This window comes from Ciconia boyciana, chromosome 7 (genome assembly GCF_034638445.1).
Source record: "Ciconia boyciana chromosome 7, ASM3463844v1, whole genome shotgun sequence".
Taxonomy (NCBI): Eukaryota; Metazoa; Chordata; class Aves; order Ciconiiformes; family Ciconiidae; genus Ciconia; species Ciconia boyciana.
Genome location: NC_132940.1, coordinates 65,412,971 through 65,553,667, shown reverse-complemented (window position 1 = coordinate 65,553,667; position 140,697 = coordinate 65,412,971). Strand labels below are relative to the sequence as shown.

Sequence of the window (140,697 nt, the reverse complement as noted above, 5' to 3'; positions counted from 1 at the left end):
TGTTCAGCCTGGAGAAGGGAAGGCTCCGGGGAGACCTTATTGCGGCCTTCCAGTACTTCAAGGGGCTTGTAAGAAAGATGGGGACAGACTTTTTAGCAGGGTGTGTTGTGATAGGACAAGGGGCAACGGTGTTAAACTACAAGAGGGTAGATTCAGACTAGATATAAGGAAGGACTTTACACTGAGGGTGGTGAAACGCTGGCCCAGGTTGCCCAGAGAGGTGGTAGATGCCCCATCCCTGGAAACATTCCAGGTCAGGTTGGACGGGGCTCTGAGCAACCTGATCTCGTGGAAGATGTCCCTGCTCTTGCAGGGGTTGGACTGGATGGCCTTGAAAGGTCCCTTCCCACCCAAACCATTCTGTGGTTCTATGATTTTCCCCTACGCGAGAGCCGGGGGACGCCGTGTCCCTCCCAGCAGCCGCTGGCCGCGGTGAGCGGGGTGCTCCGCTCACCGGGGGTTGAAGGAGCCAGGGACTCTCTCCACCTCAATTTAAGCATGTGCACGTGGCCAGGGTAGCTTGGATTCGGAAGCCCCGGTTCAGCTTGGTCTTAATGAGCACTTGACTTAAAAAAATGTATTCATGTTTTCATAGCACCAACCAAGTTCCCAAAAGAGTAGATAGGAAGCTCTGTTGCAACAGCACGTTGCTTTATTGGCAAAATTTGGCAGGGAAGGGAAAGAAAATGCTCTCGCTCTTAAAAGGTGTGTTTTCTTGAATAATTTTGAGTTGGGAACCATTAATGTAGTGAAACAGCACATTCTTCTTGTCATCGCCAGGGTTAAGTTTATTCATGGGTGTTTTTATAACACTGGTCACATGATAGTACAGTTTGTTGGTTTTTTTTCTGTGTACCGAGTTAAAAGGAATTGAAATGTTAATTACCTCCTTCACGTCCAATTCCAGTTGCTGTACTGGGCACACGCCTTTGACACCACTGTGAAGGGGCAGGATGTTTCTGTAAGGTATTTCATCAGGAAGCACAGCGGCCGTGCTGTAAAAGTATTTGAAAATATCAACATTCTTCAGTTTGTGCAGAAAGAAATGATTTAGAGAAAACTTTGTACTGCTACTGTAATGCTCCTCTGAGCTAATGTGTAACCTGAAGCATTGAAAAAATACAGGGGGAATAAATGGAATAAATAAAGAGGGAAATTGCCTATGGATGTCTCTAGCAGAGCTGAGGTTTCAGTTCAGGCATTTAAAAGGACAGAGCCAAGTCCCACCGGTAAAATCAGACTTGAGTGTTAGATGAAGGGCATCATATATGTTGTGCGACAGCATTTAAATCCAAAGTTGACATTAATAAAGTTTCAAATCACCAGTGATCTGGTAAGTTAGAGATGAGGGAAATTATATCCCATTTGGCTACGGCAACAGAACGGGCATCTTTCAGAAGCAGAAATGCCTGTGTGGGAAGGGGAAGAGGAGGGGGGACATGGTAAGGACACATAGAAGGAAGATTTTTGGCGGTTCAGCATTGCTGACTTGCAAAGGATACACAGTGTTTTGGGTAGAAATATCGCTTTATCAATAAAGAGTCACTTGTTGGTAGCAGGGCTGGAACAGTGGCAAAGTTATTGAAAAATGCGTTCGACTTAAAGATTTGTTACATTCACAGCCTGACCCCAGGTAAGGACGCAGCCCTAGGCCAGCTGCCCCTAAAGTCCTAAAAAGCAATGTTTGTAGTTTTTTAAAATACTTCAAGCATGAACTGTAAAAAGAACAGTATGAGGGGTTTCGGAAAAAAAACTGGGACAGATGGATTTTTTCATATCGTTATTTTAAGAACATTGCAGTCAATTCTTGCTGAGGCGGGTAGGCTGGGCTGGTGGGGTGCCCGTGGGATGGGGGTGCCCGTGGGGCGAGGGTGCCCGTGAACTTCTCCGAGCTCTGCCCTGGGGGCAGCGGGACGGGAAAGGACCATGTCCACCCCAGGGCACCTCAAGTGGCATCTCCACCTGCTGACAGGCTGAACAAGCCTGATTATTCACAATCAAGCAAAATTTGGAGCCATTAGGAAGGTTGCCACTGTGATTTAATTAGACAAAGATTATTAGGGGCAGTGTGCATTAACCTAATGCAATGAAATTGCCATTGGAACCTGACTGGTTTACCACAAGCATCAAATTCTTGCAAGGACTGGGGTTTCTTGGAGGGGGAATAAGTGGGGAAGAGAAAGCTGATCTTAAAATACTACACGTTGCAAAAATTACGTGTTTGCTGGAGCTTGTGCACCTTGGTGCTTTTCCAAGGTTGCCATTTGTATTGTGCTTTTCAAATTTTTACTGGATTTCTGGATGCAGGTTGTCTCTGTAAAATACGGTTTTGAAGATGAAGTTCTAAAGGGAATAAAGCAAATATAATAGATGGAGTGGCCGTTTGTCAGGAAACCTACACGAGCCATTAAATGCTGTTTTCCAGTTTAGGTGTTGTAAAAATGAGAAGTGTGCTAATATAGGGCTCCGTTGACCAGGAGAGGTCCCCGGCATCTCCCACTAGGAAACATTATGTACTGCGGTGAGCTCCTCCGCGAGATGGCCAATCTGTCCTCAGAATGTCTTGGATGCCTTCTACCCACTCGCTGTCTGGGTTTATGTAAAAAATGTGAGCCAGAATGGAAATTTCGTGAGCAGAAAATAGGGTTGTGTTGATATGAAATAGCCTTTGACTGTAAAGGCTTCCTGAATGCTCGCTGTGATTCATGCATGCAGAAGATGAGCTCTTCCAGATATATTTTTAATGCATACTTGCACTCTGCAGAACTAAGTTTTTGAGGAAAGCTTAAAAATATATATATATTTCCTTTTATTAGATTTATTTAAATTAATATGAAGTGATCTGACCATCAGCGAGATGTTCAACCTGCAAATCTCTCTCTCAATTTAAAAAGTTTATCCTCAGCGATTACAAAAATGGTGAAGAAAATAGCAAGAAACCATGAAATTTTTTTTCTCATAAATGTGGTAAGTTTTAGTGTTCACCAGCATTGCGTGGCGAACGCGGGGCTGGGATCGTGTTTCCCAAACGGCTTGCCTCTGTTGGTGCTCGGGCACGCGGGGTTTCTGATCCACAGGAGCCAGAGTCGCTGTGGATGGAAATAGGGTTCCTGGGGATGAAACTGTGGGCACAGGCAGCTTAAAAACAAAGCATAATTTGGGTAAATGCTGAAGTTTAGCAAGCTGTGCTTTAAACTCACAGTTCCTGAGATGGTAGGATTTCAAATAACACCGTGGCCTCTTAAGAAAAAAGATATAACTTAGACGATTGCGATTCGGTGCTAAAAAAAAGATGGGAACGCAGATATTGGTCGTGTAACGTGCACAGCTCCTCCGTGTTGGTCTTGCCTGCGTTTGCTTTGAGCCAGCTGCACTTTGTGGAGCGAACGGGTGCTGCTTGAAATATTGCCGCTCCTGTTCAGCGTTACGAGCACGCGTACTTCACCTGGAAAGAAGAATGTTTTCTTTTAATCCTTCCGTTTGCATGTGAACCGTCTAAAATGTGGCTTTATTTCACGCATTAGCTGAAAATCCGTGGAGCAGAGAAGCAATGCCCAAAGCCTGCGGATGGTTACAGGGAAATTGTAAGGAAACTGAAGGAAAAGTAGATTAAAAATAACAACTTCCCTTATATCATCTGTGGAAGTGTCTTGCTTTGCCTCTATGTTAAAATACAAAGCAGCATTTGTCTCTTTTCCTACACTTTTTATGAAGGGACAAAATCAGATAAATTTTCTCCTGGAAGGAAGCGCGTTAATACATGGGGTCCTTGAAGGAGAGATACAACATCAACAAGATGTGCATAAATATTAAAATAATTTTGAAGCTGGTATGTAAGTCATTTTATTTTAGGAAATACAGCAGGTATAAGTAAAGTTTTACTTTTACATCTGTAAAGATATCCAAGCAGGTAAAGCACTAAGCAGGTTCTCCCTCCGTTTGCTGGTTCAAAGCTACAACCTCAACTAACAAATTGAAAGCGGTTTTCCTTCCTGGGTACGGACCGTAAGTCAGTGCATTCCATCAGCACCGTGTTAAAAAATACTTGATTTCAAATCCTTTCAAAGACATATTTGTAGATGAAAAATTGGCACCTTAGTTGTGTTTCATTGCTGTCTTTGAGAAGGTGTTTGAGGTGGGGCACGCTCATACAAGCCAATTGCAGAAGACCATCAAATATTCACTTTTTAACTACCTCTAAAAGTGAAAACACAGATAAACTTACGGTCTCTTTCACAGGGCAATTTATGACTTTTTTTTACAAATTAAAAGTCTTGAAATGGTCTTCAAAATTTAAGACAGATGAAAAACCAAAATGGCTTCTGTACTTCGTTAATGTTGTGTATTTTACTGTCGTCTTGATGGCATTTATTTGTGCTAAAGGATAAGTCTGAGACAAGCATCAGTTAAGGTAATGGGATTGTAAAGCAATCACGTAATTAGTTATCTGACTTCAATCATTTTAAATAAAAATTTATAGCTACATATTGAAAAGCTGCTTCTAAAAGGGCAAATAAGCAGCAGTGTATGAAACGAGCAGGCAGCAAAAGGGATGGGAGTTCTTTTGGGAAGTAAAAAGATCTGATTTTCAGGCCTCTCGTAAGCCCCTTGGATAATCCCAGGCAGCAAAGATGGAGCATGAGGAGCGGTCAGAGGCCGAGAAGATTCGGGTTGTGGACAGCAGTTGCTGGGACTGGGTTTATTTTGTCCCAAGAAAATGGAAGGGGGAGAGAAGTCTTCCCGTGTGATCGCGGGTGAAGAGCTGCTCTGGAAGAGGGGCTGGACATGCGGACACCGCACGCATCGCCAATGTCATCATCATCTCCTCTACCTTAGGCATTCATGAAGGAAAAAAAAAAACCAAAATGTATCCTGCTTAGGAGGGAGCTATAAGTATGTTTTTACTGCTTTTTTGATGTTCCAACTTTATTAAAAAAACAAAACAAACAAACCAGAAGACAACTCAAGGGTAGGGGGATTGTGAGACGTTGGTTTCCAGTTGCGATAATAACTATATACAGAAATGTGCAATCTGCAGATGTGTTTGTACCATTGCAATATGCATGGTTTTTGTCTGATTTAGAAAATTATTCAAAATTATTCCATTTTCAATTATGCATTTTGAAACAGTCTATTTTTAGGATCTGACATCTTGGCTTTGCTGTTCTGGATTGCAGAATTCCCTGGTTTAGGTACCAAGAAAAGAGCATCCTTCTGGGACTTTCTGTATATTTACTTATTTCCCCCATTTAAACCCCAGAATTCTCCAGAAATATAAGGCATATTTATCCATCCATTAAATATTTCACTTAAATTCCGAGGTTTGGTCTTTAAATTTCCATTAATTTGCACTGTTTGGTCTATTGAGGTTTCCATTTGTCAAAATTGTTAGCTCTTGGGTATTAGTTACGCAAATATTGATGTGTAGCTTTGGCCTGTTAGCTATCAATTGAAATCAGAAAATCAATAGACTTAATAGCTCCTCATTACAGAGTTGATGCATTTGCAAGGTTGAGTCACGTATTGTCAGGGAACAATCAATTCAGTCAAAAACTATTACACCATCACCGCCAGAAACGGATTCATCGTGTTTTGGTGTGTGTATAGCTCACCTGAGCTTCCACGCTGGCTCTAGACACAAAATACCCCTCTTTTGGGGTCTCTTGTAGAGTTATTAAGTCAGAGGCGGGGGGGGACGACAGCTCTGGTGGGGGTAGCAGAGACTTGGCAAACTCGTGCCGTGCCGTCCCGTGGCAAGTCCTGGGGTGGTTTGCAGTGATTTATATAAACAGGTTCTTTTAGATAAAGACTCTGCTTTCTGGCTCCTAGCAGTAGTGAAAATTTCCTAAAGCTGTTAGCTGTGTTCTTTGTGTCTGTGATGCAAACCGAGAACCTAAAAACTGGCATGGAGCTCCCGTTACTTTAGAAGCAAATAAAGAAATCGATTTACGGCACAGCTCCCAGCCGGGGGGAAAGCCCCGGCTTCACAGCGTGAACCAAGGCAGAGGGAAGCAGGGCTATTCCTCAGTTTCCCAAAATATTCCAGTCATTTGCTTTTCATTCTCCAAGTGCATGGTTAGGCTTTCTTGGTTTTATACTTACAAAGGGAGCTGGAAAGCAATAAAGGTGCGCCTCTGATATTTCAGCCTTCCATGCGTGTAAGAGGATACATCTATTTTTTTTTCTCAAGAAAAGCATAGAGTATTTACATTTTTAGTTTAAAATTCTTTGTCAAGTAATTAATTAAACGTAGTTGAAGAATTTTGAGGTGGCTACAAAATCTAAATATATCTAGAAAATAACACCTAAAAATAACTATAGTACTTAGAGTGGTTTATGGAAACAAATTTTTTAGGTAGAGACTCTGCTTTTTGGCTTCTAGCAGTAATGGCCATGTCCTAGAGCTGTTAGCTGTGGTGCTCGTGTCGGTGATGCAAACCGAGGACCGAAAAACTGGAGCGGTGCTCCCATTGCACTAGAAGCAGATAAAGAAATAAAGAAATCGCTTTACCAGCTGGAAAATTATGAAATAATATAGACGCTTTTGTGGGTCGTAAGTTGTGAAAATGTGAAGCAAAGCTATTTCTAAGGTAGACGGCCTTTTAAATGCTGAGTGGATTTTTGGGGAGAGGGTTTCTTTTCCATTTCATACATCTTTATAATGGGCAAAACTTGTAATGTCGTCTTTTAATCTTAGTCTGCTCTTTCTCTTCCCAAAAGCCGTAGCTATTGTGTAGCTGCTGCTGCCCCAGCTTACCTGAGGGCCCGGGTTTGATCTGTCTGTACCACGATATCTGGGGATCGAGGCACGGTTAGCGAACTCTCGGATTTTGAAAACAGTTGCCTTGTGAACTAGAAATGAAGGGTGATGGTCTCCAAGTCCGTATTTTAAGGCTCCTGAAATAAGAAAAGGATAACCTGCTGGCGAGGGCTTTAGGAGACGCTGTGTGTCTGCGGGTGCGTGAGGCTCGCCCTGCCATCGGCCCGGCATCTCTGAGCGAGCGTTCCACCTGCTCGTTACTCCATTTAAAAAATTAACGATTATTTTAACTTAAATATGTGCATACCATATAACCTCTCATGTGCGCCTTGAACTCTACCGAAGGACTAATCGTTAGCGTCCAAACAGCTGCTTTCGCTCTCTCTCGGTGTCCATACAGCGGGATGGAAACGGATCCGAGGGATTTCTGCTCCGGTCCTGCGCTTGCCGTGGTGCGCCGTCTCCTGACGTTTGCGAGGCTTTCTGAAGAACTACCACGGAAAAATTATCCCTGTGTTGAAGGGATGCTTCTTAAAAGTCAGGTATCGCTAAAGAGCGCTTAGCTATTTTAGCCATTTAGTTACAAGGAAGACGCTTTGTAATTACCTTTGTAACTCTCTCTTATGAAATAGAGAGTTAAAAGGCGGGAATAGTCAAAGATATCAGTAAGGATACCATAACTGTAGCCTAATTTCACGTTAAAATGTACACTTAGAGGAGCAGTTGAATCCATCGCTCAATGTAAATGAGAAACGGCTCTACGGACTTTAATTCATTATTTGCAGTCAGAAGAGCCTTCTCTTTTTGATTTAGCTACAGTCCCACAGAAACATGTGCATTTCCTCTAAGTTCATGTGTAAGTCATCACACTGAATTTAAAAGGAATACCTACGTTCAAAGCGTCAGGCATCTAAATATTTGCTAGCGATTCATTTTATAAGTCTATATTGCGGTTCTCCAAAGTAGTTGCAAGAAAGTTGTGTCATTCATTTTATTTAAGTATTTTTCTTCACTGGAAAAAGATGGGTTATTAAAGTCAAAGCAGAAATCCAGACATTCAGTAAACATGTAGGATGAGTGAAATACAGACTAAATTAATGATATTTAAGATGACGTACATAATTATAACAGAAAGGTCAGGGTAGGTGGCAGCTTTCCCAAGTATATAGAGTGTCAGAAAAATCCCCAAAGTATGTATTTTAATTGAGTTATGTTTTCTTTCCTTCACGTTGAAGCATTAAGGTATTACCCCAGTCCTGGGCCTGTGTTCCTATAATTTAACATGGCAAAATTCCCAGATCTACATTTTGACAGTAAAACCACATCATGCATAGGCTCCTTCCAGCAATGAAATACCACTTTGTATTTGTCTCCAAATCATCAGTTTCTTTTTCGATTTAAACAAAAATATATTTAATATACGGGGAAAATAAATTTTACAAGAGTGAGGATGAATTGAACGCCATTTTTGAAATGCGAGAAATGTGTGAAAAATGAAAGAAGCCAACAGATGCGACAGAAACAAACGCAACTATACAGCAAAGGGCAAATCAACCGTAAATAGAGCGCACGGCGTGTCCCGAGGAGGCGGGTTGATTGTACAGCCGTGATGAGCCCTGTACAAAGAAGCAACGGGCTGAGCCACCTCCGTAGGTCTAACGCTTAGTCCTGTCCCGGGCTCCAGAACTGCAGGAGCTGGGTAGGTGGCCAGAGCCGGGGCTTCCCTGGACAAGGGCTGGGTAGGGACCAGCCACGGATGAAACCCCTCGCCGAAATAACCGACCGCGCGCCCTCCCTTTGAAGATTTATGCTCGTTAAAAACAAAACAAAAAATTGAATGGTACAGTCAGCCACTTAGGTTTTAGGTTTTCTTGGACTGAGTCTGGCTTAAAGTACTCGCGCCAACAGCAACAGAAAGCTGGAGGGACGCTTTACCCCGTCTCCATTGGTACCAAGGCCTTTTTCCATCGGGAAAGAGGCCTTCAGGGGCTCCGTGTACTGGGACGTGGGGAAAATTACTTCGCTACACATATTCCCCAGAGTCGGAATTTATTATAATTGTTTTCTCCAAGAACAATTGTAAGAAAGGGGTTTTTTTTCCCCTTTTTTTTTTTAGTCTTTGATTTGCCTCCAGCCCATCCCAGTTAGCCAGCATCCCTCCCCATGCCTCTCCAGTTACACTTAAATATAGCTCAGTGCTAATGAATGGTGCATGTGGGGTAAACGGACCCTGCTTCAGTACCCAGGCTGGCTGGCGGTACGTGGGGTTCGACTGGCTTCGTGATGTTGTCTGCCCTGTAAAAAGGGAGGACGCAAAGGAAAAAAAGATTGTTCGTGTCCCGGGAAGGCTCCGTCCTCGAAGTGGGTGAATGGGATTAGCTAAATTAGAGGTTTGGAGCAGAAGAATATTCTTAAAGAATATTCTGAAAAGAAAGGCTAACCAAATGTGAAATCCCTTCGTTCTCTCTTTTTATTTTGGCATCTCGTTTAGCGATGTACTCGTTAGCAGAGAGGTTGGAGCCTGTGCCTTATCTCCGTGGCCCTCTTCTGAGCTCTGTCGAGAAGAAAGCGCATTTGTGTGCATGCAAATGCACATGCACATTCATGCACACATACGCCAAAACGGCACCTCTGCATTAAAACACCTCGAATGCTTGGAAATTCAGGAAAAAACCAGAATCGAGCATTACGGCTGTTAAGTGCCTAATTGCAAATTTTCCACAGGGTCTCTGCCTCAGTCAGTGTTGTTTCATTTTGGACAGTCTGTAGTTAATAGGAAGTATTAATTATTTTGTATTCTCATTATTCAATATGCGGATCTGTACTTTATTTGACTGGAGCTATTCAAACCTCGTCTTAAAAGCAGCATTATGAATTTCTTCCCAGGCTGTTCTGGGGGCTCATCACTACAGGATCTGAACATGTCCCGAACATTAATGCTCTTATCCTCACAACAGCCCGGTGAGGTGAGTGAGTATTATTAATTCTGGATTTTTAAGAAGAGAGCAGGGACAGAAGTATAACAGGGTTTCAACTTTGGAGAACTTTAAAAGCAGAACTTTGTCTTCAGCAGACTTAATTTTGCATTTTGCGTACCCAAACCCAGCTCCCGTTTACTTCAGTTGCCGTACGTGATTTGTTCAGTACGTCAGCCTGGTCAGACCCCTGTATTTCCCGCAGAAAATGGGCAGGGTGGTTAATGGCCGTGCTGCGATTCTTCCCCTGAGATGGAGGAGAAGTCTGGTATCGGACGCAGTTCTTCAGGGCACATTAACTGCAATTAACTTTACCAGCTCTCCCTCCACCCCGATCTCCTTTGCCGTGCATTCTCCTGTCTGTGCAACACGCCTGTTCCCTCCTGGCTTTTTCATTCCCGCTTGCTATGGTTTCATCCCGACTTCAGGAGCTGCGGAGAGCTCCAGGGAAACAGACGCCTGGCTCTGTTAGACCGTCGTCTTCACCATCATCTGGAGCAGCAGCAGCATTTAAGATCAAGTCTGAGGTTTTTAAGCTTGTGGGTATGTGTTGGACATAACAAACCATGCAACTTTGTGTATATTAAGCCTATCTTTAGTCTTTTGGGGCTGAAAAATAAGAAATCTTGGTAAAACGGGAGCAAACGGGATCATTTCCAAGTATTACGATTTGACTATGTGAAGGTGGATTTTGACTAGGAGGGCAAAAGCAGTAACTGAATTTTTAGAAGTGAAGTTTGCCAATAATTGGCAAATCAATGCCGTCTCGCTGTATCTTCATAAACGGCTGGACCAGCTGGACCGAAACCTTCTGCAAGACACTACGCGTGGGGTAGATGCGAGCACAGAATGTTTTGGGTTAAACCCAAAACATTTCAGGTTTGACAAACTTGCAAGCAACTCAAAGCGGGACCTTATAGCAGGATGGGCTAGGCAGTCTTCGCTAAAAGTATTGTTACCAGCGCAACTTATAATCTCGATATAAAAAAAGAAGTCTTAAGCCATGGCCTAACAAGGTCATCGATATGGATTTAAGATAATCTTTTGCACGTGGGCTCTGCAAGAACTCTCAAAAACTTTGACTAATGTATTTTTGGTATCTCAAATTTTATTTTCTACCAAACTTGGGAGAAAAAATAGGAATGGTTTTGGCTAGAAAAACGTTTGGGATTGGGGCATCATCGTAGGCCAAGGTAACCAGCCTGGGCGGCAGGATTCCTGCTGCAGGAAGAGCCTGCCTTGCTGCCTCCCTTTGCGTTGGGTCGGGGTTGCTTTGTGGCTTGTGATTTTTTAAGAAGTGAGTCTCTGAAAACTCTTTCAGGATTTGTAGTGTTGCAAGCTCCACCGGAGGCAGATGGATAGACTGGGGATAAGGAGAGAGGCTAAATTGCAAAATACTGTCATTTGTTCGGCTGGCTGCTGTTTACACGCGACAGCCACATCCACATTCGCACCCGTACCTCTGCGCTACCTGCCCCAAAGTGAGAAGGTATGGCCAAAGAGCATCGTGTTGAAGGTTTTGCTGGATTATCGGTGGTTTGCTGCCCACGCCGTCGCGGGCAGCGTTTGTGCCAGCACCAGACTCTTCAGTGCTTTGCTGGCTGCCTGTGTCGTGAAGAAGCAAGTTAGAGCATCTCGGTGTGGAGCCCACGTCCGTGTTCACCAAAAAAAGGGATGAATTAAGGAGCCTGTGAAGCTGGGGGAGACTGTTCCTTTGGTTAAATTTAACAGAAATTGTATCCATTTGCTTAAACCACAATTCCTTGTGGGAGTCTTTTATTTTCTGTTAAAAAATGGGGTTTTGTTGATCTCGGTGGCCGTGCCGACATTGCACGTGTACTTACCGCATGTCAAACGGGTATTTATCTGCGAGACCGGAGTGAATCTATGGGAAAAGCAGGAGACTTAACTGAGAATTGTCTTGCTTATGCTGGCTAAGGCCTAGATGAAATGGGATTTTAAATACATGTATCATATTTTATTGGTGCTAGAGAGACGTTTAGCTGGTGTGAATGGCATTATTTCATGTACCAGCTGAAGGCCTGGCCCAGGAAAGAAGCGGAAAAATAAATAAAAACAAACAAACAACAATTTGTTAATCTACAGTTCATTTTTCCTTTAGCCACTTAAATTGTATTCAGTGTTTGAGGGCAACCAGAGGTGGTTGTAGCTCCTGTGCATTTCCCCTGATGTGTTACTGCGAATCAATATATGGACTGGAATAAAAGCATGGAAGTTATTGCTGTTGCCACCGAGCATCAGTGGCACCGTGTGTCAGCGTGCGATGCTGTGGAACCATTAAAACACACACATTAAATACCCTATCCTGGAAAGACTCTGCGGGTGATACCACATGCTATAACATGCAAAAAAAAAACCCCAATCACCGGGCACGTGCAATTGCCCATCTTCACTTGCAGCATCACTTTTTGAAGTATAAACAAAGAAAGGTCCGTGCGAAAGCCTGGGCACCCGCAGAGTCTCAGCCCTGCTGGCCTCCGTGCCTTACAGCGCGCCTCGTCCACCGCCCAAGGTCGGCTCCTAACCCTGTCTCCACCCTGGTCTATAACACGGCAATTTTTTTCTGTACAGCCAGCGTACAATAACGTTTTACTGTGGAAGGACTTTGGTTCTGGTGTTTCGGTACGGTCAGGTCGCTGTATATGGTGGGGTGCGGCTAGATACAGCAATACTTTTCTTTATCTGAACGTGTATAATAGATACGTGTATGGGTTTAACAGAGACAAATTGTTATATATTATACGTATATGTAATATATACACTCGTTAGTTTGTACATACAATATAGAGGTTATTTGGGATAAAGATATATAAAAGATAGAAGAACCCAGTAATTGCCTTTAAGATCAGAGCACAAAGCATTACCTTGGATTTTACAAGGCCAGCGAGCAACAAAAGAGCAGTAATTTATGAGCTCGGCGTAAAAGAATAGCATAATTGCATTAAAAATTAATGCTAATGAACACTAAAATGGGGAAGGTGGTTATGATGAAAGTTTGTATTCATCTTCCCTGGTTTGAATGATGGCTAGTGGCTTGATTAATGGCTTAATTTCTATCAATTAGCAGGGAAAAATCTCCTACGAGACAAGGGTAAATTGAGCATTGAATTACATATCTTGCTTTTGTGTGCTGAGAAAAAAGAGCGGCATATCTCTGATATTAGCCGCAGTGACAAATGCGGTGTGCCCTGCACCGGCTGCGCCGGCTCTCCCGACGGGCTGCTGGCGTGCGGTTCGGGGGTGGTGGGGGGCGGCCGGCAGACGGCCAGCCAGCTTGCCGGCCCCCGAGCCTGCGCCCTGCCTTCCCCGTCCACGGTTTCTTTTGCTCCCTCTATTAAGGGAAGGAAAATATCCAGCAATTTTAAGCGTATTAGGGCTGTTTCCTACCGCTTTATTAGCTGAGTTTGACTTTTTTCTTGGATATTTTCGAAACCGCCCTAAAACACCTCAAAATGGGAGTGAATGTAGGAAATAGCACACGTGTGAAGAGCGCAACGGTGAAGGTAACCTGCACGCAGGTTAAATGCATGGCTAGAGCAGCAATCCAAATGTTCTTAAATTGCTTAAATTAAACGTTCTTAAAGTCAGAACTCACTTGCTAAAGTTTCCCATCGTGTCTTCTGCTGGATTTTATACCCGATACTTCCACTCTTTTTAAAGCAAAAGCTGTTAGTGTCCAGACTTGTTTTAAAATACTGTGAAGGCTACGTTCTAATTAGAATGTATTAGAATAGCAAACTGTAAGGACTCTAGTACTCTCTCTCGTACTCTCTCTAGTAAGTACCGGAGTACTCACAACATGCTGTTTTAATACATTATAATTGTCGTACCAGAGTACTTACAACTAAGTTTGAAGAACAAAGTTTAACAATAAAAACTGTCTCCGGCCACAGTTGCTCATTTCGGAGCATGTTTTATTGTTTCTGTGACTTTGGCTGGAAAAGTTCTTTCTTTGGAAATCTCAGCAGCTAGGAAATAGTGTGGCCAAGTGTTGAAACGGCGCTTTGACACAGCTAAGGGGACGGGGAAACGTTAGCGGCATCCAGCAGTTGTTACCGTGCCTTAAAGTTGTTAGAGGGAAGAGGGAGTTTTGCAAGTAGTCCCAAACGCCCCCTCGGTGGTCGCCCCGGCAGGGATGCTCGGCTCGCAGCATCTTGGGGGCTCATCGTCCGCGATGTTCCGAACGGCTCAGACAAAGGCGGGGACGCGGCCGGCGTTGTGCGTGGCGGTGCCTCCCTCTAACGGCTGGCCCTGCGGAGGCCGGGCCGCTCGCCGGGCTGCGGGAAGGCAGGGGTGAGGTGGCCTTCACCCGGGGGGCTCCCACCGCCTCCGAGGGTTTCACCTGACCCAGGCCGGGCAGCGGGAGAAGGGACTTGGGGTGAGGGGGGAACACCGCCTTAACACAAAAGCTGGAGGGAGGAGTTCATTTCTTGGCTGAATGGCTCTGGTTTTCTGTAAAATAATTATACGGGGCTGGCTGGTGCAGGAGGTCTCGCCTTTGAGGTCGCCAGCCCCGGGACGGCTGCTGAGGGCACCGGCGAGGTCCTCCACCCAGCTCTGCCGTGACCCCGGCGTCCTCGGACGTCGGCGCTCGGACACGGGGAAAGGTGTTAGGACTTGAGGTCGCGCTCTGCAGATACCCGCGGGCTGCGGTCCGTGCGTCTGTGGCGGGGGACAAGCCCCGTTAGCCGTTGCTCATTGTCTCCTGCGCAGAGAAGAGACCGGGGGGGGGGGGGGGCAGACCACCCCCCAAAACCAGAGTGACAAGTTGTGTAAGTGCAGAGGTGACAAAAATGAAGTGAATCCCACCCATCCTGCTGGATTTTCCCTCCTCCTCCTCCTGCTTTCCTTTTGTTTAATAAAAATATTCTTCTCTGTAGAAGCCATATGTCTCAAAGCCATGCAGGTTTTTTGCCTCTTCTGCTGCAAATTGTCTAGATGACAACTTCATTTGTCTTTTTTAACAGGTCAGTAAAAATAGGAAGCAATTAAAAAGCACCGGGCATGAGAAAAACCACAGTTCTGTTGAAAAAACCTACAGTTCTATAATGCAGTCGTTACTGTATAAAAATTATACAGTATCCCCTAAGCTAATCCTAAATAAAATGGGATGGAGGGGAAAATATTGTCCTCCTCAGCCGGTTTATTTAGTCTGGTATCTATTTGTGTTTTCTTCTTTTAATCCCCAACTCATAAACAAAAGAGCAGAAAAAATAGCAACTTTTGTCTGTAAGTATTTCAAAACATATTACTTAAAATGTATTATATTTAGAATGGGTCAGTTAAATTAACCAGCTATATCCCTTTAAATATAATTAGTAAAATACAGAGAGACATATATTCTGAGGAATATTTTAGGTTTATTATGTCATTGCTTTGATTCTTAAGTTAGACCCGCTTGAAAGAAAACTCTTTAGGTAAAGGCATGGGTTTATTTTCATGGTCAGGATTATAGATTAGCAATGAATCCAGTAAGCATTACAAATTTACGCCTAAAGATTATACAAGAAATATTTTCAATAGATTTTTATTTGATTTAAAACAGTTTAATGGGTCATTCACAAGATATTATTAGTCATTTAATGCTTCTGTTTCAACGCTTGTTAAATTCTTAGCGGGCTTCATCAGCAGTTTTGTCTTTAGAAATAAGGAAAGAAGTGGGAATATTTGACGCAGAGCTTGCAGGCAAGTTACTTTTTCTTTTATCTGATTCTCTGGTGTTTCTAATTATTGCGTGTGGGAAATTTTTGGTTTGCATCTAAAGGATTAATGCACATTTTATTTCTCAAGTGACATCTCAAATTATTGCTAATACAGGCTAACTCAATATGAAAATAGCAGCTATAAAAGATGTGTGTGTGTGTGTGTATGGGAAGATGTCAACAGATGTAAATATAGATGGGGAGTGTACAATATCGAACCATCTCTGAAGGACAGCCTTCCCGGTTAAATCCTCCGTGCCCGGGGTAACCGGGGCAAAAATCCTTCCATCACTATAAAATTACGTTAACCAAACGTTCCCCCGGTAGAATCCGTTTTGCGGGAAGGGGCACAAATGGCGATGTGTCTAAACCCGGCGCTGCGCCGGGGGGTGCGGGGGGTTTGTGGGGCCGGCCCCGCGCCCGGCACCCCACGGCTCCCCGCGGGGGTCCCCTCCCGCCACGGCTGGGTGTCGGCGGGGAAGGGCTGGTGACAGGAACGGTAATCGTCACTGCTGCTAGGATCGCCTTTTCATAAAAAACGGCCTCAACGAGCCCTAATACAAGATTTAGGTTATTTTTTTCACCGTAACGCGGTAAAAAGACTTGCTGGGCAGTGAGTTAGTATTGATTTTTTTTTTTTGTCTGTAGCCTCTTAGCTTTCTGACTCCATTATTTTTGATTTTACTATGAAATACATATCCTTTCTACTGACATCTGACAAACAACATATGGAAGTCGTTTTATCTACCAATAATGTGTTTGTCAAAAAAATCATACGCTAATGGGTTATGCTTCCTCCAGTCCATTTTCCCCAAGTTAATGTCACTGATGTAATTCTAAACATTTAGTGATTTTTGCCCCCTTAATAATTTGTCATTCCCATAGGTTTGTATAAGAGTCACGTAAGATACTATAACAGGCTGGGAACTGACTGTAGCTTTTGTGAAATATGAGGTGAGCAACTGATTTTAAATCTACGTTCACCTGCCGTTCTCTGGTACCTGGTTTTAATACTGCGACTACCGGGTACACTTACCATTCCTTTATTTACCTGCAGACCAGATGTACCCCAGAGCTTGATGAATTATGATTCCCTCTCCCTAGCAGCGCATTAGTATATTCGTTTTGCTACTTCCTATGGGATCCTTGGGAATCTTTTTTAAAAAAGAAGACGTTAGCAGCAAGGCAACAGAACTTTTAAACACAAGCTTAAATGTAAGCAAGTGATTTTTTCCTTCTAAATTCAAACGAATCAGGCTTAAAGACGTACTCATGCACTTTGCTGTAGTGCAGCTCTTGTCCTAAGCCTTGCCAAAGCTGAAGCTTTACTGAGCCTTCCACAAAAACCTTCCAGGGGCGTGCGGCTGGCCCTGCGAGGAACCAGTGCATCTCTGCCCGTGTCCCTCCCGGCTCTCACCCTCTCTCCAGCCGAGGACAGCCGGCACCTCTGCGATCCAGACAGCCTTTCTCCCCCAGGGGGTTTTGCATGCTGCTCCCGCCGTGTTTCCCGCAGTGCTGCACCCAATGTGCTCGGCTTCGGTGAAGTTATTAAAACATCAGGTGCGAGTTCACTGCCTGAAGCAGTCAGTGCTGCCAGCTGTTATCCAGGCTCCGCAATTGGTGCATTTGGCTTTCTGCACGTTCAACATATGCAGAAACAGTTAGCATGTTCCTGATTTTTCTGTTCATCATATCCATACAGACTAAACAATATTCCCAAATAATTTTTAAGCAGCAAGGCAGGTTCTTGTTTGCTGCTTGAAAGTTACATCTCTTCCCATCTTCTGTCTGCCTTACCTGTTTTATAAATGCTGCTCACAGCAAAAACTGTCCACAACTCTCTGATACAGTGCCTCGACCCTTTCAGGCTGGCCCCGACGTACTGTGTATAAGGCAAATGGTTTTCATAAGTAAATAAGATGGAGACAAATTGGTTAAAATTGTAAACGAAAGCATACAGTTAGCAGAATGAACTCAAGATTTGCTTGTCACTGCAGTTAGATGTAGAAGCAGGTAAGGAAGGTTAACTGAGCTGTGAATCTGAAGAAGCAGAAAATGAAGCAGACAGTAAAGCAAATACTTTTGTGTCAGATGTACCGTAATGAATAAGCCATACTACCCAGGGCTGACAATAAAAGTTTTGCGGTACAACCTGTTGATAAAAAATGAGGTTGTTAATTTAGTGTGGGCATCTCCGTTCCAGAAATATTTCTGAGCTGCTATTAGTTTATTTGCTCATCTGAAGCTCCACCTACTTGTCATTAATAACTCAAGTGAGTTTTCAGTGGTTAGTCATTGCAGAAGGATGTAAGTTACATTTATTTTTTTCTTGTGCAAAAGAGAAAGCATTTTGCAGAGTATGTGTATATCTACGTGGATTTGGATTTAGAATTTTGTATACAGAGAAAGAATTTGGTACATCTGACTTTCTGAATAATTCTGCAAGCTTTTGTGGTCTGCAAGCACTTTTCCTGATTTTAAATATACTTTGGTTTCTTTAGAACAAGAAATGTAACCTTTTATACATACATATGTATATACTACAAATATATAATTACAGTTGCTCTTTTATGTACATTTGTGGTTTATATAGGGTTTAAAGTATTCTTGTGTATACATGAACTTTTGGCTCAAACTTCACGGTTATCCTAAGTTGCCTTTTCCTCATCTTTTTGGCAATCTTCTTTTTTACTTTGTCGCTCGAGACCATGATTCTGTGACTCATGAGCTCCCCTCCTCAGTACCAGATCACCCAGCCAGCCAGAACTGACCTGCAGAGGCACGGGCAGACACAGTTGCAGTTCCTTTCAAGCCGTCTAGAGAGAGAGTTTATATTGACGGAACACTGTGAACTGGTGGTGCAGGTATACCTGCTCTGACATCAAGCCTAGCAGCGCAAAACCTTTTAAAAACAAATTGGAATTAGAAGAGAGTTTGTACCGGATCAGCCTGTGCATGACGTTGCTGCCGCGTGATAAGTCTGAGTTTCAGAGACAGTGTCCTGTTTGGCTGGACTGCGGCACAAGCGTGAGCTTTCACCTTACAAGGGAGCTGATTTAATCACTTGACGTTTGGCGAAAGGAGTAACGCCAGGCTGCACAAGAGGCACGGGCAGAGAGAAGTCGGACCATGCCTTTGGCGACTTAGATCAACGTAGCTGTAATAGGAAACTTCACTGTCGTCCATCGGTAGTTTGATTTTTTAAAAGAAGCATGTCTTGCATTATGAATGCTCTTCGTTTCCCACCAGTCTAATCTCTCCAGAAGATGGTCTGGTTGAGCAGTGAAAGAACCAGCAAAGCCTACCTGACAGCACCCCAGTTACACGTTTAGCGTAGCTCATACCAAGGTTGGCAGGAGCTGCTCTTCTTCACCGTAATGTCACTGGGAGCTGCATTCGCTTCGTCAAAATAAAATCGCAACCCGGGATTCAAAAATATCTTGTGAAATACACGTGCGCTCTAAGACCTCACAGTACGATAAAGAAGCAGTTTTGCTCATTTGATTAAACAACTGCAATTTTGTCACCTACCAATCGTATGAGCACACAATATTTAGTGTGTATGTTAGGAATCTTTTATTACCAGATTCTAAGATTTTTTTTGTCAAATTCACCTAACGATGTAACTCTTAATGCCAAACTAATCGCATAGCTTGTCATGAAGGGAACACAGATGATGGCACATCTCTCTGGACATCCGCAGCTGAAGCCAAATTCACCTCCGTACAAGCAGAAGTCATTTTACTGCGACATACAGACGGTACTCCTCCGAGTTGTCTGCACTGTCCCCGAATCTCTAACTTCTCCAGGAGATCCTCTTGCCAGAAATCTAGCAGTTATCCTGCGAGGACACCTCTAGCAAATTCTTAAGTTAGCATCTTGAATGATATCATACATTGAAAAATAACGGCCAACTCACTGTTGTTATTTTTACTAAAGGAGAGAGTTTTTCTTTGTAACAGAGTATTTTGGGCTGCATTGCAAGGGTTTTTTTCAGGTACGTACTGTTGTGAAATATATTCAAGGCATTGCTTAGACAGGGCATTTATCATAGGCTTACACTAATGTATACTGACATTACACCTTCTCTTTGTAGACCAAGCCACCCTAGTAGAGCAAGTGAAACGAGTAAAAGAAATTGAAGCTATTGAAAGTGACTCCTTTGTTCCACAGACATTCAGATCAAGTAAAGAAGTCAAAAAGGTAAGTTTTCAATATCCTTTCTCAGTGCATAATCCTTTCAAAGTCAGGTGGAAGCTGAGCTATTAATAGAGTTTCCATCCATGAAAGAGCATCAATGTGGACAATCCTAAATCCCACCAGCAACTCTCCTATCTTCTTGGTGTGGAGTTCGAGGAAGAATACATTTAAATGTGTAAGAATTTCAATGACATCAACTGTTTTGACAGTATATTCTACCTATGCTGAGCAACTCTGATTTTTAAAAATTCTTTTAAAATCATATAAAACCATGAAGATTGTTTTTAGGAAAAGCAGAAGAGTTAAAATCCAAAAGTAATCAGACATTTACATTGTAATTAAAGGTAGACATCAGTATTTTTAATTCTGCTTAACTGAAGCCAGACTTTAAGATCATATTTACTCCCTGAAATAATATGGCATTGTTTTCAGACAGCTTTCCAAACACCTCATGTGAGACATCCAGGTTTCAGAATTTTACCTGCATTTTGGCTGCCAGGTCTTCTAGGGAACTCGGATGCTTTTGTCTTTGGAAGTAGGCAAGCAAAGGCTGGTTCAGTTTTTCTGTCTAACAGTGAGGTGTTTTGAATTATCACTGTTTGTTTCCCCCAGAACATGCATTTTCTTGCCTTTTCAGAAGTCTCCGAGAAGTTCATGCAGCTTCTTCAGAAAGCAATCCAAAAACCCAATGCTACGGTTCTGCAAGCTCTCTCCTTGCCGTTGGCAATACCTTTTTTTTCACTTCATGTGTTTAGTCTGGACGTTAGTCCATGTGCAGTGTGCTCCTGCTAAGCACGCTGAGAAGTATTTGCATGAGGATCCTTTCATGGGCACGTGTTGCAATGGGAAGAAAGCTGAATGCTCGGTTAAGATACTGCCACGTTTGGGAGTTTGAGGATAAAATACTCAGATGTGTTTCTTTCTTTTTAGTCAATAGAGCCTACTGAACTGCAGTACGAACCTGTAACTATCGGAGCGGGAACTGTTGATGCATCTGCTCCTGAAAAAGAACCACCACCTGCCAATATCCCTACTGCCATCAAATATCAAGATGATAATTCTTTAGCACATCCAAATGTAAGTGTGTCAATATTCACTTTATCTTTAGGACAAGGCGGCCCATTGAATGAGAGCAGGTTCACGTGACCTAACGACCATTTTGCTGTGCTGCTCATCAAATAGTCTGTGGTCTGAAGACCATTAACTAATGGGCCACTCATTGGCTCAGAACGGATCACGCTCCTTGCATCATCCAACAGAGAATAATTACAAAAGAAGTTGTTCACCAGTGATGTAGGTTTGGAGTTACAAACAAATTTTATAACAAAGTAGCACGCTAATTTAATGCACGGGAATTTAAGATCCTGTTCATATAAAAATTTCTGTTTGATAAAAATTCAGGAAAAATTGCTTTGCTTTTTGTAGTGGGAAACCCGGTGGAAGACTCAGAACTTGCCCACCTTGCCAAATCGTGAAGCTTTAAATACATGACAAACTTAAGATAATTTAAAATCATTGTGGCTAAACTTATGCAAATTCCTTTGTGGGCACTTGTAATTGGAAACGGGAGTACTTACAGTAAAGTTTTTTTAAGAATTAGCAAGTTAAAAATGACTTGCAGTAAATAAACTAATGCAAGTTCTGTATAATGAACATTGCTAACAAAGATCGAGACCCGTACAATATGACAAACGTGCTGTTTCAGGAGGAGACTGAAATTGGAATGTCCTAGCTTTCCAACTAGCAAAGTCTCTACCTTTACTAATGTATTTATATCACCTTTGCATTTTAACACCCCTATGCAGCTGGGCTTTTTCTTTGGGCACTGAAATAGTCGATACATATTTCAACAGATTATAACAGATAAAGAGAAAGTTAATGAGTTGTGCCTACTTTTCTTCCTCTCCCCCTTGTCTCTCAGCTGTTTATCGAGAAGGCAGAAGCAGAAGAGAAGTGGTTTCAGAGGCTGATTGCTCTTCGGCAAGAAAGGCTGATGGGCAGTCCGGTGGCCTGAGCGAACCGCTGTGACCATCGCATACCAGTTCTCCACGAATGCTAAGAAATACTACCATTAAATTGTTTTATTTTTCTCTTTTGAGGGGATTTTAATACTCAATATGAGCTGTACAGAGAATAAATATTTCATCTGAATAAACAAGAATGTTCTATCCTCCGTTTTTCTCCCGAACTCATTGCTGGGTGACTTGTATCGCTGAGCCTACCCACTGTAGATGTGAAGGCTGTCAGAGCAGTGTAATTTTCTTTTTTTTTTTTGTACTGAATTCCTCTGGGGTGCAAAAAACCTGACAGCCCAAGGAGACGTAATTTTATACCTCCCAATCAAAAAAATATATATAACCATGTAGCAGTTTCAAGATAAATGAAAAACTAAGACTGTCAAGGTTCAGATTTACCAGCGCTCAGACAGTAGGAGTACGAGCGATACCACCCTGGGCCATTACATCTTCTGCAGCTGGAGGAGGATTCCGGGCAAATGATATTGCTGTTATCTTTTCTTCCTTCCGTTCTGCGTTGCGGTAGCAGCTTTTGAATCCCAAACATCTGTGGACAGTCTCCTTGCTGAGGGGCTCTTCTAAATTGATGCGTTCATCCGCCTGCTCCAGCCTTAGCCTGTTTCTTCACTTCTGGTGGGCTTGAGTGGAAAGAAATGTTTTACATTTCCTTGAACATCTACCCACTACCGTTAGCATCTGGGAATAGATGTAAGGAAAAAATGATGTTATCCTTTTAAACAAATTTGTAAAGTTTTCAGCAGGTTTCAAGAAATATTATTTTCTGAGCCATTTTAAGCGCATTAAAATGTTCGATAATCTGGAAAAGACAGCTTTCTGTGAACTCTTAATGGGAAATAATATAAATATTATTGTGTGTAATGATACAGACCTTTGTCAAACAAGACTAATGGCATACCTATTCCTGTATTTCAGTCTATGAAGCTTCTGTTTGTCCAGGTTTGACTTTAAAATAATAAAAGAATAGTCCTATTGGAACATATCAAATTTATCCCGAGTATACTTAGAAAAAAAAATCTGTCCATCATCCAACTAAATGCTAGAGATCGACCAAATAAAATACAAAAGTATTTCTGCTGAGGTATCTAGCAAAGCTGTGAGAAAAATTATTAAATAAGTAGAAGACTAAAATAAGACCCTCACCTCTGGACATACCTCATTGGAAATTACCGGCGTTGGCTTTCCCTTGTGAATGAAGAAATGCATTTAGTGTTACTTCTCCTTGTTCTCAGATCTGTGGTGAAAAAAAAAAAAGGAGGATTATTCTGGAAATATACTTTGGTTGTCTTACTTTTTTTAGATCACTGATGTAAAAGGAAAATGTATTAAATTTGCATTCTAACACATTTTTACTTTTTCTTTATGAACAGTGTTAGTTTTACTTGGCCCTGCATTAAAATGGCTATCTGTGTTTCAAGGCTACCTTGTCTGCAACAAAAAGTGGAAAAAAAATTGTTTCCCTTGTTTCATTTCAGCGTTTTCAAATGGTAAATATTTGTCATTGTTCTGTCTTCTAATCTCCTTCTGTGTTTCTTTCATAGTAAATAAAAACTATTTGATCTCCATGTAAGGTACAGATGTAAATTCCTCTTTTTCATTATGTTGGATAATTTTGGTATTTTTATTGGATGCAAAATGATTCCTTTTATGTAATTCGCAACCCTATAGGATATTAAAAAATTCTACAAACTGGTCTGTTGTAAGTAAATAAGACTTTGTGGTAAAAATAGGGTGTACCTACTATTGCTTATCAATCAATAATTGAATTTGTCCAGCAAGTCCATGCTGGAGGAGAATTGTGAGCAAGATCTGGAAAGAAAATGGAAGTAGCACTTAGATAATCTGAATTGAATAGAAATATGTACTGAAATACGCCAAACATAATTTGAAACATGGAGCAAACCATTATAAAGTTGATTTTTATAGTTCCAGTTGCAGATTAGTGATCAGAATAACTGTGCTGGTTTTGGCTGGGATAGAGTTAATTTTCTTCACAGCAGCTAGTATGGGGCTGTGTTTTGGATTTGTGCTGAAAACAGCGTTGATAACCCAGGGAGGTTTCAGTTGTTGCTGAGCAGTGCTGACACACAGTCAAGGCCTTTGCTGCTCCTCACCCCACCCCACCAGCAAGCAGGCTGGGGGGCACAAGAAGCTGGGAGGGGGCACAGCCGGGACAGCTGACCCCAACTGCCCAAAGGGACATTCCACACCATACGCCGTCATGCTCAGCACAGAAAGCTGGGGAAGAAGAAGGAAGGGGGGACGTTGGGAGTGATGGCGTTTGTCTTCCCAAGTCACCGTTACGTGTGATGGAGCCCTGCTTTCCTGGAGATGGCTGAACTCCTGCCTGCCCATGGGAAGGGGTGAATCAATTCCTGCTTTGCTTTGCTTGCGTGCACGGCTTTTGCTTTCCCTATTAAACTGTCTTTATCTCAGCCCACGAGTTTTCTCACTTTTGCCCTTCCCATTCTCTCCCCCATCCCACCGGGGGGGAGTGAGCGAGCGGCTGGGGGGGCTCAGTTGCCAGCTGGGGTTAAACCACGACAGTCCTTGATTGGTGTCAGCACTACTCAGCAACAACTAAAACATCAGTGTGTTACCAGCATTATTCTCATACTAAATCCAAAACACAGCACTATACCAGCTACTAGAAAGAAAATTAATAAATACTCAGAACCATGTAATTTTCATGAAATACGTAACTTGTTTATTGCCCCAGTGTCTGTCTGCGTGGAGACAGTTCATTTAAGAAGAGGGTTTTTTTGGGTTTAGGCCCTCTATTCTGTTGCCCTATCTCAATTCCTACTTTGAACATTCATTATGCATACTTGAAGTTTATGAAGTTATTGGTGTTGGGAGATGAAGGAATTGTCAGGATGGAGGTTTTGCCTAGATACCATCTGTTACAAATTAGAAAATGTACTATCCTTCTTGTTACAAACCTGCAAGTTCATGCAATACAGATTTCTAAAGATGCCTAAAGCAAGTCAGTGATGCTCAGGTGTGTGTCCTGGAGGTGAGAGCTCACGTGGAGCTGACTAGCGACCTTAGCAATGCCAGATGTTATGTCTTGCAAGTGAGTTTTAATCTTACTGTGGATCCCTCGCTGGGTACGGCTAAGCTGAATATTCAAAAAACTGATCATCGAGATGTGAGTGGCCTTTTGCAAGGTTCAGTTGCAGGGAGGCTCTGTGCTTTCCGAAGCTGAGCTCTACTGAAAAGGCGCTGGATCAGTGCTCTGCCTTGCTGAGGACCTGCCGTCGCTGATTCCACAGCTTAAACCTTCAGCAAAAATAGACGCTGTTCCACTGCGTTTGCTCCTGTAGAGTAAAATAAAGGTTGTATAAGGCCAGTCGTAGGGTTGTAAGTGTAAATGTTTAGAATACAGCACTCTTGATTCAGGTTGTGTAAACTACTTTGCTTTTACTTGAATAGCATCCTGTGATAAATTATTCATTTTCCTGTCAAAGGTAGGCAGCTATTTGAGTATCAGAAATGAAATACAGAAGAAGGCAGCAACATCAGAAATAAACTTCACTCTGTAACCAGCTATACACGACTAAGGAGAATTTTGACAAACTTACTGCTTAAAATTATTTTACAAGACTTGGACATATTATAAATGGCTTGTATCCAAATACACGTGCACTCCACCATTCCACGCGTGGGGCCTTTTTGCTTGGGGGAAAGATAGCATGTGTTACCTAATCAGCCTGATACAAATTTAATTAACTATGTCGTAACATGGATGTGAAACCCATATCAATGTGTACAAATTAATTGCCACTAACCTAGAAAAATGCACTGCTGACTCTCAACCCACGCTTCTCCTGATCCAAAAAAGTGACACCTTTCGACATTAATCCTACTTTCTTAGTTTCTTTGCTTCTAAGGTCTTCTGATGTTCTCACATTTAGCATTTAGGACTCTTGCCTACGGAAAGTTTATTTTTTTGTTGTATTTTCCACTTTGCTCCATGTTCCTGGTGAAAGGGAATGGATTCCTGATTAAGAAAGGGAAAGAAACAGCTGTTTGTTAGTTATCCAACTAAAACATAGGACTTTTAGCTGTGTTTTGCAGTCTGTAGAGACAGCAGTGACATGGTTTTGTCATTCAGGACTTGTGACAGGGTGTCTCTGAAACAATCAGCTCTAACACAAAGTTCCTCCTAATGCCAAACTACCTTAAATCTGACTCAGACAAATGGTGTGTAGGAGTGAAAAGAGAATGCTGTAACTTGAGCCATTCAGACTTCTGGTAGTCAGCAAAGACCTCTACCCCTAGAAATTACATTAGCAAACTCATTTCACTTAGCCTGCTGAACAGCCACCGTCAATTAAAATCAAACCAGGCTGATTTTGATTTGATAACTTTTAGGTAAAATGTTCACTAGCCCGTTCTGATTTCTTGAGTCATCCAGCATCTCCACAACTATTTTTTATTATGATAATTGCTTGAAAAGGAACTGTGTTCAGTTTTTAAATTATTGTTACAACATTTTAGAAGGATTTTTGCTACTAAAATAATGGTATCTAAGAAAACACTGCCAGCCAGGAGATCAAATTTTGCTACTTCTGCTTCAGTCGCTCTGATGTGAGCAGGACTGGATGATCCCGAAGGCCATTTTTCCGTCAGTAACCCAAAACCAACCTTCTCAATGATTACGGTTTTCCATTTGTCAAGTTACAAGAAGGAAGTTATTTTTAGTGGATATCCTTGAACTCTAGAAACCTGTTTCAGCAGAGATCAGCTTGAACCTATGACTTAATCCACATATGACACAGGGCTGTGGTAAGTCTTCAGCTTGCAGCAGTAATAAAAAGCAATGCTAGAAGTATTATTATTCCAGAATTTAAAAAATTCACCATTTGTAATTTTGACTTAGTGCAGCATTGCCTAATTTCTTTTTTCCTGACTCTTCCCTCCCCTCCTTGTCTCCCTCCTTTGCTAAGACCTAGGAAAAAAGAGTAGCAGTGGCTGGGCCGGATTATGTGACGCTGTGGAGCAAGACTTAGACACTGAGTCACTCTGGAATTGCCACTCCAGGGTGAGATGTGACACGATATGTCTACTCTTTCTGGAAGGAAGCAGGAGTTGAAGCTCAGCCCAGAGAGGGGAGGAGGGAGCTCAGTGCTAACACTACTGCTGAGGTGTGCTTCGCTTCCAGCTGGGCTCCCCCCCATCAAGGTGTGCGCCTCGTGAGCTGGAAATGGTTATGCCATGATTTAAACTCAGGTGAAAATGAAAATGGCTACCTGGCTATTGTTTTGCTTCTTCAGAAATACAGTATAGACTGGAGCTGCATGGTTGCAGGGATAGTAATGATATGAGAAGCCATCCAGCCCTTGGGCATCATTTTTGAACGCCCTATTTTGAAAAGGCTGTAGTTTAAAAGGTGTCGTCTCTGCTGAGCTGCCACGGTAAAAATCTCATTCCCACTAGATGTCTCTGCCGTCCCAGAGCAGTTGTCACACTGAACATCAGCGGCTGTCTAGAAAGGCCATAGAAATGAGATGCACATAGTCTGAATTTGTCTTTTTACTGCCTAAACAGAGCTGGAGTTAGGGTAACGAGACAGAGCAGTTTGTCTCACAGTTTTCTGCTGCCTTACAATCTACATCTGTTCCAATAAAAAATACCGCTCGAAAAGGTAAGCTCCAAATATTTACTGTCTATGTGGTGCAGTCCCTGGGAGAGTTTATAGGAAGGAAAAGTGGACTCTTCCCCGCCCTCATCAGCAAAATCAGCTGCCCAAGGCCATGCTGGCCCTTGCTCACCAGCACAGCCGGTTTCTGGAGCTGGCCCGCCAGGGATGATGGGAAGGACGGGCACCTTCCTCTGGACGCTGCAGGTCTCCACGCTTCTGGAGGCAGCAGCTGGATTTCCATGTTACAGTTCTGAAAGGAAGACATAAACAAAGCTCATTAATTATTATTAATGGAAACTAAATACAGCTAACATTTGTAAAAATGTCAAATTGCATTTTTGATACCTTTTCAGTGAATTTCAGGTATTTTTTTTATAAATTATTGTCGTCTTATTTCAGTATTCATACAAGTTACAGAGCTGGGCGACTATGTGAATGGAATATATATTTAAATAAAATATGAATGTAAATGTTATTACACATCTTCCTCTAGTTGGTTGCAGTAGAACGATGCTTTTATCTGACATTTACGAACAATTTATAACAAACTGCCTTTGCAAAAGACTCTGCACTGGACCGATGTTACAGATGGAATGTAATCAGCTTTGTAACAACACTGTCAAAAGGCCACTTCCACCAAAAATACGCTTAAGCCTCTGGAAATTGCACTGCATCTTTAAGGCTACCTGTAAAAGAACTTAACTGTAAGAAGTATGGATACCTCATTTATGCCAATACATTTTAAATTTAAATAGTAACTGCTGATCCTTACAGAACTGACTGGGGATTGAGCACTGATTGTCTGAGTCCTCTCAAATTACCTTCAACCTTGCTTCTGACATTGCTCGGCAGTACATGGAAATACAGAGCGCAGAACTGAGCAGAGCCCCCGAGTGCTCTGCTACCATCTTTTTTCCAAAATAGTTCAGGAAAAGGACCTATTTTTAATATACTGTGCTGGTTCTCAATAGTTAGATAAACAGAGTTAAACATTTTCCTATGCTTTTGGAAGTTAGGGGCTGCAACAAATGCAATTAAAAAGTAATTGTCTAATAAGAGCTGGGATTTTTTTTCTTTAGGTGAACAGTGAAAACTCTTCTTGACAATTAATTCTTGCCTTACCTGTGAAACTAGTCATATACTGTGATCATTTCTGAGCTGTATAAACATGATTTGTGATAACTTGTGCATTTAATAGACTTGGTTTTGACAGGACTAATTTAAATATGGCTTTAATAATGTCCGCTCAACTAGCAAGATTCATTTTTAGTTTTAGAGACAAACAGCCTAAGGCAGGCAAGACCTTTCAAATTAGTTCAATTACTTGAACAAGCACAGTACTGTCCGAACCGTGGTCACAAATTTTAAAGAGTGGAGAAATTTGGCTTCACCTGGTGCAAACCACCTGAAGCAGGAAAGCTTGTTTTTTAGTTTCCTATGGAAATTGGTTCTTGCAGGCACTGGGTAAATCAAGCAGCTCTTGCTGCCTAGCTGATTTATAGCCCTGGGGGTGTGTTGCTATACATTTTGCATTTTTCTTTGTCTGCTTTTACAGCTTGAGGCCGTGGCCAAATTCTGAGCTCGATTTTTTCACCATTAACCTGATAAAGATTTTGCCCCAGCAATACATTTGCTGCATTTACTCCCTGTGCCAGCAGTTTGTTATCATTTCTGGTTGTAAGAGAAATGCCCCCTAACATGCAGCCCGGTAGAACAGGGTCTCTTCTCTTGGTGCACAGGTTTGTAGAGGAGTCTGTCACCTCCTGCAGGTCTTGCTGTTAGCCAGATGCCCTGCTGAAGGAAGCATCAAAGCAAGTGCCAAGTGGCTTTGCTCCAATCATCAGAAAAAAACCCAAACCTCGTGGATGCCATGGTGCTGAGACTAGAGTACGATTGTTTTTCTCTCCTTTCCAGTACCAGAGAGAAGAGAAGTTGCCAGGATTTAAGAAATAAGTATGTCATCTCACGGAAGACTGTTCAGCTTCTTCAACGTGTATTTTTTTGGTCATTTGGCCATTGGGAATGGCAAAATGAGATAGCTGCAAATTACTGAGTAACTCAGGAACAAAACTCCCTCTGCTCCCTAATACTTTAACGTGTGCTGCCAAAGTTTTTATAAATCAATAGTTACTGTACCTGATGGCAACGGAGCCCATTTAAACAAATATTATTTTTGGATCAAATCCTGGAATCAATGATGAACGCTCCCACTGGGGCCAGGTCTTGACTGCTTTATTGTTATGTTGGGGTTTTTTTAAGAAGGAGAATATGAGTATTTATATGCCTCAGTTTTCACCCTGCTAAACAAAAACAAGAACAGAAGACAGAGGGAAAAGTCACAAAATTAGGGCTGATTAAAAGAAATGCTGTTTCACTTGATGGAGAATTAAACTCCGGAATTCATTGCTACAAGATGTAATTAAAGCCAAAAACTTAGAAACTCTCAAATGGATTATTGCTTTTATAGATGATTTGAAAAGTAACATCCGAATACTTTAAGAAAGAAACAAAAGCTTATCCTGCAGGTCTTGGAAATGAGTTTGTATTACAATGGTGCGGCAGGCCAAGGGCAGGCTGTGTCGCACACAGCTCTTGGGCACTTTCTAGCAGTTTCTTACGAAACATCTAGCCCGGGTAACTTGTAAATAAGACACTGGACACCACGCAGACTTACCAGGTAATCCAATCTGGCAATTCCTACATGTATTCCTACATGTATATTCCTGCTTGTATTGGTATTTGTAAACAGCTATTAAATAAATAAATGATATAAAATATTGATTTTTAAAAGGAAACCAATCTCTCACGTTTCGGGGAATCTAACAGAATATACTTCACCAATTCTTTCAGCTGCCTCAAAGAAACACAAAAAAAATCTCACTCTCTTACTGTGCTGAAGCCTTACAGATATTGAAGACTTCAAATATACTTGACGCAACATGAGAATCTCTCTTGCAGCCTAAATGATATTTGTTGCCCTGACAACAGCACACAAGCATTATTTATTAGTTCATACATTATTGATAATCCTCTAATTTGTGTGTGATGGGAGGAAGTTGGTCTGTGAGTAAGTTATAAATGGAAGGTTATCAACAACTTGTAGAAGTCGGTGACTATTCTATATATAGCTAGGCTCAGAGCACGCTCTGCCGATGACACAAAACATGTTTCTTACCCACCGGTGGTGCGAGTCCAGGGTTAGGAATCTCCTGCAGCCATGAGTTTCTACTGCAGTTTACGTATAATAGTCAATTTTTAAAAAATCAACTTCAAAGACAGAACAGGAGCTTTTAAGGATATTTCTTAATTATATACAGAGCCCACAGAGAGTCTCAGAGTGAACACAGAAGTGTTTTCTATCACAAACTCTTGAGTGGGAAAATGGAAAATTTTGGAGTAACAGTAACAAGACAAAAATCTCTTCCTATAAAAAGCAGGAATTAACCTCCCCAGTTTGCATCTCACATAAAATACGGTTCAACTTATCTACTTAACGCTGACAATATGCTTCTGAAGAGGTATTTTATATTTAATCAGAGACAAGAACAAAAAGACCTCTGGTTAACACCAAGAAATGGTTTTACTTCTGTCTTGCTCCATTTACTTCATGAGGGCAATTACCCCACTTTTAAACCAGCTGACGTTTCATCAGCGTCAGAGCCAGCATCTTCCAGCACCAATGACGAGACTGAGAGGACTTCTCCTGATTCAGATTAGATTTCAATAGAAAAGTCTCCTGCTAATGAACTAAGGAGTATTTATTCTTTTTTTTTTTTCTTGGTGTCTTCTTTGTGTATGCCATCCGGATATTTCTTTTTAATGTTACTTTTTAATTTTGATATGTATTTATTTTTAAAACAAGGGACCCTTGTAATTTAGTTCTAATAATTACATATTTTAAAATCTCGCTAGCAATATTGTCCTTTCGTGTACAATCTTAAGATGGGTTCCGGCTCTCATTCTCACAAACCAGTTGCTGGCTGGCGCTTTGCCTATTTAAACATGTACACAGGAATGCAGTTTTCACCTCCAAGTGTTAAGCATCCCTACTGGTTAAAAATAATCCTTGTAGAGAAACCGTAGCTGCTGACTACCCAGATATAAAGGCAGAAATATTTCTGTATTTCTCAGCAATTGCACCGAATGGTTTCCACATATTTTAGTATATTTTACATAGCTGTGCTATTCTAAATAAGTTGATCAGAATCAGGATCTTTTTTCAGTGTCACCATAATTGATCCGTACTCTGGATAGAACAGAAAACATACGCCAAAGTGAAATAGCTGTGGAAAAGAGCCACTCAGCGTGAAGAGTTAAGATGAACCGAAGTGTTAGTAGAAAATGTTTGGGGCAGGAACCTAAACACGTATCTTTGGAATCAAGAGAGAACAGAGAATTATAAATACCAACAAAACGTCAACATGGCAAAATGACCTTTTGTTCCAGATGAATATGTTCAACAAAGCTCTGAAGTCTGAATCAGATTTAAATAGTCATATCACCAAAATGAATAAGAATTAAGAAGGTAAATTAATTCCTAAGGGAAATCACTGTAGATCTCATTAGTTCAGGAACAAGATACCTTGAAACTTTTAATTAAAGATAGTATTTACTGCAAATGAATAAGAGTTGGCAGGTTTCAGCAGAAACCATAATCTCATTTATGCAAAGTTTTCTTATATTAAGGCAGACATCATTAATCTCATTGGAGATGCCCTCCAGACTGACAGTGCTGTAGCACCGAGGTGATTTCTTACAGAAGTCTTTTTATCTACACAAAAGAAATCTAACTCAAGCAGACACAAACCATAAGAAGGCCTGAGCAATTAGAGATATCACTCTGTGCAAATAGAGTACTGACTTTATCGTGTTAGTGAGCCTCTCATAATGAGCTCACTTCTAACAGGGCCCATCTTCCCACTAGCAGCCAAAAAATTAACAATAACTAGAACTCACATTGCTTAGTTATCTGCACAGTAATCCAGCTCTGGATCTGCTCTGACTTGGAAAGAAATGTCATCTTTTGGAGTCGGAGTCCACATAAAATTCAATAGCAAACTCTAGATGATCTGCTGTACTCTGAACTGCTGTCGGAAGGCTCCACACTTCTGTTTCATCGTTGTACAGAAGAGGTAATGGGTTTCTTTTTACAAGGCTGTACTCATACAAAGGCTCCACGGCGCTAACTGAACTTGTAGTCTGTTTGGTATCTTTGTTCAGAAACTGTAAATAAATACTGTAAAAAAAAAACCTAGTTAGGTTTTGGTAGAAGACTGCAAACAAGTTAACCACACCAAAACAAACATTTTGAGAAGATAAAGCTGCAGGAGGATAAGAATTTGCAGGATTTTGTATTCGACATGCTAATTACGTTAAAGAAAACTCACCTTGCTGGTTTGTAGCAAGTAATAAGTGAACATTCTAGCATACCATGTCACGGATATTAATGAACTGCTATAATAGCAAAAAATAAATTGATCCAGGGCATCTGTCTATTAATCAAAATATAATGACAAGTAATTAATAAATGAGCACTGTATATGACCTAATCACTATGGTAAAACTACTGCATACTACATTTCTAGTATTAATACACTCTAGCTTCAGGGGAGTTTCAAAGAGCTTTAAACTCTGTGGATTGAAAGACTAACTAGAGTGCAAAGGACGATATTACTACGACGTTTGTAATATTTTTGTGTGCAGTTTGAAACAAAGCTTGACTTCTGTCTCTGAGCAATAAAAAAGTTCTTCGATAACATCATAACTGGCGCAAGATTTCGTTATAAAAAGCCCCAAAGCAGCAGAGTTCACTTCCATGACTACTGCCTGATTTGTTTTATTTGCTAATCTTTCATCAGAAATGTACAAACAGTTCACAGACTTCACCTGGATAATCAATGGGTAACCCTTTTTCTGTCATGCTTCCCTGCCCACCAGTCAGTCAGTATAAACCTTTTCACTGTAACAACCGCTCAAACTCGGAGTGCATCTTAAGGCTGCAATATCACCACTTGCTAGGATCTAAAGAGAAGTCTACATCAGTAGACAGCAAAATCAATGCTCACCCGATTACAGATATTTTTCAAAAATATTGCAGGCTCAGTTCATTCATCTTTTATGTCGGTTTTCCACTTTGGGCCAAATACCAGCAGAGCTGCTTCTGCAGCATGATGGATCTTAGCAGAACGAAGGATCTACTTTCATGACTGCCATATAAATACTCCGGTGCTCTCTAATCCCACCCGGTTATCCAGGGCACATTTTCTATCTTTCCCCTCAAAACTGGGATGTGGAAAGAGATGCGAGGAGAGGAGGGAAGAGCCTTCGCCTGCCTCCCAACAGGAGATGCAAGAGAGGAAACAACCCCCCGGCTCACAGCTCTGAGAAACTTTGCCATCTAGACCAGGAGAATTTTTCCAAACACATAAATGTTTCTCTCCACAATTTGCCCATGTTATGGAGAATGAAGGTGAGATTCCCATACCTCTGGTTCTTTCAAACTACCCTCCTTCAGAAGTAAGTTTATATATAACCATGGTTCTTACACACTCCCCTATATGTTCACAGCCACTCCACTCTTCAGGAAACCTAGGTAACAGTCCCCATGTATTTGCTCCATTCTTTTACCGAAGCCTTCCTTCAATGGCCATGCCCCACGACAGGGTTTGCCGAGGGGTTTCTCCTCTACAGCCAGCTGCAGGACTGCTTCTTCCTGCCAAGAAGACAAAAGAGCTCTTTTTCCCTTTCTGTTTAACCAGTAATCCTAACCAGTCTCACTCCCAAAGCTGGTACAGTGAAGCAATACAGAATGAACTGCTGGCCAGAAGGCAGCCTCAGAAACCAGATATGCCTTGTGAGTGCTTAGCTGGTGGGAGCGATGGGTAATCCTGATCCACGAACGGCTGCGATGGCCCCCGCAGCCAGAGCAGCAACTGCGGTCAAATATCCCTACTCCATCCTGGCCTCAGTTTTTCCTCATTGCTCCCTTTTGCTGGGACAGCTATTTATGGCTGCTTTTAGCGCAGGCCGTCGATGCTTTCCACTGGGATGCCACTGCTCGTCCAAAGGCTCCTGCTCGGGCAAACGCCTGGTTTCCAGCCGCTGGGAAAGGGGATGCAGCCCGCCTCGCACAACACGGTCGCTTTATTTTACTGCCACCTACTGGAAAAAATACAATTATTTTAAAAATTGCGAAGGACAGGGCAGCGGCCTGAGCCGTGCCGACAGCACCGACCCGCGAACGCCTGACAAGAGCTGAGGTGAAGGCCGGGCCTGCTCCGCGCCGTGGCCTGCACCCCCCCAAGCCGGGCCGGGCCGGACCCCGCGGCCTCGCCGGGCAAAACGGGCCCTTGGGAGAGGCAGCCCGAGCAGCAGCGTGGGGCTCCACGCGTGGGGCTCCTCCCCGCTCCCCGCCGGGCCCTGCGCGGGGCCGCGGCCCGAACCTTCTGGAGCGGGGCCGCGCGGCGACGCCAGTTGCCAGGGCAACGGCGGGCCTCCCCTCCGCCGAGCCCCGCCCCGCTCAGTCGTCACGGCCGCGGCGGCCAGTGGCGGCGCTGGGAGGTGTCACGTGGGGAAGCGGGCGCCGCCGTGAGGGGCCGGCGGGGCTGGCGGCCCTCACAGCGCGGGGAGCCGCAGCCATGTTCGGGGGCCTGGGGCGCTGCTTCGAGGAGGACCCCTTCTTCCGGTGAGGGGCCCGGCTTGGCCCTCCGGTGCCCTGCGGCGCCGGGTCGGGCTGGCTGGCTGGCGGGCGGGCGGCGGCCCCTGGGGCCCCAGCGCTGGGCGGGGGGGGGAAGGCTACGGGGGGTCGGCCGGGGTGGGTCTGAGGTGGCGGGGAGACCGCCGCGCTCCCCGGCCGCCGCCTGAAGAAGCGCTTCGAGGTTCTTGTCGCCCTGAGGGACGCGTGTCTGTGCGGGGTTAACCGCCGGTGTGGTTCACAGCCGTGCTCCTCCAGTTACGTGAAACAGAGGAACGTGCGGAGTGCCCTTTAAAACTATGTAGGGGTTCAGTTGTTGCCAGTGATTTTAAATACCAGAGCCCTGTCTCTTACTCCCCTCTTCAGTAATGCTTGTCATTTCTACTGTCTCATAGCGCAGTGAAGAGCTTAATCATAATTTCATAGTGACATCGACTGAGAAGAAGTCTTCACCTCCGTTGGTTTGAGTTTCTTGATTTTGGTTTTTCTTCAGTTTCTTAAAAAGCGGGCAGGTGCTGGATGTTCTAGCTTTTCTGGATTTATTTGGTTTTTTTTTTTGCTGTAGACTGTTTCTCAGCTCCTGTTGTTGATGCATACACTAAGGATAACACCAGGTGTTCTTGCATTAAAACTTTGCGTGTGAGATCAGTAGAGGCAAACTGTCTGTCTCCTTGGACTGATTTCCTGAGTGGATGTTGATGCTTTAGCTCAGCAAATGTGGTTTTTGGGGTTTCTATGCCATGAGCACAATGATAGTGCTTGGGGTAGAGCATGTCTATGTATTAAACTCTGAAATCAGTTTTATTTCCTGTGGAAATCTTCATTTGCCACTGGAACCTAAATCTAAGTAGTGTGTCATGCAAACGCTCCCCTAGAGAGCTGGGATAGCCAAAACCACTGAAGTATCTAGTTTGGCCCCAATTTATGTCTTTTGTCAGAAACTGTAATCTGTGGCAGGTAAAAATGGCATCGGAGAACTCGGAGGAGCCTGAATGATTTTGATTTTTCTAAAGACATGGTACTTACTGCGTGGAGCTTAATTACAAGCAAAGATAAGGGGTAATGCGGGTGGGTGGATGAGGAAGGGCAACGCGTCAGGCCTTGTGATGTGGGTTTGTTGACTGTATCTCTTAGTTACAGGATATTCTAGCTGAGGTTGAGTTTGTACCTCTTAAAGGAGAATCTACTGCTTAGCTGCAAAAGCACGTTCCTAGCAGAGGGATAGTTTCTAAAGCTGTGCAAGAAGGATTAGTACACTTGGTTTCTAGGAATGTGCGCACTATTATAACAACTCAACAGTTACATGCAGGATACGCTGTGCGGAAAACTTCACTATGCAAATCCTCTGCATGAAATTAAAATAATAATGGAAATTAAGTCTTGTTTGTAGTAATTTGTAGCGTGCTTTTGACATATCAGTTGCTCTCTTCTTATTTATTCATTTTATTTATGCATTTTTATTGTCGTCACTGATGCAGTCTAAAATTGGAGGGAAAAAAGATTGCTGAAGGTAGAGGAAGGGAGTGTGTGTGAAAGAGATGAGAGAGAGAGATTGATATTGAGATTCATTTTCTTGGCATTGTCCCTGTAAATCTGTTTTGCATATAGTTAAGGAAATGAGCTTATTACTTCAGATAAGATTAGCTTCCAAAATAGTGTAATAAGAGGCTTCTGTTGCCTCACAAGGAGAGGTTTTGACTGCTGAACTGGAAATAGTGCCTGGGTTAAAAGAAATGTCTCCATCAGTGAGTAGCTGTCCTGGGGAAGCACCAGTCTGGCAGCCAAAGTGCTGCCCTGGCCCAGCTGAGTTTCATCCCCAATAGCCTGGACAGGTGCAGAAGTCCCGTCTCCTCTGCCAAGTGCAGTTGGCCTCTGCTTTTAATTTACCAATACACAGCTTTTGTTTCATTGTTCCAGGTGTTATCTCCAGTGTGATTTCACAACTTCAGGCTTACATAACTTCCTAATTAAAAAAAAAAAACCTGCATCTGATATGAAGTAAAGTTTTCAAAAATAATAAACTGAATTTATGGTTCTAGGACACTTGATTTTTCAACTGACCAGAACCATACACACAAGGAAGAAGTAACACCGTACTTTGACACTGTAAAAGGTTTCGGCTGGAACGCAGAGCCTTAAACTTTGGTGCTTAAGCCTGAATCGTACAAGAACTTAACCTAGTGAGATGCATCTTAGTGAAAATCCTCACTTGCATATATGGACAACAAATGTACAATCGTATGTTTCCATTCATAACTTAATTTTTAAAATAACTTATGGTGTTTAATATGTGAAGGTCACAAATTCTGTGTGCAAAACCCAAAACCCTTCTAGAACCCCCTTTCTTTTTCCCCATCGCTTTTATGGTATAACAGTGCAAAGTGTGCAGAAATCATGTCTCTTTCATCAAAAGTATCCCCCCCCCCAAAGGTCAGATTTTAAGTCAGATGTGATCAGTGGGTATTAAACTAGGGTGCTCTCCACCTGTTGCTGTCCTATAAAATCAGTAATTTGAACAAAGAACTTAAGATCTTGCATCCTCTACTGGAGAGACTTTGACTTGTTTTATATATATAAAAATAAATATATATAGAGAGATATATTTATATATATAGTGAGGGTGACATACTCCTTTTGTAGTCATGGTTTGAGTTTCAGTCATCAGAGCCATCAAGGTGGTAGGTTGAATTCCTTGGAAGCCTTGCCTTCCAGACAGATTCTCTGTTGACTTTCCATTGGTCTTCCCCTACTCCAGAGCATACTGAAATTGTAGTGTTTCTTTCAAGGCTTGACAACACTAGATCTTTTTATGAATGGCTCCCTAAAATGTCCCTAGGGAACTAGGAGACTTCACTTTTGTTCCTAAACCTGTCACTCCACAGTATATATTTTACATCCCTGTCTGATAGTAAGAAGCTGTATTTCCAAATTGTTTCATAGACCTTTCATTTTTAAAAAAAACCAACAGTTTTTAAAAAAGCCCACAGTTTTACATGCGGGTATGAGTGTATCAGATAGGTGTAGTGGAGGGTGAATGGCCAAGAGAAGTTGCCAGAGAAGTTGAAATAAGGCAAAAAGGACGATTTCACAAGGTATGAAGCATTAGTTTATGTCAGGTGAGATGTATTACAGCGTGTTAAGCACTGTAAATTCAACCGGTTTTTCTTATCTACGTTAAATCTATGGAATCTTGTTTTGCTTATGATGTGTTGCAGATAACTTATTTTATGAGTGCCCTACTCCTTTTGAATAGGAAGGGACTGGGAAGAAATTGTGTTATGCCTAAATTACTGATGGAATACAGCTCATATTTATTTATGTTTTGATAACCAAACCTATCTGAAGTTTGTGGTGTCACAATAGATTTGATGGAAGTCTGCGTATACTGTGGTAGTGCCCGTGTGCTTCCCTCATCTTGGCTTGTGCAGTCTTTTTCCATCTGTTCTTCACCCTGTGAAAAGTGAGGGGACACTTGCTGTGTGCGAGCTGCTTGTCACATGAGGACTGAAGTTAAAGCTAGCAGTCACGCGAGTGGGGTAGATGAGGGTCTGCTTCGTGACAATGGTAAAACTACTAAGCTATAAAGGTCTGTTTGCACTAGAGTGAGTTGAGTATGTGCGTAGCTTAAAGGATATTGTTGTGTTAAGAAATCTTGTTTGAAAATTAATCCAGTGTTATGTTTGTAACCTTATTTCTTTTTCACTTGAAAAGAAAAAAATAAATGCAACTTTACCACAAGAAGAGACAGTACAAAGCGAAGAGATCAAAGTGGCCACGTGGTGTGGAAACTAGTTTTCATGGGACTGGAGATAAGGGGTGGGGAGAATAGAAAAGCTGTTCAGGAGACTTTCAAGAGATGACTGGGTATTGACGAAGCTTTTCTTCGTGGAGGCATGAGATGTGACGGGAAAGGTCGTGGTGTCCTGGAGAGAATGAGGGTGTGAGGTGTCTGGGGAGTGCCAGGAAATCGATAGAAAGGAAGATGAGGTGCTATTAAGTCTAAGCAAACATACCTGGGAAATGACTGTTAAAGTTAATAAAGTGGCTTTCAGCAGAATAGCAAAGGGGAGAATTAGACTGGAGATGGAGAGAGGAAATGAAGCATGTTTTTTGTATGAAGTAATAATTTGTAGCCTTGGACCACAGGCAACAGTACCGATCATATGATTTTGTCAGAAGCACACTATATTTTGCTCCTCTTTTGGCCTCCGTTTGAAATCTTTAGTTCTTGGCCAAATCAGAGAATGCAAAGAATTGAGTAATAACAGAGAGCAACTTCAGCAATGTTTTACCTGCAAGCCAAGCTGTGGAATTACTGGTGGTGTTCTGTAGGTTTTTGGAAACAGAGGTTGAGTGTTTAGAAAGAGGAGAGAAGAGGGGGAAAACTATCAGGAAAGCAAAAAGCCAGTAAGAATCTTTCTTCCGAAGCAGAGAAAAGGGGTGTGAGAACATGATTTGTGGAGGGGGAGGAAAGGGAAGGCAAAGATGCAATAGTGTGTGACTAAAGTAAAGGAGATGGAGGTGGCTTGAATTTAGAGGTTGGTATACACTTTTGAGCACGTGGGTCAAGTAGGATAAAAAGTAGAATGGGAGCGGCCAGCAAAATAAATTTGAGGGGTGAGGGAGGGGAAAAATCTAGTGGGACATGATGAGTTTAGTGAGTAGTACTGTACTAAGCTTTGGAAGATGAAAATGAAAAAAGAAGAGGAAAAAAAATTCTTTTAATATCAGGGGTTGGAAGTAGAAGTAGTGATAAATAAAAAATAGCTCAGCTTTATAGTTCCTCTCAGATAGTAAACATGGGCTTGAGTGAAAGATGGCTGCAAAGGACGGAATATTTTTGGAAAAGGTGAGGAAAGAGAAGAAGCAATTACGGACACCCAAGAGCATAGGAGAGCAATGAAGGCAGCCGAGAAGACAGAGGAACTACAACACCCAACCAGCCTGTGAGACGGGAAGAAAAGTAAAAGAAGGGAGAGTTTGTTAGGAACAGGAGATTGCCCAGTTGGGTCCTATTAAAGTAAAGAATTTAAATAAAGAACCATATGGAATGATTTAAAAAACTGAGTTTTAAAAATTTCAGAACTATTTTACATAGGTTGGAATAAAACCTGATGACTTTCTATGCGAAATATCTCTTTTTCAGCGATCCCTTTGCTGCACACCATGAATATATGCGGCAGATGATGAGAAGCTTTTCTGATCCTTTTGGACGAGACCCATTTCTCAGTATAACAGATGGTGGGGAGAGAACAGTGGATCGAAGAGCACGCCAGGACTCTCAGGTTGCTCTAAGAGGAAATCGCAGAGTAAGTATTTTCTTAATCTCTAAGGGTTGCTACATGGAATTTACATTTACTGGTAATATAGTCGGCTTCACATTTCCATTTCTGTTAAATTTGGTCTAGTGGAAAGAGAGGCCTAGCTCAGCTATTGCAACCTTGGTCAGATTGTTTCATCACTGAGTAAAATGTGAATAATCTCCCTCTTGGTTCCTTAATGGCCTATTGTTTAAGCATTTATTAGTTAACACTGACAAACTTATTTCTGTTAGGACTAATAACAAGTTTGTATGTTATTGAACACTGAATATACAGTACTTAATGAAACAAACTAAACATATTTATCAAATGTTTGGTTTAATAAATGTTATGTATTAAATGTTTCTGTTGCAGAAAGGCATTAAAAATGTCCAAAGACAGAGCCTTCTTTGAATGCTTAGTTCCTTTTTTATGCTAACTTGACTTAAAAAGGTACCTTGATATGTTTATGCCTTCGCTTTGGTCTTTAGTATCTTGTGTTTAGTTATTTATGTTGAAGTTTGATTTAAGCCAAACGTGTGTTTCAGCCACCTAAACAGTATCTACACAGATATTTTAAACCCTGTTTCAACATTGCAACTGTGAATAAAGGCTTCACATTCTGTATTTGGTCTGATTCTTCATGTTTCCTCTAGATATAAGACTGTAAGAATTAAAGATCAGGGAAATTGAATGAAACCTAATATTTCTGTAAATTACCACCTGAAACTGAGAAGTTGGCAATGATCTATGCTTTACATAAAGCATCTTTTCAACTCTCTGGGCATGCAGGACAATTATATCTCATGCTTCTGTAGCTAAACCTTATCTAACTGCTGTTTTTAGAAAGGATGTACGTTTGAAGTTGGTTCCTTTCCCTCCACCAGGCTAAATATTTTTGTAGCTGAATGATCTCTTACGTTAATGAATCACACTGGAATTTAAAACAGTAGTTGGAAGACAAAACAGATTACAAGGGCTTGTGGAACTCAGCCAGATTCGGTGGTGGTTGTTCAAGCCTAGATAGTTAGAGCTTAATAAACATAGCTGAAACACGGACTGTCACCTACAAGTCAAAAGGGTAACTGTCAGATTCTTTCCTCTGTGCTCATACATTGCCAGTTAGTTTCAAATATAGATGTTGCTCAGTCTAATTAGGGCATGATCTTTCCTCTACTGAAGCAGATTCTTAGGCCTTGGTTCACTAGATGCCTAAAAACAGATCAGACTTCTTTTTCCCTTAGAAAAAAGAATATGTCAAACCTTACCCTAGTATCTTGGGGGTTTGTATCCCTTGTTCTTGGCAGTGAGGGATAAATGTGAGGCATAGAAAACCTTTATCTGTGGTGACAGAAAGGAGTTAAAGGTGCAAGAGTGCTGTATTATTTTGATAAGCACAAAAGAATTCCACACCTGCTAAAATCTTTCCAGTATCTTTTAATGTTCCTCAGGTTTCATCTAAGAGTTGTCAGATGTCACACAAGACTCAGTACTGATTATTTGAGCCTTGTAGTAGTCTCAAACTGCTTTTACTGGTTTCCTTCCAGGAATGATTCAAACACTTAAAATAATTAGATTTTTATGTAGGAAAAGACAGGTATCTTTACTACCATGTAAAATACACTTTGTTAAAATTACCCATACTGATTACTGATATTGCAATTCTATGTTTAAGTGAACTATAGCATGCCTAAAACTGCTTTACAAGGGCCAGAATTTGTTGCAACAGGTCAATGTGCGTCAATATAGCATTCAAATCTGACAATGCTTTTCCTTTCTCAAGCAGGTTTGCAGTGCCAGTTTTTAGCCTCTTGGAGGGAGGGAAGGAGGAGGAAAGGATATGAGCGGGAGGAATGGGGTAAAACATCTTAAGAGATACTGTCATTCGGTTTTGTTTGGGTATCTGATGATCCTATATATTAGGCAACTATTTAACAGCTTTTTAGTATGTATTATAAAAGAAAGAGTTTATAAACTCTTTCTTTTATAACAACTTTATTATTTCTGAGGATATCCTTTTGCACTTGATATATATATAAAATATATTATATTCTTTTCTGTCACTACATATTGGACAGAACTGCAGTCTGAAAGAGTTCGTAAAGGTATTCAAGAATCGGATAATTCTTTCCTTTTGTACTCAAAGTTATTGTAAAGGATTTGGTACTTCTGTCTAACAAGCTTTTCTTTAGGTAGGCTTTTATATAACTCTCCAATCTTAGTTTCCTGGAAACATCAATTTGTTTTCCAGCATCTCATTGCCCTGTCATATACGGATATTCAATATCAGTTGGTCAAACAGGAACTTTATTTGCCAGTGTTTATAGCTACATCTATTTATACAACTGGAAAAGAATATAATTTGCTTATGGGGATTTGTCTTTGGGTGGTTCTGTATATGATGATATATTTACCTAGAACTTCTTTGCAGTGACCTTTGAAACTGCTGACAAGTTAGACTTCATTTTGTTTATCGCAAGGAATGTATGGCTATTTTAAAGAAATATCTTTATATTTACATTAATCTCTTATAATACATAAAGAGTGCCTGTGAACAGGTCAGCTGCATCGCTTAATTTTTTTAAGGTCTAAAGTTGTATGCCCACCTTCTTCTGAAATTTAATTACATAAATTTACATTAAGGGTACTACTGATTTGTTGATTTTAAGCAACTTTCAGTGATGGGGTTCTATTGCATGACTAGAATGAAGTGTTTTCAGAGATGTGGGTGATGTCTGAAGCGCTGTGCCACGTTTTAAATAATTTTAGTACAAAGGTTGCATGGTATACAAATGTTTCTCAACTTCCAGCCTTAAGTGCTTCTAGTGCATACATATGAATATGACTTATTTAATGTGGTGACAGCTATCGCTTTCCAATATCATTAGTATAAATATATTACTTCTATATACCCAGAGACTACTTCGTATTATGTTGTTGTAGCACACTATAAATTACCAAGGTCCTCTTCAGTGACTGTTTTTATTTGATCGGAAATGTTTAATATCGCCTGCTGTACATGAAAGTGCACTGTGAAAGTGCTGCTATGTGAATAGTTACTTCTGCTGTGTCTGATAACGGCTACAATAACTAAAAGACCTTGGTCCTTTTTCTTCCAGGCAACAAGCTGCTCCCTCATGCCCTTTGCAGGCTTTGGTAGAGTGGTTAGTATCCCAGGAGCAATAATCCTTGTAGCTCTTGCTAGTATGTGTATACTGTCTGCATAACTAAAGCATGGACAAAGGCTGGTTTTAGTGTGCTTGCAAACTGCTTTTGTTGGTGTTTAGATATATGGAACAATATAATTCAAGAAAGATTTAAAAAAAAAAATTTTCCCCCTTATTAAATGAAAATGCTGGGGTAGACTAAATACGCTGATTGGAAAAGTTGCTACTTAGCAGCTGGCTTTTCTGCTCGGTGATGTATCTGTTGGTGCTTGATCTCTGATGGACATGAATGAAATAATCCCTGGAGAGAGACTCCAAACTTTGAGTGCTGCCTGTAGACAGACACTAGTGGCTTGGGGTGTGTTTGTGGGTGTCATACTGACAAGACCTGTAGCACTGATCACAGCTAGGACAGGCCAGCTTCTGGAGACAGAATTTCTACTGGAACTGAGCTTGGAATGTTTCTCAGTTTGTTGGGGCTTTGGAATATCTTGTAAAAGATCTGTAAAAAGTACCTGAGGAAAAGCAAGTTTATTGTTATGACACTCATGGAGGCTTTTGCTTCCTTTGGAAGGCTTTAAAGACTCCTCAGATTGAAAACCAGTAGCTTAGAGAGTGGGTCTCACTTGTAGAGCAGGTAAAAATGGGCGTGGATCTTTGAATTTTCAGATCCAAAAGTGTTGCTTGTTTAATTATCTTTTGCAGGAGCACAAATTGGCAACTTTCTGTATGCAAAAAGTGTATTAGCTAATCAAAGTTCTTTTGCTATTAACTGCGCAGGCTATGGTTTTACTCCCCTACTCCCAACCTATGGCATGTAATTCCATAGGTACAGCTGATTACTATGTAATGTCATTGGTCAACGTCCAGATTTTTAACTGTAGAAGGCGGTTTTCTGGAGTTACTAACACTTGCAATGATTTGATGCCCTAAATTGTCTATACTTATTGCCCTTGCTAGTCCTTAAGGATTCAGATTTCTTGCTACTCAAGAAACAAACTGAAGGTTTTCTATACCTGAATTTTACTTAGTTTTGTGCTTAAACTGCAGATTTTATTTTTAAACTTTTAAATACGTAGCTATTTAAATGAATGTATTTAAATTTAATTCTGTATATTTCCAGTAGTTGGAGGAATGTGGGGCGTTAGCTGTTGTAATTAGCGTCCTGGTGTTTCGTAGCACCTTAGGAGTGCAAAGGGCTGCTATGTGCAGCCCGGCAGCCTGCTTCTTGTCAAAGCTGCTGGGTTTTGCAGAGCCCCTGGGAGCTGTTTTCCCTGCTCTTCTCACAGCCTCACCTCTGTGGACCAGAGCGTGGTGGTGGCACAGCGGCTGTCCTGGGAAGCAGCGAGGCGTGCGTGCGTCTAGAAGCTCACCAACCAGCCAATGTGTGGTGTTTGCTCTTAACTAGCGTGCTCTGACCAGAGCTGCTCATGTCAGAAACCAGGCAGCCCAGTAGGGAGTTTGAACGGGTCCTGAGGAAAAGCTCATAGTAGGAGAGAAAAGGCATGGCGAAAATCATCTTTATCCTCACCAGCTGCTGCGCTGGAGAGGAGCCCAGAGGATGCTCAGTTGGGACAGCACTGCTGTCTTCCCAGATGGTCACTTAGAAGAGTTCACCCTTTCCCTCCTTTCTGTCTCCCTGTGTCTCTATTTTTTTGTTTTGTTTTCTTCCAAAGGTAGCTTCCGTCAGTATGGTCAGTATATGCCATCAGCTACAGATCCTATTAATAACATTCTGTGCATGTAAACCTGTCTTAGTATCTGTCCTTTGTGCAGCTCTGGATCTTCTGCTTTCGTCTAAAAATAACAAATGAATGTTTTGTTGAATACATCCATAGCATCAAGTAATTAAGCTGCCATTAAAATACCAAGTTATGGTTCTCTGATTTTTCCATAGTGAGTGGAAAAATTTATGAGTAATGTACGCTACTTCTGCAAAGGAACAGCTATGTCTGCTGGGATGCATTTTCAGTGTGATTCCACAGGTATTAAGGGATTTGCATAATAGAGATAATTTGATCTTCAATAGATTATAAGGCATGGAGGGTCATACAGTACTTTTTACAGTAGAAGCTAGTTAGGTCAGAAGGTATATGAAAATAGGTCTTGTAAATTGGCCACAATATGAGCTTATTTTGGCATTTGTGTCAAATCTTTCACTTCTGTCTTTCCAGTATCTCCAACTTAACAATCGAGCTCCCTATGCTACCTTTCAATTTTTCATTTGAAAGGATGCATTTTGGCTTGTCTACGTCTATGAATTGCAGTCTGTGAAAACTTTTTTGATGGTCTGATTCGCATTAAAAAATGCATGTCAAACAACAGCTTCAGAACTTGAAGAGTCAGAAGACTTTGTTTTAATTTTAATCTCTCTTCTTTTAGCAGGATGCAGATTTTGGGGAACCTTTTTTTGCAATGGACAGGATGATGTCAAATATGAGAAACAGTATGCTGGAAATGCAAAGAAAATTTGTAAGTTTTTTAAAATTTGTTCTAAAATTAATTGTATTGGAGGATAACAGTTGTTTAAAATATTACTCAAAGTCCTGCCAAGAAAAAGGTTACTAGTCTCAAGCAGATAGTAGGATTTCCCCCCCCGCTCCGACTATATCGTGGTTATAATTCTCTATACTGTCACTGATTATTTGCTAACAACAGTACTTCAAATGTATGCTTGATTCTCTAGGGGTTAGAACTGCTGTGAGTTATCTGGGCTCTGGCCATTGCCAGAGCTGACACCTTAAGTGAAGGAGCAGTTTAAAGTGTTACTGTACATTTAAAAACAACAAAACTGCGAACACGTAAATGCCACCCTGCATGTAGACTTTCCTCTGATCTTATTTTTCAGTGCTGCTTCTTTCTTCTTTCATCACAGTCCTTGAAGATAACACTGATATGTATTAAGTGTTGCTGAGTATATTTACTGCATTTTACTGGCCTTGTAAAATGGCTTGTAACCATTGTTGCTCAAGTCCTATTTCACCTGAACTCTTTACACACCTTATTATATACTGTATATGGTAAGACTGATGTTACAGCTTACATCTTCGTAACTAAACTACGCCAGGGCAAATGTTCGAGCAGTTCCTTATTGCTGCCCATGCTTTTTATTTGTTGTCATGTTTCCTGGCATGGGGAGGCTTGTGGCCAGACCAAGGCTAGGAGAAGAGTGAGGGCATATCAAATGCCAAGGTCTCTTCCCAACAGGCCATATCTGTGGTGCCAGGACTGAGGGTTGGTTTTTCAGAGGGGTATTCTTTTTCATAACAAGATAGTCTCAGAATGTGAGAAGTAGCTATTATCCACAGGTTTTAACTTTTATTAATAAGAAGTCTACATTGCTTGTAGGATGACCTGTCCATCCATCCAGAAGCACACACGTTCAGCTCCTCCTCTGTGATGACATACTCCAAAATAGGGGATGAACCACCAAAAGTTTTCCAAGCTTCAACTCAGACACGCACAGCTCCAGGAGGTGTAAGTAGTCCTGAGAGGCAGCAAAAAGGTGGTATGTAATTATTGGAATTTAAGTTCATCTATACCAAACCACAGCTTCCTTCAGGTTCTTTTTACTGGAGACAGTTACTCTTATAATTTAGAAAAATATATGTCTGTTTAAATATTGCTCTATATTAAAGGCTTCTTAAGCTAAAGTGCTGTTTTCTTCCTTGTAATTTGTATGCTTCTAAGTATACATCTAAATAAATTGTAGGCCTATCAAAGGCTGGAAAAATTGAGAGCCAGAATAGCTGATTCTTCAATGTGGTCTCCCAGTGTCTTTCTCTTTGCTATAATTAATCCTCTTCTTCTACATTTAAAATTCTGTCTAAAATATAAGATAGCAAGAGGCAGTCTATTTATGCAAAACATGGCTTCAAATCATCCCCTGTACTCAAGCACTTTTAAAAGCTTACATAATGCCTCAGATGAAGATGCCCTTTCATTGACTTCCTTGCAGCTGTTGCGTCTAATTCTGCTAAGAAATTTGAATTTGAACCCTGAAGCAAGGCTCATGAAAGACTATATGCGAGCAGTAAAGGCCGTTGAGCATGATTGGCTGGGGGATATGTTCAAGCTCAAGCAGACACTCAGTTATCAAAAAGGTTCTAATAATATACCTATGAACACAGTGATAAGTGGTTGCCTGGGTTTCAAGCCAGTCAACATGACAACCTAGTAATTAGTTGTCCCTTCATGCTGAGAATATTGGCATCGGCTGTTATTCGTTCTGTTGTCAAGGAGAATGTTGAAGACTTGTCTGCATGTATTATATTTAGACTAGGCTTTTTTCACCCAACAATTAATATCCAGTGTGTCTGTTACTTAAGAAGCTTTAGGTGTTCTTGTTTAATCTTCCTGTCTGTTGCCAGAAAGCAAATAGACTTGATCTGTGCTTTGTTGGTGTGTTTTCAGCTAACACAGTACATGAGACAATTGGAAAAGCCTGTAAAACCTAACTTTTTCAAAAGTAAGATATAAAAACTTTGGGGAAGAAAATTTTATTTAAACAAAAAAGTTAACTTATTTTTTTGGCTGGAAGGACACTTATTTCCCTTTTTTTTTTACAGGTTAAGGAGACAAGAAAAGCACTTAAGGATTCTGAAAGTGGACTGGAAAAAATGGCTATTGGTCATCATATTCATGATCGTGCCCATGTCATTAAAAAATCAAAGAACAGCAAGACTGGTGATGAGGAAATGAACCAAGAATTCATCAACCTGGATGAGGGTGTGTCTTTTTATGCAGTTCTCTAATGGGCTTTACACTGTTGTTTCACATACCAATTTTGAAGTTCCAGCTTGAGACAGCTTAAAAGGGACTTTTTCAGAAAGTGCTAAGTCTGCGCATCAGGTTTCCTTAGTTGATATAAATTTGAACGACCTAAGTCAAAGGAACCAGTTAGACTTGAAAATGTTGTGTTATAATGCAGTTGTTGTTTGCTTGTACAATAGCTGCTCATATTTGAAAGTACTTCTAATGACACTTTATGCTTTCAAACAGACTTTTAACAGAATTTTACTATTTGCTCTGTGTGTGTGTTTGTGGCTAATAGAAAAGACATATTTAAGAGATGGGTGGTTAAAATGTTCATATACTTTTACGACCCAGTGACTTTCAGGGTTTTTTTATTTTTATCTTCCAAACATAAGCCTACTGGCAGGAAGCATTTAGTTGTCTTACAGATCCCCTAGAAATAGTTTGCTGGCCATGTGGAGAGTCACAGACCACAAGTTTAAAAAACACCGTTCAAAAAAATGTTCATTACATGTCTCTTCCTATCTTGCTTGCATTTATGAAAAATAAATGTAAACTTTAACTGTTTTTCAGCTGAGGCCCAGACGTTTGATGAAGAGTGGCAGAAAGAGATAATGAAGTTCAAGCCATCTAGAGCTAGATGCAATTTAGAAGCTCCAAAATACAGAAGTATTCATCACATACCCAAGGAAGGTGGATTAAGAAGGTAAAAATAGTTTCCTACCAGAATAAGGAAATACTAGCAGCAGAATGAAAATTAAATTCTGAAGCAATCTGTTCATGAACAAACAATGCTTACTGGCAAGCTGAGGAGAAATAGCATGTTTTATTCCTCCTTCTCTCATGATGCCACAATAAACAGCATAAGGCAGTATTTTGTGAACTAAATTTTGAAGAAATTAAGTATTTTTGACTTTGAAAATGACTTAATGAATTGATAGGCTAAAATGGTGGGTGTTTTTTCTAGAGAACGATGCCAGTGCTCTTGGCTCAGCTATGTACAAATGTTGTAGCTGCCCCGGAGTCATTAAACTGGGTTGGCTGCATTAAGGTGTAATCCTTATTGAGGGCTAGGTTGATCTGTTCTCTTGGGTAAAAGGAAAGACGCCTTCCATATAGTTGGAGACAGACACACCCCTCTCTTCAGGGTTAGATTTCAAATGAGACCTCTTCTAATCCTCAAATCAGGAAGTCTGTGTAGGAATGAGGACTTACCTGTAAACGCAGGAGCTACCCTGCATAGACTGCTATCTACCAAGCTTCGGGGTTTGGTTTTTTCCCCTCCTATTGACATAGTTTCAGTGGAACTTGTGACACCTTTATCAGGTGCATGTTTGGTAGCAAATGCTCCGGAAGGGAAACACTCCTCTTGTGTAAACTACACAGAGCGCTTTCCCTCTGGCACCTCTTCAGTTCTAGAGGTTTATTACAGAGGCTGCTTTACCTTCAACTTCAGTTCTCAAACTAAGCTGTTTCTTTCTTCTCATCGAGTGTGCAGGATGAGGAAACAGTCCAACTCTATGGTGGCAACAATGGAAGTGGTTTTGGAGGGAGAGGCAAATCTGTTTTACAACTAAAATAACTATACCTCCACATAAGTAATTAACAAAATGTATATTCCCCCACATCATATGGTGGTTGTGGTTGTTGTTTGTTTCAGAGAGAAACCACTTGCACTTGCGGGTTCCAGGGAGCCCAGAGTTTCTTTGGAGAATCTGAATGTGAAAGGAACACATGTCCCCATCAAAAGCAGCAACAAATAAATTGCTTCCATTCTCCATTTGAATGGAGTTTCTTCAGAGAAGATAATGGTGCTGCATTGCTTATGTTCATATAAGTATACACGTATATATGACCAATCTCTGTTTTTTGTTTTAGTAAGTATTAGTGTGCCTTGCTACTCCGATCTTTTGACAACTGAATGTTCTTTAAACTTCAGATCCTTGGTTAAACCATCTAGTACTTTCAGTAAATTAAAAACCCAACAACTTTCCACTTAAAAGCACTTTAATGGATTATCACTAATTCTGTTTAAAAAAAAAAAAAAAAAAGCTTTGATTTGCAAGATTTTTTTGCTACAGCTGCACCAGTCTCAGACTTTTATTAAGCCTGGTAATGAAACTACTTTTTCCCACACTCTGTAACTTGCACAGAAAGTAAATTATCTTTTGATTTTGTGTGGCTGAAATAGTTATTGATTTTCTAGGTGACAGAGCAATTTGAATACACCATAGCCACTATATATATCTCTCTATATATATCTTTAAAATCTTATTGTAAATTGTTATAGAATCTCCAGATTCACCTTATTTAACATGAAGAAAAGTGAGAGGAATACTGAAATGACAAATACTTCAAGTAAACTTTACTTTATCAACATTCTTATATTCATAAGCTGTGCGTGCATCTCTTATTTTCTGGGCCTAGACTGTCGGTTTTGTATTTCTGATCCTTGGTATGTTTCCTTTGGAGGTGGCCCATTATTTTTTGTTCTTGAAGATTCTCTGTAGTAGCTTTTAATTATTCTGTAATAATACCACTGTGTCCTAAGAAAGTCAGCTGTAACTATTAGTTATTAATCACAAAAATATGTGGGAGAAACTGGTTGAGTAGGCAGTAGTTTAACTGGATAACGAATGATTACACCGTTTCTTCTGCTCTAAAAAGCTGAGCGCGCCCTGCGTACAGGAAACTGTTTCCCCCTCAGCTGGGATGAGATGTGTCTGCATTCTTTTGTGTCCTGTTTCAGTGGATGTAGAATGATCCGAAATCTAACGCTTGACCTCTCTTGACGTTGTTCTTGTTGCTGTTTGGTTAGAGTCTGATGTTCTAGAGGAAAGCCAACTGTGTGACTGAGAACAGGCAAGGTCTCTGTATTAGAAGTGTTAAGTTCGTATGACGCAGAATTGATCCCTGTGTTGAAGCATTAATAACTTCTGTAGATTGTAACATTACAGCGTTAGCACTATAGCATATATTTCAAGGCTAAAACGTTATAGTGGAGCCTTAAAAAAGGCACTACTTATATGATAAAAGAAAATAGGTTTAGGAAGTTAAGATGAATATTTGTTTGGCCAAAAAGGAAATGGCCTTTAAATCACACCTTTCTGCAGATTCCCCAGATTATTTCTTTCTATGTTTATTAATGTCAAAAAATAATCAAAGTACTTTTGCTGAGCTCTGACAAGCGAAAGACAATTGTTCATTTGCTTGTTTAACGCAGTGGTCTCTTCTTGCTATTATCAGAGCAAATACTAGTGGCAATAAGTTTATGGTATTGAACCGTTCTGCGAGCGGTCAAGGTAAGTGGGCAGTAAGGGGGTAGCAACCTCTGACAGAAGGACAGGCTGAAACAGTGCGATACCACAGTCACGCTTGCCAGGGGATGTCTGCCAGAACCCCGAAACTAAAGGATGCTCTTACTCTCCTTAAAAAGGAAGATCAGGCGCTAGAGCTGTACTCTTACACGTGCCGAAGACAACATCGATTTTGCAGTTAATGTCACTGAGAATATAAGGCCGCGGAGGCATTTTTCAGGGATGTCACTTCAATTTCCCAGTAATAAACAGCAGAAAAGTTCTTAATGTTGTCACTTCAGAAGATATCTTTGATTTGAGACACTGCTATTTAACAGAAAATAGTATTCATCGGACAACTTGTATTTTTGTCTATGCTTTACTGAGATTAAAAAACAACATGATACACTTACGTAATCAATAAAACAAGTACTTACTTTGGTTTTAAAATTATAGTGGAAAAAGGCTAATACTCATTACAGATTACTTTGTTATGCAAAACAATGTTCTGAAATGTAACACAAAAGAAATCGTTCTATGTAGAAACATCCGAAACAAATTCTTTAATAAAGTTATTTATTATTTACAGTTGTTGTTTTGGCTTACTCTACACCACCCGATGACTTGTGCATTATTTCTTTTGGGCTGCTTTGAAACATTCTTATATGTGACACCAATAGGAATGCACTGAGGGGAAATTCCCAGAAAACATGCATTTACCACAAAAAAAAAGTTTGCTAGAAGGAAACAGGGGAGGGTGGGACTAGATAAATGGTGATGGCCAGGCTGTTCCTCTGCCTCGGAAGGGCTCTTGGAGTCTTCTCCGGTATGAAAGACTAACTGTTCCTGCTGTGATCTTGGGGGGGATTTTTTTAAATATTTGAGAATACGGGTATACACTATAGCTTCCTTGAGCTATACATGAACCCAAGTATGCCGTCTAGTCTAACGGCCATCATATGCACACTCGTATTTGATTCCAAGTGCGAGAATTTATTCTGCCACTGTGGTGTTGACCAGCGGGAAGTCACGCAGAGTCACTGCATCGGGGCCGGCCTGCTTGCGTACCGGCAACGCTGACTTCGTTGGAGCTTTCTTGCCATTATAACACAATGTTCAAAGCGTTACGGGTTGGTACCTGTACTCCACACAGGAGATTGCACTTTCCCTTTTCGTGCAGTGCTGCCATAGTGTTGCTCCTTCTAATTAGTAAACCTCAGCCGAACGCGCCTGTGAAAGGTAACCCTGCGCTCGGCACCGGCCTGTGTCCCTGTGGCTTTTTTTTTTTTTTTTGTGAAACGAGATGACCTTCCTCTGCAGTGACAGTATTGTCACCGATGTCTCCGAGCACTGCCAGCAGCGAGCTCCAGCAGCGCGGATCCCCCTCGCCCTGTCGAGGTCGCTAATTAAAATGCTGAAGGGGGTCAGGCCCAGAGCCTCCTTGGGGCCCAGCCCAGCAGGAACGCTGCTCCTCCTCCTCCCCTTCTCCCTGCCCTTCTCTACGGTCGGTGTTTCTCCGAGGCTCTCGCCCGTGGAGGTCAAAGCCCCCCGGCAGAACGCGGCCCCCGCCGCGGCCTCGGGACGCGCTGAGCCGGGAGGACGGCCCGGCCCCCCGCTGCGCATGCGCGGCGCCCCGGAAGCGGCGGCGGGCTGACCTCGGCGGCGGCAGGGCGGGAGGGAGCCATGCTGCGGCTGCTGCGGGCCGGCCCGCCGCGGGGGCTCCTGCAGCAGCAGCAGGTACCGGCCGCGGCCATTTCGTGGGGGCCGGTGGCTCCCTCGGGGCGGGTCGGCGCGGGCGCCCTGCGGAGGAGGCCCCGGGACGCGGCGCCCCGGGGCCCGGCCAGGCCTGTGAGGGCCGAGCTCGCCCGCCGGGCTGGGGGCCAGCTGACCGCGGGGAGGCCGGACACAAGATGTCGGGTTCCCGCGGGGGGGCCCGGGCGGGCCCGTGTCGGCCTCCCCCGTTGCCGAGGCGGCGGGAGGGAGGTGAAGCCGGGCGGGAGGGAGGGGAGCTGGGGAGAAGGGGATGGCGGCAGGGAGAGGGCAGGCCCGGCCGAAAGCACCTCATCAGCTGCGGGGAGACGGGCAGCGGCGCGGACAAATGAACGGGAGGCGAAGCCGGGCAGACTGGGAACATCTGCCCGGCGGGGTTTGAGAGGCGGGACTGGCAAAGCCGGGCTTAGCCTGGAGGGGTTGCCTGGTTTATTCGAGTGGAGTGCAGGGCTTTGAGGTGGCCCTGCGGTGCTTGGAAGGGGCGTTTTGCTTTAAATAAGCCATTTGCCATAGAAAAGCGGTTTGACTTGTTTATTTGTCAGCTTATTTGTCAGTTTATTTGTCAGCACAGTGAGCTGCGTTTGATCTGCTCCTAGCTGAACCAGTGATCTTCTCTTGCCTTTCAGTTTCTCCTGAACTCCTGCAGGCACTGTTCTTCGGGGGTCCTTCCCAATGAGAGGATCCGCAACATTGGGATCTCGGCCCACATCGACTCAGGGAAGACGACGTTAACGGAGAGAATCCTCTTCTATACAGGCAGGATAGCGCAAATGCACGAGGTCAGTTTTCCGAGGGCTCCAGAGCAGAGCTCTCGGTGGGCTGAGCGTGCTGGGTGCCGTTGCAACGTTGCTGTGACTTGTTCGTCATGCGGTGTAGTGTGTGGGGTGAGGGACCTGCGCTCCGTGGGCCCAGTGAGGCTCTTCTGGCCCAGCTGGAGAAGGAGTCCTAAAAATCTCCTGGTTTCTCTGACACCCTTTTACAAATAAGTGGAGGACAAGGGGATAGAAAGTAATCCCTCCTTTACTGCAGCGTTGTCCCTCTTTCAGAACACTTCAAATGTTATTTCAAGCCTTACTTCTCCCTTACCACCTCCGTGGTAAACATACAGTGGAAGGTATATGTTTCTTTTGATGTAGTCAAAGATGACTGTGAGAAACGGAGAACATAGGGATGTAATTTTTATCTTCAGGTATGTTGTCTTGTTAAATTCACAGTGAAGCATAATTTCCCACAGATTTCTGATAACTTTTTTCAGGAATGATCCTCAGGAGAGCAAAACATGTTAAAGTTGCAGATGAAGCTGAAAAAAAAAAAAACCAAACCAAAAACGAACTACTTGTAATTCATGAATTATAAGCGATTCTGCCATGTCTGCTTTTCTTCACTGCAGGAAAGATGATGCTCAGTATATAAAGCATCACTCCTGCACGTGTGAAATTCTTAGTAAACTCCCTAGGGCTAAATTTTTTCTTTTTTTTTTTTTCCCCTTTGTTTTTTTCTTTTTTCCTAAGGTGAAAGGTAAGGATGGAGTTGGAGCTGTCATGGATTCAATGGAGCTAGAGCGACAGCGTGGAATCACAATTCAGTCTGCAGCGACATACACCATGTGGAAAGACACCAACATCAACATCATAGACACACCAGGTAAGGACAGTTCCGAATGCATTAAGATTGCTGTTCCTTCATGTATGCGCAGAGCATGGTGCCATCTTTGTGTTCATCAGTCGCTCAAGTTGAGCTAATGTGACTCTTTCTGTATAGCTGGAGACTGATTCTGTTGGCTGTTGCTCTTTTCTGCATGTATGAGAAAACAATTTCTCAGTACCTTTTATCATCTATGAATAACGGGGGTATTTTGTTATTCAGGACATGTGGACTTCACAATTGAAGTGGAGAGATCTCTGAGAGTTCTCGATGGAGCTATTCTAGTTCTCTGTGCTGTTGGAGGAGTTCAGTGCCAGACAATAACTGTCAACAGGCAAATGAAACGTTACAGTGTGCCATTTTTAACATTCATCAATAAACTGGACAGACTGGGCTCTAGTCCAACCAGAGCAGTACAACAACTGAGGTATTTATCATTTAAAATTATTTGTGAAAGAATTGTGAACTATTCACATAGCAGGTTAATACTAAGAATATTGAAAAGGGTTCTCTTGTGGGGTCTGTAGTTGCAGTTTGGAGGATAATACCTGACTTGAGGTTAAATCTTAATCTGACCTATAACAAGTCTCCATTTTCTCAAGAAAAACAAATGTCACTGTCAGCCCAGGCATGCAGTGACCGAGAGTTGGGCTTTTGATAGTTATTTTGTTGAAGGAACTATATTTGGAGCCACTTTGAAAACAGCCTTTTAATTTTTCCTAGATCCTGGTAGAAAACGTGCTGTAGCATACAGCGGGGAGATGACGTAGGGTTGGACAGCTTCTAGTTTGGATAGCAGAACTCCTGCTTGCTCCTTACCTGCAGTCTTCCTGTGCCTAATTTGATCCGTGAGATACATGCATTAATATGCATTAAGGGAGAAACAACTCCCATAATCAAGAAACTAATCTGAAACCAGTTTGCACTGCCTTCTTTCCCATGAAAGTTGCTCACTGTATCTGTTGGGGTACAGAGGGCTGGCAGTCACTCAGGTTAGAATGCAACTAGGTGGTTTTCATCAGTATCAGTAGATTTTTGGCACTGTCCAAAGAACAAAAGATAGCGATTTTTGTAGGAGCGGGATGTTGTTCAAAGACCATCTGGAGTACATCTATAGAAACGACTTTTTTCTTGAACTAATTTATATTTGCTCACTTTTTCAGATCCAAGTTAAAACACAACGCAGCTTTTGTTCAGATTCCAATTGGGCTGGAGGGAAACTTTAAAGGAGTTATAGATCTTATTGAAGAAAAAGCTATATATTTTGATGGTGCACTTGGGTAAGTTCTGAAACTTGCATATTTCTTAGCTGGAGCTAGTCTTTGTCAGAGGAACTACCTATAGTTTTTCTTCAGAGATGAAAAAGCCTCCTATTTGGAAAGTTAGGGATGTGGCTTGTGCTAGGGCTGAGGTATCACCCTTCAGCTCTCCAGGTTATAGCAAAATGATTCTGCAGGATCAGGTTTAGCGATGGGTAGCTGCAGCACGAATTGTTTGCTAACTGCAGTAGCGTGAAGGGGTGCTAGCCACACTCGCCACCCTGAGAAACCGGAGACTTGCTTTCTAACGGGAACTGCTAGTGTATGTTTGGCACAAGCTTACTGGGATGAAGATAAGATGTGGGTGAGGTTGTTGAACAAGTTATCCTGCATCCTTGCAAACTCCTACCGTGAGTGGGAAGAAACTCTCTCCTGCTAAAGCATCAAAGATAACATGTTGATATTCTTCTGTGATTTTTTTTCTTTCAATATCCGTGTCAACGGTGAATTTTTCTTGGTCAGGCTGGTCATTGCAATGATTAGTGATTGAAAGGTTGATTCATGTGGTATTCCTTTAGAGTGGTTATGTTATTTATGTATGTGTAGCCAGACTCTTCGGTATGATGAAATCCCCGCTGAGTTTAGAGCTGAGGCTGCAGAGAGACGTCGGGAGTTGATCGAATGTGTTGCTAACTCAGATGATCAACTTGGGGAGCTGTTTTTGGAAGAAAAGATTCCTACTGCTGCCGAGTTAAAGGTAAGTTTATTGTGGTTCTTCTTCCTGTAGCACTGTTATCTCGCTCTTTTGTGTTCCTATCCCCCCTCATCCCCCAATAAAAATTTGCATTGGAAAGTCTGAGCTTGCATGTGCCCTTTAGGGACCAGCAAATGGCTCAAAGGTACATTGAGTCATTTTTGTCATTCTGTTGCCTTGCCATGTTCCAGCTTGATGGCTATGACTTGCTTCATGTCCCACAGCAAGTCAGTTGTTCAGGTGCTGTAAGGTGCATTTGTGCCTAGGAAATCCTGCCTTGTTTTGTATTTGCACTGATTACGTCCGAAGTGAAAAGAGCAGCACGCTAGAAGGGAACTGGAATGGCTTTACTTGGAGACTCCAGAGGGAAAGAATCCAGGTCAAAATACAGTCTTCAAAAAAGAAGAGAACTGCATTTCTTGCAAGAGGGGAAAAAATTGATACGTGATTTATTTTATGAAATACTTCAGATATCAAGTGGCAAACATGCCAACATAAAAGGTGCTCACAGAGGTAATCAGATTATAGATTGCAAGGTTAGAAAGTAGACTGAAAGTAGATTGAGAGTAGACTGAAAATTATTTGTTCTCGTGACAGTTCGGTATCGCTGTTTCTTCAAGTGCACGCCCACATAATAAAAGGTGGTAGGGAGGCCTGAGAAGATCAGCTGCAGTTGTACAGTCTTGATGCAAGTCCTGCCACTGTTCCCTCCAGGATGAGAATGGCTTGTGCCGTTCTGTGGAGGCTGGACAGCCGACTAACGCATATTCCTTCTTTTAGACTGTTTTATGCCAGACTTGCCAATCTACACGTACCGTAGTGGATTGTTACGTGGGATGGCTGTCCCTTCTTTAAGGTTTGTAGTTGACTAATGATGCCTCTTGAGTTACTGTGGTATGAGCTTTAGTCAGGACAGGTGCAAAAGCTTGGCTATCCTGGTGTGAGCATGAGAGAGCCTGTGCCACACGTGGACCTGCTTATGCTGTGCCGTGAGCGTAAAGGTAATCTGAGGACACTTGCTCTTAGAGAAGAAGTGCTAAGCTGGTTTGCGTTTACCACACAGCCCCGTGGGGTAGGTGTGTAACTCAAGACGACGACGTGTAGCTGTTGACACACAGCAGTCTGCTGGGCTTTGTGTGTTGACAGACGGTAGTGTAAGGTAAAAACACTGAGGGATTTATGGTTTGCAGGCCTGACCTCTACACGGTTGAGTTTTGCCCTTAATGCACGCGCAGTGCAAGGATTTGTGTGATGCATCTTGCTGTTTGCCACCGCCTCTTGCTTGTGTTGGAAGTTAACTTGAGCGGTGATCTTCTAGTGCCTGCTGTTAATAGCTATTCACTAGTCAAACATTGAAACCGCTACAGGAAACCAGTTGCTTAATGTGTTTAAATATAAAAGTGAGGTCTGAAAAGCCCGTTGCAGTGGGAAGAGCCATGCAGGCAGACTCCTTTTTCGAAGAGAGCTGCTGGTGGTGCTAGAACAGCTTGTCTTTGAGCGGTGGTGTTGCACAGGGTCTCCCTGGGGCCTGGAGCCTGCCTGACATGGCCCTTGCTACCTCCTTATGCTTTTCTTTGCCTGCAGCTGGCTGCTTCAGTTGGTAGCTGAAGACAAGTCAAATTGAGACATAAATGTTATAAGCAGGAGCTGTTTCTCTGAGTGGAGCCTGCTAGGCCAGCTGAGTTCGAGTCAGACGAGGTTGCTACTTTAAACATAGCTTTGATATTTAGGTCCTCTTCTAAGTATTTGGCCCGTTAGCAATGCCTGGTTGCCTCTGTGCAGTAGTCCCTTCCCTGTTAGGGTGTGCAGTGCTTGCTTTCCTGGAAGTTGCCCACTCTATCTGTTAGGATATAGAGGATTGGCAGTCCCTCAAAGCTGATGCATGTTGCACGTCCCCTTAAGGTTTATTTATTTGAATCTTCCTGACCCCTGAATTTTGATTGCTTTTAACTTTGCTACAGACCTGGGGTTTGGAGGTGTTTTTTTAAAAATTGTTTTGGCTGTATGGGTGATTTACTGGTGATTAATGTCTCTAGGAAGAGTATGCAGGAATCTGTATATCCCAGCTTGGCTTGAGACAAAAGCACAAGGTTTTTTTTTTGAAAGTACCGAGCAAATATATCTCTTATTGATAACCAGGCATTTAGTTATTCCAGTAATTAAATACTATTTTATGAAGCCTGAGCTATTCCTATTACAAAGCAGCCCTTCTCGCTTTGATAAAGACAGAAATGCAATGGCAATTTTAGAGACCTGGAAGGATCTGTCCTTCACCTGGCAGAGGGAATGGTACCAATGTGAATACACTGCGTTGCTGTAAGAAGTGAGAGATTTTTAGCAGGAAGGTATTTTTGATAGCTCCTGCTGGGAGGGAAATCTCTTACCAAGATGAATTTGTCTATTCAGCATGCCTCTGCTTCCCACTTCTGAAAGCCAATTAATTACAGCTCTAATGGCTTCTAGTATTGCAGATGCAGGTTAATTTGTACTAATATGTCCCTGAAGATGGATTTTCTTTCAGTGGCCAGCAGCCAAGTTTCCACTGAAAATATCTTTTTGTGGAAATGATGCTGAGTATCACTCCTGGATGCCACAGTCGTAGCATATGATGTTTGCTGAAGATCAGCTGCTTAAACATCACCTAATTTGCTGCTATCCATAATGCTATACTCAAGGAACCGATGTGCACCAGATACTCAGTGGGGCACTCAGTGACAATAATCTTTATGTGAAAGTAAAATTACTTTTTTCCCCACGATAATTGTTAATGAGGATAAATTGCAGTCATGTTGCTGCATTTGAAAACATGTGGCCGCATAAAAACACCGGGCATCAGCACCGCTGTATTTCCAGCGCTCTGGTATGTGAGAACAGCCATGGGCTAGATGAGCAGAATTGCTGATGTAGGATTTTTTTCCTTGTATTATTTTTGCAAAGCCATTACATCAACAAATTTAAGGAACCACTGTACTCTCTGTTAATTATGAAGATAGCTTAAACGTCTGTCTTTGGGTATTCTAAATAACTCCCAGATTAGATGACATGGTGTTAACTGTCTTGGCTATCAAGGAGAATTCATTTCTTTTAGCTTATCAAAGAAGACTAGCTGCTTTCGGTTAGAGTGAGGGCCTCAGTAAGTGTAGGGAGGTGGCATCCTCTAGTGGCAGGGAGAGGTGAGACCGAGCTGGCAATCTTGGCTTCAGTAATTAATTGCGGGGTGGGGGGGAGGCTATTTACCGTGCAGTTTTAGTTTATCTCACTCAGTTTGCTAGGACGTCCTGGAAAGATTCCCAAGACAGTTGGTGCAACTTCAGCAGGTCTGTAGATGAATGTGAATAGGTTCTTCTATTGTGCTTTTAAAACATTCTTCATCAAAAATTGATGATTCATTGAGCATGGCACTTACCCAAATATCCCTTCCCTACCTAACTTCCTCTTTCTGAAGAGTTTTCCATAGTTTGAAGATACTGAAGCATCTCATCTAACTTTCACAAATTTAAATGTGTATTGTTTCCCAACATAACTAAATAGGGGGAATGAGACATCTAAAACAGAAATGAGGAGTCCTGACTTTACCAGCAGAGAATCAAGAAACTTTTTCTGAGTATTTTGGGGTTATCATTGTCTTAGGCATTTTCATTTTTAAGTTGAATTTAAGATGGGGGCAGGGGGGAAGTCTCACAATTCTCTAGAATTCCAGTGAGCAAGTTTTATGGGAAGCTCTTGTGTGGGGGCTTGTACAGGAGACTGTGTGGGAGTGGCTCCTTCACTCCAGAAGTAGAGAGAACCAGCAAAGAGAGAGAGAGAGAGAATCCAGACTGCCGCTTGGTTGGTACTGCGTCAGGCTCCTGAAGCTGTTGCAGGAGGAGAGTAATGCACTGATATTTTTCAGCTTGCAATCAGAAGAGCAACACTGAAGAAGTCCTTTACCCCAGTACTTGTGGGAAGTGCTTTAAAGAACAAAGGAGTACAGCCATTGCTAGATGCTGTCCTGGAATACCTCCCCAATCCTTCAGAGGTTGAGAACTATGCTATTCTTAACCAGGAGTAAGTATATTCGTGAGCACACGAAGTGGTCTTGGAATCAGGTTTCAAAGCAGTGTAACATGTAGCAGGAAACTAACAAAATACACGGTCATTTACCATTCGTATTAAATAATGCCATAATTTTGCACGAACTTCCAAAAATAAGAAAGCTCATCTCTCATTTGAGGCTGATGGTTTATACTGGTATTTTCAACACACATTAAATGTTAAATTTGAAAAATTATTATCTGATGAGAGAGTTCTTTAGCAATTAATGGCAACCCTTAAAACCATGCCTACAGTAGAGGAGAGAGCACATCTGAAATGTGTAAACAACGTTTTATTCTTCGGACACGTTTGTTGAAGTAGGTGTGCCTTCACAATTAAGAAGGATGAAACCCAACATTAGAGCCAGTAAATAACCCTTAACATTCCAGTCATGGCTTAGGGGTAGCCATCAGGTCTTCTTAATGTGCTTGAATTGTTCAGACAATATAATCATAGCTAAACAGAAATTATTCTAATAAATACAGCATATGACTTTTTCTCCCGGTGGTTACCTGACTTTTCGGCTCCTCACTGCCGCTTGCCTCTCGCTGCCCCTAACGTCTGCCTACTAAGATAGACTAAAACTTCTCACGTGGCTCATGAGCATTGTCAGAAGAGTTACTGCAACGTCTCTTTCTACACTCTAAAACTGGACTTGCTCATGAGTTGTGTTTGGGTGTATGATTAATTGCTCTCACGGCAAAATAGTTGGATGATATGAAGGACTAGTGATACTTGTCAGAGGTTTGACCTCCTGTTTGGGATCTGCTGCAGTTTCTCTGAGATACTTTCTGAGCTACATATGTGAGCATCTTTAAGTCTCTGTCATAAACCTGTGAAATTGAAGGCCCTTGGGACTTTCTAAGGTTGGGCTTGTGTTTAGAGGATGCTGCCATGCTTGCTTCATAACATAAACTCCCTCTCCATCCCTGTTTTTAAGGGATTCTGAAGACAAAACCAAGTTCCTATTGAACTCCGCTCGAGACAATTCCCAGCCTTTTATAGGCCTTGCTTTTAAACTGGAGGTAAGCTGTTAATATTTTCCTTTCCAGTGCAGCAAAACCAGTAGAGAAGCAGGGCATTTCCTGCAAGAGTTGTTGGTTTACGCAAGTCCTACTTGCGCCGAGATATTGGTGGCTTGTCATTGATGCCTGGGAAATGCCTTTTGTTTTGGGGGAAAAGCACACATTTAAAGCTTTGTGTTTTCAGTGTATCTATTTGTGCGTGTGATGGCTTTTTTTTTATGTGGTCACTGTGTATATGGTAAAGCTAAACTGAAAGTTTCTAGAGAAGGGATGCCCAGAACATTACCTAGCTGACTTTATTCAATTCCTTGCAAGTTTCCCGTGCTACCAGCCTCAGACCTCTGCAAAGGGACTTCAAAAGTTGTATTCACATTGTGTTAACCCCGAAGGAGGAGAGAAGGTATCTAGATTCATTATTTGTGATTTGAGAAGAAAACAGAGCGAGTCCAAACAGATGGTACTACCAAAACTTATGTGGAACAAATTTCAAAATCAGTCTGTTTAAATTCAATTTAAATTTAACTTCTTAAAAAAAAAAAAAGGTTTCAACCATAAGATCTACAAATGTATCAAACGTTGCCAAATTTTGAAGTTTTAAAATAGGTTATGTGCCTCAAATTCTTCGTGATTTTCTTAGTTAAAACCTGGGGGTTTTGTTGGCTTATTCCAAATACTTTCAGAGAAAAATCCTGGTTTTGTTTGAAGTTGAAAACAATGGAACATGCGAGAGTTGGAGAGGAAAAAGTACACAGTTTTAACCAAACAAGTTGTTTGCTACCTAGAGAGTAGCAGTTCAGATTTTCATATGGAAAGAGGCTGGCCAAATTGCTAGTTAACATATGCCTCTGTTGGGAAGGTTTAGGACTGGTAAAATTGGTGAAGTAAAGAAAATTGCCAGCAGATGGCCAAGTTCCATTCCAGAGCCAAGTGAAAGCTGAGACTACATTAAAAAAAAGCTTTGTTTACATGTCTAATGCATAAATTCAAAACAGAAACATTTGGTCAGCTGGTGCAGATCATGCTTTGAATAGTAGTGTTCTTGACTCCCAGAATGATTATATCTGATTTTAATGAATTTTAATGAATTTTGATTCCAGGCTGGCCGTTTTGGGCAGTTAACCTATATTCGAGTTTATCAGGGGATGCTGAAGAAATCTGATTATATCTATAACACCAGGACTGGGAAGAGAGTGCGTGTACAAAGACTTGTCCGTATGCATTCAGACAACATGGAGGTGAGTGTGAGAGGTACGATCCACACGGATTGCCTTTTGAACCACTCTTACTAAACAAGCTCCTCGCTTTTCAACTATCTCCGAACGATGTGATATGCCAAATTTCTGCTTTTGTTGTTAATTCATATTTGCCTGTAGCACTTCACAGAGCTCTACAAGAAAGTGGAATGATCTCTAGTGTATTACTTCCACTTAAGTGGAAGACACTTTGCCCAAGAAGCATTATAAAATGGCTTTGAGGTGATAGCTAAAGAAAGCCAGCAGTGGTATTATCCCCATATTCCGTACTTCGGGGAGAGGGGAAATAGGATTGGCAAAATACACAAAGAAGTTTTCTTCCATGTGATTGTTGAATACAATTCTTAAACTAAAAATTGATTCTCAAACTGCTGCAAATACTACCCTTTCCTGTTTAAGGCTCCTGAACTCTACAGCTGGGGCAGGACTGCCTGAAACATAGTATGTTGCTTGCTTCACATCCTTAAACTAGAATAAGTTAGCATCCAAGCTGAGATCTCCTTTTTGTGCTTTGAATGGAGAGAGAGAAGATTTACAGAGAATTTTATCAAAGCTGGAATTTTCAAAGGAGCTTAACTTTAGGCTTTTAAACACAGTATTTGTATCTCTGCTTGCAACCGGATGGAGTTTGTAATACATCATTTGGTGTTCTCTAAATAGTAAACTTTTCTTTCTTAAGGATGTAAATGAAGTTTATGCAGGAGACATATGTGCGTTGTTTGGAATTGATTGTGCTAGTGGGGATACGTTCACTGATAAAACTAGTACTGACATTTCCATGGTGAGTACACCTTTTCATCTGTATGCCTCATGCATTGGAATTTACCAGGATTTTGTTGTAAAAGTTTGTAGTCATTTGTTCATTTTAAGTATTTTTTGATATATCTGCAACTGTAAATATTTTTTTGTGAATGTTTGTTATAACCCAGTGAGCCTGAATATATAGAAGTATGGTATGTGCAAGAGACACACACACCTGTTTACTATGCTTGACATCAAATATATTACTTCAGTGTTAGCAAACTGTTCTGGGCTGTTAGAAGTGGATGCTTTTACCCCAAAATATTAAGCTATGTATTTGTATATGTATTTAAATACATCAGTTTTATTTATGTATACATTTACAAAATCTGATAGGAATCAGAGTCTTCTAACTAGTGTGAAATCCAAACGGAGATCAACTTGCATCTAGGAAACACTGTTGGAAATAAAGTGGTTGTAGCAATCCTCAGGAGAGCTACGTAATTTTGTTACGCTATGATACTAGATACAAGCTAGATAAGTAAAACAGTCATCCCTGTTTGTAACCCAGAGTTCTTGTGACCAAACTGTTCTGGAGAAATTACATCACCAGGTGTAGTGGAACTCAATTGTGTGATCTCTTCCTTTATGGCTATTGCAGGAATCAATTCACATCCCTGATCCTGTCATTTCAGTAGCTATGAAGCCTTCCAACAAGGTAGGAGCCTATGAATCAACCTTTTTCTGACTGAGTTACCTTTCCTCTGCTGCTTTTATAATTTTACGCAGGTTAGCAGTTAAATATGGAACCACAGACTAAAAGGAGCAGTGTTTTAAAATGTTATATCCCAAGTACTTAAGAAGATATCATTCAGATAACTCAGCACGTGACTGCGTTATATCTATCTATCTATCACATATCAATATATCAATACCATCTTGTATCGCTTAGCCATGAAGAAGATGCATGTCTCTGACCTGGGTAAACGTGGACTTGAAGTAACTGGAAGGATAAATACAATTAAAAATGTATGGCTGTGTTTCAGAAAATAACCTCATGAGAGTAGAAGTGCTAAGCAGTTGATAGGAAAATTTGAGGCCTCTTTGTTGTGTGACTTCTGGATGTTGAGTTAATGTTTTCTTGTGTGTGTAATTGTTTTTCAGAATGACTTTGATAAATTTTCAAAAGGCCTGAACCGCTTTACAAGGGAAGATCCCACTTTTAGAATCCATTTTGATGATGAGAGCAAAGAGACCATTGTTTCTGGAATGGGGGAACTGCACTTGGAAATCTATGCCCAGGTAATTTGGAAAGCAGATTCCATGGACTCTGCTTTTTGACTGTTTTCCCAACCAAGAATTCTCCTTCCTTTCTGGCTGAGACCAAAATCTATCTGCAGACGGGCTAACTGATGCCGGCCTTTACACCCAATTTTGTAACTGGGTGCCTAAGCGCACGTCAAGTTTACAAGATGTTTGGAGGTGTACAACTCCACTCGCTTTAGTGTAAATCAGGGTTATCGTGTGACAACTATTTTGAGATCTTCCTAGCAGAAAGCACCGTGGCATTAATGTGAACAACGCTAGCTGCTTAGGGAAGAGCTTAACTTCTTAGTCAACTTCTGAAGATTCTTTCTTTCCAGTGGTATTTTGAAGGCTTGTAGTCTATTTAAATGAAACTTCTGCCTGGAATATTTTTACTTTTTGGTTCAAATCCTTAAAAAATGTCGTATTAAGCCCTACGCTTTGCTTTAGCAGCCTTTGCTTATAATGAATTTTACTGTTAGCCATTTCCTACAGGAGAGAGAAATACTCTGTTTCTGTGGTTTTAAATGTATCATTCCATAATAAGAGATGATGCAGGCAGGAGGGAATAATTACTTACAGTGATTTATTTGCTTCTTTCAAGTTGATGTCTATACTTTATTTTAGTCTAACAGAATAGATGTATCTGAAATGTTGACAGAATGAAGAAAAGATTGCTTTTGTCTTGAAAAACTTGAGTGAAATAATTAATGCTGTTCCCTTTTCTTTTATCTAAAGCTACAGACCCTAAACAAGGTTGACTGCAGAATGACAGTGAATAATTTGTAACATTTAAAAAAACCAACAAAAAACACCCCCACCAAGACCCCCAAAATCAGTCCAACCCCAAACCAAAAAACCGGTTACCCCTGATTAAGTTTCTCATTTCAGAAAGATCTGTAAATAAAATAATTTCCAATGTATTGATCCAGTGGATAAACTGTGTATTTCATTCTGGTTTGTGGTTTTTTTTTCTGCAGCGAATGGAAAGGGAATACGGTTGCCCTTGCACCATGGGAAAGCCAAAAGTTGCCTTTAGGGAGAACATCTCCGCACCTGTGCCGTAAGTATTCATTCTGGCAACAGAGGGTTTTTAAATTTATTTTGATGCAGAATTTGATTACGTAGCAGACAAAGCGCCTTTTTGGATTATCAGATCAAAGCACAAGGTACAGGAAAAGTTTAATTGAGGAAGGATTTTTTTTCTTCGTACCCTGATTGCATATCCACCCTCATCAACTTATCTGCCCTCCCTTCGAGTGCTGATTGTAGCATTTGAGCTTCTTCCATTGCAGTATCAGGTGATCCGTTATTCCGATGCATGTTTTGGCTGACGGCTGTCCTGTGTTACTTGAACACCATGCTGTGGGTGCCAGAGAACTGTCATTTGCCAGGGAATGATCTCCTGTGGGTAGAAGATAAAACCGTAGACAGTGAGAAGGGCTTTTCTTTGAGCAATACTGAACGGAAATTGACTGCTGTACTACAGCCATACCTGGGCTGATTGTAAGTAGGTTGATCAAGCACCAGTAACAGTGCAGGGTAAGCACTATAACATGCAGTCCTGCTGAGCTGTCCAGATATCTGAAGTTCTCCTGCAGGCTTTTTTCAGCCTGTGTTGTGCTCCATGCCGCTGCAACTACATTTTTCTTTCATCTAGGCAAGTTTTGCAGCTCACGCATGTCTGTGTTGGATTACCCCTCTTACTGTTAGTGCTATTGATATTTTGGGACACCTGCCCTTCACCAAACAGAGTACAATGAGGAACCTATGCTTTTGTCCTGCAATTACTTAGCTACCACTTTTCATTATTTTTTCTTCATAGAAGACTTAGGAACTAAAACCACTATAGATGCCTCAACTTAACTGAGAGTGCAGTGGGGTAGGAAGCAGTGGAGCTAGAAGTGGGAGTGAGATCTCTGATTGTTATCAGTGGGTGGTTCATTACAGGAGGTTGCACAATCAAGAACATCTCTCTCAAATTTTCCACGTTTCTCTTATGAAAACGCTTGCTCAGATCGCAAAATTATGATGGAGAATAGCACACAATGTAAATACTGTTCTGGGAGACAAAGTTTCTGCTGCTTTCTTGTGTGAGCTACTGGGGTAGATGATGCCTCTGTGTACTGGTCCACCACTGCTGTCCTCTAGCGTAGAAGCACTGCAGCTCCAGCTGGAACGCAGTTATGCAGTCCAGGATGCTGGCAGCTGCTTCTTCCCTTTATCCCTGGCCAGTTTGGCAATAGTATCTCCCAAGAGGAGAGAGCTGTGAATGACCTGTATATTGAACCTCTGCCATTCCCAAGAAGGCCCAGAAATAGCTGAAAACTACTGACACAAGTTAGAGACCTGTTGTCTCCTGCCTGCATCGGGGCAGAAGCCAATAACGCTGAGACAGATGGGTGATCACTGCCGTAACCTCACCCTGTTTGCTAACTGACCTGCGGGCATCAGATCTGTGAACGCCCCCCTGTCTGCATGCCTGAGTTGGAGGTTACACTGTTGGCAGTCTTAAAACAGAAAAAGGCTTTTTAGAAATAAGACTTTACCTGGGACACCATTTCGTGAAGTAGAATCACGTAGTCAAACTGAAGATATTCATCACTTCTTTTCTGGAAAGACAAGATAAAAAAGGCTGAATTTGGGGCTTCCCCCCCACCTTAAAAGAAGTGAATCAGTTCTCTTTGGTTATCAGAAAAATTCTCTGGTGTATTTCAGATGAAACTGGCAGCTCGTGTTAACAAATACAGCAGATGGAGCTTAGTCACTATAACAAAACAAAAGGATACCATTTTGTATTTCTGTGAACTCCAAAATTGCATTTGAGAGACTGAATGGGAAACTTAAAACTGTGCTAATTCCTCCCTTAAAGAAGCTAGATATATCTCAACTTCAGGAACTCATTTGGGAAGGGAACACCTGATTCTACAAGGTGTCAATTTAACCCAAATAATCCTAAATAAAATTGTCAATAGGATAAGACTTGGAATGCACTCCAGAGGTAGTGGATAACAAGTTATCAGTGGTTGTGTGCGCAACAGAATACCCACTGGCCTTTAGAGCATATTCTTTACGTATCTATTCTTCAGGGAAAAGGAAAGGAACAAAATTACTAGAGAGCGATGACAGCTGGTTTAGTTTAATAGTCTTCTGTCTGCCTTATCCTTAAATTCATCTGGTTTGCTAAAGAGGGTGTTAAAATCCTGCTTGTGCACAGCCCTGCAGCATCTGTGAACTGGTTTCAGATAGCCATCAGAGGGAGCAAAACGTTAACAAATTGTGCTCCCAGAAGGAGCTTCTGCCTTTCCTTCATACCCAGAACTTCATGGGAATTCACTGGCTGTTCTGAGTGGCCAAACATGCGGGCTCTGAGAGTCTGTTCTGAAGATTCCTGATATATTGGGTTTTCTAAATACAAAATCCTGCTGCTTTATTCTAGCTTACATACTGCATTTCCTCGAATTGAAAGTTGACCATCCCTTTAGGAGTTATTCTTAACTCACAGTATATTTTCTCCAAATAGAAGAGAGAAGAACTGGGAGAATCTATAGAATTCTCTTAATTTAAAAACAAAACCAAAAACTTTGCTCTGATACTAACTTTTCTGAAAGCAAGTTGCTTTGTCAGTTAAGCCTGTTCCAGGTAAGAGGTCTGCAAGGCCTGTTGATAGTGGCAGCTAATGACTCAATTAATTTGAATAGCTACAGTGAGATTTGCCAGTCATATTTATTTCTTAGCTCAGGGCAGATCCAGATCTGCTCAAGATAAACACATCACTTATAACTGCTCAGAAATAAGTGGAAATAGAAAATATTTTGTCCTGAAAGTTCCCTTTCTGCCTTGTGACACGTCTTCCTGAATTCAATTTTCTTATCATAAACTTAGTTGATGCTCATCATGCTAATTTTGTAAGTTTAAGAGCATGGCTCCAATTAACTGAATTTTTCAGATCAGGTAGAAAGCTATCCCTGAAGTAAGTGTTATTGTTAACTGGGTCATTAAAAAAAATTGAGAGCACTTCTGCAATATGAATGTCTCAACTAAAAATTAATTTTGGTTCCCTCCCCCCAAATAAAAAAAAATTAGTAAAAGTAAGTTTGGGAAGAACAAAGTAAAAAAAGCTAATATTGAGAGTGGAATTAAATCAATATTTTCTCTCTTGGTTAGCATTTTGAGGAGAACTAGCAAATGGATAGAGACCGCAGTACTGCAAACAAAAGCAATGTAAATTGTGTTTGATTGAATTTGAGGTGCAGCCCATTGCTATTTGTCTAGACATGGCTATTGCAGAGATGTCAAGCAGCATTACTGTGACTGATTGCTAGATCATGGTGTAGATCAAGAGGTAAAGGACAATATTCCAATGCATGTTATGCAGATGCAAGAATACTGTCAGCTGGGCTTACACTACAGGTGAAAGGCAGGAAAGTAATCTAAAACTGTAATCAACGTGATGACCTCCAAGTGGAAGAGTCAATTTTCATAACTAAAAAAGCGTAGAATACTGCTCTTGCCAAGAAGACACAGTTTCTATAAGCAAAATTTATGAAGAGGAACAGTGATCTAAAATAAACACGCAAGCCATAGGTGAAAGCCTTCATGATTTGCTAGAGGAAAGGGGCGGGTGGAACAAAAAGCAAACATGGCTTAAAAAGGAACCGGAGCAAGAAGTTCAGACACAATTGAGGTTTCTTGCTTAAGAACTTAGCTTTAGCTGTAGTCCAGTACGTGCACAACTGCTTAGCTCCTCAGTACTATTTTTATTGCAGGGCATTGATGGTAACTTACCACTTGCTTCACATGTTTAATTTGGGCAAGTTGGAACTTAGTGTTTTCAGTCGAGTTCTGCCATATCACGTAGCCAGAGGCGACCCACGCTAGCAGGTGGATGGGCTCCATTTCTGGGGACACGTTGCCATGTCTGTCTGGCAAACAAAATGAATAATATACATTAAGCGAGGTTCATGCAGCCATTAACAGAACCTTATCACCTAATAGTAGGGTTTGGTGCTAAAGTCTTGCGCTTACGTTCCTTGCTGTGTCAGAGACCTTCCATATAATCTTGGAATAGCAGCTATATCACCACGGTGTCTGTTTTCCTCCTACTTCTTTCTCTTAATACATATTCTATAAGGTCTTCAAGGCAGGGGTTGCTCTAAAGTGGAGCAGACCCTAGTACTACAGTCAGGGTGCCTGATGTACTATACTGAGAACAGCCACAAACAGTGAGCAGGACGCTGGTGGAGGGAGAAGGTAACAGTAGCAGGTGGCTTTTCAAGAGCAATGAGATGCAAATCGTGTATCGGTTCTGGATTTCAGAAGTGATGAATAAATGTAGTAGTGTTGTGAGTGACACACCACCCTGAATAAGAGAAAGTGAAGCAGCATGTGTTCAGAGCAGGGCTAATGGCCTCATCCCCTCGGCCCTGGCTTGCATGGAAGGGTGTCCCATATGGATTGTGGATCAGCAGAGCTCAGGTTTGCTGCTCGCCATGGAGCACGTTGTCTCAAAAACTTCCCTCTCGCCCAGACCCCTCCTTTGTACCTGGTATGTTTTCTGCCACGAGCTCTTTTTCCAGGCTCTTGATTCGATTGTAGAATATGTTATCTGCTTCATCTGTGTTCTTAAGTTCTCCTTCAATGGTGAATTGCACATCTGGAGCGATGCTTTTGTTGCCCAGATGATAAAGAACCTCAGCAGTGCAGTTAACAGTATGGTCCTGTTACAGAGGTAATTGTGTGTATTAGTGTTTGATTAAACATATGTATAATATTGGTAATTTGCACTTCTAAAACTTTTTTTTTTGTTTATATGGTTGCCGTTTTCTCCGAGTCTGGCCCATAGAGATTTGTGATTATTTAAGACAAGGTTAAATTCATAGTATTTCTGTGAATAGACTATAAGGGCAGTTTTCTTTCTGCAGTGACAGTAAGGGCAGTGTTTGTGGTGCAGAATGGTACTCGGGCTGTTCAGTTGGAGTAATGGTTTCAAATAACTTCAGTTTGAAATTGAATGACACTGAAATGTCCTTGTGATCCCTGAAGCATTTGCTGGTGTCACAGTAGTTAGGTACTAGATGTTCGGGGCTTTTATGGTGTAAGAAATGGGGGTTCCCTTTTGGTACAATTGAGCCTTTTTTTTTTTTTTGCCTGATTTGCAGTATAGAAAAATCTGAAACACGATACCAAGTATTATTAACTGGTGTGTCCACTGGCCTCAGCTAGCATCAGCAGCATAAAGGGTTGGCTTTTTATTACACATCAGTAGTGCCAACTTTTGCCCACAGAATGTATCAATTAAATAAATCTGAACTCACTTTGTCAAGGACGTCTTCTAACACCAATTCCAGATGGTACTTATGCCCCACATCATCGATATCCTAAATACGGAAGACATTAAGAACATTTATTTTGTAAAATGTTGAATTACTTTGCATTGTGGAAAAGATTCTAGTTATTGTGAAACGCTGCAGCAGTGTCATTCTCTGCAGGGCCCATACAGAGCCAGGATATTCTTTTATTTCTTCCTGCCGTGTTAAGATCGCTCATTTAATATGCATCTGGTGTAGCATCAGATTTGTACCTCCTCAGCCATTCCTAGGCATATATACTACTTAATTGCCATATTTGGGCTCCCGGTACGATTACGTGCTGCTTGGTTAAATACTGAGACAAGAGTCTTAATTGGGTTCCTCATAGTACATCCGTTTTGCACGTTATTGTGAATTGTATCATGTCGTATATTTTTTTTGATATGTACAATAACGACTTAAGCAAGCAGGTTCATTTTGCTATAGCTGTTCTAGCAGGTTTACCAGCAAATCCAGAACAGGTCAGGGGCGAGCTCTGTCCTGGTAGCCACGAAAAGAGCATCCTCCTCCTCAGTGAGGAGCTTGGGAGGTTCAGCAGGCACCGATGCTGTGATTAAATACCGCGGGCAGGGCCCGGTTCCCGCAGCAGCGTTGTCCAAAGGGGCAAGCACGCCTCGACCATTAACGGGGTGACGCGTGAACAGGGCTCGTTCCTACGTCTGGGGCGAGACCCACGCGTCCGTGGCAAGGCCGAGGGGTGCTGCCGGCACACCTTGCCACAGAGAGCGTTGGATCGCTGCGCAGAGCCGGTTTTTCAGCCGTGAGATTACACACGACAGCAGAGACGGCACACCAGCAGCCCAGTTCTCAGGCCCTGCCCTCGCCTGTTTGAGGCAGCCCTGCCCTCCTGGCAGCCTGTCACCTCGTCCCGCCAAGGAGAGAAGCGAAGCCGCGGCTTATCAGTGCTTATCAGATAACCGTCCGGCGAGCAGATGGCCGCGCAACAGCCCTGTTCGTGCTCCCGCCCGCCGGCCTCCGCGGCCCTCACCTGCCCGCTGGCGCGGCGGAGGGCCCGCAGGGCCAGGCCGCGCCCGGGGCTCCCCCGCCGGTAGCAGGCGTAGCTGGCGGCCAGCGCCGCCGCCCGGCTGGCTCGGGGCTGGCTCGGCGGCAGCTCCATGGCGGCGGCGGGGACCCGCTTCCTCGTCCCGCAGGAAGCGACCGGGGCGGAGCGGGGCGGCCCCGCCGGCTCCGGCCCCCGCCCCCGCGCCGGCCCGGGAGGAGCGGCGGGGCCGGGGCCGCCCCGTCCCGTCCCGACCCGCCCGGAGCTGCCAGGCCGAGGGCGCAGCCGGGGACGAGCTGCGGCGTGCGGGGCTTGTGCCACCGCCGAGGGGCCCTGCACCCCCCAACCTGGAGCCCCGGCCACCCCTGCCGGGTGGGACAGGGCGAGGTTTTTCAGAGAGACCCCAGATCCCTCTAGTTTCGCTCAAAAAGTATTTAACAGTTCACAAAATCATAGAACCGTATAGGTTGGCAAAGACCTTTAAGATCATCGAGTCCAACCGTAAACCTAACACTGCCAAGCCCACCACTACACCATGTCCCCGAGCACCTCATCCAAACGGCTTTTAAATACCTCCAGGGATGGGGACTCAACCCCTTCCCTGGGCAGCCCCTTCCAATGCTGGACAACCCTTTCGGTGAAGTAAAAGTTCCCAATATCCAGTCTAAACCTCCCCTGGTGCAACTTGAGGCCATGTCCTCTCGTCCTATCGCTTCTTACCTGGGAGAAGAGACCGACCCCACCTCTCTACACCCTCCTGTCAGGCAGCTGTAGAGAGCGATGAGGTCTCCCCTCAGCCTCCTCTTCTCCAGGCTGAACAACCCCAGGTCCCTCAGCCGCTCCCCATCAGCCTTGTGCTCCAGACCCTTCCCCAGCTCCGGTGCCCTTCTCTGGACACGCTCCAGCCCCTCCATGTCTCTCTTGTGGTGAGGGGCCCAACACTGAACACAGCATTCGAGGTGCGGCCTCACCAGTGCCCAGTGCAGGGGGATAGTCTGCAAGTTCATATCCGCAAGTTTTCCCCCTTCTTCAGTGTCTGCATTTAACATCAAAGTACTTTGTGGGTGGAAACCGTAGGTATGTGCAGAAACAACAAAAAACTCTTGTTATTCAGTCAACAAAAAGCACAAGTCTGAAGGTAAGCAGGCTGTATTAGTGTTGCTTACCGCACACAGAATAATCTTGGTTTTGCTGTTGTTTTTTGAGAGATTGAACTCATGACAGTCTCTTAGCTTCCCGCTTGCGAGATGAAGAACTGTGGTGCTCCCTCTTTGGGCATTAAATATCCTCAGCTGTTGTTTCAGCCGCTGTGATGGCATTTAGCCATTTTGGTTACGCGTAACCAAATGGAATAAAGCAAAATGCAGAGTGGGAACTTTTTCCTTAGAAAACTATGGTCAGAGCATGGTTTGTGTAGTGAGTAACGTGGTATTCTGGGGGGATTTGTTTGTTCTTAGGTTTGAATATACACACAAGAAACAGACGGGCGGAGCGGGCCAGTATGGCAAAGTCATAGGCGTTCTTGAGCCCCTGGATCCGGAGGACTACACAAAATTAGAGTTCGAAGACAGAACCGTTGGCACAAATATTCCAAAACAGTTCGTGCCCGCTATTGAAAAGGTACAAAGCGTTTTGTGTGTGTGTGTGATATAAGAAATCCTGATTCTTGTTGGTTTCCTGCTATACCGTCCGCATTTACTGTGACCATCTTGCCCCAGGCAAGGAGGCTTTTCCCATTACTTCAGTGGAAGCAGAATCCAATTTGTGTGGCTTTGCTTAATATCTTACATTCCTAGGTTTTCCACTTAATTTAGAAGCTGCTGTTTGTTTTCTTTGGTAGCGTGTGCTTGCTCTATTTCCATAGCAGTGCCGCAGTGCAGAAGGGAGGCTTTCCTTTCTTACAGTCAAACAAGCCTCCTTCTGTTGATCCTGCTTTTTAATGGCCCTCTTCTGCTTTTGATTGTGGCCACACGATTCTCATCTCTAACCCCAAAATACGTAACTTTTTTGTGACTTCTCTGAGGCCAGTTATGTAGGGAACTGTAATTAAGCTAGATTTCCTGCATGAATTACCAAATAGTCTTTCTTTTTAATCTCTTCTGTGGGATTCCTCTGCGTCTGTCTCTGTGTAACTGTGTGATTTATCTCGTAGTGCTTTAAGTAGTACCTACCACGATCTTTGAATTCCTGTAACAGTGGATCAACCTAAAATAATTCCTTTGTTATTCCGTCATGCAACACTTGGAAGATTTTTGCCAAATCCTGGAAAAAACATGCAGTCTTAAAAGAATCTTGTTCTTCACTCAAGTGGTTAGGGTAGTTCTTTCCACGTAGAGCATTCTTTCAGTTCTTGATCAGACGGTCCCTTAACAAAGCAAAATCCTAAGTACGTTTCTTTTTCTCATCCTTTGCTTGTTATGCGATTTCTATTTTTAAAGAACATCAGTATCAAACTGAAGTGCCAAAGAATGATAGTACAAAGTTTTCAAACGCTTGGGAATGAAACGTTTTTCCCACTGTTATTTTCTTCCATTATCTTATCAAGCAAAAAGGTCCATTGGGTGGATGTGGGATTGCTGTTAAAAATTGTGAAAGGTGGGGGTTTTTTGTTATTGTTGTTTTGTTTTTTAAGTTTAATGTCTTTTATAGGCTGTTGTTAATGCTACTCTTTTTCGAAGCTTCATTTTGGTCTACAAACTGCTAACTTTGAGATGTTATTTGACAGGGATTCCGAGAAGCATGTGAAAAAGGTCTAGTGTCAGGGCACAGGATATCTGGAGTCCGGTTCGTCCTAGATGATGGTGCACATCACATGGTGGACTCGAATGAAATCTCTTTCATCAGAGCAGGAGAAGGAGCCCTAAAGCAAGGTATAAAGCTAGTCATTTGACCATGTAGTCCTGCTGGCTTCTTTATTGTTGGAGCTCAATTTAATGACCTCCTTCCCATCGGTTCGTTTGTGGCCTGGTGTGTCCATACATACATTTAAAGTTTGGCCAGTTGTGTAGAGCAGAACATATGCAGGAGTTTATAGAAATCTTGAGGGAGGCACAGTAATTCTTTCAGCTGTATGAAGGAAATCCTTTTTGCTCGAATAAAGAAACACCAACAGCTTCATCCTCACACAGGTATGAAAGGAACATTCTATCAGACTGTGTGCCTCCCAGCATTACAGTCTCGGGAATAAAAGGCAGGGGAGCTGGAATTACACAGCCGGTTATTGTTTTCCCCCACTGATGTAAGAAACACTTGGCATTAACCATAAAACGCCTCTTTGCTATGCGTAGGGGTATCTTGAATTATACCAGGCTTGTTCTTTGATGTTTGATTATTTAGTTAAGTTGTGGTTTTTTCTCCAGCTATGGAAAACGCTGCTGTGCGTATCCTTGAACCCATTATGGCAGTGGAGGTGATGGCACCCACTGAATTCCAAGGAGCAGTGATAGCTGGAATTAATCGCCGTCGCGGAGTGATCACAGGACAAGACGGCACAGAGGGTTACTTTACCATCTATGCTGAGGTTTGTGTTGTTCGCTGGTTCCTGACCTTTTCTTTCCCTGCCTTGCCTTTTGACTCCGTTACTGTTTTACTTATTGACTCATATGCATAAACTTGTAGCCAGGTTTTTCAGTGGATAACATAACATTAGTTTTTCAGTGGATAACATTAATTTTCAACTCGTGGCAGTGTATTGTGCAGTATTAGTGAACCTATCGTAAATCTGTCTTGCTCCAGAGAGGCCGACTTACTAAGCTAAAATCATACGGTGGCAGAGGAAGGAACAGAACTTGGGTTTCTCGAGAAGGGCTGGCCGTGCTACCTCAGAGCGAAACAAACCTGTGCAGCAGTACAGGTGCACTGAGTCCAGGGGGAAGATCTTTTTGTCAGCTGTCTTCCTTCAGCTGTTACCTGCATTAACTGTGGTAATTGCAGATAAAGCAAATGACGTGTCTTCAATGTTCCTTCTGTTATGTCCCTTCTAAAAACACGTGTTCTCATGTTAGGTCGTATAGAAGCGTACACCTAACGGCGGTGGTAAGGTAAATCATCTCGGCAAAGCCTTAGCTAATGACAAACTACACACTGCGTCGCTTCCGCTTCGTAAACTTTCTTTAGAGCTGCAGTCTTGAGATATTTTGAACGTTACCATCTCTTGCCTGGTGTCGCAGGTTACTGAATTCGGGATGCTCCGGTCTCTGGTGCCTTCAAACTCTCAGATTTTGGGAGTTTCCTGCTGAAAACACATCGGGAATATAAATTAGTTGAAATAAGAGGTACTTTACCAAAATAGAGAATTAGATCAGTACTGACAAAGAGTACTTACAAAGAGCACCAGATTTTACTGACTTTTTATATCGTAATGGAGATTAGTTGGATGATAACCCAAAGTTGATGGAAAAAATATCTTGTTTTTACAAGAACAGTATGCTTGGATTGTAGGTGCCACTGAATGATATGTTTGGATACGCCAGCGAGCTGAGGTCTTGCACAGAGGTGAGTACTCTCGGTACTTTTTGCTAGAACTTTTTTATTTCTGTAAATCAAGTGTGTTAATTTGCATCATCATATACATAGCATATGTAGCGGTAAAAGCGATAAAAATCAAAACGAATGCAGAATAGGGAAATAACCTTAGAGTTTTTACTGCTACTTTAACTGTGTTTTAATTAACATAGCAATCATTAGCTGTTGTCATTTCTGGCCAAAAAACTTCTTTCATACTTTGAGGAGGGAAGAGATTCAAAGTCGTAAGTAATACAAAATGATAGGTGTCAGTAAAGGTATTAAATTCGCAGGCTGGAAGAGTTGAGGCATACTCCTTAGGTTACAAATGTCTGCAAATAGATTTTTGACAGTGGTGCTCACATTATTAAGACGTCCTTTTTTAATAATCTATATGCCTGTAGTTACACGCTCATTGAATGCATTTGAATCAGGTGAGTTTGTGTCTTACGTAAATTTTGCTATCCCACGTCTCGTGACACGCGAGTGCCGGTATTCTGTGAGCGCTTGGATGGGTTGTTATTAACACCGTGATCGCTTTCAGTTTTTAAGCAGAATGTCACACTGATGAGATGGGAACCGCAGGCAAGCTTGTGTCAAAGAAACACAACGTTCGGATACTGTTGTATGTCTTTTTGCATCGCGTGCCTGCGCGCCTCAGTACACAGTGTCGGTATACTTCATTGTAAAGGATTATTGCGTGTTATTTCACGGAGTAGGGTGTGGCCTACTGCTAAATGGGTTTAGGCGTTTAGCGTCCTCACGTTGACTATTCTTTTCCAACTCTACAGGGAAAGGGTGAATATACAATGGAATACTGTAAGTATCAACCATGTTCGCCCAGCACTCAAGAAGAAATAATTAACAAATACCTTGAAGCAACAGGACGACTCCCTGCAAAAAAGGGCAAAGCCAAGAGCTGACTGTTTTCCTCTTGAGTACATGGGACATTTTTTCACAGTCTTTTCTAAAAACTCAGTTGCCCAAGCAGTGGAAGCAATCAAGGCTGGCTCAATAAGTGCAGGCTGCGGTGGGACTTGGGCTTGTAATTTCATCATATATATCCTTCCTTTGTGGTATCCTCAGAAGCCACCAGGAGATCACAACAGAATTGTTCACATGTAAATGCTGCTCGTTAACAAAATATATAAATGTTATAACGCTGATAATAATTTGTCTTGAAATTTGTCTTAATCCATTTGTATTAAAATAATTTTATTTTTTTTACTTGATACATCATTATTTTGTAATTAGGCTAGTTACTGTTTCTTTGTTTTTGAAAGTTGAAAAACCTTAGTTGAGGAGACTAAACTCACTCTTAACTGCTGGACAGGCACGAGGGTGAATCATCGTCCAGTACTGAGCAGTTTTCACATAGGTGCCCAAGCACAGCTCCTTTAGCTCCTGCACTTCCAGCACATGGTCCAGAGAGCGGATGTTGGCTTTCCCTCCTCATCCTTCAGAAACAACGCTGGGAGCCTCCACAGTCCTAACAAACTGGGCAGAGTCACCTCTCAGTGCAACTTGCTAATCGCCACGTCTGTTTATCACCGACGGTACCAGGCGTTTGAAAGGAGTTGATGATGATATACGTAGACGTTAACTCTTTCCAAAACTATGAACGACGTGGATTTATTTGATAGGCTTGCTTTCTTGGCGCTCTTGGTTAGAAAACCAAACAAAAGATTCCTTTTCCCAGAATCTTACAATCACAAGGGCGTGTTGCTGATGATGCTCAGCTTGGGAATCAGTTGAATAGACGGTGCTCACTCATAGAAGAGAGATGAAACAAGGATGTGATAGTTAGGTGAGAAAGAGACAATATTATCATCAGTATTTCTTTTTCAATTACTACCAGAAGATCCATGCTGAATTTTCACTGCGTGCTCTCTCTTCCTGACCTCCTCAGCTTAACAGCATTTTTGCAGACTTCCAGTAAACAGAGGATGCAGTGCCAGTTCAAAACCAGCTACGTTCCTGGCACAGGATTGTGGCTGATGTTTACCAGACGCGGACAGAACTGCGATGGCTGGGCTTCTTTTCCTCAGCCTTCACAGAAAGACAGTGAAAATTATTTATTTTAACCTTGAAAAAAGTACAGTGTCAGAGATTTGTCGGGGGCGTGTAAATGCTAACTAAACACAGGCATAACGTTGTATACGAGTGTGATGTCGCTTTGGGCCAAATCCTTCTTGATTCCCTTATGTTCCAAGCTTTATTTCTGTGAAAATACTCAGCTGGAACTCGTTTCAAGAAAAGCCCTGCAGGTTCTCTGACACGTGGAGCTTTTCTTAAACAAGCAAATACAGCACATTTACCAAAATTCAAAGATGTCTTATAAAAGCAGTACGAATGCAAGAAATAAATGGGGTGGTTATTATTTTATTTATATTTATGGCTTCTATATGATGCTTATTAGAGGCCAGTCATGATGTGAATTCCCGGCTAATAGGTTCTGCCAGCTGCGTGCTGGTTCTCCACAAACCTAACGCAGCCGACGAGAGCACGGCCGTGGGTGGCACAGCGTGGGGACAGCTGAGGCGCCGCGGGTCCTGCTGAACTTAAATGCGAGGCAGAAAATCTGCGGGTAGGGGAAGGCTAATGGATGGTGGGGGCCAGCGGCAGGAGGGCAGAAGCACTAGCAAGAGCCTAATTTGGGGGCGCCCTGGATTTTGTTTCTTTGTGCGTGATGGGTTTTTTGTCTTTAATCAAATTTTAGATAGCGCTCGTAGTATATCTGGCTGAATTGAACTCTTCCTAGCAGCAAAGATGGAAGAGAACTATTCCTCTTCTCTTGCCTGTGCAACCTCTTGCAGGTATGCTCTGCACGTGGGTTTTTTAGCGTGAAGAATTCACTGTGAACCCGTCTGAGCCTCGACTCGGATAACGTCTACATTGATGTAACCAAGAATTTTGCTTGAGTAAAAACTGTATGATTTTAGCTTCTGAGCCACTGACTGAAATCTTGGCCCTAAACAAGTTGGTGGAATTTTTGCCGTTGAATTTCAGCAGGTTTGCTACTTGTCCAGAAGTTATTGTTGTGCAGTTTCTTAACTGACGTAAGTTTGTGTTGCTTATTTGGAGTCAAAGTTACACCGATCTGGCAACTTGGAAGTGCCTGATCCTCTGTTCGAGGTCTGGAGAGCAGTGACAAAAACAAGGTAAGGAAACTAAACTTGTGGTTAAATGCATTGCTACAGTAGAGCCCCAAATCCATGCTATTGTATTGTTTTAATTCTAAAAAATATTTTTGTCACCAATTTCTTTAAGAAATGTTGCCACTATAAGCTCTGATTTCATGCTTTTGATGATGAGAAATGTTCTACCAGCACAAAAGAAAACACCAAGAGCATGTGAAATGCTGCTTCACTGCATTTATTGTAACGCCTATTACGTGCTGATATAAAAAGCTTCAGTCAGTAAAACTATATCAGACTCTAATACACTTGTGTAAAATGCCTGAATTTGGGGGGTTAACAGATCACCCAGCCTAAATATCCCCCAGTTAAAGCTTTCGTGTCAAACACCTTAATCATCGTTACCTTACGAATACCTTAATCATGATTACAGATCAATGATAGCGCAGAGGACCACAAGGGATAAAGAACGTAACCATCCCAGAAGGCTGTTTTCCCAAGTAAGGTGTACTTACGGATACGGAGTTAATTTAACCTGGCAGAAATCTTGCTAAGGGGGGAAAAAAATTACAAACTTGAGACAGTTTGGCACAATCTCAGAGAACAAAGGCAGGACAGTGGGTCCGCTTTAAACCCCAGTGGAGGATTTGGTGTGAAAGGACACAAAGATGTTCTTGCAGTAGGCCTTTGTTGTATTTAGGATGGGTACAAGACATGGCAGTCATTAACGCACGGGCTGTTGGACGGGGTGTTCTGGCAGCGGGCTGTTCCCCCACCGAACCCAAATGTGGAAATTCATCTGTATAGAGCCTTCCTGTCTTGGCAGTTCTGTTTTTGTTCATGGTGAAACAGCAAGAGCTGTGTCGTACTGCAAATAGACTAAGACAACATCCTCAGTTTCTGTCTGACAAACGCTGCCTTGCAGTGTTCTGGACCGGTGACAGATGCGGGCAGACAACAAAACAAGTTTTCCTTATATCAATATTTTCTGAGTTGCCTTCACAAATACGAGAGGAGAAACTTTCTTGTTATGTCAGCTCACACTGCAGGGAACAGCGGTGCGCCAGCGGGACTAGGGCCATGGAGATGCTGGTTACTGGCTTCTGCAGGGCCTTGCGGGGAGACGTTTCGCTGCCTACGCTCGTCCACATCCTTTTACAGGCCAGACACTGGGAGAAGATGGGAAGCTGGGGCTGGACAGCAGCGCCAGGAAAGAAAACCCAACCTCGCCCCCTGTAATGGTATTTGTTTTATTGGAGATGTAAGTTAAAAATCAGCATGTATCTATCCCAAAAAATGAAAAAAAAAAAAAAATTAGTAGACAAATATTTCTTAGTGACAGATTAATACTTTTCTCAAGATTTTTATCCAAATATATTAACTTTGTTTACAAACTATATTACTCTAAGTAAGAGCAAGTTAGTGACATAACATCAGCTTGGATATGTTTATCTGTGTATATATGTAGTAGTAAAGTTTTTAGGTAGAACTGTAAAACATGAGTCTTGCAGTTTAAGAAATTATAGGAAGTAATTTTGGAACAAAACACACTAGTGAAAGCATTCCAAGTCACTGTTCGACTTGTACAGAAAAATTATCACAACTCCAGGTCTATCAACACAAGGATTTTCTCATTTAATACATACACAGAAAGCCGACAATCTCTTTTTAAAAATTTGCTCCCCTTTCATATAAAATCCCAGCAGCTGATCCAGATTCCATTCCAGATCCATCTTCGAGCCCCTGATTCTCTGAAGCACAGAAGTATTTCACTTTCAGAGGGTGACCAGGAAGCCAAGTGAGGCGCATGTGACATGAAATAATTTCCTGGAGAACAGATTGAAAAATATACATCTTTTATGATCTTTATACTGTTCCTCTGTTGATGAGAGGAGGTATTATACGCATATGCTTTCTTACCTGCGTTGGAATTTCATGGAGAAGGACAGTGTAGTCAAACTCAATAAAATCGTCTTTCCTTATCTGGGCATGTATCAAAAAGAAAAAAATGATCAAGAACACAAGTTATATTGTTGAAGTTTAGAGTCTACTTTGATTTACTTGACTGCATTTAGCTTGCTTAGGGAGCGAGATGGATAGGGCTTGAGGTGGCTGTGGTCGTTGGCTGGAGTGAGAGGTTTTTTACGGGGAGAGACAGGGAATTAGGAGCACTTCCTGCATAAAAGCTTTGAAGGCAGTAACTGCAGCATGGCTCTGCAGTCTGACTGTCCTCTGACGTGAAACTAGGCTGACTCAGATGCTAATTAACTGAGTTTTAACCCTCAGATAAATTTCAGAATCTTACCTGACTATTAATCACCCCTTCAGAGAAATCTCATTCTAAATAACTAGGGAGTAAAAACCAAACACTGTCTTATCGATCACAGATGACTGAGGGAAACAAAGCTTTGGGAACTCCTATTCTATATGCTGCAGGTGTTACGTTCCCCGGAGAGCATATGTCAGGTGCTAGACTGATGCTACCTTCGAGCTTGGCTAGGAGGGCAAAGAGTACTAGGAGTGACTTAGTATGGGGCTGATGAACGGCAGGACCATATGTTCAAATCTCCCGATGAAACCTGCAGAAGCCAACGGATCCACTCATGCAAACAAGGAATACCAAATTTTGTCCAAATGAGTAAAATTTTTCCACCAAAACCTGGACAAAATAGTTGTCCAGAGGTGGAGATGCTTGTATGGAGAAGCCACTGGGATTTTGGGAGAATCACACCCATTACAGAGAGGGTGAGCTGTTGATGGCTGTTTTATTCCCTGCTGCTTGGTAGACTCTGTTAGCTTCAGTAACGCAGACGTGTCATTTCCACTTCGCTTACCCACTGCTTCACAGACTTGACTTGTGCCATGAAGTAACCCAAGTTCTCTGTTGACTTTTCCCACATTATGTAACTGCTGCCAGCAACAGCCAAAGCCCACGCTGGCTCCAGGGCAGGTTCAATATTTCCATAGCTGTCTGCAAGGGAGAAAGGAAGTAATATAGAAATGATTAATTCTGGCTGTTCAGCAGAAGAATGATAAACCACAGAATACTTTTGCCTGGTGCATCCCTACTCCTGGGAAGTGACTCTTCCCTCAGATACGTTACAGTCTTGAACAGAGAGGAGAACGATGCTAAACCCGCAGTCACAGTAAAAGTACGAAAGCGTGACGGAACTGAAATTGCCAAGAGACGCTATTCACAGGGTCCCCACGAGGAGGCGAGAAACCCAATATCCACGATAATGGAGGTCCTTACCTAGCCGGGAGGAAAAGAGGGACTGGGGCGCTCTGTTTCCAGGATGGAAAAATTCTGTTAGTCATCCCTTGTGAATTTCCACCCGCAGCGGGGGAAGGTGTGTGGCTTCAGGCAGTTGTTATTACTTGAGGACATTTTGCATTTACTTGAATATAAAATTGCATAGGCTTGTTCTTAAATCCCAAACACCTTCACAACGTTGTGTTGACTACCGTTGTTGCTAAAACGCAGCCGTTTTTTTTTCTCCCCAGGAATTGCTGGCAAGGTGGAATTGTTTTGATAGTTAGCTCTCTGTTTTTAGCGTGCTACTGTAAATATATGTGTCTGCTTTTTAAAACACATGTACATTTGTTTGTGTTCTTAAAAGTGCCCAGACTCTTGGAGATAAAGTGAAATACAATTGATTATTTGGAGGAATATACCTGGAATATTGTTTCCAATTATTGGTTTGGGTTGGTGCCTAAGTTTTTGGTAAAGTCTGTTGTCCTCTTCTTGGATTTGCTTCTGGTCTTTGGTATGCATGCACTTGATATTGACAACAGGCGAAGACTTTGTCTTCGAATACAACACTGTAGCAAGGCAGCTCCCGGCATTTTCCTGTAAAGGGAGAATTTAAAACTGTTATCTTTAATCGAGATTTTTATTTACCACCAACACATTCTTAAAAAAGCTCTTGGTATTAACATGTGAAGTATACATGTGGAGTGCATACGTGTCTTTATGAGACGCTTTGTATGAAGCTGTACAGGGGTCAAGAAAGTCTTTAGATGGATATAAATTTTTTTCCAGAAACGTAAATAGGTTAAAACCACAAGGCTAAAGTGATTTAACAGAAGTTTTTAATTAAAGTGTAGCGGAAATGCACTAAGTCATCTTGGAAATATGTTTGAGAGTTCTCAAGAAATAACTTTAATTCATAACAGGGAATTTCATTGTATGATACTTCAGCCTTAAAACAAAAATAATCTAATGCTTCATACTAAATTCTGAAAATAATCTGAATTTCATAAAATGCGTGTGTAATGGAAAAGCAGATGCTTTCAGTAAAATTGCTAATGACAACTGTCTGACAGAATGAATGGAGAGGGGGGGTTATAATTAAACAGAACACACAACTGTCAGCTCTTTATTCTCATTTTGGTGTGGACACAGCAGGAGCTACAGCTGGATGAGGACCATACTGTCACCCTGAGTTTGGACCATCGCAAAGTTTCACTCAGGTGCTTGGTTGCCTGATGGGACTTAAACGAGCCAATCTCGTCAGGCACTGAGCAAAGCAGGTACCTAGGGTGCTCTAACCGCTTGGACCCCGGCAGAGGCAGAGGACGGATTAGATGAGATACTCGGGTGATGCTAAAAGCAAACCATTCCCCGTGCGGGACAGGCAGGCAGAAGCATAAAGGTAAGGCTTTCCGTTGTCGAAGGTCCATTTACGAGAGCAATTAAATGTACCCTGTTTTGGACATGTTGAAGTTCATTTAATGCACACTGTCAGAAGAAACGTGGTGGACCGTAAACTCACCCCGGTTTTGTAGTCTTCGGTAGTGAACTGCAGGTAATACTTGTGACCAGAGCCTGGAATGTTCTGGAAGAGAGAAGGATTCAGCCATCAGTGTAACTATAGCCTTATGTATTGTAACTTGCCGAGGTGTTGCCATGAGTGCTGAGGAGGGAAAACGAGGGTGCCATGGCTACTTCATGGCCTTGTAGCATCAGGAAACTGGTCAGATGAGATGCGCCAAGATGATCCTAGCAGCAAACACAAAGGGTCTTAACAACAACAATAAATAACCTTTATATTAAGGGATGTTTTAAGGCCTTTCCTTACAGAGATAAGCAAGAACAAAAATGCAGCTCAAAGTCCTTCACAGGATAGATTGATACTGAGTAACTTTAAAAATAATAAAATTACAAATTGGTGTTCAGCTTCCGAGGAGGTATTTTTTGCACAGGCTATCAGAGTACCCTTGAATGTATAAATGAATCAAATCTTGCTGACTGATTCACAGCTGAACAGGAATTACACAGGCTAATTTAATCTTTGGGATGCTAGCCTTTCTAGTTTTTCTTTCTATTGTGACTGGAAAGAGACTAATTTCACTACACAGCATGTCAGAGCAGGATTCTGATCTGTCTGCTCTGTTTTGCCCTGAAAATACCAGTCATTAAGTTGCCGATCAACTACCCAAGCTCCCGCTGGTTAAGGAACAATAAAAGAATACTCCTTGCTGATGGGAAGCAGCCGGTAGCACCTCTTGTAGCACAAAACATCAGAAAAGCCTTAGAAATGTTCACCTTTGAAATATGTCATTTTCTTGGATTTGGGGTTTTTTTGTTTTGTTTTGGGATTTTTTTCCTGTTGCTGACAGAAATGGTTCAATTAACAAATTGTATTTTTGGTGTGGGATATCACAGCCTGTCCTGGCCCTAAGCATGCTGAAGCAGAAACTAGCTTTTAATGTTGGCCATGGAAGTTATTAATTTCCCTGAAACAATCAATGTCTCATTTAATAGTGTAAGAGCAGAGCCTAATAAAAAGTATCTGCATTATCTGCTCTTTACTTCATTAGTCAGTCTCATAATTTCCTACCAACTTGTATGTTCACTTTTGAAATTTTCTATATTTATTTTTGAGTGGGGAGTCAGAGTAACAAATAGTATGGAAAACTTCCTATTTATTCAACTAATTCCTTGTAAAATGACATTATGTGCCATTTAACTGTTTGGTACATTTCCAAGCCTTTCCTTTGATTAAATCAGCCAGAAATAAATGAAAGAAAATAAGTCTTTTTGTATGCTATACTGTGATTTATTAGACGAGCTTTCTGATACACAAGCCAGGTCACTTCTGTGTCCGAAAGTTCATTGCTTTTGCATATATTACCTGGTTTAATAAGAGGCATTCTCCCTTCTTATAAACCTCTTCTTGTTTCCATTTGCTACTGGTGTAGGATATATTGTTACATGGGTTTTCCTTTGTGCAGCATGTGTGAGGTAGTGTGTAGAAAATGCATTTTACTGGAGAATGCAAGCTGCCCTTTAAATTGTACATTTAAGTCAAATTGCTGTCTTTTGAAGTGTACATTTAAGTCAATTGTATTCCAGCACCAGCACCGATTCGTTAGTCTTATTTGTTTTTTAAATACAATACTCTTTGATAAACAGGAGGGGAATCCTGGCAGGTTGCACAATTTTGAAGATGAGAACCCAAAGCAAATGTGGACGTGTTTTATTTATCTAAACTTGGGCCTTTGTGTTCCAATCATACTTTCTTCCAGGAAGCCATTAATAGCATAGTGTTAGCCAAGTTTCATTCCCAGGGCAAGGCCATCAGGCTAGCACCTGCCTTTAGTACATACACGGAGTTATACACTGCAGATAAGAGGGCAAATTGGTTTAGTCGCTCGCTCTACTTTTATGAAATCCCCTTTTGAAGCTTTACAATGAGGCAAGTCTGGAGCTGGACCCAGCTGACACCGTGAAAGGAATGGAGAGAGGATGGGTTCAGACTTAAAGTCTCTTCTCTGCCGCCTCGTTCTCCCCTTCTCTCCTGCCCCCGTTTTGTGTATTGGCTAAAATCTTGTCCTCAAAATGACAGAGGTTATGATGTGAACAGACACTCTTAGCACAGCACAATGGTAAAAACTAGCTTTGTGAAGTGCAGGTTTACAAAAGAATCAATAATGCGTGGCACTGAAAGAAGGGTCTAATCTCTCATGATAATCGCTGCGGTTAAGTCGAAGTTTCTGATTATTGTAAAGCTACTCAAGAGGTGTTATTGCTATTGTTTCTAACATTCTTCATTTAATCAAGTATGGGTATTTTTTTAAGCATAGTGACCTAGGCTTATTCCTTTTCTTGTCATCAGTACCGCAGATGAGAGAACATGGAATAGAGTCAGTTGGACTACCACACTTCTGAAGCAGGAGAAACTTAGCTCTGATTTAACGGATGATAGTGGAGGGGGTTTCCTGCTGAACCTTTTCCTCAAGGGGCACAGTACAGCAGCCTGACTGTGCCAGACCAGCCTGACACTCCCAGTTACAACATCAGGGTCTTAAAGTCTGTAACAGAAGCTCTTCTATAGTTAAGCCGGATCTTTTCTGTCCAGCATATTCGGTCATTTAAACTTTTTTTCTAATATTATTTGTTCTTGCACTGGTGTCACCTGTTCTGTCTGCTAAAGAAAAAATCATTTTTATAGCTGTGATAACTTTCAGAATAGTAATCAGATTCTGACAGAATATCTCGGCAGTTTCATTGCATTTGCCTGATATTGAGCACTAATGAAGAAAACAAAATCAATTGGAACTTTTTATAAACTAATTATTCAGTCTCTGATTCTTCTCAATAGAAGGATATAGAAAAGCTTCATGACTAATAACTTGGTAAATACTCGCTTTAAAAAGAATATGTAATTCTGTGCTTATGTGGTTTTTGAAGTAGATATTCTCTCTTTATTTGCAACAACTCCACCATAGCAGTACTAGTCACCTGGAAAGCTTTCAAGCAGCGCTACACAGCTAAAATACATACTTGGTCTGGGTATGCATACCAGAGAGCTGCTTTCATCTTACCAGGGAGAGGCAGAAGGTACATTTGGCATGAAATAATTTTAACTTTTACAAAAGTATTTCTCGTTTTGAAGAAAAACATGACTTTTATTTCCACTATCATCCCAAAATGCATCACAGTAAACCATCACACAGTGTGAGTTAAATAGGAGCTCAGGAATATTTGACATCACAGAATGATGGCTGGCTGAAAGCAGCCAAAGATAAAAGTGTCCAAAAGAGAAGAAAACAAGTGAGTAATTCATTTTTCCACTGAATATCTGGGTCTCGGGATTGTTTTATTTCCGGGCTAAAAATTAATGCAATTGTCATGACTGATTTTTAGTACTGTAAAGGCCAGAATAGCAATTTCAGAGCAGTTTCATTCCAGGTCCCGAAGGAGGCAGTTTCACAATTGGTTTACACTGCTCTAACTTTCCACTGGCACGGAAAGGGGTGATCCCTCTCTCACCCCTTGCTGCAGGTTTCCATCTCTTCTCCTGTGCGTTTCCCCACCAGCATCTCTTCCCTGGGACCAGTTTTCAGTCGCTGGATCAGAGGACTGACCTGATCACTAGGCACGGAGAACCTGGCACTGCTGAGAGAGGAGCGAGAGACATCTCCTTTGGGGTCTTGCCTGGGGGGATTCCCACCTCACAGCCCTGCCACGGTCCCTGCAAGCCAGCTCGGGTGGCCTGTGGCTTCTGGAGGTGCTGGAGATGTCTGATCCGCAAGCAGCCAGGTGAACTCTCAGGCTGCCCCCAGGCAGGAGGGAAAAGCCAGCAGAGATGGCTGTTTTCTCTACCTCTCTGTATTTAGCTTTCCCTAGACAATTTACCTACCCTGCCACTGATTTGACCTTTCTTACCCTAGCGTGGGGTCCTGACTGTTGGAAATAAGTAGAAATCTTTTAAGTGATTTCTAATACGAGGACCATAGTCCTGATATGACACTGTTTTGAGTCAAGATGAGCTTGTGAAGAGAAATACCCATCTGTAAAATTGTATTTTGTAGTCCAATTTAAGCAAATGTTGCAGTTTAGCCAAGAGATTACCTAGCTTTACCTTTAGACTTCACCTCCTGGTTCACCTACCTACTGCTCAGTTATGATTTCCAGGGCAGCTTGGTATGGGAGACTGCTACGTCAGTGTTTTGAAAGTTTCTCTCTTGAATTATAGGATTGTCAGCTGGCACACGCTAATGCTTCTCTTCTCAAAAATGTATGTTAACAATTCCATGAGATGCATGCTGCTGTTTCCTAGAAGATTCTCACTTAAGTTAAAATAAAAACCCACATCAATGAGAATGGACAACAAAAAGAAAAGTGCAGCCAATGGCAAGGTAGGAATTACTATATGTTTGGTATATCTCTACTCTTTGTTGCTAGGAGACAAAAGCACTGAAGTCTCATTTTGCCTGAACTTGAAAAATCCTTCACATATAACAGAGTTACCGTACTGGTGACTATCTCCGGTCCTGTTTCTAATTACCACAGTTCGCTGGCTAGTGAGCTAATAATGTTAGTTTTAAAATACAATGCTCATGATTAAATTCCATGATAAAATTATGCTATTTTTAGTGGAACCGGTAATATACTAACCAATAGCAAACTAGCCTTCTTAAAAAAAACAAAAAAACAAAAAAAACCACCCCACACCAAACAACCCAACCAACCAACCAAAAAAACCCCAAACCCCCAATATTTCTGTCTCTTGCATTCACATAATATAGCACATTCCTTCCAGGAAATTCTTTTCATTTTTTTTTACAGTGGAGGACAGAAAAGAAGGAAGTGAGCATGTCTAGTCCATTTCTTCTCTCGTTTTCACAGAGTGTGCAAAGAAAAAGGGGAAATAAACTGCAGAAGGTGGTTACAGCGAGCTCCTACAGCATTGAATACTGTGAGGAAATAATGAGGCATTTCACTTCTCCATAATGAACCAATTTTTTTCTTTCCTATATTAAAAAGCAGGTGGCTGATAGTGGAAAAAATCCCTTCCCCTCCCCGCAACCAAAACTACTTTGCAAATACTCAGTTACACTGGGGTTGGAAAGAGGATCTGCACCAACCCCTTACTTCTGATATGACTACTGATATGTCTCTTCACTAGACAAGTGCGTGCTTCCAGCAGCACACACTGCTCCCAGAGGCCACGTTGTTGTGCTTAAGAGGCACAAGCATTTGTATATGTAAATATATGCATATGCACACTACCCAGTAAAGTGCCCAGTAAATACAGAAGCAGCACTTGTACCTTTCGAGAGCAGTATCAAATACCATAGTAAATTTCTGTCATAGGTCTCTGCAGCAATTTCATTGGAAAAATTAAATGCCATGCTAGCATGTCTATGCTCAGCGCCTATTAAACTGTATGTTTAATGACATGTTTGGGAATGAGGATGAGAACAGAGAGTTACCTAAAGGGTATGGTCTCAGATAAATCTATAGCAGGACATTGTGTTTGCATTCCCAGACAGGTAGCATGACTAATGCTATCTTTCAGCCTTGCGTTACACAAAGTAATACACAAATTCTGAATCGTTATGCAGTAGTTCGTGTTTTGTCAAATTTAATTGGAAATTATTCTGGTCTGTTAAATATTGTGTGCAACTCAAACAGGCTTGAAATTATTTTGGAACCACTGTCAACTGGGATATATGTGAAAGATTGAGGCTCAAGTTCAACGTTGTAAGGACCGCAATAGTACATCCTAAGCCCTTTAGGCTGGCTTGGAACTTCTTTCTTGAAAGGGAAGATTTTACGCTACACCATCTTACTCTCAATTTTAGGAGTGAGAGCCTGGATTGAACAAGCCATGCAGATGCTGAAGGACAAATGTTGTAAGATCTCCTTTTCTGATGCCAGCGCCATGAAAAGGATCCAGTGGAATCCAGTGCTGCATTTGGCACTTCAGACTGGGAATCCAAAACAACCAGTCCTCGCTTTAGGGAGCTGCCCAGCACTAGCCTGGCGAGAAAGACTAGATGAGAGGGCTGATTTTAAATCCCATCCACTGCAATAGCTTAGACCCTCCTCAGCTCCCCAGGAAGGTAGTGCTTTCCTTCCAGGATCTACAGCCTTGGACAAATGTTCCCCAAAAGTTTTTGCCTGTTCTCTTACTTTCAGAAACTGAGTAAGCTGTAAAAAAAAAAAAAACAAACAAAAAAAAACCAAAAAAACCAAAGGAAGAGAAGGGCTGAGTGGCAGGTGCTTGCGGGCAGCGGCAGGGGCCCTGACAGCCGGGGCAGGCTGTGGAACCACACAGGCAGGGCGCAGGTACGCCAGGCGTGCCCAGGGCACTGCCTCGAGCATCCCTGACAGGCTCTCCGTGATGTGAAAGCTCTGCCCCTGTAGCTGCTCCTATCTAGGAACCCCATCCCCTCCTGTCACCTCAATTTGGCATGTGTTTTGGAAGATAAAGGTGTGTTTTGGAAGATAAAGACGTGTTTTGGAGGATAACCGCATGTTTTCTGATGGGAACTGCCTCGCATTTAGTTGAGCTCTTGGGTCTCCAGGGATAGAAAGCCAGAGTCCTCTTTGTCCCTCCTCACACGAAGTAGATGGTCGTTCCTGAAGCAATTCTGCTGAAAATGTTTCCTTATCAAACTGTTTTCTTTCCATCATGTGCCCGCCATGTGCCTCAGTTTCCTCCTTCCCTCATCTGCGCTACGCTGCTTTTGATTCCGGGACAGGGCACTTGAAGCAACCTCAACTAGCATACAGGGCGCTGGGCTTGGATTTGGGGGATATTTAAGTCATGAGTAAGTTAATGACCTTTCGAGGTGGATCCTCACTCCCCCCCCCCGAGGGGGCCCGGCTGCCCCGAGCCCCCTGAGGGAAGGGCCGGCGGGACGGCAGCCCCCTCAGGGAGGCGGGAAGGTGCCCGGCGCCCAAGCACGGGGCCGCGCTAAGCTAAGCCAAGTGGTGCGGCTCAGCTCCGCACCACTGCCCCACTCTTTTATTATAATAATTATGATTAACTGTGCTTTTCCCAGCGTCACTTTAAAGACCGCTCCTGGCGAGCCCCCCGCCCGCACCGCGCTCCTCCGGAGCCGCAGCCACCCCGATGGCCCGCCGCCTTCCCCCTACCTTCACCGTGGCCTTGCGGACCTGCCCCAGCGCCTGCAGCGCGACGGGGGACGCCGTCTGGAAGTTGAGGTAATGCAGTGCCACCCGCGCTGCTCCCGCGGCCAGGCGGCTGCTGGGGCTCAGCTCCCGCTCGGCTCCCGGCGCCGCGGCCGCCGGCAGCAGCAGCGCGCTGAGGCGGAGGAGGAGGAGGAGGAAGGCGGCGGGCGGCGCGGCGCTGAGCCCCTGCATGGTGCCTGAGAGGCGGCGAGTGACCGGGGTGGCTCCGCACTGAGGCGGGCTCCGCCGAGGGCCGGTACTAATAGCGGGGGGCCCGGCCCGCTACCTCCCGCCCTCCCTCCTCCCGCTGTCAGTGCCGGGAAGCGCTCGGGTAAACTCTTTTCTGTTTCTTCGGCTACTTCCCTTCCCCTCATTCCTCCTACCTGCTTCAGCCCGGCCGGGGAGCTTGAGGGGGGCCGGGGGAGTCTGAGGGAAGCCGGGGGGGCTTGAGGGAGGCCGGGGGAGTCTGAGGGAAGCCAGGGGGCTGGGGGTTGTCTGAGGGGAGCCAGGGGGCCTCAGGCCCCGGCTCCCCTCAGACAACCCCCAGCCCCCCTCAGCCAGGAGAGGTGCTTATGTGAGGTGAGAAACCACAGCTCCGAGATGGATGTGCCGTTATAATAACACACATCAGAACAAATACAGGTAATTACGTGGAAAAAAACCCACCCAGTTATCTCCTTCTCAGTGTTGCAACAACTCAACGCTTCCCAAAACTAAACAGGCTTGCTCAGAGAGAGACAAACTTTCCCTGAGAGACAGCTGAAATATTCCGAAAATTGCGCACAAGAAGCAGAAGGAAGCATTCTTCCCTGAAATAAATCTCACTAAGTGAAGTTTTTGGAACCAGTACGGTCATATCTGTCATAGTGTGAAGAAAATAAGCTGAGACAGCAGCTGGGCGGCCAGCTTCCCTTAAGATGATTTTTAGGACACAAGTGGGCTTGCTGCCTTGCTACTCCTGGAAGCATCTCTTTCGGAGAGACTGAATGTGGTATAACGTAAAAGACTGCAATACTTCCTGGGTTAAAAATGCTGGTTTTTTAATGACCGACTCTATTACCATTCGAGCAGATGGGTATTAGCATGCGCAGCTGGGAATCTATTTTTATGCTTCTGCATGTGTATTGGGGCATGCTTCTGGGCTGGGACGTCAAAGAAATAAATCAGGACCCTGGTTAAAGACTCAAACTGTCTCTCATGGAGCATTAAGTTGCCTTTATCACTGTAACGCTTTTTCATAGAACTTGAAATTCAGTATTTTTGAGGCTTCCCTAAGTGAGGGAGGGAATTACTACAATAAAGGCATAATAACATTCTTTATTACACCGTTTTCTGTGCCACCCAACTAATTTAATTGCCCTGACTGTGTTGGCGATTATGATTTTCCTTCCTGAAATACTTTCTCTAAGTAATAGTTTGTATCTTCACATTCTCTTGCGTGCTCTTTTCTTTCTTTCCACTGGGGTAGCAGATGCGAATGTAGTTCCTCCCTTTTTTCTTACCTTCCCAGAAACCCTGTGCTCTTTCTCTTTTGTCCCTTCTGCAGTTTTCTTCATTCTTTTTTGTTGCTTGTTAACAAATTCTTTGTTAGAAATTCTTTGTAACAAATTCTGAAGTACCTCGAGAGAAATGGGCCATGTTTTGAGTGAAAATAAAAGATGAAGACAGCCGTATCGGGTCAGGCCAAGAGCCCATCTAGCCCAGTATCCTTTGACAGGGCCTACACTCCTACCCCAGTCCAATGAATTTTTTTTTCTGTAATACAGTAGGATTGGTTCCAGGCAGAAGTACAAACATGTTCTTCTCCTGTCCCTTTCTCTGTTGTTATTTAGCTTTCTGTCTTCATCCCCAGAGAGCCTGTGTAACCTGTGTGGCTGTTTCCTCCAAGATTTGTATTAGGAAAATAAAACCAGTAATTTGTTCTCTGATACCAATTGTACTAGAAGATGGCAAAGTTTTAGTAAATTCAGACAATTTCAGTAAGTTCAGCATCCAAGAGAAAGTGTGCAGCTATACAGTTTGGGATTGGGGGGTTTTTTTTGCCTTCAGTCTTAATGGACACTGTCAATAACCTGTGCAGCAAATTAAGTTTCTTTTATCTGGTTTAGGAACCAAACTTCTCATCTGCATCTGAGTTACATCCCATATAGAAAGGTTAACTTTTGATTAATTGACATCTGTCCCAGTTTTACAAAGCACTGCTTTACTTAACATCATATCTGGAGTCACATGGCTGCTTATTAGAGGGTAATGGCATTTTTCATATATTTTTTGCAGGGAAGCGCTGATAAAATTTTGCAGAGGGAGCCAGCTAATTTTTTCCTTATTGGAACACTTGCCATGTTTGCCGCCAATATTTTCTGTTTAGCTGGAAGAAACCAAGATCCAGCCTTTTCTCATTTATCCTCTCTGCGATGACAGCTCTGATGTTACTTTTAAAGTGAAGTACAAAGCGTGATTCTCCTTAGCTGACACTGGAGGTGTGAGCAGCGCCAGTTGTTTCCTGATGCTACCAGTTTGCTTCACGCGCTTCATTTCTCACAGCAGCACTCTGGAGGTAGGACGAGCGGCTGAGGATGTCATGGGAGCGGAGGAAGCAGAGGCCATGGAAGGGCAAGCAGCGAGGTGAAGCAGCGATCTGGTGAGAAAAGCTTTGGCGCAGGATGCATGACAGGGTGGGGAGGGAGGAGGCGAGGACTGCAAGGGGCTAGCTTCTCCAACTCATGACACTAGTGTACTCGTGCTGCAGCTGTCCCCGTTCAAGGAAAGAAGTTAAAACCACCCCGCACAGAAGTTTCACACTCACAGTTTTGATGCCTTAGGTTTTGTGGAAGTTCAGAGGCTTAAATAAGAGGTAAGAGCTTAAAAAGAGGTAAGCGCTTGTAGATCTGGCTCTTTGTCACTCATGCTGGAAAAGCCTGCAAACCCTGATGTCCGAGTGAGGCTTTGACCCCATCTGTAACTTTCTATGTACTTCCTTTTCCGTCTTATGTTCTCCTCCTTTTCCTGCTTTCTCAGTCAGCATTGCTGTCACTGATATGGTTGTTTCCTTCCTCCTGAGTGCAACAAAGAGGTTGTGAGTAACTGAGACCCGAGGGTCAGTATGACAAGGACAGAGAACCCGTATCACAAAGCAGGGACAGGAAGGAATTTCCATGGCAACTTCCCAAATTGCTGTAGAGATTATGTTGCTATAATTTGCTGCTGATCAAATGTGGCTTTGAATTTACAAAGCATTTTGACTTGGGAAAATAAAAGCTCAAATGCTGAACAGGTCCAGGTCAGGGCTGGGGGGATGTTCCTAAACATGTACAAACACAGGCATTCGCTGCTTCCACAAGATTTAGAAAATGTATTTATTTTTAAGCCAGGATTTTATGTGGCCCTTAAAAGCTGAAAGTGCATCCTCTAACAGCCAGGCCTCAAGCTAGGCTCTGCTCATTTGCTTCAGACTTTTTGGTGACAGTAAAAATGAAGCTCTATAGCATGTAACATCTGAACAAAAGGAACCAAAGTGAGTGATGTAACTTGAAGTGACATATATATTCTAGTTAGCTAGAATGCAGTGCATGTAGGTTTTGTCCTTCTAGAATATCTTTTTACCTCTCATCCCAGTTAACTTGCTCCAGACTCAAAGAGGACGGTGGTGGTGTAAGTTACATGTTAATAAGCCTCTCTCCCTCTTCCCTTCTCTGTTCTTCTTTAGCAAACCGTACATTATGGCAAATTTCCCAACGTTAACATTGTGCGGTGGTTTGCATCACGCTTATGTCACATCTGACTTGGACCCTTTAGAAATGGAAATGAGGGTTGTTGCAGGCAGCTGGTCTAAAAAGCATTCTGAGGTTTTCATTTTCTTACCATCTTTTTTCATACATCAAATGCTTGTTTAGAGGCCAGTTATTCCTAATTTGTTTCATATTTGATGACTATTTCTATATCCTTTGTAAGCATTTTACAACAGACCTCACTGGCTTATAATCACTGACAGATGACTGTAATATAATACAATAAATTTGGACAAACTTCAGTTTCTTTTGTTTTGCAACTTTTCCATTTCTAACTTCAGCATCTTGCTGTAGTTAAAAACAAGCTCTGTTACTTGATTTTAAGTGAATTGTTTATGGCTTCCCCCCCAGTAATTATGGCTTGATTTTATTCCCAATAATTAATCACAAGAGCTTATTTTCTGTGTAATTAGTCTCCAAATTTTTTGCTGGATAAATCAAGCTTTGAATAGGTGACCTTCTAATGCATTGCTGGGCTGACCTTGCCTAGGGTTAAGCATAGGCATAAAAATATGTATGTTGGTTTTAGTGTGGCTCATTGTTTCAGGGAAATTTGCTTTTGAAGGCTTCTGACTATTTTTAAATCTTTCTGGTTATGGATAGGGTTTGTTTTCTAAAGACAAACATATGTGTTAAGTGACCACAGCGACAGATGCCGTTCTTGCACACCCAGGTAACAGAATTTTCCCAATGGTTTTTATATATGTGACTCAACACAGACTATGTTTCCTGCAGCTGTTAGCGCTCACAATCTATGATACATTGCCTTTTTACAAAAGGATGGGCTACGTTAAAGCCAAAATGAAGTCGCCTATATTTTGAGTGAGTGTACACTAGACACGTTTTCTAAAAACCTCTGGATAATATGTGCCGATTGGCCTACGGGGAGGTTTGCCGTGTAGCTGTACGAGTTCCATAGGGAACTAATAGAAAAATAAACAAGAAGAGAGAAAGCAGTTGAAGCCAATAAATACTCGCTGTGACATGAATTACCTTCGAGGCTTTTGGCTTGGTCTCCCGTTAAACTTACGGGGTTGTTTTTGACCAGAATTGTTAGAGCCAGGAAATGAAGAAAAGCGAAAGGACTTGAAAGCCATCACTTAACCGCAAGTTATTTGGCTCAGTACAGGAATAACACTTGACATGTAAGGGACCGCAATGTCTGTGTCAGTCAAGAAGGTCTAGTAAGCCCTTCTAGCCAAAAACCTGCAAATTGGTTGATGCTATCTCTTTCCATTATTTTGTATATTTTTTGTATTGCTTTTAAAATGCATGCCAACATCCTGTAAAAGTGAAACAGTCACGAGTAAGCTTCAGAGTTCTCTTTTAACCGCTCCTGTGCTGTTGACCAACTTTTCTGGTGGACTATATATCAGGACTTCTGGTCTTGTTGCTTGGAGGCTCCTCCAGTTCAGAAGCGATGGCTGATGGTGTAAATCCCCTTTAATCTCCCATTCTTCTCTCTTTCCCTAAGGTGTTTGAAGCCACGTGGATTTCTTTGAATCTACTGTAGCTTTAGTGTATCAAATCAATACCTTCTACAGTGTCAAACATTTAAGTGCAGAAAAAAACTTTGTGAACCCAGTGAAACAGAGAAGCACAGAAATTCTCAAGCACATGAGCATTTACAGGATCCTCTTTTATTGTACTTCCCCAAATACTAACAGTGGTTGCAGTATAAATGTGCTAGCATCAATTCTAGTAATACAAAGCACACGCAGTTTGGGTCCTCTTTCTTTAATGGTGGTATCGTATGTACTTGGGGAATTCAGCATGAAACTGGGTGTCACTGGGCTGCATCTTCAACCATTTCAAGTGACTAATGCAACACGCTACGCTGATTCTTCGGGGTTTTCTTGAGGGTGTATTTTATAATAGGACCACATTTGAAGTCATCTACCTTGGGGAATAGTCACAAAGCTAAGATTTACCGCATTTACAGCTATTTTTAGTTTCTTAACCTTTATCAAGTGTACAAGACTGATGCCGCGTGTGCTGCAGTGCCAGCATCTCTGGAGTCTGGCAGAAAAGCTGCTGTTCAGCATGTCAGTATGAAAGGTTTGGAGGGTCTTTCTTGGGATGGACTTCGCTTGGGGGTTGCTGGGCTTGAGAAATGAGATGCGCTTACAGCAGATGGCTAAATTGAAGAAATAAATAATGGAATCAGAAATGATGTTTTGCTAGAAAATCGGAATCAGTATGAAATGACCTAAACCCAAGAAAAGTGCAAGGCCATATATTATAGCAAGGGGGACTAAATCATTGCAGATGATTATCACTGTTATTCTAACATTAAAAGGAGACACGGAACATTTTGCTAACCTATTTGGATAATTTTCTTTTGATTATGGAACAGGTACAGAACAGAGAAATCTTAGTTTATAGACTGGCCCCAGCAAACAAATCCCTTACATGCCCAGTGAGATATAATCATACAGAGCCCAGAATAAACACAAGCAATAAATAATACCTATTAATAAACTGAAATCACAATTCTGCCTTGTAAAACTGTAACAAATGGATCTTGGACACATGCTCGGGCCTGTTTAAAAATAAACAGAAATTAAAGCAGCCATTTAAAGATGAAATGCTGATAGGTATACAAACCTACTTGAGTATTTTGTACCACTGACGGCTGTCACAGAGGAACTCAGCTGAAAGGTTGGGCAGAGCTGTGCTGTTTGGTTAGAGTCTTTTCTTCCTTTGTACAGCTCTTACAGCTGTACTGACTCTCCAGAGATGTTTGGACAGTGCTCCAGATCTCCAAAAGATGGGGTCTAAAATGAAGCCTCTAAAGCACTGTTTATATTAAATTCCTCCCGGCAGATCCAGGTGGACGCTAAGTCATGACCCCTCACACCCCCCCCTCAAACTATTTTAATTTGTTTGAGGTTAACATTTACTCATAGCTGATAGCAATAAAAATCCCCTTGAAATACTGCCTTTTTTGGACACTGGTTTTATAAAGATTTAATGTATGTCACGGTTAAATAACCATTGCAACAGAACAATAATTTTTTAAGTGTTTAGTTGCACAATGTTTAAACAAGGCATTAAATATTTGCACAATAAGGGAATGACGGCTCGGTGTTTTAAGGTGGGGACAAATGAGTGAATTCTTATGCTAAATTCCACAACATTGTATCACAAACCGTCTTTCTTGCAAGGTGACGTGTTTGAAAAGATCCAGCAGAAGTAACAATTGAGAGGAAACACATTTTCCATGTCTTGCTCACTATATCCTCCCATTTGTCCTCTCCTTTGTGACGGCTTTTCTCTCTGTCCTTTGCAGCGACCGTTTCCAGGTGTCTGCTCTCCCCAGGAGCCGTGGATGCTGAGGTGTAAGGTCCCTGGCTCGTATAATCGAAAACCAAAATGGGCAAAACACTGGTAGAAGCACAGCCGGGGACAATCCTACACTGTCACTCCTGAACAGACCGTTCTGGGCAGACAGACCTAAAAGGTGATCCTAATTTTTTTTTCCGCCTGTAATTTCTGACATCTCTCAGACAAAAGATGAAACACACACACAAAATATTCCTCATTGAAGGGTTCCCTTGATTAGCTAGGGATGTTATCGAGGCTGGAAAATAGGTAGAATTTATTGTTGATTCTCTGGTAAGAAGTTCTGTTGCAGGGAGACATTTCAGAGATTAATTGATTTATGTGTGGCATTTTATCTTCACATACTGAATTTTGTACTTACTTTTTTTTAAGAGTTGCTCAAAGTTAAATACTGTAATCTGTATTTATGTTAGTAGATATATTACCCAGCTTTCAGCTCACACCTATAAAGTGGTGTGATGACAATTTCCAGGTCACTAATTTTACTCGTCTGTAGGGTTTCCTATAACACCAGATGATACAATCCTGAAGCAGATTGACCACCTTGATAGCAGTAGAGGCAGGTTACTCTTCAGGACCTTCTAAAACCATCTCATGGAACAAATCAAAATCCATATGATGATTTTTTTTCATTGCAAGGTTCATATTTGAATATTGTAGATACTACTTGTGTGACAAAAAATAAACTGGAACTATATTTTTACTCTGAGCATTAGATGAATATGGAATAAAATCATTAGAGCAATTGTTTCCAGTTCTTTAAGTAATTCATATATATATATTCTCTCCTTTACATACTAATGAATGGTTTCATTAGCACGTCTCTCATTGGTCAACGACAGTTTTCTTATCATTGCTCCATCTCATGATAATCTCATTTTCTCGGTTCTGATTAGGAATAATTCCTTCTTTGTGCTTTTCTGCATCACCGTATGTTCCCAGAACTTGTGAGAAAATGATTGTTTTTCTTGATTAGTCATACTGTTTTGACAAATACGTACTTCTTTCCTCAGGTGTACGTATAAGAACTATTGTGTTTATTTCTCTGCATTACGTAGTTGGGCTTAATCAGCAGGATGATGGTGGAGTCAAAATGAAAATCTCTCTGTTCAGTTTAAGGATTAAAGAAAATTCGGAGAAACAACATTGCTTACAAAGCGCAGACTTCAGCGTGGCCAGTGTGGTACTTTTCATGGGCATTATAGTCACTGAAACACTGTTTATACTGAAAAAAATCCAAGTGACAACCAAAAGCTATGATCTCAGCGGTGGCTTTGATCCCGTAATAAGACTGCCTAAAAAGACTTTCAGCCGTTTAAAGCTCAAGGAAAAAACAGTTTGTGAAGAACAGTAGAGGAGCACTAAACAGTAATTTTCAGTGACATTAATTCCAGTTGGAGAGACTACAAGGAGAAAGTTCTTCAACTTTCATTGCCGCTGAATTTAAGTGAGTTTGTGTAATCTGGCAAACCTCCACTGCCATGAGCTGAACGCTGCAGAACTGCATCACGCTACAACAGGGAGTGAGCTGACCGCTTGCGTGGTCACCTCTCACTACATGCCGTTGTAAAAACAGGTTTTATGCTTTTGGTCAAAAATGCTGAAATAAGCATTGATGTTTAGCATTTTTCCTTTATATTATGAGTTTCTATGAGAAATAGAGCAAATGAAAATGGGAAATGTTTAATGTCATGTATAGTCAAAACGGTAGTTCTGGTCTGGGAAAATAAGCCTTTGGTATATTGAAATGTTCAATATATTTTATCAGATTTTTTTTTTAAATCTACACCCTGGTCTCTAATTTTACACATCAGCAGATTGGTAGGTCAAGGCCTAAGAATTTTATGGATTTTTACTGATATTTTACTGATGGGGAATGTGATATTAAATCCGTTTCCCTGGAAATGATTGGCATATTAGTATAGATCAGGAGATGTTTATGCCCAGCTCCAGCACAAACCACAGACCTGTTTTTTGGGGATTTTTTTTTTGCATACCTACATCTAGACATAATGGCATTGAGCAGTCATCGGGTTTCTCCTGCAATTTGTAGAACACACTATTTTTCACCTGGTGACCAGCCTTTCTAGCACTGTCTTTGTTATCGCCAGCAAAATGCATTAACTCATTATCTAAGCTTCTTCTGACAGGGAATACAATGTGATCTGGGAAATTACTCTGCTGTTTGTTTCACTAAATCAAACTGAAATGTCAGGGATTTGGGTTTGATACCCTTCCAAGTCTTTAAGAAAATGCAATTTATGGCAGAAACCAGAGTAATATTTTATATTTTACAGATGCAAATTTGACATTTTCTGTTGGAAGATCTCTGGTTCTCCTGCTGACACTAATACACTCACAATGAAAGCCTGGGATAGGGCAAGTTCTGATCAGAAGTTGTACGCGATGCATCAAACAAAACTCTATGCCATTTTCCTCTTATGGGGGAGTTGCTTTTTCATGTCAGAGTGTCTGTACTGAATCAATGTTAGCACAAGATGTGGGGCTTGGGTTCCAATGTAAAACTATGTTCAGGGTGGGTTTGCTGATTTATTTTTTTTTAAAGAAACGCATTCAGAATTGTGGAATTTTATTCTTCCTGATATTGTTCTTATTAGGTGCCATTATAATGTGCTGAAGTATTTGTATCGACATCTCAGATGAAACAATTTGCTGCCCGTTTAAGAGCCTGATGCTATAATCTTCTATGAGGTAGGTCTGAGCTTCAGATCTAGAATATGTTCACAAACAAAACATATTGCCACATGTATATGAAACAAATATATATATATAGACAGAGGTGTAACACACATCGTTGAAGTATTGCTGTGAATATTGTGTTTAAGATTTCCTTCCCGAATCCCTGTTCGCATCCATCCCTTCCTTTTGAAAGAATTTTTACTTGAGGGTGGTATTCCATTCTTGGTCTTGTCCAGATAAATCTAGAAGATTTAAGGGAAATTATTGTGTAAAAGAAAAAGGGGAAGAACTTTTACTTTTTTTCTGTGTCAGACAGGACGATTATTGCAGTTTTCCATGCAGATAGCTCAAACCTATATTGACATTTTCTTTTGACTTTTTTAAAATAGTCCTGGCTGACCTTGCTTCCAAAGGTGAATGTGAAAAACACCAGCAGGGGAGCGAACACTGAGCATATTTAAAGCACAGTAATGGGAAATGCTGATGACCTCTCATTGCCACTGAGTCCTTGTCCTTTCCCTGGCAATACCTATGGCTTGTCCCCACCACTGTGCTACTGGCCCCTGGTTCCATGAGCCTCTTCAATAAGGTAACTTGTGATCAATATTAAAAGCATATATGTTCTAGTGGTAACATTTTAAGGGTACAATGAAATCTCATCACAACAGGACTAAGATAAACTTTTTCAATGCATGCATAAGTTGCTGCTTATGACAGAGAGATGCTAATTTTTAACAGCAGATTTCTCTCAGTAGCGTCTTCCAGTTTAATGTCTAATGAATGCTTGGTTAAGTACTATTAATGCTCACTTTGCATAAAAACATTGCCGATTGTATACTTCTTGGATTTTTCCTCTTCCCATTTTTGGGAAACAGGAGATTAGATTCCAGAAGTCTGCTGCATATGACGATATGACGATATATATGGTGATTATGACGATAAGGTCACGTGCTTATGGGTAAGGATGAGGGGGAAGGCCAACAAGGCAGATATCCTGCTGGGTGTCTGTTACAGGCCACCCAACCAGGATGAAGAGGCAGACGAAGCATTCTATAAACAGCTGGCAGGAGTCTCACAATCGCTAGCCCTTGTTCCTGTGGGGGACTTCAATTTACCGGACGTCTGCTGGAAATACAACGCAGCAGAGAGGAAACAGTCTAGGAGGTTCCTGGAATGTGTGGAAGAGAACTTCCTGACACAGCTGGTAAGTGAGCCTACCAAGGGAGGTGCCTCGCTTGACCTGCTGTTTACAGAGAAGGACTGGTGGGAGATGTGGTGGTTGGAGGCCGTCTTGGGCTTAGCGACCATGTTATGATAGAGTTCTCCATTCGGGGTAAAGTAAGGAGGGGGATGAGCAAAACCACTACCATGGACTTTTGGAGGGCAGACTTTGGCCTGTTCAGGACACTGGTTGAGAGAGTCCCTTGGGAGGCAGTCCTGAAGGGCAAAGGAGTCCAGGAAGGCTGGACATTCTTTAAGGAGGAAGTCTTAAAGGCGCAGGAGCAGGCTGTCCCCATGTGCCGTAAGACGAACCGGTGGGGAAGGCGACCAGCCTGGCTCAACAGGGAGCTTTTGCTGGAACTCAGGAAAGAAAGGAGAGTTTACCACTTTTGGAAGAAGGGGCAGGCAACTCAAGAAGAGTACAGGGATCTTGTCAAGACAAGCAGAGAGAAAATTAGAAAGGCAAAAGCCCAGCTAGAACTCAATCTGGCCACTGTTGTAAGAGATAATAAAAAATGTTTTTACAAATACATTAACAACAAAAAGAGAGCCAAGGAGAATCTCCCTCCTTTATTGGATGCCGAGGGGAACATTGCCACCAAGGATGAGGAAAAGGCTGAGGGACTTAATGCCTTCTTTGCCTCAGTCTTTAACAGTCAGACCAGTTATCCCCAGGGAATTCAGTCCCCTGAGCTGGAAGACAGGGACAGAGAGCAGAATAAACTCCCCATAATCAAGGAGGAAGCAGTTAACGACCTGCTACACCACCTGGACCCTCACAAGTCTATGGGGCCCCATAGGATCCACCCGAGAGTACCGAGGGAGCTGGCGGAGGAGCTTGCCAAGCCACTCTCCATCATTTATCAGCAGTCCTGGTTAACAGGGAAGGTCCCAGATGACTGGAGGTTTGCCAATGTGACACCCATCTGCAAGAAGGGCCAGAAGGAGGATCCGGGGAACTACAGGCCTGTCAGCCTGACCTCGGTGCCAGGGAAAATTATGGGGCGGTTCACCTTGAGTGCACTCAACAGGCGTGTGCAGGCCAACCAGGGGATCCGGCCCAGCCAGCATGGGTTCATGAAAGGCAGGTCCTGTTTGACCAACCTGATCTCCTTCTACGACCAGGTGACCTGCCTAGTGGATGAGGGAAAGGCTGTGGATGTTGTCTACCTAGACTTTAGTAAAGCCTTTGACACCGTCTCCCACAGCATTCTCCTAGAGAAGCTGGCAGCTCATGGCTTGGACGGGTGTACTCTTCACTGGGTAAAAAACTGGCTGGATGGCCGGGCCCAGAGAGTTGTAGTGAACGGAGTTAAATCCAGCTGGTGGCCAGTCACAAGTGGTGTTCCCCAGGGCTCAGTTTTGGGGCCAGTCCTGTTTAATATCTTTATCAATGATCTGGACGAAGGGATCGAGTGCACCCTCAGTCAGTTTGCAGATGACACCAAGTTGTGTGGGAATGTTGATCTGCTGGAGGGCAGGAAGGCTCTGCAGAGGGACCTGGACAGGCTGGATCGATGGGCCAAGGTCAATTGTATGGGGTTCAACAAGGCCAAGTGCCGCCTCCTGCACTTGGGTCACAACAACCCCAGGCAACGCTACAGGCTTGAGGAGGAGTGGCTGGAAAGTGCCTGGTGGAAAAGGACCTGGGTGTGTTGGTCGACAGCCAGCTGAATATGAGCCAGCAGTGTGCCCAGGTGGCCAAGAAAGCCAACAGCATCCTGGCTTGTATCAGGAATAGTGTGGCCAGCAGGACCAGGGCAGTGACCGTGCCCCTGCACTGGGCACTGGTGAGGCCGCACCTCGAATGCTGTGTTCAGTGTTGGGCCCCTCACCACAAGAGAGACATGGAGGGGCTGGAGCGTGTCCAGAGAAGGGCACCGGAGCTGGGGAAGGGTCTGGAGCACAAGGCTGATGGGGAGCGGCTGAGGGACCTGGGGTTGTTCAGCCTGGAGAAAAGGAGGCTGAGGGGAGACCTCCTCGCTCTCTACAGCTGCCTGACAGGAGGGTGTAGAGAGGTGGGGTCGGTCTCTTCTCCCAGGTAACAAGCGATAGGATGAGAGGACATGGCCTCAGGTTGCGCCAGGGGAGGTTTAGACTGGATATTAGGAAAAATTTCTTCACAGAAAGGGTGGCCAAGCACTGGAACAGGCTGCCCAGAGAGGTGGTGGAGTCACCATCCCTGGAGGAGTTCAAAACACGTGTAGACATGGCACTTCGGGACATGGTTTAGTAGGCATGGAGGTGTTGGGTTGACGGTTGGACTAGATGAGCCTAGAGGTCTTTTCCAACCTTACTGATTCTATGATTCTATATATTGGCTTCTATACAATAATAAATCAATTTTGATTTTAATAACCAGACTTTTGTACTGACCTGAGTTAAAGTGTTTTCCAAAATAACTTGATGTAGCACAGCCATGATTTAAATTGAGAAGCTGAATACAAGTTTCTTTATTGCTCTCCTTTCTGTATATTCTGCTATGCCATATTCTAGAGGGTTTCTTTAGAAGTTAAACATGTATTTTTAACTGTTATAACTTTGCCATAATGCACAAACTGCAGACAGAGATGAAGAAAAATAAAGTACTTGCGTAGTAGCTGAGCATTTTCAGCGGTCAGTGCTTGGCCCTGGGCAGATTGCAATTGCAAATTTGCACAGATAAAGCACAGGCAAGGCAAAATGTGTTAATGGACAGAGAGGAGAAGGCAGGGGATTTTATAAAGCACTTGTGAGAGCCACGTAGTTTTGCCTAGTACTACATCACTGGAGACAGCAAAAGCAGGGAGGATGGTACCTTTAACCCATGTTTCCTCATGGGCATGAATGCAATCCCCATTTTGCACTCTGAATATTTGTCAGAGCAGAAGACTACAGATTTAACCTCGTATTACTCGTGCAGAGCTTTCATTCAGCCTTCTAGTGTAATTATGCGGGTTTGTAGTATTAAATCGGTGACGTGTGACCTTGTTAAAAAGAGAAAGTCTCAGTTGTGCAAGTGCCTGACCGTGAACACTGGCACTGCTTGGGGGTCTGGTTGTAGTGGCAGGGAGAATTCTCAAATCTGCACGTGTTTTACTGTAACTGTGGAATTAGGAATAAAAAGGCCCAAAGAAACACGCTGCATACAAAGGTGGAAGGAAGTGCCTCTAGCTGGTTTTCACAAGGGATGTTACAAAGTAGGCACCCTTACCGACTTCTGGTGAAGACAAATAAAAATATTTTTCTGTTTGCAACCTTGCAATTATAAAGAGAACCAAGATCTACAGGGATAGATTAGTTTTTGCAGACATTATGCAGCAGTTATGATTTAGATATTTATTTTTAATGAATTATTTTTTTCTAGCCTTCTGGTTTCTAACAAGCAGCTTTGCATATCTGTAGTGAATGCAGCATTTTAGAAGGAGCAGATTAAATTTGGTTTAGGCATGAAAACTTGTTTCTTAACAGGACACTTAAAATTGAAGGGGTTTTGATATTAATATTTCTCTTATGAAGGCAGCCTATTGATCCAAAGAGGAAATGCCTGACAATCCCAGTGAAAGAGTCACAAGCACCTGCTCTTAACTCAAACAGATTTTTGGCAGGAATTATCTAACTGCTCATTATAAGTGTGGTAGAAAATATTTTCTTACACAAATAATGAAGGTACCTGAAAAGAGAAGACTGGATCAGGACATGCCATCACTGAAATGAAAGAAAGTTTTAAAGGAGCTAGAGAAGGTAACGGAAATTTGCTGTTATATTAAGAAAATATGAGATGGTAGAAGATCAGCACCAAAAATCACAGACAGTGGGATGGGAATGGACCTGGGGAAGTCACGTAGCCCATCTCTCACTGATTGACCCTCCTGAGAACAAAGTTTATTGTTTATCACAGGAAAAGCCATGGCTTTGTCCAGGTGAAAGTTTAGAAACCTTAACTCATGATACAGCACCTGATGTTGGCCCACAATTTGTGTGACTCTGGGGTGGGCTGCATATGTGTGTTTGTGCGTGTTTGTAGACATATATATATGTGTGTGTATTGGATACTACGGATATTAATTGTCAAGTCTGTAGGTAGCTATATCTGTTTATATTCTTTGTTAGACACTGTACAATTACACCTGCCAGTACAATTCCTCTCTGTGTTGTTCATGAGGTTTGTGCTGTGAGGATTTAGTGTGACAATGTCCTTTTCGAAAAGCTCACTTTCAGTCATGGGGTCATCAGAGAGCTTGAGAAGGGAACAAAATTTTAGATACAAAAGCAAAGGTACAATCTAACCTATTGAGTTATTTATAATCCATCTTGAATATTAGCATATAATACTTTCCACTAGTTCTGTGAAGTGTTAGGAAGATGATTTTTTTTCCCTTCAGTTATTTTTGCTGTGTTTCCATCTGCCAGCAAAGTAGAGAGGGAGCATGGGTTTAGGCCAGTCTTGTTCAGGACAGTCTTGCTGACACTTTAAGCAGTTCAAGTTTCCCTGATCAATCTGTCTAATTAATAAAAACATAGAATTGAAAAAGATGTAGGATAATTTTCCATTTTTCTGAAGTAGGCTGCGGTAGTCTTTTCTCCGACTAAACCAAAGACAACCTGTTTATGAAGCCAGTGTGTGTCCAGGGCCTGAAGCAGCTTTGCAGTTGTTGATCAGAAAAGGAATTGCAGACATTAACTCCTCGGTTTTGCCCCTGTTTTTTCTTGCTTATCCCTTAGCTGAGAGGCGATGAGAACAACCAGCAGCCCCTCAGGTGGGAGTGCAGGAGCATCTGACAAGCCCTAGGAGTGAGTTGCTCTTTGGGAGCTGGACTTTTGCTGAACCGTTGTTGGGCTCTACGGCTTATCCTAAGACAACAGCATCAACAGTAAATTGTCACTTCGGGGCCAACGTTTAGTGCTAACTCAGAGAAACTGCAGGATTGCTGTGGCAGGTAAGCATACAAAATAAATCTTGAAGGAGGAGCGTATCTTAGTTTAACAATGCCTGGTTGCTAAATCTATTTGCTGAGTACCCAGTGCACACATAAATGAGAAAAGCATTGCAACAGCACAAATACTTACAGATTCAACACATCGTGATGCGTCAGCAAGACCGTTTACTGCCGGACGCTGTTTCTTTTCTTACAGACCCCCCTGCCCAAACTGTGACTAAGCCAGTTGCTGCGTACACCGAGATCGGGGTGGTACGGTTGTAGGCTGAAACACGGTTGTAGGCTTCAGCAAAGGGTCCCCCTCGGCCCCCAGGAAGCCAATTATGACATTTGGAACCCGTTTATTTTTCTGTTGATTTCCTTGAAGACATGTGTTGTGAGCAGTGATTCATCCACCAGTTCTTCCCAGTCCCGTGGGACCTGTGAAAGGGTTGTTTAAAATGGCTGTGTTTCTTCTCCATTTCCTGGAAGCACTCGCTGTTTGGGGCAGGTTGCTGGGCTACACGCCGCTGCTGGACACCTTCCACAGCCACGCCGGGGCCAGGGCTGGCTATTGAAACGTTATCTCCTGGGCGTAACGTCTGTGACATTAGCTCCCTGAAAATCCCAGAGCTTCACTTTTGTAGGAAAATTACTTTTCCTATGGGGGACACAGGGCGCGAGGCTGTCTGTGGGAAATATTCCCAGGGAATAAAGGCTGGGAATGTGCTGAGAGCTGCATTGCTCTTTCAGGTGTCAGTATAAGGAACTTATAAAAAACTTTGTTCTTGCTTGTTGAGCAGAAAGTGCAGTAAAATGGGAGCCAGCGCTAGGAAAAACTGGACTAGAAGCTGAAATGATGTTGGGACAGCTAGGGATGGAGGCAAGAGGGTCCTTTATGGAAGATCCATGTAAAGAGTTACACTTGAGTGAAAGCTGATGTTGAGGTGTTTTGTTTTGCTCTTATTGACATGCATGATAAAGCAAAGTCTGGAAAGCGTGGAAGCCTCAACCCAGAGGCTGTGTTTTCTGCTAAGCTGTATACTGAAAAAGCCTCTTCACAGACTCCTTCTCGCAGGGTTCTTGTTACGACGAGCGCAGGGTTCTTGCCTTTGCTTTCTCTTTCTGTGGGGCAAAGGGATTTTCAGCAGCGAGTAAGTAATGCTCACTTCACCTGCGTCCAGGCTGTGCACAAGTGCTGTGTGTCGTGCACGTCTTGTCTAAAGCATCGCTGCTGCCCGGGGATCAGTACTCCATCCTGCCTCTCACCCTGGGGATTTCAGATGCCACAGCTCTGCCCAGGCTTATGCGCTTCCTCGTAATTACCAAATTACCAATCTGGTAGTGGTAATAACCACCGACGTAATTTTATTTTGGGCCAATTCTTCACAAGGCATACAGCAGACAGGGATCTCGGGGTGCTGGAAATGTGTTTCACTTTGTCAGTCAAAATATTTTGGCACGTGTAATATTTTTAATAGCCATTAACAGATCTGTTTGAGCATACTAATATAGTGAGAAGAATTTGATCAGTGCTCAGCAAGAAAGGCAGAGCTGGGCATAGTAACAGGCAGCCTTTAAAGGAAGAGAAAATTTGAAAATGTAGATTTTAGGCAAAAATTTATACAAGGATGAGGAATTCTAATTAGTTTGCAGTGTGACTTTGGTACACGTGAACGCACTTTGGAAAATGAGGTTTTTGACTCCTATGTGGTGCAGATTTTGAACACCTGACTATCAAAGCTACATTTTTGCTCAGTGTGAATAGTTGTGACATTTGTTCACTAAATCGAATGAGTTTAAATACTAAAACATCTAAATCTTGTTCAGGCATACAGGTCTAGATCCTCAGTCACACCGAGGTGCCTGTCAGGATCCAGCACTAAATTATTGGAGAAAAATGTAATCTTTAGGAAGTGTATACACGCTACTGTGGGCTGAGGAACAACCAAAGACAATGCCACTTTTAATGAAATTTAACGACATAAAAAATGTCATTGCAAAATTTTCCTATTTTAAAAAAACCCCATATGATCCTTTGTGAGGTTAGCCCTGTGTCTGCGGCTTGGCTGCAAGAGGAGAAGGCAGCGTGGACGCTTTGCGCTTGCTGGTGCCCCCCCTCCTCCACGGCACGCACCAGAGCAGGGTTTAGATGCGAGAGGGCCTCGTTCCGCCCACCTCCCCTCCAATGAATCGACTGACTCTCTAATTCCCTGGAATAATCAGATTTTAAGAAGTTATAAAAGCACGAATCGTTTGTTTCTTCCCTTTTTGTAGTGATATAAACACTCCCGTGCAGCACAGAAAAGCCATCCAGAATAACACAGTCGTTACCAGCGCTTGGAAGGGCTCCGAGGGATGCATTCCCCAAAGAAATTAAGAGTCAGTTCTTGTTCACCAGCGGGTTATATGTAAATTGGATAGCAGGGCATTTAATCGGAGATCTTGGAGCCTAAGTCTGCCCCAAAGCACTTATTGTTTAGAGCGTAACTATGCGCTGGAAGAAGTGTGATTTAATACAGTTTGCCAAGGGAAGCAAGCACTCCAGATCTTGTGCGGGGGCCAGGATGGGATGTTATTACTTGGCGTCGTTCTCAAAAGCAGCCTTTTTATCTGTTCCCTTTCCCGAGTTCAGTTTTCTCTTTCCATTTTACATTCCCTATAATTTTACAAAGCAGTATGCTTGGCATTTGTTGTTAGATGTTAGATATTTGAAATAAAAGTGTCACAGCACTTCACTGCCTTGTTGTATTTTATTTGAATGCTTTGTGGTTGCGGATCTCATTGGAGATATGTTGCATGAACTGACTGCTCAAGTTTCCAGAAAAACCTTTGCATTGGCTTTCCAGATAAGAGAAAAGAAGAAAACTTCATATTTTTTTATCTTCAATTTCTTCTAAACTAAGACTTCATCTAACGGTCACCATGCAGACCCTGAGCTAGATCTGTGTGAGCAACGCATTGGCTGTGCAAGGGAAGCCTCTGAACAGAGAGCTGGTGTTCACCCAAGCTCTGTGCAGGGCGCAGAGCATACAGGCAGGGCAGGAAAGGAAGCTGAAGCTGTTACTCATGGAGCATGCGGTCATTTACACACAGAGCACCCGGGACGGAAGGAATTCCAGCAGCCCGGGACAGGCGAAGCCAGTACAAGCCCTTTCCAAGCCATCCCTCCCAGGCCGATGGGGAACACCAGGGATGTTCAAGGGACAAAGAGGAGCGCTCAGAAGTTTCCCATTCGGGCGACTGCATGGTGTGAGCTCTTCTCAGGAGGTCAGCTTTCTCTTCAGTCTTGGGCTCTATTTAAAAAAAGCAAGCAACTTGTTAGAGCTCGGGAGGGGATCTGCACGTCTGAACGGTGTGTAATCAAAACAGAGTCCACAGGAGACGTCCAAAGCCCGTTCAGCGTAGTGTGATTTGCCTTAGTCACCCAAGTGAGATCGTGGTTTGTATGTCCAGTTACAGTAATTTAAATATTAAAGTTCTTGCGAATTTCATTCCTGACAGAAGCAGGGAGAGGTAAGGTCGCAGCCTTCCCATGTCTCTGGGATCGGTTTCTTGTTGTGTTCCCCTACTGCTGGTTTTAAGAAGCGGCCATAATTTTTAGCATTTGCCTGAAGGGAGGAAGTTAATATATAAATAAAACAAGTTGTAAGTGAAAGGTTATGCAAACATAGCATAATTTCCAGTAAGAATAATCTCAGAACTTTTGCTTCACCCATTTGCTTACGCTCAAATAAGGTTATTTTCAAAGAAGTCTTTGTTCTTTTTCTCCTTTCCGAAAGGAACGACCCAGAGCTCAGGAACAAATGTGCTTTCCTGTGGGCAGGTCTGACTCAGCTGCAAAGAGGTGACATGCACAGCACCGTTCTCCTACCTGCACAAGTCAAAGAAGGACACCTTGCTATGCAGCAGGGTCAGGAACGCGTGCCCTCTCTGCTCAGCCCCGACCCCGGACAGTGCCCGGGCCGTTCCCCAGCTCTGGATCCCGGGGCCGTTCCCCAGCTCTGGATCCCAGCCGTTCCCCAGCTCTGGATCCCAGGGCCATTCCCCAGCTCTGGATCCCGGCTGTTCCCCAGCTCTGGATCCCGGGGCCATTCCCCAGCTCTGGATCCCGGCTGTTCCCCAGCTCTGGATCCCAGCCGTTCCCCAGCTCTGGATCCCGGGGCCGTTCCCCAGCTCTGGATCCCAGCCGTTCCCCAGCTCTGGATCCCGGGGCCGTTCCCCAGCTCTGGATCTCGGGGCTGTTCCCCAGCTCTGGATCTCGGGGCCGTTCCCCAGCTCTGGATCTCGGGGCTGTTCCCCAGCTCTGGATCCCGGGGCCGTTCCCCAGCTCTGGATCCCAGCTGTTCCCCAGCTCTGGATCCCGGGGCCGTTCCCCAGCTCTGGATCCCAGCTGTTCCCCAGCTCTGGATCCCGGGGCCGTTCCCCAGCTCTGGATCCCGGCTGTTCCCCAGCTCTGGATCCCGGGGCCGTTCCCCAGCTCTGGATCCCGGGGCCGTTCCCCAGCTCTGGATCTCGGGGCCGTTCCCCAGCTCTGGCCAGGCAGGAGGGAGGGAAGGAGGGACCGTGCCTTTCTGCCAGCTGCTGTTCAGGGCCCTTGGGGCCATGGCGTTTGCTTCTCCAGGCACTCATGTGAATGAAGTCATGTCTCCAACGTAGAACAAGAGCACTGAAAAACGTCAGACAGAAATATATGCAATGTACACATCTCACGTACCACCTGTGGCCGTACACATAACGATATATGCTCTATATACGAAGCATGCACTATGTACAAGGGACAGATGCATGCATGCCACTAAATCATCCTCTCCGCCTGTCCCTACGTTGTAGAAAGAAGGCGAGTCCTGCAGGTCTCATTAGAAACAAAGTCTCTTGACACAAGGGAGACTTTTCCACGCTAACAAAGCTGGACTGACCTTTCACTGAGCCTCTGGCCTAGGGAAAATGGTAACTTCAACACATATTTACTCAGTACCAATTACCTCCGTGTACAGCGATCGTGATACACCTATAGTGCCAGGAAACATTAGTGTAATGTTTCAGTCAGTCGCCCACATCACTTGTATTTATTCACTTGTCATTTATGTGGAAGAACATGAATCTACTCGATTTATTTTTCTAACGCTATGAATAGTATTAATTAAGTTATCTGTACTGCAAAACCACAAGGTGGTGAACTCCGAGGTATAAAAATGCAAAGAATGGTCATCTCGAAGGAATGAAAACGTGAAATCAAGTGTCGAGCATGATGCTTCTAAAGGAAACAGTATATTTTCTGAATTATATTACAAGTGATTTTCTTGCTGTGCAGAGTCATCTTTCATTCACTCTTTGAAAGAAAGTAAGAAAGAAAAATGTGCATTTCAGCCCCCTCTCCAGCCCCTTACTTTAACAAATGTTTAGGCAGAATACCTTGTCCTCATTTTATTTTTGATTATCAGTTTGGGAAATTTTTCCCTCCCCTCTCCAGGTAGATAAACTGCAAGTTTCCAATTCTTTGCCAATGAGGAAAAAATTATGCTTTTGTTTTGCTCCCCCCCCCCCCCTTTTTTCTTCTAAATGAGAGCTTTTGTGATTTTTTTTTTTTCCCCCCCACTTTCTTGGGGTCATGAAACAGAGCAAAGCCTCATACTCTCAGAGATACAGCTGGATATGTGGAGACGACTCAGAATTGTTGGAATGATACTGATTTTGCATTTCTTGCTTTTCTTTTGCAAGGTCTCAATCCAGTAAGATATTAACATATCCAGAGATTAACACAACCACCTCAGCTACAGGTATAGAATATTTTTTTTTTAAAAGAAACTAATAGGGGAAACTCCATCACACTTGTCTTGATTATTTGCTGTTCTTTATGGACAATCATGCGAGATCACTGAATTTTGAGAATTCCTGTAGCGGGTGAAGTATCTACTTATGCTGTGCCACCGGCTAAAAGCGTGGCAGCTAGAATAAGAATTGAGGTAAATGCTGGAGCGATGGAGCAAAGGGGAAGTGACCATCAATCAGGAGACTAAAACTTGATGGCAGGGTGTCTCCTGGAATAACAACTGCTGGAGAAGAGTGTGTGTAAAGCGGGGCACTAGTTATCAGGGTGTTGTCAGGAAAGAGCTCGTGCTCTGCAGCAGGTTGTACCTAGATAAACAGGACCTCAAGGAGAAGGTTGCACAGGGGAAGAGATGTTTCAAACGCACACACTTACAGGTCAAAAAGGGAAAGCAGTTCCTCGGATCCGGGGAGAGACGGTGAGAAGCGAATTGCACAAAGGTGAGCGGATTCATTTGCAAAGAAAGGCAAGCGAGTGATCAGGTGTATCAGCAAAGGAATTAATCACAAAGTTCAGGAAACAACGGTGCCACTGAATAAAGCTGTTTGCTTGAAAAGTCTTGCTCAACTCCCGGCTGCAGCCTAGAGAGAGAAGGAAAGAAAAACAACCCACCTTACCCATGTCTTGGAACCTCTCCAGAAAAGTTCAATAACTTGAGGGTGGAGGAAATGCCTGATGAGGAACTGCTTGATGTGCATAAAATACTCAGCCCTGGGGCGGGGGGGGGGAAGGAGTTTGACAGGAGATCTGCTCTTGGATTACAAGTAACTAAGGGAGATAAATACAGAGCTAGGTGGGGACACCATGAGGCTTTACGCTGCAGTTAGAGAGGTTCCTGTTGGATACTTAGAATGTATGACAGCCTGCTAGCCAAATTACTGGGTGGTAGCAATATACATCAATTTAAGAACAGAACGATATCTGTGCGGGGAGCTATGCACATTATATAGTTACAGGGTTATTAAGGGTAGACTGCAAGGCCTGCAGTGGAGTCAGTGGGAAACAGTTTCTTTCTCTCATCCGTTTCTGCGTTTCTATATGCTTTCATTTCAAAAGAATGAAAAGTCTAGCCCTGGTGACAAAGAGCGCCTTGGTCTTCAGCCAGAGGGAGGGAAAGAAAGCCCTTGTCAAGGGTGTGAACTTCCTTCATTCCCAGGGCTGCTGGGCCAGCGAGCAGTGGCAGCGTGTCGCACCAACGGTTCAGGGTTTTATTCAAAATCAAAGCTTCCTTCCGAAATTGCTGGGCTTAGTTGTTAAATACTTCATGTCCATCCTGCTGAAAGAAAGCAGAGTTTTTTAAAAAGCTTAAATGTTACGAGATCACATCTTTCCAATGATGAACTATCCAGTAAATGCTTTGGTTCAGTGTCTCTCAGGCATCTGTAGTTGTTCAGTATTTCAACCAAGCAACCCGGAGATTTTAAAAACTTAGCACTGTTAACATACAATGCTACTGCAGCGAGAGACAGGAATGTGTGTAACCTGAGGCACAAAGGGAAAGTTGTACATTGAGCAAAGCAGAAGCATTCTCTAGTAATTCAACTATAGTCCCAAAAGCCATAAGTTCTGAATTCCCTCCTCTCCCAGCTCTGGACACTTTATTATTTGGCTCTAGACTCATACGTGTATGCTAAGCGGCCTCTGATAAACTTTTATTTCCTTAGAAGGCTTGTTAGACATAATAGCTCTTTCCAAAGTGAAAAACACTTTGAACCTCTCCAGGTTACACTTAGGAAAGTAAGGAGAGAGCCGAGTTAAGCTCTGGTACGCATGCCGTGCCCTCCTGCAGGGTGCTTGAAATGACACAGCTCTGCTGGCTCCGGTCCCCGCCGGGATGCACAGAGAAAGCGGGAAGCGATCTCTCAGAGCAATGCAATAAAGCAACCGACCCAGCAGCTGGGAAATGGGCTGGCTTCAAAATTACACCTGCGCAGACAAGCCTGTGAAAAACAGCAGAAAAACTATGCAGAAATGGTGATTTTTGAGGAAAGGTGCTAGATCCAAAGGCCTTTTATAGGGAGAAGTTACTGCCTACGTGTGCTGTGGCCACCACACTTAGAGTTACACCACTCGGCAATGCTTTGGCCCGTGTGTCCTCCGTGGAAGCCGGGCACCAGCACCCGCCTGCGTTTCTGCCTGCCCCTGGGGCTCAGACAGCCCCGCGGCCAGCGCCCCTCACTTTGGTCTGCGTCAGTACTTTAACGCCCGCGGAAGCGCAAGCACCGAGCACCCACTTCTTTATGAAGGGTCAATGTCGGCAACAGGAGCAAACGGGTCCCCAGGGCTCAAAAGCGGCCAGCTAGGGCAAAGTGGTCCAAAAAGAAACGGCACATGATGGTTGAGAGGTCTCCTGCATCGCATTATTTCAAACGATAGCCTGGTTAGAGGAAGTGAAATAAAGTTAATTAGCAGGTATTTTAGCAGTCTGCTCTGATTCTTTTTTTTTTTACATCCTGCTAGGTCAAAGTACCCAGGTACTAAAAAAAAAGCCTACTGAAAGTACTGGCTTGGCTGAGAGGCTACACATCATTAATGATGCTCTCACACTCTCACTGCAGGTATCTTTTTTTTTGTTGTGGTTTAAGCCCAGCTGGCAACTGAGCCCCCCCAGCTGCTCGCTCACTCCCCCCCGGTGGGATGGGGAGAGAATGGGAAGGGTAAAAGTGAGAAAACTCGTGGGCTGAGATAAAGACAGTTTAATAGGGAAAGCAAAAGCCGCGCACGCAAGCAAAGCAAAGCAGGAATTCATTCACCCCTTCCCGTGGGCAGGCAGGAGTTCAGCCATCTCCAGGAAAGCAGGGCTCCATCCTGCGTAACGGTGACTTGGGAAGACAAACGCCATCACTCCCAACGTCCCCCTTCCTTCTTCTTCCCCAGCTTTGTGCTGAGCATGACGGCGTATGGTGTGGAATGTCCCTTTGGGCAGTTGGGGTCAGCTGTCCCGGCTGTGCCCCCTCCCAGCTTCTTCTGCCCCTGGCGGAGCATGGGGAGCTGAAAAGTCCTTGCCCCGTGCAGCAACAACTAAAACATCCCTGTGTTATCAACGCTGTTTTCAGCACAAATCCAAAACACAGCCCCATACCAGCCACTATAAAGAAAATTAACTCTATCTCAGCTGAAACCAGGACATTTTTATACATTACCTGAGCAGATTTGGCTATTAGAGATACAGCCTGGTACCCACTTGTCTTAGGGAATAGCGAGGGTCTTTAAGTAATTTTGGGAAATAGGAAGAGCAATCTTTCTCAATGAGCATACTGACAAAAAGAGCGCTCGGTGCTGTGGGCTGGTGTCTGACTCAGCTGAGCCTCTTCAGCTGCGAGGGGAGGAGGTGTTTGCTTTGGCAGAGTATCCTTTCGAACCTCAGGAGGTTCCTGAGGCCAAGATCTTTGGGCTCAGATAGATTTATGGGGCAAAAATGCCTCCTCGGCCTTTTTTCAGCTGTTTACAGAAATTCGACATGTCTTAAGGAGATTGTACATAAGTCCAATAATATTTGAGTGAGACAGGAAGAGTATAGGACACGGGGAGCTTTATAATAACACGTTACAACTGTGTTATTTGTAATAACACATTAAAACACTTTATAACAACACATATAATACCACCCGAAGTGATTAAAAAAATGTTTGCATGCCTATGTATGACAGACCTTTCCTAATAGGTTGCTGACGCATGTTGGAGGCAAAGGACAAGATTTTTCTTTCAGAGAACGGATAATAGTCTAATGACGGTGAAGTCAATTTAATCATGTTAAATGTGGTTCCTGCTTCTTTGCAATTTCGTCATATTTTGAAGCATCTTCGCTGAAGACGGTAATAACTTAGAAGAACTAAACTCTGAAAGCTAATCGTTGTTTCACGTGAGTATTTACTATCCAGAGTGTTCAGTGGATTTGATTGATCTGGGCAATGCAAAAAGGTGAGGCCACAAGCACAAGAATTTTATAGCACCTATAAAGTACTGTATACAGTTTTTGCTCAATTTTATGCTGTTAAACTCAGCGTTTGGTATCATATGGCACTTTAAGTACTTTGATTTATGTTAAGACAGAAATTGTATCTGTAATAAACATTCTAAAGTATGAGTTTAAGAGCAATCTACTGTATTTATTTGTGACATAAACACTCACCTGCAATGCATTTGAGAATCATCTTAGACTTAACTCACCCTGCACATTACAGCCATTAAGCTTCAGGCACAGCAAGGTCATATCCAAGGTGAAGACGGAAGGCACTGGGAAGAACGGGGTGGCGTGGCAGATATTTTGAAATAGCAAATGGGAAAATACTCTTTTTCTCCTGTTAAATATTCCAGATACATGAGTGTAATTTCTTACTCTACTATAAGAGGTCCTATGCTATACCAAACAAGATAAAGTACAAATCCAGCCTTGTTTAATATGAAATATTTAAGCACACGGCCATGAAAATAACATGAAAAACCCACTGACGCCTTTGAAAATAAATATACTAAAATTGCTTGTGTTTCAGGTTTATGAACCGCCCCAAGGACGAATGAAAGCACAGAAACCCTTTGTCGTACTGGAACCTGCCACGGCTCTGCTCCACGTGAAGAATCCTCCCACCATTACATTTGCTATTTTGGTGTTGAATTAATTATGCTCAGTGGAACCTGCTTAAGTGTAACATAAAGTAAGAATTTTTAAATTATTTAGGTAGCTTTTAAAATAGCTTAAATAGCTTAATCCTTCCACCTTTGCATATTTTTGTATGATGGTAAAAGAGTGTGGGAGAGTGGCAATAATGTAATTGATATTATCAGGAATGAATGACAAGGCTTCACGGGCAGAGTGGGACATTAACGTTCATGCATTTATTTCTTAGGAAATCATAGAATAAGTGAATTCAGACGGATCTCTGGTCTCCCCAGAGCAGGTGGAAGAGAGGACAAGAAAAAGCACGACACATTATGAAATCATGAATTTGAAGTTTTCAGGATCCCACAGCTCATTTGGGTCATGACTTATATAAAAAAGACAAATCCAGGATTCTTTAGTATAAATAATAAAATTAGAGAGAGACTATTAAACAGTATGCAGCTTTTGAGGTGGTGTGAGCTGAACTAGCCTTGTCTCACTGTTTTTACAGGAAAAGGAAGGAGACGATGTCTTTTTATGTTTGTTACCTATTGATGCAACAGTGGCACACTTAATTTATTAAAGGAAGACTTGGACTGTAATGCCACAGAGATTTCCGTAAACTAAAATGGGACAAGAAGATGGGAAAACAGCGTTTAAAATCCTACCGCTAAGTTTGCAGAGGGTCAAGATGATATTCTTTGCTGAGTCTTTATTTTTCCAGGAGTCCTTTGTCATCGTACTTGGCAGAGACAATCTGCCACGGTTGTCGGAAGCTCTCAAAAATACTTTTGCGGAGTGCATTTTTTTGGTCTTCAGTGTACAAAACACTGCAACAAAAGTAGGCAGGATGAAATCCTGATCCACAAGTCAGCTCGAAAGATTGCGGGATTTTTTATGCTCGTTAACCGATTAATTGAAGTCAACCAAACAAGAGCTTTGGTGAGGATATCCCCAGAGCCTCTGACAGCTGTTCACTTCCATTCTGCCCATTGGCACAGACAGCTGAATCTGGCCATAATATTATCATCCTAAATCACAAACTGCAGTTTAGTATTGCGGTTTAGTTTACTGGCTATGTGTTTTTTCCCTATTACTTTGATTATGGGGCTAGAAAGGCTTTTTGAGACTTAGGAGATAAAATCTGTTTTGCTAGATCTTCCTTTAAATATCCTCACTGATAAAATTGATCAAAAGTTACATGAGACAGTTCCTATGGGATCCTTTTGTCAAAGCGCTGGCATCGTGTCACTGCCCGTGCGAGTTACGCATTAGATTGACTTGAAATTGATAGGAGACTATTCTAGTTTGAAGAAGAAAATCCAAGTGCTGCTGCTCAAGACAATGATAAAGCATTAAAAGGGCACCTCTGAGTGTGTGCCGGTTACCTCTCTCTCGGCTCGAACTACCACTTCTCTATATTTGTGCCTTCTGAACTGACATTGAAAAATAGGTACAGGGAAAAGGGCAATATCTTTGTGATGATAATATTCTGGCACTCTACAGATTTGTTAAGTTTAACTTTGCTGGGTACAGCAGCCTGGCATTGGTACCTACCAATTTACGGAGCAGGCTGTGCAGTTCATTTCTTGTTGGTGAGGGTTATCTTCCTCGACCCACAATATAACGTCTCAGGAATTCCTGTGGTTAAGATTATGCTCGCAATGGAGCAGGAGGGTCTTGGGGAAGCAGCTGTGAGCCAGAGAGAAGGCAGTTCTGTTGACTCTGGCTCTGCACTTCATGATCAGAGCGGGCTGGGGCTCCCTTCGCCCTCACCGGCAATGGGTCCGGCTGTCTCCTGAGGTTGCTCGGCATTTTCTTTCTGAGAATGACGGTGGAGGGAAGTTTGGGGACTCCGGCCTTTTGCAACAGCCATATCTGTGTCCTGGAGGGAAACGAGAGTGTGTGCATGAACAAAACCCATTTTCTGCGGATCAGAGAGACCTAGGGAAGTACTGGGTGGCATGACAATGCTCTCCTGAATAATCGGGCTAGTTAGCCAGGAAAAAGACTACATTTTTTTTTCCGTACACAGGCTTTCACTCTGCTCTCCAAAGGTATCCCTTTTATCTGTGTATATAAACGATCTCCCGTTAATTAGACCCCCAAGAAACTCGAGGTGATCTGCATAGCCACGCATTACCTTTGAGCTCCCTCAAGCGGCAATGAAACCCTCAAGTTTATTGCACGGGTGCTTTTGCGAGGAAGATTTGCAGTTCAAGAGCATGTTTTTAAAAGCAACTATAGAAAAGTTGCTATAAGAAAGAGCTGAAAGAGCTGCTCTGATTTCAAGGAATCTAAGCTAGTTTAGGGCAGTTGAAAATGTGACCCCATAATCTCGTAACGCAGTTCTCTTTTGACAGATCTGTTAAAAGACACATATCGAGCGAAAAGTAAGCATTTTATGCCCAATCGTAGTTCGCAGCAGATGCACTAAAGCACGCCATACCAGCGTGTTTTGAAAACTAATTTTGATTTTCTTGAATGGTTACCGACCAAATTAATGACAGAGTAGCTGGCAAGTGGACCTCTTGGTTCACAGCACGTCAGGTAAAACTCAGTGCTTCTCTTCCTATCATTCTGCAAAGGTAAATAAATCCTTTGGCTTAAATTACAAGTATTTCTGCCCTCATTAAGAGCATATTTTAATCAAGAAGCACCATCTGTCACTTGAGGACGTGCACACAGGATTCAGGTCATCTTTGGTGTCAGAAGATGAAATTTGACAGAAGGCTGGACCTTTTTACAGTGAATAAGTAGCTTTTTCAAGGCTTTGTCTAATATGGGAAGACCTTTTTTGGACCAAATAGCCCAAGTAAAATGGCTTTAATATCCAAAAGGAGGATAACAGAGCAATTTTACAAGCTTTTGCATTCCCCTGTATGCTTACTGTAGGGCTTAGTGCAGTCTACACTTTATGCTTTTCTTTTCACAGAATCACAGAATGACAGAACCGTATAGGTTGGAAAAGACCTCCAAGATCATCGAGTCCAACCATAAACCTAACACTGCCAAGCCCACCACTACACCATGTCCCTGAGCACCTCATCCAAACGGCTTTTAAATACCCCCAGGGATGGGGACTCCACCACTTCCCTGGGCAGCCCCTTCCAATGCTGGACAACCCTTTCGGTGAAGTAAAATTTCCCAATATCCAGTCTAAACCTCTCCTGGTGCAACTTGAGGCCATTTCCTCTCATCCTTTTAGCTTTCTGTTGCTTACGAGAGGTTTATTCCTCTTGAATGTCTCAAGAAAAATACTAAAATAAAAAAAATGAAGCCTAGCCGCACGAGGAGAAAGGCTGGCGAAGCCGGGGAGGAGGCAGGGACTGGTCAGGGCCGAAGCACTCCCTCCAGGGAGGGAGCACGTGGACTGGGCAAACCTGCCTGCAGGAAAAACAAATGTACCTCTCGGGTTTTACGTTTTAAATCAACCAGAGGCAAGAGAGGCACCCTTCCTCCGTGGAGCTCCTTTCCATTTGACCCCGACAGGCCTGCCTTTAAAATCCCTTTAAATAGAAAAGGAGGCTATAGGTGCTAAAACCTGAAATAACACCCTGGCAGCTGCGGGCCTACCACACAGTTTTGCCCCTGCCGCCATGCGGGACACGCGTGCTGTGGCTAATGCCCTCCCCATACCCCGCGGTCAGTTCAGGGGGCGTTTCAGGAGGATTTTAAGGGGTTTTTGGCCACTGCTACGTTCCTGTTTTAACTCAGAAGCCTCATCAGTTGCAGTGTGCGATGCTGGGGATTCTACACGTCTCGTTCGAGTGACCTGCTCCCCGCTCCCAGCCGGGGCAGCTTGAGGGGACTCAAGGGCCCACCGCCATGGCGGCCAGGCCGCGCGCGCGCCCCGCTGCCATAGCAACGAGCCGCGGCGCATTGTGGGCCGGGCCCGCCGCCGCTCACGTGACGCGCGGGGGAGGTCACGTGGCGGCTGCTCACGTGAGGGCGGCCGCGATGGCGGAGGAGGAGCGGGCGCTCTTGGCTTCTGCTGGCGGCGATGACGGCGGCGGCGATGGCGGTTCCCCGGGGCCGCTCCGTGCCCTGCCCGCCCTCTGCGATCCGCGGCGCTTTCCGCACCGCCTCCTTGTCCTCGCCCTCATGTGCTTCCTGGGCTTCGGTGGGTGGCGGCGGCGGGCGGGGGTGCTGGCGCTGGCGGGGGGCCGGGGGCAGAGCTCTGAGGCGTCCCCTTCTCCTTGCAGGCAGCTACTTCTGCTACGACAACCCGGCGGCTCTCCAGACGCAGGTTCAGCGGGTGAGTAGCTGCCCGCGGCGGGAACAGGGTTGCGGAGGCTGGGGAGGTGCGGGCAGTGGCCGGGGCAGAAAGTGTGCTTGTGTCTGGGTAGTTCTGCTTGGATACTTACTCTGGGGCCCTGTAATTACCTTGGGAGTAATTATTTGTTTTAATCCCCCCCTTCTTTATGTAGGATATGAAGGTGAACACAGCTCAGTTCATGGCACTGTATGCCTGGTATTCCTGGCCCAATGTGGTTCTTTGCTTCTTTGGAGGTTTTCTGATAGACAGAGTATTTGGAATACGGTAAGCGTGATGTTAGTGTCACTCACGTTCAACGGGTGGTAGATGTAAAGTGCATGTGAAGTATAGGCCTTATATTATAAAGTTTTTTCAAATTATAGTACGCTTTTTCAAATTTTTGTTCACATGATTTAAGAATTTCCCCTGGTATAAATGAGCTTCCTTCCCTTTAGAGCTTAAATTGGCTTAAAAAATGCCAGCCTGTACTACCTTTTTTTAAAGGAAGCTGTCAAGCTGTAGCATTTATTATGGAGACCTTTTATTGCATATCACCCTCCCCTTGTTCCCTTGCTGTAGGTCTAATATAGTGTCTTACAGGAAAAATGATTCTAGCTATGCATTAAGTGACTTTATTTTTCTTACAGGTTGGGCACTATAATATTTAGCATCTTTGTTTGTGTCGGGCAGGTGAGTGCAGATGAGAGGGTGAAGATGATATGTGTCTGAAGCTTCTCTGCTGGGGGTGGGAACAAAAGCCCGAACGGCTTCTTGCGTAGCAGTGTGTATTTCAGGTGGGAGCAGGCAGGTGAAGAGAACTGCAGTGGGAGAACCCTGAATTTTACTGGGCTAGTGGGAACAGAGGGGGTAACTGGGACCGGAGGGCCTTGAAAGATGAGTGGAATAAGAATGTGAAGGAGCCAAATATTTTATCTGTTTGATGTGAAACTACTGTGTAGGGGTATTTGGGTAGGGTATGCTGATTAAGGTGAAGCATGACTTGACCCTCTGGAGGTGTTTTCTGAGGGTGGTTTCAGGGTGGGCCGGGTTGGATATTGTGGAGCCAGCAGGATGATGAATAAGGCAGAGGGAGCAAAGGCAACAAGCTAGGAGCAGGAAGTGGGTGTGAAGTATTTCTGCAGGTCTGGGAAGGGAAGAGCATTTTTTGTTTCTGTTTTGAGATGGTTCTAGTTTGTTCCATACTTCAAACATAAAATTATAATTTTTCCTTAAATGTTTATCTGCCAGGTAATTTTTGCTTTGGGAGCACTACTTAATACTTTCTGGCTGATGGATATGGGCAGATTCATATTTGGGTGAGTCTAGAAGAGTATATAGTATGTGATCTCCGACGTAAGGACTGTCTTTCTGTGTCCCAGAAAACTGCTACCACGTTTACACTCGGAGACAAAATTGTTGGGTGTTGAGGCATGCAAGATCTTCAGTTGCATTCCCAGTCTAACTTAAAGTTAGAAAACAAAAAATAGGACTTTGCAGGTCTTACTGAATTCAGAAATTATGAAACTACCCAAATAAAGACATTCAGTAGGCTGATAAAACTGCGTTAGTCCACCTTTTCTCTTATTTCTTACTTTCCTGAGTAAAAAGAATTCTTAGCAACAACACATACAACAGGGTTCCTATGGTGGCAAAACATGGGAGCAAATGTCAGAAGAAGTTGTGAATGTGCCACAGCATAAAAATGTTAGAAAATGTGACCAACTGTATTGGGGGGTGGGCAGATGACTCCATGAAATTCTGATTGCAGGTAAGACGCCTGCTTTTGGTTTCATTTGGGTCAGGATCTATACCACTTGGTTCTCTAATGCAGGAGAGAAACTAGAAGCTGCTGCCCATTGATTTCATTTCTGTAAATGACCAAAGGCAGTTATAATCACTTCTAGACTACTTAAGATACCTTGTACTCTTAATTATTCTTAAGACACTGCAATTCTCTTTTGAATTGTCTTTAAGACTTCTGTTGCCTTGTATGCATGCATTAGATCTACCTGTACACAGATAAATTTCTCTGAAATACTGTCATCTTGGTATTGCCAGCAACTGATGGACTGCTTCCTTGTTGCTTTGCATGTTGCACTTAATGTGTTTTCTTTTGTGCCTTCCTTCTTTTTTTTTTTTTAGGATAGGTGGAGAGTCCTTAGCGGTGGCACAAAACACATATGCGGTCAGTTGGTTTAAAGGCAAGGAGTTAAATCTTGTGTTTGGATTACAACTAAGCATGGCCAGAATTGTAAGTGTAAACCTGTTTAGCTTTAATTCATAGACTGTAAGGTGTGCGGCTTGTCTTGGCAGTGAGACAGGTGGAAAACAGCATTTCTAATACTCCCTAGGGGAGTTTCAGTTAAAAATGGATGTGAAATTGAAATTTAAAATGTTAAAAATTGGTGGTAAATAGACAAAGGATACACAAGGAAATGGGTTAATAGGATTTCTTGGAACCTGTCAAACTTCTAAAGAAGCCTGATGCTGTTATTAGTGTAGATTACTGGGTGGGACAGTCACAGTGCTGCATTTCATCAGCCGAATTGAGTCTTGGCATATCATAAAATGTTGGTTTAACTGAGTGTAGCTTGTGGCTTGGGGCCTAAGTGCAGGCTCTGATAAATGAGTTGGGATGGCTGCTTTAAGAACTCCCATCCTTATCTGCTGTTGTAAGGTGTTTTTGTCCCTGTTGCTGGTTCTGATAGGATCTGTGTGACTGCATCTCAGCTGTGCCGATTGGGTTTGAGATAATCACTTAAACTGCTACTAGAGGTGGGTTGACACTAATACACCAGGCTGTGAATGAAGAGAGAGGAGACACGCCTCTCCTGGTAGGGGTCCTCTTCAGCAGGCTGTGGTATCTTAAACCACTGCAGATATTTACCTCGGTAAGAGGGTTAGCTGGTCACAGCTCTGTCTGGGTTGATGTTTCGGCTGTTGCTAGTTAGCCGAACTGTAGTTAACTGTTGTTAGCCTTGGGATTGCAGCCGTGGATCCCTTCTCTAGGGGGAGAAGGGGAGAAAAAAAGCGCTTCTTCCTGTTGCCTCTCAGGTGGGAATCCTGTTTGCTTGAACATGTGGTATTAAATTCACTTTGCTTTATGAGCTAATGCAGTGTATGATGTAGATTTTATGGCACTTCTAATGTCTCTGTCGAAACATTGTTAGAGTTGTGTTAAATGTCAGTTTGCGATGGTATGTTATTGTTGCAATGGTTAATTTGTTACAAACACTGACCAAACCAGCAGGGAATAATTTTATCGTTGTTGCTGGTGGTTTATGTTCCCTGTGTAGCATCTAACCTGTTTGTTTTAAACACTGTTCAATAAGCAGTCTCTCTAATGTTCCTGTTGAATTCATATAATTGTGAAATACGTTATTCTTCACATGAGTCTGTTCTGCCTAGGGGAGCACAGTGAACATGAATATCATGGGATGGATATACTCTAGAGTTCAAGATCTTCTGGGGTATACTGGTCCCAGTACTCTCGGGTTAACTCTCATGATAGGTCAGTAATACTTTGAATTGACGTTACCTGCTATTTTAGGCTTCTGAACGTGAACAGCATGCATACATGTTAATGATTTCTTACTAACGTGAAAGTAGGATGAATATATTTGAGACTAGGAAGAGCAATTCAAATACTGTTTGTATCAATGGCTGATATGCGGAGTGTATGATTACTGCATCTGATAAAATGCTGTGTGATTTTGTTTTTTTTTTTTGGTTGCCAAATTCAAGTTTGTATCTTACGGAGGTGAAAAATCTAACATACTTTGAGTAAAGGACAGACTTGAAAAATTTTCTGAAGAGTATCATGTCAAAGCTTGCGTGTAGTTGTCTGATGTGTAAAAGTGAAATTTCAGCTACCTTTGGATCTGTGTTCCTTTCCTTCAGAGCCGTGGGTGTTAAGGCCCTGGTGTTGGTAACGAGGTCCAGGCTTTGTTTCTGTTATTAGGAGGTACAGATAAGGAGCTTGGCTGTGCTGAGTGGGAGTGGTGGTAATGTTTTACATAAAATAAATGTCACTACATGTTTGTACTTTAGTTCAAGGCAGATGTCTCTCATGTGGCAGGCTTCAGTATTTACACCTTACTCTGAGTTGTACAGCTGTTGAGTCTTATACATAAGACAAACTGGTGGTAAACTTAGTTTGTATTAGATATGTAAAGATACTCTACGCTAGTTGTGCTTAAAAGCCAAATTGCTACTTGAGTCAACAACTAAACGTGTCGCATTGCCTTCTTGCAGGTGGCGTAACCTGTCTCTTTTCACTGACCTGTGCGTTAATCCTTGCTTATCTGGACAAGAGAGCAGAGAAGCTCCTTTGTAAAGAGCAAGGGAAAACGGGTGAGTGGTGCGGCTGAACCTGCTTTGGCCTTCATCCTTTCATTCCGGAACAGACCCTTCCCGTTACTCTGTGCAGGTCTGCGTTTAATGTAATTCAGTGGCTGCTGCTTAACATATTTTTCACAGTTACAGCTTTAATCATGATTTTTAGTTCATTTCTATAGTAGTAGGAAGTTTTACGGTTTTAAACACCAGTTTACAGGCAGATGCGCTGTCATCTGCTTTATTTATAAAGGATGTGGAGAGCCTCCCAGTTCACACCAATTTGATCTGTGCCATTGCCACTGGTACTTTGTTTTGTTGGAATTGGTCTTGTTTCCTCTAATAGGGGTGCAAAAACACACAGCTCTTCTCCATGAATATGTGGTGTTTCGAGTTTTCTGTGTGGGAGAAGTTAGACCGATTAAAAATAAACTAAACTTGGGATCCAAGTAAGAGCATATAACATGAGGCTTCAGACATGAATTTTGCTAGCTGATTAAACATTTCTTTGACCAAGTGGTTTGTATTTAATTCTCCTGCATAAGACTTTCAGAGGCTTTAGAGAACTTGTACATCCAGCTTAATGTGGGAGAGACAATTTGTTCTTGACATTAGCGCTGTTGATTTAGGACTTGTATATTCTTAACAGACTCTCACTGTGTAAACTTTGAACAAGAGAGTAGATAGTGGCAGGAATATATGCTTTAGTAGTGACTTGTGATCACCTTAGTGTTTATTCAGTGTGGATGAATTTCGGATATGCTTGTGCTGACTGAAACAACATTGTCTCTTGCCCCACTCCAGGTGAAGTGATTAAGCTAACTGATGTGAAGGACTTCTCTTTGTCCTTGTGGCTTATATTTGTAATCTGTGTCTGTTACTATGCAGCGGTTTTTCCTTTCATTGGACTTGGAAAGTAAGTGTCTCTCACTTAAGTAGCTATTCCCCTTGAATTTGGCTAGGGTTTTAACTAGCTACTTGCAAAGGGAGAGGTACAGGCAAATATTTAAGACTCCCAGATGGCTACAGAACCACTGGTCTCCCGGCAAGTCTGTGCTGCGGCTTGTCACTTCTTTTGTGGCATTGCTCGCTATACTTGTGCTACAAATAAACACAACTCTTATAGTTTTCTTATCTGCTGAGCTTTGTGGGAAATACCGTTGCTTAACATAGGCCGAGTTGTCAGAACTCAAAAGCATAATGCATGCTCCGTTTCCTGATTAAAACTTGTTACGGATGTAAAGCATGGCGTGAGTTTTGGCGTGGAGAGCTGTGGACAGCTGTCATATAGAATTCTTTCCCTACTCAGTAAGCTATTGACTGAGTGCGAGGTAGGGGCTTAAATGTCGTTCCAACTTCGAACTGATGTTCTCTTACTGTTCTGACTTTGGTATATATCAAGTTGAAACTTGAAGCATTCATATGTAGGTTTCCCTTTTGAACCATGTGAGTTGATCTTATTAGATCAAATGGGTTTTGAATATACTTGGAATTAGATCTCTTGAGCTCAGTGCATGTTTTATGTTGAGCGAGATGGAAAAGTCTGAGATGACTGGGAGAGGTCTTACAGTCAGCAATGTAGATGCCTATTTTTTGCTTGTGCACGTCTTCTAAAAATTCTCCCTTTGGTCTCTTACAGTATACTCATTGCTAATGTCTCATTATTGGGTTACACGTTGGTTATGTACTTTGGATGTTTTCCCCAAAGTGTAATTTGAATAGTCCTTAGACAAAAATTTGTAGAGCCTGATAACGAGCTCCTAGATGCATTATAAATGAGGGTCTCTGATGGGATGTTTATGTCAAAGCTATACAGCTGTATCAAAGTTTCCTGTAAACTAGGTTGTTGTCTTTACTTTGTCTAGCTTAATTTTTCATGTCATACAAATGTGCATTTTTATAAATTTGTTTTTTATTTTTCCTTTAGGGTTTTCTTTATTGAGAAATTCAAATTCTCATCTCGAGAAGCAAGTGCAATTAACAGGTATATTGTGGTTGATTTAACAAGTAAATGTGGTCTAGGAGCTGTATGTATCTTTGGGCTCTGGCCATGTGGGAGGAAGTTTGGGATCTACTGTTGCAGGTGGTGACTTGTATTTAAGTGGGCAGATAGATTTCACATGGCCCAAGGAATAATTGGGAGGTGTGGGTATTTGTTTAAATAAAAATGTCTTGGATGTTTACATTGAGGAATCAGAAAGAAAAGGCCCTGTCTGAAGGGTATTATTTTGGTATTTGGTGATTCCCTTCTGAGTGATAGAAAGAGTTTAATAGCAGCACTAAATGAACTAAATTTTCCTAGTTTGAAGATGAATTTGTGATGTTGTAGTCAGTCGGGAGCTGGTAGAAGGCCAGTAGAGTTGATAAGGGGGATTCAGACTGGAATGTGGAATGTCTAATTAAAACTATTGTCCTTGGGAAGTGAAACACATCCTGGAGACATATGTAAGCTAATTAAGATGTTTTGGGAACAATCTGAAGCTACTAGTAGAAGTGTGATGCTCAAGTGAACTGTCCTCATTATAATACTAAAAGTCTTCCCCTTGAGGTGGAGACCCCTCACCTTTAGGCATGCGTAGAATATTAAAGTAATACTGTAGCTTTAAGAATAAGATGAGAAGATGTAGACCGGTACAAAACTGCTTTATGTAATTACTTATGCATATGTATAACTAGACTGTATAAATACTGTACCTGTATGAACGAGCCGGGGGCTAGCTTTGTGGAGCTACCACCTAGCACCCGGTCTTGCACAAAACTTGAAATAAACTGATATCTTGGGTCTGCGTGCGTATTGGGTGTTGCACACCGGGTAACCACCTCTGTTTGTGAGACAACAATGGGGGGGGGGGGAACCCAAAAAACCAAAAAAAACCCCAAACAAAACCCACCACCACCAAAACACTTGCTGGTATATGATTCCAGGAGTTCCAAGTATGTTGCTGTTTCCTTGGATGTTGAATGTTTTCATGTCCTCAGACCTTTTGGAAATTTTGAGTTCTGGAGTCTGTCATTTGGGGTTTTTTTTGTGTGTTTTTTCTTACGGCCTCACAGATAACAAGGGAGTATGGTGTTTTGTCTGGAGACTCTTGTATTGTGTACACCTAAAGCTGTCCCTGGCTAGCTGGTGTTCAGTTCTCTTATTTTTATTCTTTTGCAGTATTGTGTATATCATATCAGCACCCATGTCCCCAGTCTTTGGACTCCTGGTGGATAAACTTGGAAAGAATATCATCTGGGTTTTATGTGCTGTCATAACTACACTTGCTTCTCATATTATGTTGGCTTTTACCTTCTGGAACCCCTGGATAGCAATGGTAACTAATTCTCTGAGACTTATAGCTAAATATGATAAAATAAGTAATGGAGTTGATGATGAATTATATTCTGCATAAGTTGCCACTGTCTTCTGGCTGTTTAGGTAGTCCTCAAAACCTGTTTTGATATCCCTGACTTTAAGAAGGATATACTATGTGAGACTGAGTTTGAAACTGAGTTTAAAACTGAAGACACTGAAAAAGCAAAGAATGCATAATACAGGCAAAACTAACATGAGCTATCTGGCGTAAAGATAACACTTCAGGCTTTGGTGTTTTGTGGAGGGAGGCAGTAGTTATGCATGTGTGTTTTGAGGTGGAAAAGATTGGCTGCTGTCTGTAGCAGTAATTCTGTAGCTGTTTAGTGCAAAAAGGTGTTCAACTTCTGAGGAAGGACGGGATTAGACCGGAGGGCTGTATGGAGTAGCAATTCCTGGTCCCTTCGGAGAAGGCCTTAATTCATCACAGTGTACGCACTTTGGTGGTGCTTTGTTGCAGAGGTCTGCTTTCATGCTTCATGGACACTTCTTACGCTACCTATTACAAGATCACTGTGCTAGGTGCTCGTTTTTCTCCTAAAACTTGTTCTTTTGGTGTAGTTCTGAAGCTTATTACTATCATATCATTAAACTGCTTTCAATGATTTTAAACTGTCTCCAAAGTGCTGTATTGGATAGTGGTAAACCTCAATAAAAATCTTTGTTCTTGATTTCCCCTTCCTAGGGCAGATTCCCTGAGAAATTGTTTCTGAGCCAAGGTTTACGGGCTTAAATACGATGCTCACCAGTGTATCAGAGTTAAAGATAGGGTCCTTGTTTTTCAGGTATTTTTCTAGTGAGTTGCAGCATTGATCTTTTCCTCTGGGTATTCAAGTCAGGCTCTTTACTTAATGCTAATTAGATAGGGTTTAATTTGTGGGTTACTCCTGGAAAAAGTTCTCGCTCCTTGTAAATGTGCACATTTAGAACAGTATTGCAAAAAGTGTTACTTTAGCTCTTTTTTTTTTCCTCTTTTGGGAGAAGGGGAAAACCAATATGTTAATTTATTAGAACTTTCCAGCAAAAATGCATCTCATCTAACATCTGTTTACTTGTTCTTATTTATTTCACCAGTGTTTGCTGGGAGTGGCCTACTCATTGCTTGCCTGTGCCCTGTGGCCCATGGTGGCCTTTGTTGTTCCAGAACACCAGCTGGGAACTGCTTATGGCTTGTAAGTACTTAGATCTGTCTGCTTATGCTGCCCTACAGTGACCGTGTCCTGGTGCTATTGAACCACTGAATATCAAGCAGTTCTAATGCATTAATGGTTAATAATTCCTCCAAGTTCAGTCTAGCAGGAAGTCTCATCTAGTTTCAGGATGTATATGTGTGGTAGAGCGCGTGGTTGTGGTAGATGCACAGAAACTTCTGCAAAAATGTGGAGTCATGACTCTGACATATGTCATAACAAATGGGGAGAAGTTAATCTTGTTGTTTGTTCAGTGCCACTAATGATGTTTTCTTTAAAAATAAATTTCTACACTGGTAATCCTTTGTTTATGTGTTAGTATGCAGTCTATCCAGAATCTCGGTCTGGCAATTATTGCTATAGCAGCTGGGATGATTCTGGACACAAGAGGATACTTGTTTCTTGAAGTCTTCTTCAGTGCTTGTGTTTGCTGTAAGTGTTAAAAACATTGAAAATGGATTCTGTATATTCAGGAAGCTTTATTAGATTTTTTTGTTAATATTTCCTGTAAAACAGTAATAACTCCTTTCCTACAGTTGTTGGATAGAGGCTTCAAACTGGGGCAGTGTTGAAAGTAACTCAAACGTAGCACAGTGTTTTGTGATTTTTCTTGAAGTGATTTAGTGTAAGTAGTTTCAGTGTTTCGAAAAAAAATGGAGAGTGAGTAAAAGGGTAGGTGAATGATACTCTTGAAGGCTGTGTTTAAGGGCTGTTTTTAATATAACTAAAATAACCTTTTCTGAGTTACTGTGCTACTTAGAAGAGTAGTGGAATTTTCAAAAGCAGTTAAGAGTTGCTGCTGGCAAAAATCTCCCCTCAGTTACAACTGTCATGAAAAATTTTAGTTGTTGCTTGGCTGTATCTTAAAGCTGTTCTGTCATGGTTGTAAATTTATTGTCAGCTAAAACTGTTCCCTTTTTTTTATTTTTAGTGTCACTAATAGCTGTAGTCATGCTGTATTTTGTGAATCACCTCACAGGTCAGTGTTCTCAGCTTCTCTTGATATTTGTTTTTATCAGAATTCTTGAAGTTATCAAGCTGAACTGTTAACAGGTGGTGGTGTACGGTCCTGCTTCAGGTGCTATAGCTCATGGCTTTGGTACTAGGAGCAGCTCTCGATGAGGCCCGTCCTCGTAACATCATCTTCCATCCTCGTAGGTGCTGTAGCCTGTAATTCCCTGAACCTTGCTGTGATGTTAAATCTCATCAGCAGAGCAGTGGTACCTGTCCCTTCAGCTGACTTGAACACATGTTCTGCAGGATATTCTGCAGCTTTTTCTAAGCTGTGTATCAAACTTGACCGTATATGTATCTGCAAATACAAAAACTCAATTCTGTAGACTTTCCTTCAAATAGCAATGTTCTTTCTCAACTGTTTTTTGAAGCAGTAACTACTGAAAGATCTGGAAGGGGTATTAACTTCTTTCAAAGTTGCTTCCACTGTCTTTAGTTTTATGGGGTATTATGGTGAGTCGTAGAAAAACTTCATTGTTACTTAACAGAAAACTGGATCAGGCTTGAGAGCTTAGTTTGGGTCCTGATTTTGCTTGCTTGGGTGACTGTGAACACATTGCTCTTTCTCTTTACCTCAGTTTCTACTTCTGTAAAATTATTCCACTGGTTTCTTTTGTCAAGTGCTCTGAGAACTTCTGTAGTGAGGTATGGTAGCAAAGGTATAATACAAAAAGACCAATTTTAAAAGTTTCAAGGTGTATATTACTTCTCTTGCAGGTGGTGATCTCAACTGGTCTGCAAAGGAAAGGGAAAAACTGCAAAAAGTAGCTGCAACTGAGTAAGTATAAAGAACGATAAAGAACAGTGTCCTTATAAAATGTTTAACCTGAAGTAATGAAGTAGATTACTGCCTGAAGTCAGTCTGTTTTGCAGGTCTGCCATTTGTGTTGGATGCTATTTTCTTTCTTACCAGTTAGTAGTAGGATTTCATATTCCTGCCTCCTGTGAATGAATAATTAGAGGAAGTAGCAATTAACCAGGTGTCCTTTCCTGGCACTCTTCCTTGCTATTTTTCTTTATTTCAGTGGCTTCTAACTGAGTGGAACTGAAGTGTGTTTAGAAAACATTGTATTGCTTATTTTAAAATGTGCTTTGTTTATATGGTGCGTACCTGACCTGGTCAGCAGCAAACATTACCTGGGTTTAATGTCAGTTAATGCATGGACTGATTTTTTTTTTTAAGTGTCATTAAAAGCTAGATCTCTCTTCAGAAGAAACTACACTCCAGTCACTTCCCCTTCAGTTTCAGCTTGCTCCTCTTGCTATCTTATTTAGAAGCCTTAATTCAACTTGTCTCTGAAAACCTGGCTTGAGTCTAAATTGCAGCGCTCATGTGGAACTCGGTTTGTGGTCAGGTCTGTGTCATAAATGTCCTTGATTACAGTGAAAAGCTTCCTTTTTTAGAAAGAAAATGGGGCAGGGGTATTTCAATAAAGTGGAATCCACTTCCTTTAAAAGGAAATAGGTGGGCTTAGGGCAGAAATTGTCAAAGAAAGAAAAGTTTGACCGTTCATCCAGTTAAGCAGACTTCATTCTGTGGGAGACTTGTATGTCTTGCTTTCCTCTCTATGGAAAATAAGGACAGTGACACTCTTCAGAATAGTAACTTTTCCAGTAAAATTCTCTTTTTTTCTTTCCCGGAAAAATTCTTTTCCAGTAAAATTATCTCCAAGTCATCTTTTCCAGTAAAATTTTTCTTTTCCAGTAAAATTCTCTCGTAAAAAAGAGTAAAATTCTCTTCCTCGGTCTGGACGAAACATTGGTGACATGTTCAGGGTCCATTGCTGTCCATAGCCCTAACAGCTGGCATCAGGTACTCTTGCTTTTTAAGAGCATTTGAGCAAACGCGAAGGTATCGGTCACCTGCTATTGGGATATCCCCTGCGTTCTAGGGCACTGGATTTATCCCCTCTGCACAGTAGAAAGTTTACTTGCTTTTTTGTTTGCTATCTGAGAGTGCTAAATGAGGGGTAAAGCTCTCAATGGATGGAACGCTGTACAAGGGAGTCAAACACTGGGTTAGTCTTACAACTTTCAAAATAATTGCCTTGTGTTGGTGGAAGAGGAGAGAAAAAGCATTGTATGGCAAAGTCCATTAAGAGATGTCACCTTAAAGGCAAACCAAAAGACCCTTCTACTCCAGCTTCTCCATTATCTACTTAATTGTCTAGAAAAAATGCTTTTTTTTAAGTAGACATAACGTAAAGTCTGTCCATGAGACTGAGTTTGGGCGGCATAGGTTGTTCTGATGACCTCGTTGAAGATGCTTCTTCTAGTAGTGTCTCAGCACCCAAAAATTGTGTTACCTTTTCCTAGTTCTAATCAGTGCTGTGAGGATTAAAAGTATGTGCTTTGGAGAATGTCATGTCAATGGAGATGAAGTCTTGATTAATGTATTGGGGTTTTTTAAATATATTTAAAGCAAACGTTTAATTTGCTTAAGGGTAGAACAAGTCTAAGAAATCTGAGGTTCTGCTCCTCCGCTCTGAATTTGTTTTGGTGAGATTGTGATTGATAACTGTTGGAGAGGGCACAGTATATGCGTTTCATGACTCTAGTCATAGTTTAACATTTGTCATGTGAAAAAGTCAGTCAATATGCAGCAAGTCACAGCTTTCGAGGGAACATCTGTAGAATTCAAGCTGCTTGGATGTGAACAACACGGAATTTTTCTTTTGAAATGCTTTCTGTTCTGACCTAATTCGGCTCAGCAAGTCTCTTCAGATCTTGAAGTTCATTTGCCTGTAATGTTGTTGGAATTCTTTACTTTTTAATAGGTAACTACATTTCACCTGCAGATACTATACATCTCGCAGCTTATTTATAAGTTTGTACCAGATAAATACTTTGCTAACAAGATACCTCTTATAAATGGACTTTATGGACTGCTCTGAAACTGGGCTGTGTAACTGTCCGTATGATGATACTTAAGTTAGTCTTGAAAAAAACCTACCTGTCAACAAGACCTAGCCAGGTGACTTGTGGGGTTTAACATGGTTTTGTTTCTTGTCTGAATTTGTGGGCTTTTTACACATCAGTCTTGAGGAAAGCTCAAGGAAGCTAAAACCTCACCAGACCTAGTGAGCATGCTAGCTTAGTTGTGAAGAGTGTCATTCTCGAGCCAAAAGGTCACAGCCAGCTTTTAATACAAATGCAACAGCAGTAAAAAAACCAAACAAACAACAAACCCTTGTACCCAGGAGTAAAGGAATTCTGTGTCCAAACAGAGCTGCTTTTCAATCTGCCCGGCCCATGTGGGATGTGTGTAACGTTTCCAGTATTTACTGTGAAACATGGCTTTGTATTGGTGTATGCTGTGGGATATAGTGTCTTAGAACAATATTTTCAGTAATTTTTATTACAATGTTTTTTGCAGAAAAGAAATTTGAATAGCAAATATCATCCAGAAGTGGGGAGCATTTGATCAGCATCATGTCGACTTGAAGAATTATAGTGTTGTTTAGTTTGGTGGTCAGCACTGGACAGTAGTTTTTTTGGAAAAGCAACTAACATGCTGGGGATTTTACAGTAAACGGCTAAATTTTATGCTTTGTAACCAGTTTTAACTAATGCCAAATCATCGGTTAATTTGAACAGAATGGGTTTACGGCGTTTTCCACTTTGTTTAAGCTCTGTCATTGGAGAGGGTACTCTGCGACCCAAGACAAACACGTTCATCTTAAGCTAGAAGACACTTTATACTAGTCTGTATGCGCAGCACTACCATTTTGGTGGGGGTGGAGATCTCGTAACGTAATGGCATTTTATGCTCTGTAATAAGGCTCATTGCCTTACAGAGCTTAGAAACGGGTCGCTGTTACTACCTTTGTCACTGTCTTCACGCAAACCGCTGTCTTAAGCTAAGTGTATTTAGAGCTCTATTTGGTCCCGTTTCTCTTTAAGACTTATGTGGAAAATGAGCAACAACTCTCTGGTCTTTTGTAGGAGACTGCTATGAATTCTGAAGACTGCTGAGCAGTCTTTTATTTGCATTTTTGACAATTGATTATTTTTGTATTGTAAGCTTTATTTTAAGGAGTGAAAGCTTGTTTAATAAAGAGATAGTAAAAATTGTTACAAAAGCTCGCTGAGCATGTTGTAATCTGTGAAAACCAAAAGGTTTATCTTTCTACTGAAGTCTTGCAATCGAAATAAAAGGAAACTGCAGAAAACAGCCTCTCTCTTTCTTTACACTGAATTAGAGTAATCCATACGCATCTCTTAGTCTTTTAATCTGATATCCAGTATTCATCTATAAACAGTACAAGCTTTTTCTAGTTATTAAAAATAGAACTGCATACACAAGATAAAGTTGCTTGCGTTTGCACTCCTCAGTGCAAATATCTTAAACCAATTTTCTTTTCCAGAGCGGAAGAACAAGAAAGACTCAGACGTCAAAATGAAGATGACTTGGCTAAATTACGGCCAAAAGCTGATGACTTTAGTTTAAGGAATAAATACCTCTCCAAACTAGGCGCTCAGGTATTAGTAACAAAGTAGGGGTTTTAATAATGAAGAATAGAACAATGAGATGTTTATTTTAAGAACTTGGCTTATTGTTCAAATAGCCAGCAAATCAACCTCTGATTAAAATGCTAAATGTGTGCTGGTTCTCAGAAATGCAGTCTCGCCCATGGTAAGTAAAAATCTAATGAAGAAAGTGAATCGATGGCTGGCAGACCAAGTAAGTTGAGGAGCAGGCTTATTGTGATGCATGATCTCTTAATTTTATTTTTTTGCAGCTACCAGATAATTACTCTTCCTATTTATCGACAATGGTACACAGAAGCGTGTTGAAATAGCATCTTGCCCCACTTGCAAAAGCAGAAATACGTTGAAGTTCCTGGTACACAAAGCTTTGTTTCCAGTACTGACAACTACCACAGCAAAAGCAGAGTCCGCACCATACTTTTCTGCAAGCATAGATCCTATTTTGAAAATACTTGGCTTAACCTCCCCCTCCGCACTGTGGGTAAATAACACGGATACCGATGAAGAACCATCTGGCTGTTTATTTGAACCCATGAGCTATGTACTACACCCTCCTGTCTAAAATACTCAGTGATTAGCTCGAGTCGATAGCTAAGGCTTGATCTCTTCTCGCTACACAACGGCGTCTGAAATGTGAAAGCTTTGTTTCGGTAATCAAATTGCTGTGAAATGAGCCTTGATGTAGGTATGGGTGTTACAGCCGCTCAAGGTGGACAACTTTGTTACCGTGTTGGAAATGGTCTGTTTCATTTCTCTTACAGAAAAATGTGAGGAAAGACTACCTTTTTAGTCTGGTCCAAGCAGGTATTTCAGAGGAAAGCAAACCATACAATTGCAGTGTTACAGTTCAAAAAGTGCTAGCCCTGGAATTTAATACTAGATCCCAGGCTTAGCAATAAACCTCATCTAAGTCCTGATTAATGTGAAAATTGATGTATTTTGAAGAGGTTGTGACTAAAAACTGTGATGAGTTAAATGCGAGAACTGAAGTTTGGCTTTCAGTGGGGAAAGTGGTGTTCAATTTCAGAATGAAAGTTAACGCTTTCTCATAATTTTGGTGGAAGGCTTGTTGCTGAATAGCTGGTTCCTAGTAACTCCTGCAGAGCCACTTTTTTGTTTTTTTTGCTACTCATGTAACTTACTTATGTAAGTATTTTACTCACGCAATTGGACAAACTATTCCTAAACTAAGCTAATCTTACTTTAAAAGGCAAGAGCCTCTGGCTTTCCGGAGCACTAGGAACACTAAACGACGAGCTGCTACACGGGTAGAGGATCAGGTGTGCCGGGGTGAGTGAGCTTTCCTTGGCTGACTTCAGGGAGTCCTTGTGTGCCGCAAAATGTTTAAGAGCCTTTGACGAATTGCTTGGCTGCAGAGAAAGTAGTTTGTTATAATAAAAATGTTACACTATACCTGTAACTTTTTTTTTTGCTTACAGTAATTTAAGCAGACCTTCTGGAACTCATGGTCTTAAGGGTTTTTTTTTAAAGATACTTTTCTACGGAGATTTCTTTCACGTTGCTGAAAGACTAAGATCATCTTCCTGAAAGATTAAGCCAGGACTATTTTGGTTAATAGTTCTGTATTCTGAAGAACAATCTAGGAAAATAAAGTAGCAGGTTGTGAACTATGCTAAGCTTACTGCCGAGGGGGAGTAGTACACTGACCCATGATAACTTATTGGTGCTTCCTGCGCTCCCTTTGAGAACCAAAGGCTGTCAGCTCTGAGAACGGTTGATGCAACTTGGCTTATTTTTCCTTGTAGACTTGTGAATTCTGGGTCTTTTTTAATAAAAGCTTGAAATAGATGCTGGCATCTGGATTTTTCTTACCTGACTGTTTAGTGATGTGTTGTTGCCCTTGATGGTTGTTGAGACTTATATATGCATTTTCTTTTTTTAAACAAACGTGATTTCTGCTTTCCCCTGAGAAATATGTAGAGTTTCTGGGGAAGTGTATCTTTGAGGATCCAAAGGCAAAGTTTCCCCCAGTTTCCCCGACTGATAGGTTGATGCATTTTTTCTTTTTTTCTTGGGGAGAGAGGGAATTAGATTCTTGTTCTGTTGCTCTTCATCTCCTTCAGCTACCTGCTTCTCCTCTCATTCTGACGTGTTATAGTTGTAGATAACACTTCTGCTGTTACCCGTAGGTCAGCATTTCGCATGTGACATGACAGACAGTAACTGTGAACTTAATGTCTTGGTGAAACTTTATTTTCAGTTCCTAAATTCTCTGTACCCTTGAGCATCTTGCTAAAATACTGTGGTGGACTTCTGTAAATAGTGTGACTTCCCGTGTCAGCTCGGCTCCAAACGCCCTCGTCTTTCCTTTCTGAGGGATTTCAGCCCATTGATTTCCTTTACCTTGCTTTTTCAGTTGTGGATGCAGAGCATGGGAACCATCTGGATTTTGTTCCCTTATCTCCCATTCCTCTAATAAATTTCTAGCAGGATGGAGCCACCTTCTTTCTATTTCCAGCCCTTTGGCTTCCACCCCTGCATTAGAAAGTCTCGCTGCTGTGTTTGTGCTTCAATGTATAGTTTATAGATTCAGGTTGATCATCAAGAAGAAAATGGGAAAAAGGGATTTTTGCATTCTGAAATGCAGTTTCTTTTTGATAGAGAAAACCTGGTTGCGATCATTGTGGGAGGGCTAAGGCCAGCAGCGACAGCAGCGAGCGGGCTGCCTGCCTTGGCTAGGGGAGGGACTGTTGGAGCATGTGCTGCTGGAGCGTCATTTGGCAATATCTGCGCGAGTCCTCTTTGCAATGAATTTGGAACGGCTTGAGCTGAAAGCTGCTTATCTTTCCATAACTGCCTTTTTTCCCCCTGCAAAGCTTCCCTTAATGGCTTCTACCCCCACCAGCCTGAGAAGCTGTTGGTACGGTATGGCTTTCCTGACTTTGGTGGTTTTTTTACAATACAAAGTTTATGGGTTGGGCTCTGCTTCTGGACTGTAGTGGTCTGAATTCTGCTAGTGGATATGCACGCTTGTCTGGAGATGTTTATAGAAGAGTTAGTAAATATGGTAGTAAACAGTAGTTCAACACTACTTTATTAAAATTATTTAGGCAAATTTCAGAGGGATGTGTAACTTACGAAGAATATAAATGGTGTTATCAGTCTCTCTGCTATTACTTCTGCTGCTCACACAGGGTGTCCCCAGGCATGGGGGACTCCTAGAGCTGCTGGCCCTTTTGGGTGGTTCTGTTCCTTACCTTCGACTGTGGGTCTTGTCTTTTTTTTTTTTCCCCTTTTCCCTTTGACGTGTCTTTTCTTCAGGGGCTATCGCTGGCTGTTTCAATAGACTCTCTCATTCTCATGTCCCTAATTGGTTAATATTCCATTGCGTGTC

The 140,697-nt window shown here is 42.4% G+C and overlaps 6 protein-coding genes and 1 long non-coding RNA gene across 21 annotated transcripts in view; 5 read left to right on the top strand and 2 right to left on the bottom strand.

The window, feature by feature from the left end:
• The window catches only part of RSRC1 (arginine and serine rich coiled-coil 1), a 180,430-nt gene extending 157,106 nt beyond the window's left edge, over nucleotides 1–23,324 (top strand). Inside the window, exons 9-11 of the mRNA XM_072868510.1 lie at nucleotides 19,555–19,661; nucleotides 20,589–20,735; nucleotides 21,580–23,324. Coding sequence (XP_072724611.1) covers nucleotides 19,555–19,661; nucleotides 20,589–20,735; nucleotides 21,580–21,672 — 347 coding nt within the window. The 3' untranslated portion in view covers nucleotides 21,673–23,324. The remainder of the gene's footprint in view (nucleotides 1–19,554; nucleotides 19,662–20,588; nucleotides 20,736–21,579) is intronic.
• An 11,563-nt stretch (nucleotides 23,325–34,887) lies between these two features.
• Nucleotides 34,888–52,135, top strand: MLF1 (myeloid leukemia factor 1). Of its 3 annotated transcripts, XM_072868462.1 has the most exons (8): nucleotides 34,888–35,022; nucleotides 40,178–40,340; nucleotides 43,451–43,495; nucleotides 45,881–45,970; nucleotides 46,847–46,975; nucleotides 48,067–48,226; nucleotides 48,827–48,959; nucleotides 49,914–52,135. In XM_072868462.1, the coding sequence occupies exons 1-8, from the start codon at nucleotides 34,976–34,978 to the stop codon at nucleotides 50,014–50,016; spliced, it is 870 nt and encodes a 289-aa protein (XP_072724563.1). In that variant the 5' UTR covers nucleotides 34,888–34,975; the 3' UTR covers nucleotides 50,017–52,135. The 3 variants fall into 3 exon arrangements, with proteins under 3 accessions (XP_072724563.1, XP_072724565.1, XP_072724564.1); XM_072868464.1 differs by lacking the exon at nucleotides 43,451–43,495 and having other exon boundaries at nucleotides 45,884–45,970; XM_072868463.1 differs by lacking the exon at nucleotides 43,451–43,495.
• A 994-nt stretch (nucleotides 52,136–53,129) lies between these two features.
• Nucleotides 53,130–79,639, top strand: GFM1 (G elongation factor mitochondrial 1). The gene is made up of 18 exons (XM_072868458.1): nucleotides 53,130–53,286; nucleotides 53,946–54,098; nucleotides 54,831–54,963; nucleotides 55,186–55,390; nucleotides 56,127–56,243; nucleotides 56,829–56,979; nucleotides 60,869–61,023; nucleotides 61,991–62,075; nucleotides 63,173–63,310; nucleotides 64,008–64,109; nucleotides 64,731–64,787; nucleotides 65,234–65,371; nucleotides 66,355–66,437; nucleotides 74,203–74,365; nucleotides 75,471–75,615; nucleotides 76,105–76,265; nucleotides 77,186–77,239; nucleotides 78,040–79,639. The coding sequence occupies exons 1-18, from the start codon at nucleotides 53,233–53,235 to the stop codon at nucleotides 78,169–78,171; spliced, it is 2,226 nt and encodes a 741-aa protein (XP_072724559.1). The 5' UTR covers nucleotides 53,130–53,232; the 3' UTR covers nucleotides 78,172–79,639.
• Nucleotides 66,540–72,943, bottom strand: LXN (latexin). Its single transcript, XM_072868461.1, has 6 exons — nucleotides 72,734–72,943; nucleotides 71,692–71,754; nucleotides 70,920–71,094; nucleotides 70,163–70,299; nucleotides 67,924–67,986; nucleotides 66,540–66,779 (listed from the first exon to the last, which is right to left on the bottom strand). Exons 1-6 carry the CDS (start codon nucleotides 72,860–72,862, stop codon nucleotides 66,684–66,686), a joined length of 663 nt encoding a protein of 220 aa, XP_072724562.1. The 5' UTR covers nucleotides 72,863–72,943; the 3' UTR covers nucleotides 66,540–66,683.
• Nucleotides 79,640–80,607: 968 nt separating the features above from the next.
• Nucleotides 80,608–92,585, bottom strand: LOC140654753 (ovocalyxin-32-like). 2 transcript variants are annotated; one of them, XM_072868459.1, is made up of 7 exons: nucleotides 92,282–92,585; nucleotides 85,161–85,223; nucleotides 84,061–84,235; nucleotides 83,220–83,356; nucleotides 82,306–82,368; nucleotides 82,032–82,212; nucleotides 80,608–81,669 (listed from the first exon to the last, which is right to left on the bottom strand). In XM_072868459.1, the coding sequence occupies exons 1-6, from the start codon at nucleotides 92,507–92,509 to the stop codon at nucleotides 82,054–82,056; spliced, it is 825 nt and encodes a 274-aa protein (XP_072724560.1). In that variant the 5' UTR covers nucleotides 92,510–92,585; the 3' UTR covers nucleotides 80,608–81,669; nucleotides 82,032–82,053. The 2 variants fall into 2 exon arrangements, with proteins under 2 accessions (XP_072724560.1, XP_072724561.1); XM_072868460.1 differs by having other exon boundaries at nucleotides 80,608–81,618.
• Nucleotides 92,514–110,746, top strand: LOC140654755 (uncharacterized). Of its 10 annotated transcripts, none has more exons than XR_012043513.1 (9): nucleotides 92,870–92,959; nucleotides 93,039–94,958; nucleotides 95,067–95,171; nucleotides 99,398–99,568; nucleotides 102,069–102,162; nucleotides 102,540–102,739; nucleotides 103,165–103,354; nucleotides 108,076–108,290; nucleotides 108,487–110,746. It is a non-coding gene; the product is annotated as an uncharacterized lncRNA (long non-coding RNA). The 10 variants fall into 10 exon arrangements; XR_012043518.1 differs by adding an exon at nucleotides 103,026–103,108 and having other exon boundaries at nucleotides 103,211–103,354; nucleotides 108,076–110,746; XR_012043511.1 differs by adding an exon at nucleotides 100,564–100,897 and having other exon boundaries at nucleotides 108,076–110,746.
• Nucleotides 110,747–122,625: 11,879 nt separating this feature from the next.
• MFSD1 (major facilitator superfamily domain containing 1) lies at nucleotides 122,626–137,807 on the top strand. Of its 3 annotated transcripts, XM_072867691.1 has the most exons (17): nucleotides 122,626–122,822; nucleotides 122,905–122,957; nucleotides 123,130–123,242; nucleotides 123,605–123,647; nucleotides 124,206–124,273; nucleotides 125,100–125,208; nucleotides 126,366–126,468; nucleotides 127,212–127,310; nucleotides 128,097–128,208; nucleotides 129,220–129,276; nucleotides 130,453–130,609; nucleotides 131,722–131,819; nucleotides 132,157–132,269; nucleotides 132,769–132,816; nucleotides 133,569–133,629; nucleotides 137,219–137,333; nucleotides 137,594–137,807. In XM_072867691.1, exons 1-17 carry the CDS (start codon nucleotides 122,660–122,662, stop codon nucleotides 137,651–137,653), a joined length of 1,572 nt encoding a protein of 523 aa, XP_072723792.1. In that variant the 5' UTR covers nucleotides 122,626–122,659; the 3' UTR covers nucleotides 137,654–137,807. The 3 variants fall into 3 exon arrangements, with proteins under 3 accessions (XP_072723792.1, XP_072723793.1, XP_072723795.1); XM_072867692.1 differs by lacking the exons at nucleotides 137,219–137,333; nucleotides 137,594–137,807 and adding an exon at nucleotides 136,228–137,046; XM_072867694.1 differs by lacking the exons at nucleotides 137,219–137,333; nucleotides 137,594–137,807 and having other exon boundaries at nucleotides 133,569–133,633.
• The last annotated feature ends 2,890 nt before the right edge of the window (nucleotides 137,808–140,697 follow it).

Excerpts from the sequence above, each read along its gene's own strand:
- LXN (XM_072868461.1), bottom strand. The coding sequence starts at position 72,862 with ATGGAGCTGCCGCCGAGCCAGCCCCGAGCCAGCCGGGCGGCGGCGCTG. Across the intron at positions 71,095-71,691 it reads TAGAAGACGTCCTTGACAAA|GACCATACTGTTAACTGCAC; the intron begins GTGAGTTCAGAT and ends CCTCTGTAACAG. Across the intron at positions 67,987-70,162 it reads TTAAACATGTGAAGCAAGTG|AAAAGAAGTGATGAATATCT; the intron begins GTAAGTTACCAT and ends TTGTCTTTCCAG.
- MLF1 (XM_072868462.1), top strand. The coding sequence starts at position 34,976 with ATGTTCGGGGGCCTGGGGCGCTGCTTCGAGGAGGACCCCTTCTTCCG. Across the intron at positions 45,971-46,846 it reads TGGAAATGCAAAGAAAATTT|GATGACCTGTCCATCCATCC; the intron begins GTAAGTTTTTTA and ends CATTGCTTGTAG. Across the intron at positions 46,976-48,066 it reads CACGCACAGCTCCAGGAGGT|GTTAAGGAGACAAGAAAAGC; the intron begins GTAAGTAGTCCT and ends TTTTTTTTACAG.
- GFM1 (XM_072868458.1), top strand. The coding sequence starts at position 53,233 with ATGCTGCGGCTGCTGCGGGCCGGCCCGCCGCGGGGGCTCCTGCAGCAG. Across the intron at positions 53,287-53,945 it reads GGCTCCTGCAGCAGCAGCAG|TTTCTCCTGAACTCCTGCAG; the intron begins GTACCGGCCGCG and ends CTTGCCTTTCAG. Across the intron at positions 63,311-64,007 it reads TGCATTCAGACAACATGGAG|GATGTAAATGAAGTTTATGC; the intron begins GTGAGTGTGAGA and ends TTCTTTCTTAAG.
- LOC140654753 (XM_072868459.1), bottom strand. The coding sequence starts at position 92,509 with ATGCAGGGGCTCAGCGCCGCGCCGCCCGCCGCCTTCCTCCTCCTCCTC. Across the intron at positions 84,236-85,160 it reads CCGAAGACTACAAAACCGGG|GAAAATGCCGGGAGCTGCCT; the intron begins GTGAGTTTACGG and ends CTCCCTTTACAG. Across the intron at positions 82,369-83,219 it reads TCAAGTCTGTGAAGCAGTGG|ATAAGGAAAGACGATTTTAT; the intron begins GTAAGCGAAGTG and ends ATACATGCCCAG.
- MFSD1 (XM_072867691.1), top strand. The coding sequence starts at position 122,660 with ATGGCGGAGGAGGAGCGGGCGCTCTTGGCTTCTGCTGGCGGCGATGAC. Across the intron at positions 126,469-127,211 it reads CGGGTTAACTCTCATGATAG|GTGGCGTAACCTGTCTCTTT; the intron begins GTCAGTAATACT and ends GCCTTCTTGCAG. Across the intron at positions 131,820-132,156 it reads CTGGGAACTGCTTATGGCTT|TATGCAGTCTATCCAGAATC; the intron begins GTAAGTACTTAG and ends TTTATGTGTTAG.